The 122,326-nt window shown below is 50.9% G+C and overlaps 3 protein-coding genes and 1 long non-coding RNA gene across 10 annotated transcripts; 2 read left to right on the top strand and 2 right to left on the bottom strand.

Annotated features, from left to right (window-relative positions):
• The first annotated feature begins 11,883 nt into the window (after positions 1 to 11,883).
• DDX17 (DEAD-box helicase 17) lies at positions 11,884 to 36,633 on the top strand. Of its 4 annotated transcripts, none has more exons than XM_035272756.3 (13): positions 11,884 to 11,946; positions 18,777 to 18,927; positions 20,152 to 20,251; positions 21,632 to 21,765; positions 22,065 to 22,130; positions 24,595 to 24,736; positions 25,190 to 25,350; positions 25,434 to 25,606; positions 26,421 to 26,531; positions 26,781 to 26,842; positions 28,537 to 28,596; positions 32,567 to 32,803; positions 33,688 to 36,633. In XM_035272756.3, exons 1-13 carry the CDS (start codon positions 11,921 to 11,923, stop codon positions 34,191 to 34,193), a joined length of 1,929 nt encoding a protein of 642 aa, XP_035128647.1. In that variant the 5' UTR covers positions 11,884 to 11,920; the 3' UTR covers positions 34,194 to 36,633. The 4 variants fall into 4 exon arrangements, with proteins under 4 accessions (XP_035128647.1, XP_035128637.1, XP_008977411.1 ...); XM_035272746.3 differs by having other exon boundaries at positions 32,567 to 32,809; XM_008979163.5 differs by lacking the exon at positions 11,884 to 11,946 and adding an exon at positions 13,177 to 13,553.
• KDELR3 (KDEL endoplasmic reticulum protein retention receptor 3) lies at positions 36,624 to 51,401 on the bottom strand. Its single transcript, XM_002743774.7, has 5 exons — positions 51,119 to 51,401; positions 44,415 to 44,515; positions 40,059 to 40,217; positions 38,522 to 38,774; positions 36,624 to 37,538 (listed from the first exon to the last, which is right to left on the bottom strand). The coding sequence occupies exons 1-5, from the start codon at positions 51,207 to 51,209 to the stop codon at positions 37,498 to 37,500; spliced, it is 645 nt and encodes a 214-aa protein (XP_002743820.1). The 5' UTR covers positions 51,210 to 51,401; the 3' UTR covers positions 36,624 to 37,497.
• A 6,042-nt stretch (positions 51,402 to 57,443) lies between these two features.
• On the bottom strand, positions 57,444 to 61,550 carry LOC118147352 (uncharacterized). The gene is made up of 3 exons (XR_008474934.2): positions 61,423 to 61,550; positions 57,905 to 57,969; positions 57,444 to 57,569 (listed from the first exon to the last, which is right to left on the bottom strand). It is a non-coding gene; the product is annotated as an uncharacterized LOC118147352 (long non-coding RNA).
• Positions 59,850 to 92,583, top strand: KCNJ4 (potassium inwardly rectifying channel subfamily J member 4). Of its 4 annotated transcripts, none has more exons than XM_035272702.3 (2): positions 59,850 to 59,873; positions 90,751 to 92,583. In XM_035272702.3, exon 2 carries the CDS (start codon positions 90,790 to 90,792, stop codon positions 92,122 to 92,124), a length of 1,335 nt encoding a protein of 444 aa, XP_035128593.2. In that variant the 5' UTR covers positions 59,850 to 59,873; positions 90,751 to 90,789; the 3' UTR covers positions 92,125 to 92,583. The 4 variants fall into 4 exon arrangements, with proteins under 4 accessions (XP_035128593.2, XP_035128590.2, XP_035128599.2 ...); XM_035272699.3 differs by lacking the exon at positions 59,850 to 59,873 and adding an exon at positions 64,034 to 64,101; XM_035272708.3 differs by lacking the exon at positions 59,850 to 59,873 and adding an exon at positions 72,339 to 72,444.
• The last annotated feature ends 29,743 nt before the right edge of the window (positions 92,584 to 122,326 follow it).

Genomic DNA, 122,326 nt, shown 5'->3' with positions numbered 1-122,326 from the left:
GTAACAAGAGCGAAACTCCGTCTCAAAAAAAAAAAAAAAAAAAAAATTTAAAATTTGGGGTGATTATTTTTATATTTTAAATTTTGGGTAAAGAATTAAAAATCTTTTTTCAGAGAACTTCAACAAAAAAGAGCACTTTGGGAGGCCAAGGGGGGCAGATCACCTGAGGTCAGGAATTTGAGACCAGACTGGCCCACATGGTGAAACCCCATCTATACTAAAAATATAAAACTCAGCCAGGTGTGGTGGCAGACACTTGTAATCCCAGCTACTCAGGGGACTGAGGCAAGAGAATTGCTTGAACCTGGGAGGCAGAGGCTGCAGTGAGCTGACATTGTGCCACTGCACTCCAGCCTAGGTGACACAGTGAGACTCCAGCTCAAAAAAAAAAAAAAATCTTGTTTAAATGTTCAAATTAATTTAAATGTAAAATTTCTGAATACTAATCTTAGAAATGTATAAAATAGTTTTTTGATTGTTGAACAAAAATAAAATCTTGTTTTAAAAACGTATGTATGATGAAAATATGTAAAAATTAAAATGCTAAGGACAATATACAATGAAAAGCTTTATAGATGTCAATCCTTATAGACTTTAATGTTAAATCAACTTATATGAAAATTCGGCCAGGCATGGTGGCTCACGCCTGTAATCCCAGCACTTTGGGAGGCCAAGGCAGGTGGATCACTTGAGGTCAGGAGTTTGAGACCAGCCTGGGCACCATGGTGAAACCCTGTCTCTACTAAAAAAAATACAAAAATTAGCCAGGTGTGATGGCAGGCACCTGTAATTCCAGCTACTCAGGAGGCTGAGCCAGGAGAATCGCTTGAATCTGGGAGGTGGAGGTTGCAGTGAGCCAAGATCGCACCACTGTACTCCAGCCTGGACGACAAGAGTGAGACTCCATCTCAAAAAAAAGAAAAAGAAAATTCAAGGGCTGGTGTGGTGGCTCACACCTGTAATGCCAGCACTTTGGGAGGCTAAGGCGAGTGAACTGCTTGAACCCAGGAGTTTGTGTCCAGACCAGGCTATGTAGCAAAACCTCTCTACAAAAAATATTAGCCAGGTATGGTGGTATCTGCCTGTGGTCCCAGCTACTCAGGAGGCTGAGGTGGGAGGATTGCTGGAGCCCAGGAGGCGGAGGTTGCATTGAGCCAAGATAGAGCCGCTGCAGTCCAGCCTGGACCACAGAATGAGACCCTGTCTCAAAAAAAAAAAAAGAAGAAGAAAACTTAAGTATTAAAAGTACCAATTGTTACAAAAAGTATTTGATTATCAATGGCATTATTCACTCATTAATTATTACTAAATAAACAAGGAAAATATGATTCCTGCCCATCAAGAATGTGTATACTAGTTAAGAGAAAAGGCTAATATTTAGGAAAATAAGAGAGCAAATTATTATATAATTAATTCATCAGCACTGTGATCTTGGATTGACCCTTAAAGAAAAAGTACCGGGCCAGGCGTGGTGGCTCACGCCTGTAATCCCAGCACTTTGGGAGGCACTTGAGGTCAGGAGTTCGAGATCAGCCTAGCCAACATAGTGAAACCCTGTCTCTATAATAAAAAAAAAGAAAGAAAGAAAAAGTAAAATTCCAGCTGGGCGGAGTGACTCACACCTGTTAATCCCAGCACTTTGTGAGGCCGAGGTGGGCAAATCACCTGAGTTCAGGAATTCAAGACCAGCCTGGCCAACACAGTAAAACCCCATCACTACTAAAACTACAAAATTAGCTGGACATGGTGGTGCACGCCTGTAATTTCAGCTACTTGGGAAGCTGAGGCAGAAGACTCGTTTGAACCCAGCAGGCAGAGGCTGCAGTGAGGTGAGATCGTGTCATTGCACCCCAGCCCGGGCAACAGAGTGAAACTCCATTTCAAACAACAAAAACAAAAAAGAATAAGTAAAATTTCAAAAATGGAGATGAAAGGTTAAGCTGAGAGACTGCATGTGCAAAGGTATAGGAGCTGGGATTTGGAAAGAAAATGGAGACAAACTCAGCAAGCAGGAATTGTTCACAATGTGGGATACTGAGAAATAAGAGCTTTTTTTCTTTTACTTTTTGAAACCACAGAAACTGCTTCCCCCAATAAGCAAAGATAAAGTCATCTAGGAGTAGATTTTCTGCATTCTGCAAAATTACTTAAATGGCATAATTTTTATATGCAAATATAGAGGCATACTTTTGTCCTAGGGAAAGGAAGGCTATGTTACTTGATTCATTGTGTACATTTAAAATTTTCTGTATATTATGCTGTTTTAACAGTTTTTTTTTTTTTTTTTTTGAGGTGGAGTTTCACTCTTCTTGCCCAGGCTGGAGTGCAATGGCACCATCTCAGCTCACTGCAACCTCTGCCTGCTGGGTTCAAGCAATTCTCCTGCCTCAGTCCCCCAAGTAGCTGGGATTACAGGCACCCACCACAATACCCAGCTAATTTTTTGTATTTTTAGTAGAGATGGGGTTTCACCATGTTGACCGGGCTGGTCTCAAACTCCTGACCTCAGGTAATTTACCCGTCTCAGCCTCCCAAAGTGCTAGGATTACAGGCGTGAGCCATTGCACTTAGCCTGTTTTAACATTTTGAAAAATCTTTCTACCTGGGGAGAGACTGCCCCTATCAGGGCTAGCCAATTCTTAGAGATAGCAAAGTGCTCAGACAGGAGTATGTCTCCGTTGCACAAACTAACCAATCTACAGTCATCGAGCTCTATCTGGCCCTTATACTCCAGAAGAAGAGAATATGCCTTTGCCTTAATCATCCCAGGCCCTGCTACCAGGGAACTAGGGACACCCATCTAATTTAGAGCCTATCAAAATTTCAGCTTGGGTAACCTGGTGAAATGTGGTCTCAAAAAACAAACAAACAAATTAGCCAGGCGTGATGGCAGGCACCTGTAATCCCAGCTACTCGGGAGGCTGAAACGGGAGAATCACTTGAGCCCAGGAAGTCAAGGCTGCCATGATGAGTACAGCCGTGATGGCACCACTGTACTCCAACCTGGGCAACAGTGAGACCCTGTCCAAAAAAAAAAAAAAGGAAAAAGAAAAAAATTATTCAACTGGCCACTCCTCAACTGTTTAACCTGCCCCACCTCAGAAACTCCAATAAAGGCCATGGCCCAAGCTCTCCCCAATCTCAGTGTTCTGCCTCCTGACTACCCCCATGTGACCCCGCATGGCATGTGATGACCCCCTCTTTAGGGCCTGTGAGTATAATAAACTTTCTTCTACAAGCCTCTCCTATCTTTCCTCAGGCCACACCTGACTATCCTATAAAGGCACAATTTAAATAGTTTGACAACATCCTTGATAAAAACTGAGCTATCTCCTAGAGATTCCCTGGTATGAGGAGTCCTGGAGAGGGGTGGATCAAGTTGCATAGCAGCCCAGAGCCTTTCGTAGGGACAGAAATAAAGCTCCCAAGACTTGAAATTCAGAGTTTCTGGGTTAAGCAGAGTACCCCTTACAAAGGACAATTTACCAAGAAGTGGGCAGTAGGATTGGAAAACAGGGCCTACCACAAAAGCCTAGAGTTCAGTGGAGGAGCCGGTTTCAATGTGGCCTGTTGCTACAGCCGGAATCCTTTCTGTGTCCAGCCACTCTTTTTTTTTTTTGGGACAGAGTTTCCCTCTTGTTGCTTAGGCTGGAGTGCAATGGCACAATTTTGGTTTACCGAAACCTTTGCTTCAGCCTCTTAAGTAGCCGAGATTCCATGCATAGGCCACCACACCCGGCTGATTTTGTATTTTCAGTAGAGACAGGGTTTCTCCATGTTGGTCAGGCTGGTCTCTAACTCCCAATCTCAGGTGATCCACCTGCCTCAGCCTCCCAAAGTGCTGGTATTAAAAGCATGAACCACCACACTTGGCCAGGGTCCAGTCACTCTTATATGTTCTGGTTTGAAGAACAGTAGCTGAGTCTGAGAATGAACTAAAAAGCTGCAACCTGGGGCCCAACTTTGGGACAGCACTGCAGATTGTGCAGGTATCTGGGCAGCAAGAAAATCACCAGTGTCAGCTGGGCATGGTGGCTTATATCTGTAATCCTAGCACTTTGGGAGGCCAAGGCGGGTGTATCGCCTGAGGTCAGAAGTTCGAGACCAGTCTGGCCAACACAGTGAAACCCCATCTGAACTAAAAATACGAAAACTTAGTTGGGTGTGGTGGTATGTACCTGTAATTCCAGCTACTTGGGAGGCTGGGGCAGGAGAATCACATGAACCCGGGAGGCGGAGGTTGCAGTGAGCCAAGATCAGCCATCGCACTCCAACCTGGGCACAATGCAAGCCTCCTTCTCAGAAAAAAAAAAAAAATCACCAGTTCCCACCGAGCTTTTCTAGGCCAGGGTTCAATGTATCACCCATGACCAAAGGACCATGGCTTTTCAGTCCTCCTTCTCCATCTCAGTGTAGAAATAAATCTGGCCTATTTCTGGCCTCTATAGGGGAGAGAAGCAGTCAAAAGGAGGATTTATTGGTTAGAACTCTTGGCTCCAAGTTACAGAAACTCACACTGTTACTGGAAAAGGGTAATCCAGACTCTGAGAGAGTTCTTGGACCTCACGCAAGAAAGAATATGGGTTAAGTCTATAGACTAAAACAAAAGCAAGTTTGTTTGTTTGTTTGTTTGTTTATTTATTTTTGAGGCAGTCTTACTCTGCCACCCAGGCTGGAGTGCAGTGGCACAATCTCGGCTTACTGCAAACTTCACTCCAAGGTTGAAGCAATTAGCCAAGCTCAGCCTCCCAAGCAGCTGGGCTTACAGGCACCCACCACCATGTCCAGCCAATTTTTGTATTTTTAGTAGAGATAGGGTTTCAGTATGTTGGCCAACCTGGTCTCGAACTCCTGATCTCAGCCTCCCAAAATGCTGGGATTATAGGTGTGTGCCATTGTGCCCAGGCTGAAGGCAAGTTTATTAAAAAGGTAGCTGGGGGCCAATACTGAGGCTCACACTTGTAATCCTAGCACTTTGGGAGGCTGACGCAGGTAGATCATGAGGTCAGGAGTTTGAGACCAGCCTGACCAACATGGTGAAACCCCGCCTCTACTAAAAATACAAAAAACTGGTCGGGTGCAGTGGCTCAAGCCTGTAATCCCAGCACTTTGGGAGGCCGAGGCGGGTGGATGACGAGGTCAAGAGATCGAGACCATCCTGGTCAACATGGTGAAACCCCGTCTCTACTAAAAATACAAAAAAATTAGCTGGGCATGGTGGCGCTTGCCTATAATCCCACCTACTCAGGAGGCTGAGGCAGGAGAATTGCCTGAACCCAGGAGGTGGAGGTTGCATTGAGCCAAGATCGCGCCATTGCACTCCAGCCTGGGTAACAAGAGCGAAACTCCATCTCAAAAAGAATAAATAAATAAAAGTAAAAATACAAATACAAAAAACTTAGCCGGGCGTCCTGGTGCATGCCTGTAATCCCAGCTACTCAGGAGGCTGAGGCATGAAAATCCCTTGAACCCAGGAGGTGGAGGTTGCAGTGAGCTGAGATTGCACCATTGCACTCCAGCTCACACCTGTAATCCTAGCATTTGGGGAGGCCAAAAGGGGCAGATCACCTGAGGTCAGGAGTTAAAGACCAGCCTAGCCCACACAATGAAACCCTGTCTCTACCAAAAATACAAAAATTTGCTGGGCGTGTTGGTGAACACCTGAAGAGTAATTCCAGGTACTCTGAAGGCTGAGACAGGAGAATCACTTGAACCCGGGAGGCGGAGATTGAAGAGAGCCGAGATTGTGCCACTGCACTCCAGCCTGGGTGACAGAGCCAGACTCCATCTCAAAAAAAAAAAAGGCTATGTAAGTCTGAAGGCAGGTAGAGGGAGGGTAGCAACCTGGGCGGGGTAGTTGGGTTTTTCTCAAGAGGCCTCATATGGTGGTGAATGTTGCATGCCTCAGGGTCATGCCTTCTACCTTAGCCTTCAGTATGTTTAGTGCCTCAGTACTGATAAATTTCTGGAGAGATGCCTCAGTCTGACTAAGCTCGAACAAGCTTCTGGGAGACTATCCCAGAAGGCGAGTGATGATGAATAGGATGTAGTATCACGCAGATCAGATGTGAAAATTGACTTGAATAATGTTCTGCAGTGGACAGGTCCATGAAAACCTACCCGCGGAAGTCCGAGGAAGCTAAGAGGCTGAGGAAAGAGACTGACAAATCCAGTCTCTCAGAAAGAAACATTTAACAGGGACTTGCCATGTCTGTGTCTCAAGTGGCAGCAAGACAAGATGGTGGATCCCATGCAATTACTACCCCAGACCCAGGGCTTATATACCATAGGGAAAGGGTATACAGGACTCAGAAGGGATGTGTAGGACCACTAAAGTACAAGCCAGAGTTACGGTAAGTGCCTGCTCTTATACAAAGAACAATAGATAAACTGGAAATCTTAGAGGCCTTCCCAAAACAGAAGTTAATCAGCAGTCAACATGGCTGATTAGCAGCTAAGATGGAGTTGCTTTACCCTCCACAATGAACAACCTATTGTTGCCTCAAGGAGCAGTTCATCTGATGCTAAAGTTGCTTGTGAAGAAAGTTCCTTAACTTTCTTGAACATGGAATCAGAATAAGACTGCTTGGGCCGGGAACAGTGGCTCGTGCCTGTAATCCCAGCACTTTGGGAAGCTGAGGCAGGAGGATCACTTGAGCCCAGGAGGTAGAGAGCAACCTGGGCAACAGAGTGAGATCCCATATCTACAAAAATAAAAAAAGCTTTACTGGAACCAAGTCATTTTGAGTGCTAAAAAAAAAGAAAAGAAAAAGAAAAAAAGTATAGTGGCTGTACTCCAGCCTGGGCAAGAGAATAAGACCCTGTCTCAAAAAAAAAAAAAAAAAAAAAAAAAAGAAGAAGAAGAAGAAGGCTACTTGGCTATAAACCTTGAATTACTAAGGGGCTCTGATGGCCTGCTACACTAATAATCATTCACTCATTCCTATGTATATTTTAAATGTATCAAAAATAATTTAAGATGAAAAGTTTATTTTTTAGAGATGGGGTTTCACCATGGTGGCCAAGATGGTCTCCATCTATTGACCTTGTGATCCGCCCACCTCAGCCTCCCAAAGTGCTAGGATTACAGGCATGAGCCACCACGCCCAGCCTCATGCCCAGCTAATTTTTGTATTTTTAGTAGAGGCGGGGTTTCACCATGTTGGTCAGGCTGGTCTCGAACTCCTGACCTCGTGATCTTCCCACCTTGTCCTCCCAAAGTGCTGAGATTACAGGCGTGGGCCACCGTGCCCAGCCAAAAAGGTATTTTTAAAAAGATGGGACCACAACTCATGCCCATAATACCAACACTTTGGGAGGTCATGGCACTTGAGGCCTGGAGTTCAAGACCAGCCTGGGCAACACAGGGAAATTTTGTCTCTACAAAAAATTTAAAAATTATCCAGGAGTGGTGGTGCATGCCTATAGTCCCAGATGCTCAGGAGGCTGAGGTGGGAGATTTGTTTGAGCCCAGGAGTTAGGACTGCAGTGAGCTGATTGTGCCACTTCACTACAGCCTGGGTGACAGAGCAAGGTCTTGGATCAAACAAACAAACAAACAAAAGACCCTATGAAATAAAACATTATCAATACAACTGAAGACTCCTGAATAGCCCCTAGGAGTGAAGCTCTTTCCTCCCCCACAAAATTATTCATTTTGCTGAATTTGTTGTCAAATGATCCCATGTCTTTCATTCTCCTCACATTACATATATATGTGGCCCTACATAATAAAGCATACTCCCTAACATTCAGCCAAAACTGAGACACCAGTTAGGTGCCAGCTGCAATGGATACAGAAGGAACTAATCAAGACAGTCCCTGGGACACGGAGGTGCAGGAATAATCACCTGAATAACCAAATACGATTGGGGTTAAGTCTACAAAGCAAAAGCATGGCAGTTCCAAGAGCCCCCGCTGAGGGAGCTGCCTAGTCTGAGGTTAGCCTGACCCAGATTTAAGGAAGGTACAAAGGCCCGCCAGGTACAGTGGACACTCATATTGTCTTGACAAGGCACCCTCTACCCTGAGTATCTCAGATGGCTGCATTGGCGACCTCCCCTCCACGGTACAACAACTCCCTTCCTCCAAGTGATTTCACCTCTCTTACAGGCAGAGAGTAAAAAAAGCCTGTCCTGAACACTACAGCCCCAACTCATTTCACAAGGACTGCCAAGGGAGTCAACATCTTAATTTTCCACTCTCAGAAATGGTCTTTGCAGTGATTCCAACAGGTAAAGAAGGCGAAGGCAAAGCCATGTGGATTGGTTCACGCTGAGCTATTGACCCTGAGCAGTAGCCAGTTGGGCAGGGGGTAATGGCCTGCAGAATCCCCATAACTTCTCAAACATACATGTCTGGAATTACATATTCATACAAAAGCAAACGTCCTTCCTTTCGACTCCACCCAGCACCAATGTGAACCACCCCTCAGATCAAGAAGGTGGGTGTGTGTGGGGGTGTGGGGTGTGGGTATAGGCTTGGTGGTGTATTTGGCATAGTCCTTCCTGGAAATGACTCTACTGCTAGTTATTTTGCCTCCAAATATGCACACACTCTATTCTGCTTCTATTATCAACATTATGTAAATGCCAGCACTTTTTCATATCTTAGAGACACCAGTTAGTATTTAACTAACCTATTGCTGTTTTCACTTTGTCCTTATTATGTTCTGATTTTTGATGCCAGCCTGATTTTCTTCACATTATTAAGTCTATGTGCCTATAAGGTACAAGAGACTGTAACACAATTACATACATTGTGGTCAGCTCACCTTACTATTTTCTCAGCAGGATGATGCCAGATTTCCTCTGACTCTCTCTCAGCTTCATGTCTGATCAACATCCCTATATCTGCCTGGGGCACACAAAGGAATCTATTTTTTTGAGATAGTCTTACTCTGTCGCCCAGGCTGGAACACAGTGGCGTGATCTCGGCTCCCTACAACTTCCACCTCCCAGGTTCAAGTGATTCTCCTGCCTCAGCCTCCTGAGTACCTGGGACTAAAGGCGCACACAGCCACGCCCGGCTAATTTTTCTATTTTTAGTAGAGACAGGGTTTCATCGTGTTAGCCAGGATGGTCTCGATCTCCTGATCTCATGATCTGCCCACCTTGGCCTCCTAAAGTGCTGGGATTATAGGAGTGAGCCTGTTTTCTTTTTTTGTTGTTTTTTGTTTTTTTTGTTTTGTTGAGACGGAGTCTTGCTCTGTCACCAAGGTGGAATGCAGTGGCATGATCTCAGCTCACTGCAACCTCTGCTGCCCAGGTTCAAGCGATTCCCCTACCTCAGCCTCCCTAGTAGCTGGGACTACAGGCGTGCACCACCACACCTGGCTAATTTTTTGTATTTTAGTAAAAATGGGGTTTCACCATATTGGCCAGGATGCTCTCGACTTCTTGACCTTGTGATCTGCCTGCCTCAGCCTCCCAAAGTACTGGGATTATAGGCGTGAGCCACCAGGCCCAGCCAAGCCTGTATTTTAAAAAAGATAACCAGGCAGAGTGGCTCATGCCTGTAATCCTAGCACTTTGGGAGACTGAGATGGGAGGATTGCTTGAGGCAAAGAGTTCAAGACCAATCTGGCCAATATAGTGAAACCCCAATATAGTGAAAACCTTGTTTTTAAGAAAAGAAAAAAACAAAGTGGGCCGGACACGGTGGCTCATGTCTGTAATCCCAGCACTTTGGGAGGCTGAGGCGGGTGGATCATCCAGGATCAGGAGCCTGGGCAACACTGTGAAACCCCATCTCTACTAAAAATACAAAAAATTAGGTGGGTGTGGCGGCCTGCACCTGTAGTCTCAGCTATTTGGGAGGCTGAGGCAGGAGAATCGCTTGAACTCAGGAACTGGAGGGTGCAGTGAGCCAAGATCACACCACTGCACTCCAGCCTGGGCGACAGAGCAAGACTCCGTCTCAAAAAAAAGAAAAAGAAAAAAATTTTGGCTGGGCAAGGTGGCTCATGCCTATAATCCCAGCAAGTTGGGAGGCTGAGGCAGGTGGATCACCTGAGGTCAGGAGTTCAAGACCAGCCTGGCCAACATAGTGAAACCCCATCTCTGCTAAAAATACAAAAATTAGCTGGGCGTGGTGGTGCACGTCTGTAGCTACTCAGGAGGCGGAGGCAGGAGAATTGCTTGAATTCGGGAGGCAGAGGTTTCAGTGAGCCAAGATCATGTCATTGCACTCCAGCCTGGGTGACAGAGTGAGACTTTGTCTCCAAAAATAAAAATAAAAGTCCTGTTCAGCTACTATGAAATTTGGTCTGCAGTTTGGCATATACCTACTCCCCTCTTGCCTAGGGAGGGCTGAATTTCCTGTTTGTGTTTGTCAAAAGCCAAAAAAGAATTCCAATCATCTGTTCTGGAAAGATGAAAGAACTGTTTGTGTCCACATCAAAGACAAGGCCCTACAGCAATTCAGGAGACTATGAGGGCCTCCCAAGCACCAGCAGGCACAGCCACACAGTTCTGGCAGGTCTGATCTTTGATGCTTGAGCCCCACCAAGAATGAGCGAGTGCTCAGAGACCGGGCCCTGCAGGTGACAAAGTTGGTGGTCTCTGGACAAAGTGACCCAGTAGTTCTTTTGGGTCAGTTTCATGGCTTCTTCAGAACTGAAAAGCTGCCACTGAAAGGGCCTTGGTCCCTTAGTCTTTGGTCAGTCCAAGCCTATGATACAGTCTTTCATTTAATTTAAATCTAACCAGCTAAAGAGCCTTCACGTACTAGGATCCCCATGAATTAGTGGACGACAGAGTGAGACTCAGTCTCTTAAAAAAAAAAAAAAAAAAAAAAAGGCCAGTGGCTCACGCCTGTAATCCTCACCACTTTGGGAGGCCGAGGTGGATGGATCACCTGAGGTCAGGAGTTCAAGACCAGCCTGGCCATCATGGTGAAACCCCATCTTTATTAAAAAAAAAAAGAAAAAGAAAAGCTACATAGGCCCCTCACAATTTGCCCACAAGGAGATTCCTTACAGGCCCCCAAGATATTTTTCTTTTTTTTTTGGCCCCCAAGATCTTTATGCTAAAACCGTTCTATTGAATTCCACCCTGATAATGGATATCATCACAAGCACAGGACAAGGGACAAAATTAAAAAGTTATTCTTCTGCTCGCCTGAGACAAACACATATCTGACTGCTGCCTCTGCCCTACGATGATTTTATCTAATGTGAAAATTGCAGATTAATTGAGCATGAGAGGAAAGCAACAGTGAAGACTAATCAAAGACTCAGAAGAGACATGGACACATGGAGGGGGAAACAACACTCACTGGGGGCTATCGGGGTGGGGGTAGGGGCAGGGGTAGGGAGAGCATCAGGAAGAACAGCTAATGGATGCTGGGCTTCATGCCTAGGAGAGGGGTTGATCTGTGCAGCAAACCACCAGGCCACACGTTTACTTGTGTAACAAACCTGCACATCCTGCACATGGACCCCAGAACTTAAAAGCTGATGAAAGCGGCCAGGCATGGTGGCTCACGCCTGTAATCCCGGCACTTTGAGAGGCCGAGGTGGGCAGATCACCTGAGGTTGGGAGTTTGAGTCCAGCCTGGCTAACATGCTGAAACTCTGTCTCTACCAAACATATAAAAATTAGCTGGGCGTGATGGCCCAGAGCGCCGGTAATCTCAAGTACTAAGGAAGCTGAGGCAAGAGAATCGCTTCAACCTGGGTGGTGGAGGTTGCAATGAGCCCAGACCATGCCATTACACTCCAGCCTGGGCAACAGAGCGAGACTTTGCCTTAAAACAACAACAACAACAACAACAAACCACTCAGCACCCACATTAGAGGGACCAAATCTCCCTACTTGTACCTATCCGTTGAAAGCAGACGTTAGATGTGCCTGTCTCGAGGGCCCTAACAGCTCAACGGTCGTGGGACGTCATCTGGCCAAGTTTGAGGGGCGTTAAAATGCAGCCTGAGAGGACAGGGAGCAGGTAAGCAGAGGGAAGCCAGTACAGCAGGAACTGAGCGGAGAAGGTGGGCTAGCCCGGTTAAACGCTTGTCCTTATGGCCTCGCCCTTTCTGTCTGACCACCGCTGTTCTCCTGAGTGCTGGGGTCTTCTCGGGGCTTTCTGAAGCGCGCCGTTTAAAGGCAGCCAAGAACCCACGGGGTCCACTGGGGCTCCAAGCATTTTTTTTGAGACGGAGTCTCACTCTGCCGCCCAGGCGGGAGTGCAATGGCGCAATCTTAGCTGATGGCACCCTCCCCTCCCGGGTTCAAAAGATTATACTGCCCCAGCCTCCCGAATAGCTGGGATTACAAGCGCGCACCACCACACCCAGCTAATTTTTGTATTTTTCGTAAAGACGGGGTTTCACCATGTTGGCCGGGCTGGTCTGGAACTCCTGAGTTCAGGTGATCAGGAGACCTCGGCATCGCAAAGTGCTGGGATTACGGGAGTGAGGCACCACGCCCAGCCTCCGAGCACATTAGCAACGGCTGTGCTTGGCCAGGGAGGGTGAAAACATACGGGTCAGAAAATGCACCTCAGTGTGATCCAAGCGTAGCTGGGGGCGCTTTAACCTAATGGGGACGTCGACACCTCACCAACTCCTGAAAGAAAGGGACACGGTGCATCCATCATGGCTGCCGGAGACAGAGCAGCGAGAGGCAACCAAAAGAAAATGGCGCCGGGGCCCGCCGCCATTCTCAGCCAGCCCCGGGCGGCGGGGCGAGAGGGCTGCCAGCACCATATGGGAAGGCCAGTCAGGGAACTTAAGACCCTTCCAGCCTCCGGCACCAGGAGACCCCGAAACTTGATAACAATATAGAGGACTGTTATTGTCTCTGCAAAGGAACTTCCACAAGCCCTCCGCGGTGTCTGACCCGAGATCACAATCCGGCAAAATCCTCTATTCTCTGAACAGAATGCGTTACGCATACTGCGCATCTTCGCAACAGCGGGCCGGCAAACGACGCAAAGAATGTTACGTCGCACTGGAGGCTCTTCCACCCACCTCACCCCACGTTCTAGTTCAGGTGGCGCGAAAACTCTACGCTCACTCCGTACTTTGTTTTTCTTGTACACACCGCAAAATACCCCCATCGTCGCAACTGACGTAAAGTGCTTCCAAGAATACCCGTAGTACCCCGCGGAGCCCTCGGGCTATTCCGAGACGCTGTTTACGTATCCTCTCCGCCGTACGTAGCGTTAAGTTGGAGCAGACTCAGCAGCGGCCGCCATTTTGTGCAGTCGCTGGGAAAGAAGGAGACGCCTAAACCGCGGCACTGCCGGGTTTGAGCGTAGCCAAACCTGCCCACCGGCTATATAGCCCCGATTCTCTGTGTTTTGCTCCCGTCTCCGACGAGAGAGGCGGCGACGGTGGCGTCTGCGACGGGAGACAGCGCGTCGGAGCGAGAGAGCGCTGCGCCTGCCGCCGCCCCAACAGCGGAGGCGCCGCCGCCATCGGTCGTCACCAGACCGGAGCCGCAGGCCCTCCCGAGCCCGGCCATCCGTGCCCCGCTCCCAGATCTCTATCCGTTTGGGACCATGCGCGGAGGCGGCTTTGGGGACCGGGACCGGGACCGTGACCGTGGAGGGTAAGGGTGGGGGAGGAGAGGAGAGGCCTGGCGTGGGGGTGGGGAAGTTGCTTCCTGGATAGGCCCAGCGGACTGAGGGCCTGAGCGCCTTGTTCTCGACCCCGGGAGGCGAGGCGAGACGGCGGTTTCGTTTGCGGGCCTCGGACCGGGGTCACTCCGACCCGGGAAGGGCGGCGGCTTGGCGACGCTGGGCCTCTTCGTGCGGACGGCCGTCGTGGCGCGGTCCGGTCTCGTCGCAGCCGCGGGGGGGATCGGGAGGGCGGCCTGGCCGCAGCAGCCCCGGCCCGGGTTGTCGGGGCCTCGCCTGATTTACCGGCTCTTCCCGTCTGGCCGCTTCGGGCGGGCCGTTTGATGTCTCCAGGCCTCGACCTTCATCTGGAAAACACGGATCTTCCTAAGAGACTTCAGCCCGGCAAAACCTTTCACGAAATGGCAGCCTTGACATTCTGTCCCCAGAGTTCACTTTATGGCACTGGAGACCAAAACACCGACTTTTTATTTTTAAAAATAGGTTTTAAACCTTTAAAGTCATATTTTAAGTGGGAGAAATACATTGGAGTGTAAAGCAATGGAGTTCCCATCTGAATGATCGTGTTTAGGGGAAGGAGAGATTTTTGGGTCGTTTAGTTTTAATTATAATATTTCAGCCTTTTCTCCCCGTAATTGGACAGCAGCAGCAACTGTTCTATCTTTCTAGAAAGTTCTTAGTGTTATGGGCCGGGCGCGGTGCTTCACGCCAGTAATCCAGTACTTTGGGAGGCCGAGGCGGGCGCATCTCCTGAGGTTAGGAGTTCGAGACCAGCCTGACCACCGTGGAGAAACCCGGTCTCTACCAAAAATACAAAATTAGCCGGGCGCGGGGGCACATGGCCTGTAATCCCAGCTACTCGGGAGGCTGATGTAGGAGAATCGCTTGAACCCGGGAGACGGAGGTTGCAGTGAGCAGAGATCGCACCATTGCACTCCAGCCTGGGCGACAGAGGGAAACTCCATCTCAAAAAAAAAAAAAAAAAGTAATTGGTATTATAATGCCAGAATTACTGAGTTGGAAGTTAACTTTTAAGTTTAAACCTAAAGTTCCCAGATTTAAATTTTACTGTTAAAAGAAAATATCGCTTAAGAGATGTTCTTATTTGTGTTACCACTTAGAAAAGCGGTGTCTGTACAGGCCGGGTGCAGTGGCTCACGCCTGTAGTCCCAGCACTTTGGGAGGCTGAGGTAGGCAGATCATGAGGTCAGAAGTTTGAGACCAGCCTGGCCAATATGGTGAAACCCCTGTCTCTACTAAAAATACAAATAACCGATCTTGGTGGCGCACACTTGTAATCCCAGCTACTTGGGAGGCTGAGGCAGGAGAATCGCTTGAACCTGGGAGTTGGAGGTTGCAGTGAGCCGAGATCGTGCCACTGCACTCCGGCCTTCCCCCAACTCCCCCTGCCCCCCAAAAAAGTAAAGTGATGCCACTTTGTGTGTGCGCGGCCTTGGTCAAGATCGGCAGCCGTTGTGAACCTGTTTCCTCTCCGAGCCTTTACTTTGATGATGTCAGGGATTAAAAGATAATGGATGTCATTGTCTGTCTGTAGCGGGGCTCTGTTAATGATATTTTCTCCAAACATTTTTGTCTTTTGTGGTTTAGATACACAACTACCACATTAACTAGTCACAACCACTTCAGTTGCCACTTTTTACAAGATGAAAATGTTGATTTATATCTTATTAGGAAGGAAAATAATTGATCTCATTTTAAGTTGAGAGGTGGAATGTTTGCTCAGTGTTTTACTGTATTGCTAAGTTTAGAAGTGAATTTCGGTACAACCAGTTAGAAAAATAATTGGAGATTATCTAGGAAAGTTGAAAACCCAGAAATTCCTCACTAAGCTTTATACCCTACACTGTAATGCCTAGAACAATCCTTGCACACGTGGCCCAGTATCCTTACCAGAAAAATTTGCATACCAGCATTCATGACAACAGGATATTGGAAACAAATGTCTCAATAAGTTGTGGGTATTTGTGCCATTGAATACAATTGAATCAGTGGGGGGAGGGGCACGGACTTGGATTAATGTGAATAAGTCACAGACTTGTTGAGTTAAAAAGATTGTGGTAGGGTGACACATTAAAGGCTATGTGCAAAAATGGCAGGAAAGGAATGGTTAACGAAATTGAAGGCAGTGGTTATTAGGGTGAAAGTTGTAAATGTGAAACAGGCACATAGAGGGGCTACAAGGTATTAATAATGTTGTATTTCTTTACAATGGGTGTTTGGGTTAATACTTCCTTTCCCCATATATATGCTTTAATAAGTTATTTGAAAGGAGGCAAAAGGTGAATTACTGATCCATACTTGACTATCAGATGGCATTTTTAAAAAATTTCAAATGAACTGGCCTTTCAAGATCTGCCCCAGCTCTCCCTTTCCCAAGACATGTTCTTGATTTGAATTGCTGTTCTACTCTTAACTGAATGTTACACAGTTGAAGTGGTGGTTACTTTGAAAAGGGAATGGGTGAGGTCAGTTCATGTGTTTTACATGTGCGATGCAAAAATGATAGGCACTGTACATTTGAGGTAGTATTTTTAATGTTAACATGAATCTTCAAAGCTGAATTTTTTTGCAAAGTCAAGTTAAGCTGTTAATTGCTGACTGGATAAAAACATTTCAGGAGCATACTATACCAGAGTACGATGTGTATATTTAAAGATATGGATATGCTCAAAAGTAAAAGATTTTCTTCAATTTTGAGGTCATTAATTATGTCAGCATTAATTATAAACATGGAAGACAGCATATTTTCCAAGAACTCCATGTTTCAAATTAGATATATAGTGTAGGGTAGTATATCTTAAATAGCCAGAGAAATATGGAGAGAGGAAAAAATACATAAATGGTAATGAGGTTATGATTAGTTTAAAGCGTTACCAGGAACATCACTTTCAAAAGTTTTATTTTTTCGTAGATTATTGAGGTTTGGGTATTGCAATGCAGCAGTAACAATGGAATATTTTATAATTTGCGAGAGTGGTAATCCAAGGACTTGGTACTTCTTGAAAAGTGCCTTATTTAGCTGCTTCATTTGCAAGTGTAGGGGGTGGCAATTGAGGTGGCCTTTTGGTCTGTTCACTATTGCACTATTGAGCCTTAAGCCGAGGAGTACATTAAAGATGTTGTTGACATGTGTATGCCAATGCTATGTGCTCTTCCTGTTTTGATTCTTAATTTGTCTTACTGCCTCAGCAGTGGTATAAAGAATTAGCCACGTTCTACCTGTTGAATGTAGGTATCCAGTGATCCCAATAAAATTTTCCTGTCATCAATTTTTGTTATATTTGTGTTTAGAGGAATATATAGCTGGTTAAGCCAGAGTTCTAATGCTTTGAATTGCAGGAAATTGAGGCCCTATAGAATAATACACCTGCTGCCTGTCAGTTATAAAGTGAAACTTTATATAAGATGATGTTATGGCCAGGCACGGTGACTCATGCCTGTAATCCCAGCACTTTGGTTTTGGGAGGCCGAGGTGGACAGATCATGATGTCAGGAGTTTTTGAGACCAGCCTGGTGAACATGGTAAAAACCCATCTCTACTAAAAAAAAGAAAACAAACAAAAACTAGCTGGGCGTGGTGGTGCACACCTGTAATCCCAGCTAATCTGGAGGCTGAGGCAGGAGAATTGCTTAAACCCTGGGGGGCGGAGGTTGCAGTGAGCTGAGATTGTGCCACAGCACTCCAGCCTGGGTGACGGAGTGAGCCTCTGTCTTGGGGTGGGGAGATGATGGTACAAGTGGGTTAGAGTGGGAAAAGGAACCTAAATTAAGTACAGTATATTACAATGAGTAAAGAAGTTGTCAGTGAAAAAAATGCTGTACAGTTCGTGTGCCAGACACAGCCCTGCACTTCACAAGATTGAAATAGGGAAGATGAAGGCCATGTTAAGATATTTCTAGGAAAAGTAGCTTCTGATTTGTTAAATTTTAGCTTAGGCTAGTGGTCATATTTGTATTCCCCTTGAGCTTGTTTGTTGTGAAAGGTATGTAAAAAGCAGGAAGTTGATCTCAAGTAATTAGTTGACTTTTAAAACCTTAAATAAGTCTTGTTAGTGGCTTTTCTGTCCATTAATAATACCGTTTGGGAACAAGGAGGAGATACAAGGTAAAAGAGACGAAGAAGGAGAGGTCATAAATGTATGTTCAGCTTTTTTTTTTTTTGGAGATGGAGTCACCCTCTGTCTCCCAGACTGGAGTGCAGTGGTGTGGTCTCAGCTTACTGCAACCTCTGCCACCCTGGTTCCAGCTGTTCTCCGGCCTCAGCCTCCCAAGTAACTGGGATTACAGGCGTGCACCACCACTGTTTAGTAGAGACAGGGTTTCTCCATGTTGGCCAGGCTGATCAGAACTCCTGACCTCAAGTGATCTGTCTGCCTCGGCTTCCCAAAGTGCTGGGATTGTGAGCCACTGAACGTGGCTTGTTCAGCTCTTTTATTAGAATAAGCTAAAAATGAAGACCGGTCTACGAGGAGTGCTCGTCACAGTTTAAAGGGGGAAGGGCCCAAGAAGACTGAGGGACATGCTTGGAGTGTATTTTCTTCCTTGTCCACAATCTTGCCTTTAACTGAAACTGAAACTAATGTCATCCTTTGCCTGCCTCTCTGTTACACAAGAGTAGAGACTTGTTTCTGTTTTATTTACTTTAGTAACTCCAGCACGGCACCACTTCAAATAGTAACTGATACATAGTTGGTACCTAATAACTATTTGTTGACTGGAATGATGCTTGCTTGTACTGAGTGCTTGTTATGCCAGTTACTTTTATAGCACATTACACATTATTAGATCTTTTTCTCAGCAGCCTCTGAAATAGGTGGTATTATTTCTAACTTGCATAGGAAACTGAGGTGTGTAGAAGTTAAATAATTAAATTATACAGTAAGTGGCAGAATCAAAACTCAAACCATGTCTGGTTCCAGAATCTGTGATTGTAATCCTTAGTATGTATACAGGAATTTTTTATTTTTCACCTATTATAGCCATACTCATAAACAGTTACTCTTGTTGGGTAGTAAAGGAAGTTTTACACACTTCTCCATACCTTTAAATAGGAGTGAATAACATGGTCTTTTGGAGGTAGGCTGGTAGTAGTCTATCTTGTTTGAATCTTTTTATGGTGTGTAAGATATATTACTTCAAAAATACTGATGAACTAAAAATTCTGATGTTCCTAGATTTGGAGCAAGAGGTGGTGGTGGCCTCCCCCCGAAGAAATTTGGTAATCCTGGGGAGCGTTTGCGTAAAAAAAAGTGGGATTTGAGCGAGCTCCCCAAGTTTGAGAAAAATTTTTATGTGGAACATCCGGAAGTAGCAAGGCTGACTCCAGTAAGTTTGTGTGTGTGTGTTTTAATGTACAGATTATTGAACCAGTAGACATAGTGGTTAGAGTTTATTCATACACTAATGTTGCTGTTTTACATTTTATTCTAGTGTGGTGATATTTTTAAAAAAATTTTTTTTCTTAATCACCTCCCCTTCCCCTCCCCCCCAGAGACTGGGTTTTGCCACGTTGCCCAGGCTAGTTTCAAACTCCCTAGCTTGAGCAATCTACCCGCTTTGGCTTCCCAGAGTACTGGAATTAGAGGTGTGAGCCACTACACCCAGCTGATATTTTTCTTATATTCTTAACTAAGATCAGTAATCCTCATAAAAGGGGGCCAGTTTAAATATGCATTTAATTTGTTATTTGTTGATAATGCTTCCTAATCTATTTATTATACCTGATTGAAACTATTATATATTAGGTCATGTCTTTTCAACTGTCAGTGAAAAAAATATATTGGTGTTGTCTTTTTTTTTTTTTTTTTTGAAATGAGGTCTTGCTCTGTCCCCCAGGGTAGAGTGTTGTGGCGTGACCTTGGCTCACTGCAACCTCTACGTCCCAAATTTAAGCAATTTTCCCACCTCAGCCTCCTGAGTAGCTGGGATTACAGGCACATGTCACCATGCCCCACTATTTTTTTTTTTTTTTTTTTTTTTTAAGTAGAGCCACTGTGCCCAGCCAAAATTTGTCTGTTGTTGTGCCTCATTATCATTGTTTTGGACTTTACAAATGAAATGGTTACTCTTTCAGAAGGAAGTATAATAGAAAGAGTACTTGGGTCCAGGTTCCACTTTTTCTTCCTCTTCCTAGTTCTGACCTTGGACGAGTTACTTAAATATTTGTTTTCTCCTATAGAAAATAGAACTCTTGGCAGGGCGCAGTGGCTCACGCCTGTAGTCCCAGCACTTTGGGAGGCTGAGGCAGGCAGATCACGAGGTCAGGAGATCAAGTCCATCCTGGCCAACATGGTGAAACCCTGTCTCTACTAAAAATACAAAAAAAAGCCCTTAACAGAAAAAAAAAAAAAGAACTCTTAATCACCTCCATCATTAATTAACTTACAAAGTAAGTAGGAGCCTTGCAAAGTTAAATTGATACATATATGAAAGTACTATGTAAACATTTGCCATTGTAATTGTGGGTTGGATAATTGTTCAACTAGCTTGGAACATAAATTTTGAATGTTTAGAATAACTAGTTTACTAACATTTCATTTTTTCCCATAGTATGAGGTTGATGAACTACGCAGAAAGAAAGAGATTACAGTGAGAGGGGGAGATGTTTGTCCTAAACCTGTGTTTGCCTTCCATCATGCTAACTTCCCACGTAAGTGTTCTTCAGTCTAGAACCTTAATTTGTTAAATTGGGTTGAATAGTAGACACGGGTAGTAGGTTATTTAAACTTGAACCAGGATTGGGATTTTTTTGAAAGGACAAGAGATTGTTTTTATGCTCATCTGTTCTTCTGTTTTTTTTTTTTTTTTTTAATTTAGTTACCATTTTGAGATGGAGTCTTGCTCTGTTACCCAGGCTGGAGTGCAGTGGCGTGATTTTGGCTCACTACAACCTCCACCTCCCGGTTCAAGTGATTCTCCTGTCTCAGCCTCCCAAGTAGCTACACAACACTTTCACTGTGTTGGCCAGGCTGGTCTCGAACTCTTGACCTCGTGATCTGCCCGCTTTGGCCTATCATGAGCCTCCACACCCAGCCTGTTCTTCTGTTCTTGTATTTAGACTGAGAATTTCTTCTTTTCTTTTTTGAAGTTTTTATCTTTATCTAGGGATTTGTTCTCTGCCTTTTTAGAAGACAGCAGGATGAAATTGCCTTCTAGCTGGGCATGATTTATTTGAATTTGGTAAACGATAAGTGACTACCATATTCCCATGTACTGTTAGACGCTTTAGGGTAATGGTTTTCAAATTTTGGGGAGAGGTAGACACCTATTCTAGCAGCTTTTTTCTTCCTCTTTTTTGAGACGGAGTCTCACTGTCACCCATGCTGAAATGCCACGGTGCAATCTCAGCTCACTGCAACTTCTGCCTCCAAGGTTCAAGCAATTCTCCTGCCTTAGCCTTCTGAGTAGCTGGGATTACAAGCGCCACCCACCACTCCCAGCTAATTTTTATATTTTTAGTAGAGACAGGGTTTGACTATGTTGGCCAGGGTAGTCTCGAATTCCTGACCTCCACCCACCTTACCTCCCAAAGTGCTGGGATTATAGGTGTGAGCCACTGCACCTGGCCTGTAGCAGCTTCTTAACAGCTGGTAGAGATTAAATAGAAAAAACACTTGGAGAGATGAAGCTGTGTAAATCTTATCTTCAGTGAGCTTAAAAGTTTATTAAAGCCATTGCTGGGACTCATGCCTGTAATCCTAGCATTTTGGGAGGCTAAGGCCAGTGGATCATGAAGTAAGGAGTTTGAGATCAGCCTGACTAACATGGTGAAACCCTGTCTCCACTAAAAATACAAAAATTAGCCCAGCGTGTTGGTGTGTGCCTGTAATTCCAGTTTGGGAGGCTGAGGCAGGAGAATGGCTTGAACCCAGGAGGTGGAGGTTGCAGTGGGCTGAGAGGGTGCCACTGCACTCCAGCCTGGGTGACAGAGGGAGACTCCGTCTCAAGTAAAAAAAAAAAGTTTTTAAAAAACCCTTTTGGCTTGTGCCGTTAGTTTTAAACACAATAAAATATAAAATTTCTCTTACAGAATATGTAATGGATGTGTTGATGGATCAGCACTTTACAGAACCAACTCCAATTCAGTGCCAGGGATTTCCATTGGCTCTTAGTGGCCGGGATATGGTGGGCATTGCTCAAACTGGCTCTGGGAAGACATTGGCGGTATGTATGAGCAAGACAAGATCCTTAATAATGTAGTAACTTATTTTGCTATTCTAATTGTCAACGTACGTTCTCAGTTATTCATAAAAGTGCAATTCAGATAGTGTTGGTACTATTTTAGTTACTAAATATATGGAAGCATTTTATGTTCAAATTTGCATTGCCTCCTGTATATAGATAGCAATGGTGAGTTCTGTTTTTCACTTTACTATTTATGCATTAATTCAGTAATTACTAAGATAGTATTAAGTATCTTAGATTGTACTTCTAAGTGTAAGGTTGTCATTCTTCCCCCCCAGTATCTCCTGCCTGCAATTGTTCATATTAACCACCAGCCATACTTGGAAAGGGGAGATGGCCCAATCGTAAGTGTGTTTCAGTTTGTTTGTAATTCTAAGAAAAACTACAATCTACTGACTATTGTATTTTAGACATGCTGCACATTATCCATTTGTACTCTTAATCACACCCTCCATATGTGGAAATAGTGTCATTCTCATCTTACGTGGAATTAAATAACTTTCCCAAGGTCATTCAACAGTAAAGCTTACATTTGAACCAAAGTCTAACTCTTAAACTATGCATACTGCCTTGGTATACTCATTTCTTAATTGCTCTATGATGCTGTGAGGAGGGATACAAAAGAGGTATAAGACGAGGTCCGTATCCTGTAGCTTTTTTTTTTCTCATAAGACAGGATTTTGTTCACTGTCACCCAGGCTGGAGTACAGTGGTGCAGTCACCACTCATTGCAGGATCTACCTCCTGGACTCTCCTGCCACAGCCTCCACAGTAGCTGGGACCACACACCCAGCTAATTTTTCAAAACATGTTTTTGGTAAAGTTAAGGTTTTACTATGTTTCCTGGGCTGGTACTGAACTCCTGGGCTCAAGTGATCTTCCCCCCTTGGCCTCCAAAGTGCTGGAATTGCATGTGGATCTGAAATGAGATTATATCTATGTATTATTTGTGATTAAATAATAGTCTTGTAAATGTTTGTAGAGCAGCATAATTTTATGGTTTGATCATTTTCATTTATGCTATCTATAAGTTTTTTTTTTTTTGAAACAGTCTTGCTTTGTCGCCAGGCCTGGAGTACAGTGGCTTGATTTTGGCTCACTGCAACCTCTGCCTCCCCGGTTCAAGTGATTATTCTGCCTCAGCCTTCCAAGTAACTGGTACTACAGGCACATGCCCTGATGTCCAGCTAATTTTTGTTTTTTTCAGTAGAGACAGGGTTTAACCATTTTGGCCAGGACTGTCTTGATCTCCTGACCTTGTGATTAGCCCACCTCGGCCTCCCAAAGTGCTGGGATTACAGGCATTAGTCACTGCGCCCGGCCTACCTATGAGATTTATTTAAAATTTTTTTTTTTTTTCTGAGACAGAGTTTCGCTCTTGTTACCCAGGCTGGAGTGCAATGGCATGATCTCGGCTCACCGCAACCTCCGCCTCCTGGGTTCAAGCAATTCTCCTGCCTCAGCCTCCCGAGTAGCTGGGACTACAGGCACGCGTCACCATGCCCAGCTAATTTTTGCATTTTTTTTAGTAGAGACGGGGTTTCACCATGTTGACCAGGATGGTCTCTATCTCTTGACCTCATGATCCACCCGCCTCGGCCTCCCAAAGTGCTGGGATTACAGGCATGAGCCACCGCGCCTAGCCAATTTTTTTTGTATTTTTAATAGAGTTGGGATTTCTCCATCTTGGCCGGGATGGCCTCGAACTCCTGACCTCAGGTAACCTGCCTGCCTTGGCCTCCCAAAGTGCTGGGGTAACAGGTGTGAGCTACCACACCTGGCCTTAAATGTGTACTTTTTAACTTTCTTTTTCTTTATATTTTTTTCTTTTCTAGACTGCTCAGCAGGACTTTTTAACTTTTTTAAGAATTAAGCTTGCATTTGTCATTTGTATTTATGAACATGCACAGTATGTCTCAAGATATAAAAATATACTACTTTATATACTACATAGTGTGTGTCTGACAGCATTATCATTAATTGATATCTAATGGATCAGTACACAAAGCAAGGTTCATAATTTGAATGGTATACGATATGTTGATTTTTGTATTTTGGCCAGATTGTACACAGTGTTGTCAGATTACATTTTTGTTGATTTTGTTGATTTTGCCTAATCCTCCTGGTGAAGTGCTTAAACTAGAAGTCAGGAATGTGTCAGTCTGCCAGTTTTGTGACTTCTCATTTACGTCAGGTTGACCAATCAAAATTTCAAATTTTAGCCTGGGCACAGTGGCTCACACTTGTACATCCAAGTACTTTGGGTATAGTCCCAGCTACTCAGGAGTCTGAGGCAGGAGAATCATTTGCACCTGGGAGGCAGTCATTACAGTTAGCTGACGTTGCACCACTGCACTCCAGCCCGGGAGACGCAAGACTCCGTCTCAAAAAACAACAACAACCAAAAGAAACAGATTTTTGAGGGCAAATGTGATTCTCAAAGTAAATGCTTGCTAGAGCATTTTGCATTTTCAGATTTAGGATGTTTTAACCTGTAAATGAGAGTTGTATAAGAAAAACCAGGTAATACAATGTGTATCTCCATTTAAATAGTACGTGTAAACTATATTGATTGATAATGTGTCATAGTAAAAGTGATGAGGATACTAGTATCATTCCACATGCTAAATATGAAGTTCTAATAATTTTTCCACACATTCATTGTACTAATATTCCCTCCTTCCAATCTTCACCCCGTCACTTTGAATGTACTAGATTAGACAACAAAGAAATAATTAGATTAGCATTTTGGTTTTGTGTTTTTGTTTTAACTTGGGATGGGGTCTCAAGTGTCTCTGTTGGTTTCAGTGTCTAGTTCTGGCTCCTACCAGAGAGCTTGCCCAGCAAGTACAGCAGGTGGCCGATGACTATGGCAAATGTTCTAGATTGAAGAGTACTTGTATTTATGGAGGTGCTCCTAAAGGTCCCCAGATTCGAGACTTGGAAAGAGGTAATAATATATAGTGTATAAGAATTGTTAGTTTGTCTTACTTTACCAATTCCTGTGGATGAAATTGAAAAAAGGTGGGTTCTTACAGAAAATTTAGGATTTTAGCAGCTTAGAAATTCTCAGATGTGACTAAAATAGCTATTTTTGAGAGAGAAAGTTTGACATGGCTGGAAACTTTGTGATGATTTGGTGATTGTACACAAATCCTGATATATAATGTTTTTACAGGTTCTGTGTTAAAATTTAGCTTCTCTGCAGCATGGAGTACAGCCACCAGGGCTGGTGGTGCTTAGTTTAAGTTTTTGTAGAGTCAGGGTCTTGCTATGTTGACCAGGCCGGTTGTGAACTCCTGCCTCAAGTAATCCTCCCACATTCCCTTCCCAAAGTGCTAGAATTAGAGGGGTCAGCCATTGCATGTAGCCAATTGGCTCGATCTTTGGTTTTGTTTTATAGGTGTTGAGATCTGCATAGCTACTCCTGGACGTCTGATAGATTTCCTGGAGTCAGGAAAGACAAATCTTCGCCGATGTACTTACCTTGTATTGGATGAAGCTGACAGAATGCTTGATATGGGGTTTGAACCCCAGATCCGTAAAATTGTTGACCAAATCAGGGTACGTAAAGCTAGTAATAAGCAGTCTTTATTCCATTTGTCCAAGTTCCTTAGCCTGAAAGAAAGCCTTTCCGTTTTTGACAGCCTGATAGGCAGACATTAATGTGGAGTGCAACCTGGCCAAAAGAAGTAAGACAGCTTGCAGAAGATTTCCTTCGTGATTACACCCAGATCAACGTAGGCAATCTGGAGTTGAGTGCCAACCACAACATCCTCCAGATAGTGGATGTCTGCATGGAAAGTGAAAAAGACCACAAGTATGAAAGAGATTTTATTTTACTCTCTGATAATGCTGATAAACCTTTTCTAATAACCCTCCAAAATTACTATTACAGGACCCAGTAGTATATTTTGAGGCTTGAAAGCATTATAAGCATTGCTAGTTTTCTGATAATCCATCATTTATATTATTTGTTGGAGCATTATGGTTAAATGCAAGCAAGGGTTCTGAATCCTTGGGTTTGAATCTCAGCTCTGCTGTTTACCAGTTGTATAATTTTAGACAATTTTATGTCTTGGTGCCTTAGTTTATTTGTGAAATGGGAATAATACCACTCAACATGAGACTTGCTGTGAGGATGGTATGAGTTAGTATTTCTTGAGCACATAGCAGAACCTCAGTTCTCTTATGTCTATTAAACTTTTTTTTGAGACACAATCTCACTCTGTTGCCAGGCTGGAGTGCAGTGGCGCAATCTTGGCTCACTGCAACCTCTGCCTCCCAGTTTGAAGTGATTCTCCTGCCTCAGACTTGCGAATAGCTGGAATTATAGGCCTCCACCACCAGGCCCAGCTAATTTTTGCATTTTTAGTAGAGGTGGGGTTTCACCATGTTGGCCAAGATGGTCTTGATCTCCTGACCTTGTGATCCGCCCACCTCAGCCTTCCAAAGTGCTGATACTACGGGCGTGAGCCACTGCGCCCAGTCTATTAACTATTAAAAAATTTTAAAAGGTAATGTGTGAAGAAAATACTGTAGCTTTGGGAGTTGGTATTGCAGACATAATCTTCCATATGATACATAGAGAGATACTTTCTGTGTGATGACTGCATTGTTGGTCTTGTTTTCAGACTGATTCAACTGATGGAAGAAATAATGGCTGAAAAGGAAAACAAGACAATAATATTTGTGGAGACAAAGAGACGCTGTGATGATCTGACTCGAAGGATGCGCAGAGATGGGTGAGTATAGCTCGCAAGGCCATTCACCTCTGGTTTTATACTTACTGGAAATTTCTAAATTGGTATTGTAAATGCTGTGTAGTATTTAATAATGCCTATCCATGCCGTTTGCTCTTTTAATGAGTACAGTCATCTATTCTTGAAGCCTAACAAACCTTACCAAAATTGCATGGTAGCGTTTGTCTTTAAAGCTTGATTTGCCTCTTTTAAAAAGATTTTTTTAAATGTTGGTCACTTTTCTTCTGATAGTTGGCCAGCTATGTGTATCCATGGAGACAAGAGTCAACCAGAAAGAGATTGGGTACTTAATGGTGAGTTTAAAACTAAACATTTTCTGTTGATTTTTTTGTTTTTCCCACATAAGTGAATGTCTGTGCTCTATTTCAGGGATAGGCAGACTTTCTGTAAAGGGCCAGATAGATAGTAAGTAGCCTTGGCTTTGGTCTCTGCTATAACCACTTAGCGCTGCTGTTTTAGGACAAAAGTTGTAGGTCATAGAAAGTATGTAAAAAATGGCCTGGACTAGGCACTGTTCGGTGACTTATACCTATAATCCCAACACTTTGGGAGGCTGAGGCAGGTGGATCCCTTGAGTCCAGGAGTTCAAGACCAGCCTGGACAACATAGTGTGAAACCTCGTCTCTAAAATTAAAAAATAAATTTAAAAATTAGCCAAGCTTTGTGGTGCACACCTATAATTCCAGCTACTCTGGAGATTGAGGTGGGGTGATTGCTTAAGTCTAGGAGACAGGTTAGAGTGAGCCAAGAGCGTGCCACTGCACTCCAGCCTGGGTGACAGAGTGGGACCCTGTCTCAAAGAGATAATGTGGCTGTGTTTCGACAAAATTTATTTGGAAAAATAGGCATTGTGCCAGATTTGGCCCACCGGCCAGTTTGTCTTATTCCTGTCGCAGTTAATTGAATTACTGAGGGCACTTTTAGCATGTCCTAATGGTTCTTTAAGGTCCACAATGCTGGTTCTTCAAACTTTTTCACAACTTTCACCATTCGCCTTAATAAAGTCTTCAAATTTTTTTCTCTGATTATAAAAATATAATTACCATTTGGGGAGAATTAAACAGTTACTGAGATATTTAAAGAAAATGTTTTTTTAATTATTGATTCATATTTTAGCCTATTTCCTGCCAGTCCTTTGTGTTTTTTTCAGGACTTTTTTTTTTTTTTTTAGAGATTGGGTTTCACCATGATGGCCAGGCTGGTCTTGAACTCCTGACCTCAGGTGATCCACCCACCTCGGCCCCCCAAAGTGCTAGGATTACAGGCATGAGCCACCGCACTGGGCCCTCGGGACTTCTCTTAAGGGAAGGCCATTGAGTGAAACGGAAGAGACCATATTAAGAAATAATACACAGCTGGACGCAGTGGCTCATGCCTGTAATCCCAGCACTTTGGGAGGCCGAAGTGGGCAGATCACCTGAGGTCAGGAGTTTGAGATAAGCCTAACATGGAGAAACCCCATCTCTACTAAAAATGCAAAATTAGCCGGGCATGGTGGCGCATGCCTGTAATCCCAGCTACTTAGGAGACTGAGGCAGGCGAATCACTTGAAGGCAGAAGGGAGAAGGCAGTTGCAGTGGGCTGAGATCGCGCCATTGCACTCCAGCCTGGGCAACAAAAGCAAAACTCCATCTCAAAAAAAGAAATAATACGCATACCTCTTGGAGGGAAATGTTATTTTCATTTCACATCTTTTAAACTTGCCTTTTCTTGCCCCCCAACTTCTGGTTGTGTCTCATTTGGGAAAAGGGAGAAAAAATTCTGGCATATGTTAATTATATAACAAATTGCCATACTATCTTAACGTAACTTTTTGTTTATTCTGCTGAAGATGAGTGTAATAAAGATTTTCAAAAGAATTATTATCTCATATCTATAAGAGCTTGGGATTTTCTGACACCATTATTTGAAATTTTAACATGGTAATGTAAACAGATCAGATAGCTAGGAATGCTTATTTGATGATGATTATTGTTTGTTTTTACAGAGTTCCGTTCTGGAAAGGCACCCATCCTTATTGCTACAGATGTAGCCTCCCGTGGGCTAGGTTTGTATAGATAGGTGTCTCTGTCAATGGTATATGTATCTTTTGGTTTAAAGATTTGTTATTTCAAAATCAAACTTCAAGTTTAGAAAATTATATATACATGTGGTTAGATAAATATTTGAAAGGAAAAAATACAAAGCTTGATTCTCCCCATTTCCCCTCCCCACAGTTTTTTTTGTTAACTTTGGTTTTCCCCTACCCCCCTTTTATTTTCAAAGTCTCTTCCTGCTCCTAACAAACAGGCTTTGGTCTGCAGCAGGGCCTAGGCATGACTATTCAAACTGTTAGAGGGAGAAGAGACAGTCAGTTGAATGGCTCAACTTCTCTCTGGTGGTGGTTTCTGGCTGGATAGAGTAAGCCTGGCGAAACCTAGCTGTTGTAAACTAGTTTCTTCAGTTAATCTTTTCCCTCCCTGTCTGTTTAAACTAGATGTATACAGAGAGGTCCAGTTTTATGAATGCTTATTAGATGGAATTTAATAAGTCTATAACATAGTATCAGAACAGCAATCAAATTTATATTGCCCAGTTTAATTTATTGAGGTCAAATCATCATGGACATTTGACTGTCCTCTTCTCTTACCCATGTCCTTTTATTCATAGGTGTGTTATCCAACTGAAGAGTTTAATTAAAAGATGGTTTTCTGGAATTTTTGACCCATTACCATTTAAGATATACAGAGAATTTTATGGCAGTTTAGGCCACTATCCTGAGCTAAACAGTTCTAACTCAAAAAACTTCTATATTTTAAAAAAGATTATTTGTATTTCAAGGAAATCCTTAAATTATTGACAGGTATTTAATTTGCCTAGTAAGTAAGAAGTAAGGTGAGAAGTACCATATTAACCCTTATACTATTTAATATAAAGAGAATAGGTATTCAAACTGGAATACGAAAGTAATGAAGCCTTTTATTCCATTGCACTCCTCATTCCCTCCTTCAGAGGTGGTGACCTGCAGCCATGACGGAAAGTTCTCTCTGCCCCTCTGCCCTCTGAGGTCATGTCTGGATCTGTGCCATTAGAACTTGGGCCTGTTGGGAGAGGAGGCGGAGGCCTGAAAGCAGTTTACATAAACGCTTTCAGTAATGGTTGGTTTTTAAACAGGCTTGCTATGTGCTGGTAGCTTCTTTGTGCATCTTGCCTAGACAATTAAAAATATTTGCTCCCCCTTGCATTTCTAAACCAAATTAATTGGCTACCATTAGAATAACTTAGACTCTTCATCCCACCCCCCACTCATCCAAGTGTGAGGGGAGAGGGAAGGTACCCGAGTCTGTTTCTTGTTACTCAACATCAGTGCTTGTTGTGGGCCCCTTTGTTTGCTGCCTTGTAAAAAATCAAAAGAGGGAGAAAACCCACCAAAATGGCAGAATTCTGACCAATGTCCTACAAGATCCTGGAAAGTGAAGGCTTCTACCTCATAGACAGGGGTGCAATTTTCAGCTGAGTCACCAGGCCTTTTTTCACTTCCTGTCAAGCGATGGTCTCTTAAATGTTCCCTTCAGGTAAGTTCTTTGATTCCCGTAATTTTATAATAGTCATCCTTAGGCTACCACTTCCCTTTCCACTGGGATAGTTTTTATTTTTCCTTTTTTTTTTTTTTGTTTAAACTACACACTGTTAAACTAAAAGTATTGAATTTATTTTGTTTTGTTTTTTAACAGAAGCTTTGATATCAGCTGCAGATCACTCAGTACATGGCCGTGGCAAATCTACATTGGCCGGAAGCAGCTCTAGATGAGCCTGTTGGCTAGACTTAGTCCCTCCTAATTAGTGATTGGAGATTCAGGCCATGTCATAGGGCCTTTCAGACAAAAGGTTCTTATCCCAGGCAGCTGGCCAAAACATTAACTTTCCGTTTCCTACCCTGCTACAGCATCTTCTAGAAAGCCAGCAAGATAATATTGTGGCAGTGCACAGATAACATCAGGGTAGACTTGACTGGAGAAAACCAAATTCTGCGCTTGCTCCTATGTGCCCCCAGCCAGCTGTGTGTGTACACACAGGACACCTTTCTAGTATGAAGAACTTGCGTCATGTCTGCCCTCTATTGAACACCCCCAGAAATACTTCCAAGTATTAGTATGTGAACTGTTGACTCCAGCCACTGGTGCTTTCTGCTAGGAAAGCATACTTACTCATCCAGTGTAGTAATTGAACTTGTTCTGCTGTCATGGTCATATGCACTGGAATTGTCTAAGGAGCATTATTGTAGCTCTGAAGATGTCATGGAGTAGAATTCCCCACCCCGTGTCTTACGTCCATCCTGGCCCTGTAAATTCTTTTTTCCTTTGTTGGCGTCAACGACCCTAGCCGGAGACTCAAGCTGCCCCCTGTGATAAGTGCCTTCTCGTCTTTCTGGTGTGATTCAGGACTTTAGGGGTCAGTAAAGACCGAGGAGCCTTTATTGTAATAAGAAACAGACATAAAGCCCCTTCTTCACAAGCCCCATAATAATAGCTGATTTTTTTTTTTAATCATCTCCCCTTTCTCCCTTGAAATTAATCCAGTCTGGGCAATAGATGCAGTCTGACCCTTTGGATGTAACTTATATTTTTTTTATTAATTATTTTTTTCTACAATCACCCCAATTATCCTTGGGGGAGGCGTTGGAGGACCTGAAATTTTTACCCGAACCCAGGTTCTCCGGCGCTTGGCAACCAAATGGGGCTACAGAGAAGCATCTAAGCCAGTTCACAGAGCGAGCGTGTGTGGGGACTTCTCACTGCCACGGACCCTTGATGCATGCTCCCCGCGCTCCAGTGGTCCCGTGTCAGAAGGCGGAGTTTTCGAAAGGAGGCCGCCAAAAATAAAAGGCAAAGAGACGGGATCGGCTGCAGCGGTTTCCCAAAGGAGGAGGGAGTGTGCATCGGTCTGGTAACAAACAGAGAATGTTTTTTAATTATTTATATCACAAAAATCTGTGTTTTATCTAGGATATTTTCTGAATATTCTTTGTAAAATGCAGATTTTTTTCCACAAAACAGTAGGATTCTTTGTTATATTCTTAAAATTGTTTGTTAAGTAGGTAAAAATAGACATTCAGCTGAAAGCATTACACTAACATTTACATTTTAAGCCTTAGGAGGTTATTCAGCCCAATTCCCAGCAGTGGACAGAATACTAAACTTGTCTCAAGGTTTCATGGTTTTTCCCACATTCTTTGGCTGTTAATTTAATTTCCCAGGTCACATAGACAATCATTCATAATTGAAACAAGCTGAGTTGAAATAACCTTGAGTTGAGCAAAAATATCCTCATTTTGGCAGAAGCTGGGCTTGGTAGTACGGTAAAATTTTAGTGTAATGTGCTTTTGTAATTGAAAGGGGAAAGATAATCTGGATGTTTCTGCAAAGGAAAATAGGTGTGTACTTAACAGCTTTGGCTCTACTCAGTTTCTTAAAAATATAAGAGCGAAAAACCTAAATGTTTTGATTAAGTTTCCTTTAAATTGTAGTAATACAATATATGAAGCTCCTTTTTTTACTTTTGCTCTGTGACTGGTTTAAAGGTAAGTTTGTTATGTTGTTGGTAGATTTTGCCAGGCTTCTCCCAACAGAGTAGAAGTGATTTAGCCTTGTAACTTAACAGTGGTTTACCACTTTGTTCTACGTTCTAGTTTTTAAAAGGAAAGTATTGGAATTTGGGTCTGAAGACCAATCTTGGTGTAACTCCTGTCAGTGTATTGGTTAAAATGTAGCAGAGGCAGGAGTTTGGATGGTTGAATGGGATTCCCTTAAGATTCTACAGCCAATAAAGATGCCACTTTCCATGCATGTCCCAGGAATCAGTCCTCTTTTACTCTGTTGGGATGAGTCTCCTTTTGTTTCTGTTCAGAGTGGTTACTAACTTCACCTTCTTTCCTCTTGCTGTCATCTGCATTCGTGCTTCCCACCTGTTGTTGGCATGTCCTTTACCTTCTCTTTCCCTGCCACATCAACCTACACACTGACTCATCGATGTGGAAGATGTGGAAGATGTCAAGTTTGTGATCAACTATGACTATCCAAACAGCTCAGAGGATTATGTGCACCGTATTGGCCGAACAGCCCGTAGCACCAACAAGGGCACCGCCTATACCTTCTTCACCCCAGGGAACCTGAAACAGGCCAGAGAGCTGATTAAAGTGTTGGAAGAGGCTAATCAGGCTATCAATCCAAAACTGATGCAGCTAGTAGACCACAGAGGTGGCGGCGGAGGCGGGGGTAAGGGTAAGTCCTGGAGTTTTCCAGGTACTGCTGAGGTATCTTTTTATGCTTATTATGCCTTGTTTTTAACCATGCGAAGGCTTTAAGTATGTTGCCTAATAACAAAGGACACTGCCTCATGCATTTTGTAACCTTTTTCAAGTAAGAAAACATGAAGTTTGTCGTAATACTCCTACTTCTGCAGCACAGTATTATTAAGTACATGGTGCTTGTGTACAGTTAAGCTAAATTGTGAATTCTTTTTTTCCTTAAAGACTGGTCCAAGTTTTAATGTGGTTGCTTTGTGGAGCAGGGGTGGAGATAAGAGTCTCACTCTGTTGCGCAGGCTGGAGTGCAGTGGCGTGATCTTGGCTCACTTCAACGAACTCTGCCTCCTGGGTTTAAGCGATTCTCCTGCCTCAGCCTCCCAAGTAGCTGGTACTACAGGCATGTGCCACCATGCCCAGCTAATTTTTGTATTTTTTGTAGAGACAAGGTTTCACCCTCTTGGCTGGTCTTAAACTCCTAACCTCAAGTGACCTGCCTGCCTCGGTCTCCTAAAGTCCTGAGATTACAAGTGTGAGCAGTGTGCCCAGTCATGGTTGCCTTTTTAGTACTTTCAAAAATGCTTAGTAGTATATTAGCTTTTCAGTTTTCCATACGGAGAGATCATTTTATGCTGTTGGGTGGTGGGTAGAAACTGAGACATAGGATCTGTGCTTCCTGACTCATAGTTTCATATTCTAGGACCACGTTTCTTGATTATCCTCAAGTTAAGGACCTAAAGGGTGAAAAGGCCTGGTGTCCTTTAATGTTTAATACTTTTTTACCCAGTAGAATTTTGACAGTTATGTTTAGACCATATATATGGCCTTAAAAGTTTCCTCATATCTTCCCGTTAGGTGGTCGTTCTCGATACCGGACCACTTCCTCAGCCAACAATCCCAATCTGATGTATCAGGATGAGTGTGACCGAAGGCTACGAGGAGTCAAGGATGGTGGCCGGAGAGACTCTGCAAGCTATCGGGATCGTAGTGAAACCGATAGAGCCGGTTATGCTAATGGCAGTGGCTATGGAAGTCCAAATTCTGCCTTTGGAGCACAAGCAGGCCAATACACCTATGGTCAAGGCACCTATGGGGCAGCTGCTTATGGCACCAGTAGCTATACAGCTCAAGAATATGGTGCTGGCACTTACGGAGCTAGTAGCACCACCTCAACCGGGAGAAGTTCACAGAGCTCTAGCCAGCAGTTTAGTGGGCTAGGCCGGTCTGGGCAGCAGCCACAGCCACTGATGTCACAACAGTTTGCACAGCCTCCAGGAGCTACCAATATGATAGGTTACATGGGGCAGACTGCCTACCAATACCCTCCTCCTCCCCCCCCTCCTCCTCCTTCACGTAAATGAAACCACTCAAGTGGTAGTGACTCCTGCAGACTTCATTACATTTTAAGGAACACTGTCTTTCCTTTTTTTTTTTTCTCTTCACCTTTTCTTTTTCTTTTTTTTTTTAATTTTTTCTTCCAACCATTGTGATTTGTCTTTCATGCAGATTAGTTAGAATTCACTGCCAGGTTTCTTCTGCCCGCCAAAATGATCCAGTCTAATAACATTTTGTAAAAATATATACATATATAGCCGACTGGAAGAGATTAACTTCTTCCCCCAACTTGCATGTTGAAGATATTTGAGCTATTTTTCATCTTTAAGAGTAAGGTATTAGGCCCTTCTGTGGGAGCCCATCTTTTGTTTTTCTGAGTTGGCGGGGTGGGGGGAGGGGGGAGGAGGAGGGCTGAGTTGTTTTGGAGAGGAAGATGGCATCTGTGCTTTAAATTTCTCATTACTGGGTTAGAAAACCAGGAGGGATTTCCCTGCACATTTTCTATAGTGCTTTTAAATGTTTTTCAAGTTGGAACAGGTTTCTTCAGGCTGCCTGTTTTGACTGGCTACTTGAGTGCATTTAACAGTTAAAAATTACTAATTGGTTTTATCTCCTTTTACATTCTGCCTTCCCACCCCCATTACTGAAAAATAACCATTTTAGTGTCAAGTTAGAAATTCAATTGCTGAGTCTTATGTATCCTTTAAATTAAAAACCAGGAGTGTTTATTGCAGTGGTTAAACTCTAGCATCTTGGCATCTGGGTGGAAACGGCCTGTATTTCTTCCCAATATAACTGGGGACCATCTGTGAAATTCATTTTCCAGCCAGACAGCTGCTGTGAGCAAATCAACGTAAATGCTCACTGGAAGTGTACTAACCAGTAAAAACTGGTGTAAAAAGCACCTTTAATTACAAACAGTATATTCAGGATGGGCAAATGCAGTGTAGAGCTAGAATAAAAACAACTCTTCGCCAGTTACTCTGCCCTTTTGGCAAAGTTGCTTTGAACAAAGAATCTTAAGGGTTTATTAAGAACTCTTATTTTCTTCATATCCTGTTCTCTGCAGTGCTTTCTAACAGCTTCTGGGTGCAGGTTTTCTTCGGCATCCTTTTGCACTCAGCTTATTACAGGTAGGTAGTGCTTGAGAAAAGTTATGGAGGGCTAAAGCCTAAGTCCTTTTCACTTTTCCTCCATCTGAAGGTCGGTGAGTTCATCCTCTTTATAGTAATGTTGTTTTACCAAGAGTTTTTAGAGCAGATGGACTCAGAAAGAATTTTCTGCTGTTGTGTTCACTGCAACAGGATAAAGACAGCAGACAGCCCCAGAAACCCGTTCCAGATCTGATATGGGACTTAATTTTTATGCTGTTAATTGGTATTCATTCACAGTGCTGTTAAAGGTGGAAGGCTCCACTGCATTCTTTGGCTAAGGCTTGCTAATTTGTAAGATCTAAATGCTTGAGGGTTTTGTTACTGTTTTCCTTTTAAAATTCTTTAGGGAGAGAGGGATGGTTTCTGAGGGCTTCTGAAAGTATGATTTAATGTGCAACATACAGGTAGGTTGTCAGCATAAGCTGAAATATGTGCATGTAAAAACTGACATCTTTATTTTAATTTTCCACTTTCTTCTTTCTTAACTACTTCTCTTTTTGCCCGCCCCCCACCCCAGTCTTACAGAAGTTGAGGCCAAGGGAGGATGGTAGGCACAGAAGAAACATGGCAAACTGCTCTGTGCTTTCACACCAAAGTGTTTCACCCCAAATTCAACTAAGCACTGGCCAGTCTTTTATGGGCATTGTTATCTACAACCAAACTGGTTTTTTTTCCCCCCCTCTTTCTTTAAACATAGAGGTTCCACCACAAGGGATGTCCTACTCTCTTGCAGCTCTTGAAAGCATCTGTTTGAGGGAGAGGTCTCTGGGCAAGCAAGTGGGTTATTTGGATCGCTTGCTTCCCTTTTTCCACCTGGGACATGGTGATCATAAAATAACAGTAAATTCCAAACCTCAAAAGCTATTACGGCCTGAGCACAGCTGAAATCTAGCAGAGTTTAACTCTTCTGCCTCCATGTCTGTCACTCATAATTCAGGTTCTGCTATTGGCTTCAGAACATGAGCAGAAGAATCATTGTATGCTAGTTAGTGCATTCATGGTTGAAACTCAACTTAGGGAAAGGGTTTCAATGTATTAAGCAATGGGCTGCTTCTCCCCAATCCTCCCTAACAATTCGTTGTGTGGACTTTCATCTAAAAGGTTAGTGGCTTTTGCTTGGGATCAGTGCTCTGTTCATGTTCCTGCTGATCTCCAAACACATTCCTGTTGCATTAAGACTTGAAAGATTTGTAGATGTGTGTTCAGGCACAGGATGCTGAAAGCTTGTTACTACTCTTAGTTTGTAAATTGTCCTTTTGATACCATCTTGTTTTCTTTTTGTAGGTATAAATAAAAACACTGTTGACAATAAGGTGTGAGCTTTTATTGCTTAAAAACTTTGTGAATAGTGGACATCTTAAAACAGATTTTATTTGTTTCAAGACAAAGGTTGGGGATATTGGTTCATCACCTTAGCACCACCTAAAACTGAAAGGAAGTGGGACTGATGACAAGAATTTGAGTTGACAACTTAGCAGGATACCTTGTAGGTAAGGGCTTGGGTATATCTGCTCATTATTACTAAGACAGTGATTGTGCAAATGGTACTAACCTTTGGTGGTTATTAAGTGCAAGGCTGGTATCAGCCACTGGTTTGAAAAAAAGTAAAAGATGAAGCACAAACTACTCCAGCCAAACCTGGTAAATTTGGTTTGCTTCGGGCCTGAAGGCAGCGTGGAAATGAAGTAAGTTTCCCACTTAAAACTAGCTGTCACTTTTGTATCTTGACCACCTTAAATTGGGTCACCTAGCTGGAAAGTGGACATTCTTAAGAGCCTACTCTATTTGAGCTGCTCTTTAGTTGGGACATTGTCTAACAGGGGAGGGACATGATTGCAGATTGGGGTTGACTTCCTTCTCATGAGTCTTGTCCTTCGGCCTTAGAGAGCAATCATTTATTTGATCCATTTCATTGGTAAGGTACCTTAAGGTTTCTTGTTGCAGTTATTTTGAGGCACCATACTTGTGTAGTTGGCCCAGGTTTTTTATGACCTCATAATAGGTCTTTAAGGGTGATCATCTGGGGTGGGATGATCAGGCTTTGCTGAAATCCACACTAAGCATTTTTCTAGTTTTAACGTTTGATCCAAGTTATGGTAAGTTGCCAAGGAGAATGTTCAAAGTAGTTTCCTTCATGTGCTTGTTAAATTAAGGTGTCGACCATCTCTAAGGGTCCTCAAATTGGCATTGGAAGACTTAACTTCTTTCCCTTAAGGACTGGAAGAAAATGGAGATTAAATTAGAATTTACCATCTGATGAAAGGACTGCTTTATTAATTCTGTGCATAATCTCAGTATCTTAATTGCCAGTTCACGGTTCTATGTGATTGTTAAAGGGGGAATCTTCATCTCTGGTTGACTATGGACTTATGGATCCCCGTTTTGGTTACTGACACCCTTCCCTCAGCTGTAAACTTAGCAGTTGGCCTGTTTGTTGTACCCCTCATGCAGTCTATGAACAGTCCCTCTAAAGTCCCAGCACTTGTGTCCACATCTCTCCACCTAGAGCCTTTTTCCTGAACAGCTTCAACTGCCCCATAGCTAGTCACTACTTTGACTGCTTTTTATCCTACATAGCAGCTCATGGGTTGGGTTTTTAAATGACCTTGGCAATCAGATAATAGTGGAAACCCATTACCCTGACCTGTGAGATGCTGCGTCAAGCTTATCCAACCCATGGCCCAGGATGGCTTTGTGGCCCAATGTAAATTTGTAAACTTTCTTAAAACATTGAGGTTTTTGCAATTTTTTTTTTTTAAAGCTGATAAGCTATCAGTGTATTTTGTGTGGCCCAAGACAATTCTTCCAAATGTGGGCCAGGAAAGCCAAAAGGTTGGACAGCCCTCAGCTATGTGAACTGGTCTTGGTTGACCTGTTATCTCCACGTTTATAGATTTTGACCCCACTAGCCTTTTTTGTCCATCTCACCAAGCTGGTTGTTGCTTTGGGGCTTGTAGTAAGTTCTGGAATGCTAGTAACCAGATACTCTGTCAGATGTCATCTCACAGCTGACTTGCACAGTACACATAACCTATTAGCTTGCAGTTTTTATGGCATTTGTTGGTCTTGGCGTTAGAACACAAGCACCGTAAATGGCAGAGACTCGGCTGTTCACCTCTGTATCTGCCAGAATACTTAGTGAATGGATGAGTAACTCTTTAGGCCAGTGCCAGGATCATTGCTGTCATCCCAGGACCTACCTTTGGTCACATACAAGTAGAAGAAGTCACAGTAGAAGATGGTTTGTACTACTCCAGACACCACTGCGATTTGGTCATAGAAATTCTCAGTCTGGTACCGCCTGATCCAGTTAGCCAGGTAGAGTGCCCGGTACAGACCCAGAAAGAAGAGGTAGTGAGTAGTAATGGTCTCGGCCTCTCCAGTCTTGCTGATCATGAAGAGCTGGGGCAGAATAGCCACTGATTCCAGGTAGATAGAGAAAGTCCAGAGGATCTGAGCCAAAGAGAGCAGCCAGACACTGAACAAAACCTAGAAGGGGCCTATCTAAAATGTAATTTCAAAAACAATAGCTTGCTGGGGAACATACAGTAAGGGGGAAAAAGGTACTCAATGAATATTACATTTTAATCAGTGTAGCCTTCCATCTCTAGGTAAATAGAAGACTTTTCTTTATAATTTTTGAAATTATGCAGTGCACTGCTTTTTTAACAGTGTAGTATGAGCATTTCTTTAGAAAACTTTTTATTTTTTAAAGGCAAGGTCTTGCTCTGTCACCTAGGCTGGAGTGCAGTGGCATGATCACAGCTTGCTGCAGCCTGGACCTCCTGGGCTTAAGCAATCTTTCCATCTCACCTTCCCCAGGAGCTGGGACTACAGGCATGCAAAGCTGGCCAGAAACAATTTTTAAATGATAGTTTTATAGTATAAAATCATAACTGAAGCCACAGTTTCTTAAAATACAGTCATGTTGCCAGGTGTAGTGGCTCACCTGTAATCCCAGCACTTTGAGAGGCCAAGGCAGATGGATCACTTGAGGTCAGGAGTTGGACGCTAGCCTGGCCAACATGGTGAAACTACAAAAATTATCTGGGTGTGGTGGCTCACGCCTGTAGTCCCAGCTACTTGGGAGGTTGAGGCAGAAGAAGAATTGCCTGAACCCTGAAGTTACAGGTTGCAGTGAGCCAAGATCGAGCCACTGTACTCCAGGCTGGGCAACAGAGTGAGACTCCATCTCAGGAAAAAAAAAGCCTGGTGTGGTGGCATGTGTCTGTAGTCCCAACTACTCAGGAAGCCGAGACACAAGAATCACTTGAACCCAAGAGGAGGTTGCAATGAGCCGAGTTCATGCCACTGAACTCCATCCAGCCTAGTCCAGCCTAGGGGACAGAGCAAGACTCTGTATCAAAGAAAAAAAAGTCTTGTCCATAAACACCAGCATCAGAATCTCCCAAGATGCTTGTTGCCTGCAGATTCATGGGCCACAGTCTGGACTTAGTTAAAATTTCTGGGCCTGGACAGTGCTCCAGGTATCTGCTAATCACCTATTGAACAAAGGTCTCAACAGCCAGAAATAGGCTGTGATGCCTGCTTGGTTTATGGACATCATGACTATTTAGATGTGCCCATTTTCAAGTAAAGCGTCGTAAATAGCTTGTCAATTTCTTCTAAACTTAAAACTGCAGAATACAAGAGTCATGGTCACAGTTGTAAGCAGAAGGCAAGCCCAGGGTCTGCGCTTAATTCCCTTTGAGAATTGGTACTCAGTCTCTTCCTTACCTCTAGCGGAGTGAAACTGTAGTTCTCAAGGAAGGAAAGGCCAATGACTGGGACCAGAAGAAACTCCAGGCGGAATGTGTCATTCTCACTGTCAAAAGTTTTACGAAATTTCCCATATATCATGTACACTGTGACATAGGCACAGAGTAGAAAAACTACCTAAAAAGGGAGAGAGACATGGGAATCTATGAAGTCATTTCCCAGCCTATTTAGTAGGCTCCAAGCCTACCAAACCTAAGGACCAGCGTTCTGCCATAACGTAACATGAAGAGGTTAAATGTGTTTGCAATTTCTCTTGGGTCCAATGGCCTAGAATTTGAAGTTAATGACCCTTTCATTAAATAACTCCATGCTTGCTACCATGAAGAGTCAAAGGTACCCTGGTTGTCCCCTCCATTTGTGGAGCATTAGGCAAAACAGGATTGGTCTATATTTCAGGAGATTTACCAGTGGCATTCCAGGACTCTTGAAACAATTTTAAAACAATTCCTGGATATGCATCAGTGACTTCGGAGAATTCTTCCACAAGGACTAGTGTCTTTTTTCCTTTTCTTTTTGAGAAGGAGTTTCACTCTTGTTGCCCAGACTGGAGTGCAATGGCTTGATCTCGGCTCACTGGAACCTCCACCTCCTAGGTTCAAGTGATTCTCCTGTCTCAGCCTCCTGAGTAGCTGGGATTACAGGCATGTGCCACCACACCTGGCTAACTTTTGTATTTTTAGTAGAGACAGGGTTTCGCCATGTTAGCCAGGATGGTCTCAATCTCCTGACCTCATGATCTACCCGCCTCGGCCTCCCAAAGTGCTGGGATTACAGGCGTGAGCATGACCTGAGACTTCATCTTTCTTTCTTTTCTTTTTTGTTTTTTTTGAGAGTTTGTATTTCTAACAAGTTCCCAGGTGACGCTGATGCTGCCTGAACGGGACCACACTGGCCTAGAGCACTCCTATTTGTACTTGAAGACTGGAGCTGTTTCCTCAAGACAGTCTTTTTTCACTAAAATGAGGGGCACACTGTTGCCATAGCTCCGTATGTTCACTTTATCCCGTGATCGCATACTCTATAAATGTCTCTGTACAAGTCCGTCGCCTGCTCTTCAAGAGAGGACTCCATGGCAGGGTCTACCTCTTAATCTCCAGCTCCTAGCTCAGTGCCTGGCACAGAACAAATGAGTAAATGAGATGATCACTTTTTCGTTTGATAAATGTAAAAACTAGCCTCTTTGAGCTTCCCAGACCTCATTCAGCTGTGCCAAGGGCTGAGTCTGCTGTCTGCCAGGGATCCCCAAGGCTGACTTGGGCTGAGAAATGAACTTAAGCAGGTGATGTGTGATACATGTGTGAACTTAAGCAGATGGTGATTTCCAGTGCTCAGATTCAAGTTCACTAAATCTGAATGACTTCAACACCCCACAAGTAACAGCAGCCTCCATTCTACCAATGAGTAACAAGATGCCTGAAATCTCAAAGGGATGTGTCTGATATGGAGGAGAAAGACAACTCACTTGGTTAAATGTTTTCTGGGTGCTGTATGTTATCTCATGTAATTTTCTCAATAGCCCTGCAAGATAGAATTCCCCTCGTGGAACCCTTCTTCATTAGAAATAAGACTCCTAGGCTGGTCACAGTGGCTAACACCAGTAATCCCAGCACTTTGGGAGGCCGAGGTGGGAGGATCTCTTGAAGCCAAGAGTTCGAGACCAGCCTGGCCAACATGGCAGACCACTGGCTCTACTAAAAATACAAAAATTGGCCAGGTGTGGTGGCTCATCTCTGTAATCCCAACGCTTCGGGAGGCTGAAGTGGATAATCACGAGATCAGGAGTTTGAGACTAGCCTGACCAACATGGAGAAACCCCATCTCTACTACAAATACAAAAATCAACCAGGCGTGGTGGTTGTGTGCCTGTAATCCCAGCTACTTAGGAGGCTGAGGCAGGAGAATCGCTTGAAGCTGGGAGTCAGAGGCTGCCGTGAGCCAAGATCGCACCACTGCACTCCAACCTAATGACAGAGAGAGACGCCGTCTAAAAAAAAAAAAAGACTCCCAGCTGGGCATGGTAATTCAAGAACTTTGGGATTGGGAGTCTGACACAGACAGATCGCTTGAGCCCAGGGATTTGAGACCAGCCTGGGCAACATGGCAAAGCCTTGTCTCTATGAAAAATACAAAAAACATAGCCAGGCATGGTGGTGTGTGCCTGTAGTCCCAGCTATTCAGGAGTCTGAGGTGGGAGGATCCCTTGAGTCCAGGAATTTGAGGCTGCAGTGAGCCATGATCGCACCACTGCACAAGAAATAAGATTCCTATTACATAATGTGCCCAACTAAAGTCTGCATTTCAGCTGGGCACAGTGGCTTTACACCTGTAATCCCAGCATTTTGGGAGGCTGAGGCAGGCAGACCACTTGAGGTCAGGAGTGAGGGACCAGCCTGACCAACATGGCAAAACCCCCGTCTCTACTAAAAATACAAAAATTAGCTGGACGTGCTGGCAGGTGCCTGTAGTCCCAGCTACTCAGGAGGCTGAGGCACAAGGCAAGCTCCCAGCTTGAACCCAGGAGGTGGAGATTGCAGTGGGCTAAGACCGCACCACTACACTACAGCCTGGGCAACAGAGTAAGACTCTGTCTTAAAAAAAAAAAAAAAAAGTGTGTCCTCTGATCTTCACATGGCTGGTTCCTTGTCGTCACTCATCTCTCAGCTTACAAGTCATCTCTTTGAAGAAGCCCTGACCACACTCCCTGAAGTAGCTCTCTAGTCCTCTATCACATACAGTTTTTTTTCTTGAGACAGTGCTCTGTTGCCCGGGCTGGAGTACAGTGACATGATCATGGCTCACTGCAGCCTCAATCTACCAGGATTGTCCCACCTCAGCCTCCTGAGTAGCTGGGACCACAGATGAACACCACCCCCAGCTACATTTTTGATAGAGGCAGGATCTCACTACATTGCCCAGGCGAGTCTCAGACTCCTGAACTCAAGTGGTCCTCTTGCCTCAGCCTCCCAAAGTGCTGGAATTACAGGTGTGACCCTTTATTGAATGTTTAATATATGGCAGTTTTTTTCACATTGATATTTTTTAAATTATTTATTTTTTAGACGGAGTTTTGCTCTTGTTGCCCAGGCTGGAGTGCAATGGTGTGATCTTGGCTCACTGCAACCTCTACCTCCCGGGCTCAAGCGATTCTCCTGCCTCAGCCTCTTGAGTAGCTGGGATTACAGGTGCCTGCCAGCATGCCCGGCTAATTTTTTTGTATTTTTAGTAGAGATGGGGTTTCTCCATGTTGATTAGGCTGGTCTCGAACTCCTGACCTCAGGTGATCCACCCTCCACAGCCTCCCAAAGTGCTAGGATTACAGGTGTGAACTACCACACCCAGCCTACATTCACATTTATTTATTTATTTATTTTTTGAGATGGAGTTTCGCTCTTGTTACCCAGACTGGAGTGCAATGGCACAATCTCGGCTCACTGCAACCTCCGCCTCCTGGGTTCAAGCAATTCTCCTGCTTCAGCCTCCCGAGTAGTTGGGACTACAGGCACGCACCACCATGCCCAGTTAATTTTTGTATTTTTAGTAGAGACGGGGTTTCACCTTGTTGACAAGGAGGGTCTCGATCTCTTGACATCGTGATCCACCTGCCTCGGCCTCCCAACGTGCTGGGATTACAGGCGTGATCCACCTGCCTTGGCCTCCCAACGTGCTGGGATTACAGGCGTGATCCACCTGCCTCGGCCTCCCAACGTGCTGGGATTACAGGCGTGAGCCACGTGCCCGGCCTCCCAAAGTGCTGGGATTACAGGCGTGAGCCACGTGCCCGGCCTCCCAAAGTGCTGGGATTACAGGCGTGAGCCACCGCGCCCGGCCTCCCAAAGTGCTGGGATTACAGGCGTGAGCCACGTGCCGGGCCTCCCAAAGTGCTGGGATTACAGGCGTGAGCCACGTGCCCGGCCTCCCAAAGTGCTGGGATTACAGGCGTGAGCCACGTGCCCGGCCTCCCAAAGTGCTGGGATTACAGGCGTGAGCCACGTGCCCGGCCTCCCAAAGTGCTGGGATTACAGGCGTGAGCCACGTGCCCGGACTACATTTACATTTATTATCTCATTTAATGTTCCCAACCAGACGGTCTGAGTGAAGTACTGGTATTGTCCTCATTTTTACATGAGGACATTGACATGCAAACAGACCAGAGGCCTTGCCCAAGACAGGTCTTGCAGCCACTAAGCAGCAAAGTCAGGATTTGAACCCAGGTTGGCCTGGCTCCACAGGCTGAATTTCCAAGCAGGCAACCTCACAGTTTGTGGGGGCTTGGTGACACCCCCCAGCCCCCGCTGACCATCACCCGCTCCTCACCTTCATTACTGTGTTGTAGATAGAGATGAAATTGGTGAACAGGTCCAGGTACCTGGTGGTGAAGACAAGAGCAAACAGGATCTGGCTCTTCCCAGAGATGCCTGTGACCAAGGGGAGACAAGAGACAATGAGGACACAGACCTCCAAGCCTGCCCACCCTCAAGAAAGTGCACAGCCTGCAGCTGGGGAAGCCTCCAGAGTGTCCATTCCCACTCAGCGAAGACCTCCTGTCCCAGGCACGGTCACTCCCTAAGGGCTAGGAAGCTCACCATTCCCATCAGATCACTTGAGTCATTGTTCCTCTCATTAAGCTGTAATCTGGCTCCCAGTCTCCAAATAAAGACACGAACACCAAGTTCCCAGTCCCCCTGCGTGTGCCTGCCTGGGCTCTTGCTCTGGGGAGGATGTCGGGGGTGGTGTGAGTCGGGCTTGGTGGGGGCTGTTGAGGCTCTCTTCACTCCACCCCCAGAGTTCCACTGACAAGGCCCGAAGCTCAGTCTTAGGGAAAACAACTGACTGACTTTACAAGGTGTTGATTCACCCACCAAAGAGACCGGAGCAGGCAGAGGAAGCCTCAGGGCTGGGGAGGGCATCCATTTTATTTTTCAAACTGTAAGATTTAAAAAGCCTTTTTTCTTTTTCTTTTGAGACAGAGTCTTACTCTGTCACCCAGGCTGAACTGCAGTGGCATGATCTCAGCTCACCACAACCTCCGCCTCCCAGGCTCAAGTGATTCTCCTGCCTCAGCCTCCTGAGTAGCTGGGATTATAGGCACCTGCCCCCATGCCCAGCTAATTTTTGAATTTTTAGTAGAGTTGGGGTTTTGCCAGATTGGCCATGGCTGGTCTTGAACTCCTGCCTGCCTTGGCCTCCCAAGACAGGTCTTGCAGCCACTAAGCAGCAAAGTCAGGATTTGAACCCAGGTTGGCCTGGCTCCACAGGCTGAATTTCCAGGTCATCTGCCTGCCTTGGCCTCCCAAAGTGCTGGGATTACAGGCATGACCCTGTAATGCACCCAGCCAAAAAGCCTTTTTTCTAGTTATAAAATTTATGCCTAAATTTACTCTTTGCAATACAAAAATCAGACAATATATAAAGATGCAAAGACAAAAATATCCCCAAAGCTCCAGCGTTCCTCCTTCCAGATCTTCGTGAACATGTACACACATGACATCTATGTGTACACACATGACATCTATGTACACACCTGGCGCACATGGATGCATTGAGGGGACAAAAATAGGTTCAAACTCGCCATGCTGCTTCTTTTTTATTTTTTCTTTTTAGAGAGCCGGTCTTACTCTGTCTCCCAGGCTGGGGTCCAATCATAGCTCACTGCAGCCTCGATCCCCTGGACTCAAACAGTCCTCCTACCTCAGCCTCCCGAGCAGCTGGGAACTACAGACACAAACCATCAACCCGGCTTTTTTTTTTTTGTAGAGACAGAGTCTCACTATGTTGCCCAGCCTGGTCTCAAACTCCTGAGCCCAAGTGATCCTCCTACCTTGTTCTCTCAGAGTTGGGATTATAGGTGTGAGCCACTGCGCCCAGCCTCCATGCTGGTTCTTGACCTGCTTTGGTCTTTCTTTTCTTAACTTTTTATTTTGAAAGAACGTTAGATTTACAGCAGAGTTGTAAAGACAGTATGAAGAGCGCCCATATATCCAGCTTCCTCTAATGTTAACATTGATTTAAGGAGAGTCCTCTATCAAAACAAAGAAACTGACATCAGTGGAGCACTGTTGCCTGAACTCCAGGCTTTATTCTGATTTCACCAGTTTTCCCACAGCTGCCCTTTTTCCATTCCTGAATTCCATCCAGGAATCCGTGGTGCACTTTGTTGTCATGCTCCTTACTGTCCTTTGGCCACTTTTTTTTGAGACAGAATCTCACTCCATCACCCAGGCTGGAGTGCAGTGGCGCAATCTCAGCTCACTTCAACCTCTACCTCCCAGGTTCAAGTGAGTCTCCTGTCTCAGCCTCTGGAGTAGCTGGGACTACAGGCACATGCCACCATGCCCGGCTAATTTTTGCGTTTTTAGTAGAGATGGGTTTTCACCTTGTTGGCCAGGCTGGTCTAGAACTCCTGACCTCAAGTGATCTGCCTGCCTCAGCCTCCCAAAGTGCTGGGATTTCAGGTGTCAGCCACCGTGCCCAGCAAGTAGTCTTGGTTATCAGCTGGAAGAAACAGTATATCTAGGATTTGGTTTAACCTGTGGTTTCAGGCATCCACTGGTGGTCTTGGAACTTACCCTGTATGGATAAGGGGAACTACTGTGCTGTCTGATTCAGGGTCTGTTCCACTGTACCCTCTGAACTGTGTCTTCCCTAACCACTTCCCTGGTTCCAGACATTTGAGGATGGGAGAACTCTTTTTTAAATTTTTTTGTGAGACAGGGTCTCTGTCACCCAGGCTGGAGTGCAGAGACACGATCACAGATCACTGCAGTCTCAACCTCCCCAGGCTCAGGTGATCCTCCAACCTCAGCATCCTGAGTAGCTGGGACTACCGGCACATGCCACCACAATCAGCTCATTCTCATATTTTTTCTGGAGACAAGGTTTCGCTGTGTTGCCCAGGCTGGTCTCAAATTCCTAGGCTCAAGTGATCCTTCTGCCTCGGCCTCCCGAAGTGCTGGGATTACAGGCATGAGCCACTGCACTCATCCTGGGGGAACATTTTTAATGAGCAAGGAGGAACATCCCTGAAGTCCCTACCATTCTGGAGAACGTGCTGGCCTTAGGGTGAGCCTGGGTCTCACAATTCCTCACCTGCCAAATGGCCCTCATGAAGAGTAGCAGGACTGAAGTGAGGAATACATTGGGCTCAGTGAGAACCTGAGTCCCTCCTTGGGGTCTGGCACGAGCGCACTTGCACTTGCTGGGGTGAACGTGAGAGTGGGGCTGGTAATAGGTAATGAACCCCACTGGGGGCGGCCATACTGACCTGAGGCCAGCTCCGGGATGGACTGATGTTCCTCTCACTGAGCCCTCAAACAGACTTTGCCAGAGAAGCCTTCAGCCACACGTAGGATGGTCTGGGAGGTGGCCCTGGTCGGGGATGTCTGGCCACCCACTGGGCTTTCCCCTGTTCCTCTCTTCTCTTCATCCTCAGCCTGCCAGACCCCCAGGTTTCACTCACATTTTCTTTAGCACTTTGGGAACCCTGGTGGTTTTCTTTTTTTTTTTTTTTGAGTCTCGCTCTGTGGCCAGGCTGGAGTGCAGTGGCTCCATCTCAGCCCACTGAGATCTCTGCCTCCCAGGTTCAAGCAATTCTCCTGCCTCAGCCTCCCAAGTAGCTGTGACTCCAGACACTTGTCACCATGCCCAGCTGATTTTTTATTTTTAGTAGAGATGGGGTGTCACCATGTTGGCCAGGATGGTCTTGATCTCTTGACCTTGTAAACTGCCTGCCTCGGTCTCCCAGAGTACTGGGATTACAGGTGTGAGACACTGCACCTGGCTTTTTTTTTTTTTTGAGACAGAGTTTTGCTCTTGTTGCCCAGGCTAGAGTGCAATGGCAAGATCTTGGCTCACTGCAACCTCTGCCTCCCAGGTTTAAGTGATTCTGCTGCCTCAACTCCTCGAATAGCTGGGATTATAGGCACCTGCCGCCACACTCAGCTAATTATTTTTGTATTTTCAATAGAGGCAGTGTTTCACCATGTTGGTCAGGCTAGTCTTGAACTCCTGACTTCAGGTAATCCACCCATCTCAGCCTCCAAAAGTACTGGGATTACAGGCATGAGCCGCCATGCCCAGCCCTCTGCTGATTTTGAGCACAATTGCTTTTATACTTTTGAAAACAATGAATCATTTTCACCAAAGGAAGCTGCACATGGAGACCCAGGACACAGAGGACAATGTGAGCCTGGACTGGTCAGAGTCCCTGCGAGGTTCACTGAGCACAGGGGGGCCCCACTGCCAGGGACAGCCCTCACTCCCACTTGACAAATGGGAAAACAGAGGCCCAGGGTCACACAGAGAGTCAAGGGAGGAGCAAGAGTGAAGCCCAAGTCTCTGGCCTTTGGGGCTGGGTCTGCTGAGGTCACCCCAGGCCCTGCATCCATCCAGGCACCTCACCTGTGACTTCTCTCTGCGCACACACAGGCCCATCCCTGCCACCCAGCTGCCCTTTTCCTGTTCCCATAGTACCCACTATGGCCTCTAACAAACCATGTCATTTGCTCAGTTTCCTGACTATTGTTTATTGGTGATTTCCTACCACTAGAAAGTCAGCTCCACCACTCGGCCGGGTGCAGTGGCTCACACCTGTAACTGGAGCCCAGGAGTTTGAGACCAGCCTGGCTAATATGGAGAAACCCCATCTCTACTAAAAATAGAAAAATTAGCTGAGTGTGGTGGTGGGCGTTTGTAATCCCAGCTACTCGGGAGGCTGAGGCAGGAGAATAGCTTGAACCCAGGATGTGGAGGTTTCAGTGAGTTGAGATTGTGCCACAGCACTCTAGCCTAGGGGATAGAGCAAACCTCTGTTGAAAGAAAGAAAGAGAGAAAGAGAGAAAGGAAGGAAGAAAGGAAGGAAAGGAAGGAAGAAAGAGAAAGAAAGAAAAAAAAGAAAGAAAGAAAGAAAGAAAAGAAAGAAAGAAAGAAAGAAAGAAAGAAAGAAAGAAAGAAAGAAAGAAAGAAAGAAAGAAAGAAAGAAAGAAAGTTGGGCACAGTGGCTCACACCTGTATTTTCAGCACTTTTGGGAGGTCTAGGCAGGCGAATCACTTGAGGCCAGGAGTTTGAGACCAGCCTGGCCAACATAGTGAAACCCTGTATCTACTAAAAATCCAAAAATTAGCTGAGTGTGATGGCACACACCTGTAGTCCCAGCTAGCTGGAGGCTCAGGCAGGAGAATGGCTTGACCCAGGGAGGCGGAGGTTGCAGTGAGCCAAGGTCATGCCACAGCACTTCAGCTTTGAGGACAAAGTGAAACTCTGTCTCAAAAAAAAAAAAAAAGCTCCACCAGGGCTGGGCCTCTGCCGTCCGGCCTGCATTCCAGGTGCCCCGCAGTGTTTGGCAGACAGCAGGCCAGGTAACAGCATCCCTTCTTTTTCTTTTTTTTTTTTAACAGTCTCACTCTGTTGCCCAGGCTGGAGTGCAATGGCGCGATCTCTGCTCACTGCAACCTCTGCCTCCTGGGTTCAAGTGATTCTCCTGCCTCAGCCTCCCAAGTAGCTGGGATTACAGGCACACGACACCACGCCCGGTTAATTTTTGTATTTTTAGTAGAGAGGAGGTATTATCATGTTGGTCAGGCTGGTCTCAAACTCCTGACCTTGTGATCCGCCCGCCTTGGCCTCCCACAGTGGTGGGATTACAGACGTGAGCCACTGCGTCTGGCCCAACAGTGTTCCCTCTTGGTCATGGTTGCTCATTCTGTTCAGGGCCTTCTGCAAAAGTGCAGGGACAGGTTGGAGCCGATTCTCCCCTGATTGGGACCTGCTGCTCCCAATTCCCCCACCCAGCATTCCTGGCCACCTTCCCTGAGGAAGAAACTGAAGAGACACACAACCTATCTCTCCGGAGACCCCAAACCCAAACCGCCTCCAGGCCTAGAACCACTCCCTCCGCTTGACCCCACCCTGCCAAGCCTGCCCCTGCTGGCTTCTCTCCCAAAGCTTCCAAAGCGCCCTGCTTCAGGCCCCTTCCAGTCCCCTCCCCTGCTCCCAAACCGTGATGGGCTCCCGAGTCCCAGCTCCCTGGTCTGACAGAAAAAGCCCCTTCACATCTGGACTACCCTCCCTCCTGAGCTCATCTCCCTCCAGACCACCCCGAATCTGGCTGCCCCCCCTTCCCGGGGCATGCCCCGTGCTTGGTGACCTCTGTGCCTCCGCGTCCCCAGAGCCCCCCCCCACAGCACACGCTTCCTGGGTTGACACCTGCCCATCCTCCAGGACCAGCCCCGACCTGCTCCTTGCAGGGAGCCCACTCTCTGCCTCCTCAGCCCCCCAGGAGCCTGAGCTCATCCCTGCATCCGCACACCCAGTGCCAGGTACAGGGTGGGCACCACCAGGACACCGGTGGACAAAGATGGCTGCGGGAGGTGCTGGCCGCTTTTGGTGGCTCTGGATCTGTTTGGTGATCAGGAGTCCCAGCCTCAAAGCTTCTCCAAACCCCCTGCAGGGCAGCCAGAACCCAAACAGGGCTCCTCCAGCCCTCCCCGGGCTTCCGTTCAGCAGCAGCTCCACGCCCACCTAAGCCCGGTTGGTGCCCTCCTGCCACATCACAGCCACCGGTGCCACACCTGCTGTCCTGCTGGCCGGGGAGGGATGAGGGCTCAGCTTGGGGGGTGGGGTGGGGTCTGGGAAGGGGCAGGGAAGAGAAGACCTTGAGAACCAGGGACGCTTCCTGTGTGCACACCCCTTTCTCCCCGCAAGTGAGAGTGGAGGGAACAATGGGTGTAACTGGGGGGAGGGAGGGGTCTTCACCTCCCTCATGTCCCCCCTCTTCCAGCCAGCAGTGACACTGCCAAAATGAGGGAGCGCCAGTGCAGGCACAAACCCACCCTCCTCCCATCATTCCAAGGGGTCCTCCTTTGATTTTATACAACTTTACATTGTTTCTGGAAGTGGAGCTCTGCAAAGTTTCAAGGACCCCCCACCCTGAGCAGAGCCGGTGGAGCGCCCTGCCTGGCACCCAGGGGCATGAGGCTGGCCGGAGAGGGGGTCCCGCACCTCCCTGCCCGGCGCCCCTCACCCGTGCAGCACTTGGACCTCCAGATCTTCCCCAGCAGCAAGATCATGGCCAGGAGGTGGCTCAGGTCGCCGAGGATTCGGAACACGTTCATGGTCCGGCCCGTCGGTCGTACGCCCGCGCCCAACAAACTTCAAGGAAACTTTCTGGCGGGCAGGGCGGCTGCCACGTCCCTGGCCCCGGTCTCTCGGTGCCCCAGGGCCTGGCCTGCGCCTCCCAGCTCCGCGCTCGCACCCGCCGCGCCGCCGCCCGCGCACTCTTGGCCGGGCGGTGACGTGGCCAGGGCGGCAGCCGGCGCAGGGTGGGGAGCCAGGAAGCTGCGCGGCCTGGAGATCCCGCCTCTCGCCCATCCCAGCGCCAGGCTCCTGGGCGGGGCGGCCAGGCCCGGCGACGTGGGTGGGGGGGCTTCTGGTCTGCGCCGGCTGCCGCTATGCGCCGGGTGCCCGCCACGACCCATGCCGCCCGCCGCGACCCATGCCACCTACGCCCCAAGTGTCCGGGGCCTTCCCTCCGCAGAAACCGGAGGCCTGCCACCGAGCTCCTGCCTCTGCCTCAGTTTCCTCATCTGTACACAGGCCCCATAACACTGGTGCCAGCGCTTGGCAGGAGCCAGCACGTGGAAGCACCTTGTAGGGTGACCCCCTGCTATTGTCCTCATTCTCCCTGAGCTGCAGCTCCCTCCTTGGGAGGGTGGGGTGGGGGGAAGAGCCAGAAGCAGACTCCCCACCTCTGCCTGTTAACTTGGATGTCCACACCGTGGGAACCTGACCTTGCTGCAGGTGGACAATGGTAATGGCACCACTCAGCAGTGGAATCAGACTGACCTGGGCTGCAGCCTGAGTCCCAATTTTCTCACCTGTAAAATGGGGTTGCTGTGAGTGGGGAAAAGGTCAAGTCGGTCAGGGAGATCCAGGGCCCTGGTTCGCGCCTCCCTCTTCTTGGTGTTCTAGGATGTTACACAGGGACACACAGGCCAGCAGAGACCCTGGAGGGCTGAGCAGTAGGAAGCGTGGGGAGTGAAGGGCCCCTGGTGGGAGGGAGAACTTCCAGAGCTGTGTGGCCTGAGCAGGCCTGCCACCCTCTCTGGGCATCAGTCTCTGCATCTGAAAGAGTGGATGAGCTGAGCTGAGAGCCCTTACCCTCTCCTCTTTGACCTGAGTAAGCCCTCCTTCCACTCAGGGCCCTCATCTCTCTCTAAATAACTGACCTACTCCCACTCCCACCACCTGCCACAGATAACCAGAGAGGCTTTTCCATGATACATGTTTTTAAATAGAGATGGCGTCTCACTATGTTGCCCAGGCTAGTCTTGAACTCTTGTACTCAAGCCATCTGCCTGCCAAAGCCTTCTAAAGTGCTGGAATTACAGGCATAAGTCACCATGGCCAGCTCTTTTTCTGTGATAAAAACCCTTCTATGGTCCACTAAGCCCCTTTAACTCCCAGAGAAAGGCAGTCCTTTTTTTTTTTTTTTTGAGACAGAGCCTTGCTCTATTGCCCAGGCTGGAGTGCAGTGGCGCAATCTTGGCTCACTGCAATCCCTGCCTCCTGGGTTCAAGCAATTGTCTGTCCTACTTCAGTCTCCCGAGTGGCTGGGATTACAGGTGCCTGCCACCATGCCAGGCTAAGTTTTGTATTTTTAGTAGAGACAGGGTTTCACCATGTTGGCCAGGCTGTTCTCGAACTCCTGACCTCAGGTGATTCATCCGCCTTGGCCTCCCAACGTGCTGGGATTACAGGCATGAGCTATCACGCCTGGCTGAGGCAGTCCCTTGAGACCCCGAATGCAGTCCAAAGGCCAGAAGCATTGCTACTGCTCGTTGGGAAGGCAGAATTGTAGCCCCTCCACAGGCATTCCCGGGGTGAATCAGACTCTGATGTGCACACGAATCCCCTGGGGATTCCCAAGGCACTAAACAACACTGTGAGGAAGCCCTGGCCTCACTCTCAGGTTACCACAAGGAAATAGAGGCGGGAGGCTCAATACTTTGCGTGAGGTCACACAGACACTAAGTAGACCTGGAGCCCAGATTCCAACACACAGTCTGCCGTGAAATCATCACCTTAAACTGTGGGTTGCCATGGGAAGTGATAAGCTCCCTATTCCGAGAGGTGGGTGAGCAGGGGGTGGGAGCTCATTTGTCAAAGATTCAGCAGCAGGGCCTCCTGCCCTGGCGGGGAGGTGGTGATCACAGTAGCCATCAAGCATTGAGCTTCTGGGTGCCAGCCAGGCATGTTACTCAGGTTCTTTCCATCAACAGCCACGTGGTTCAGAGGCCTTCAGAGTCCCGCTTTGCAGGGGATGGACCTCCAGGTTGGCGGGAGGGGGGGATGCGTGGAGCAGGTCCCTCTGGGAGGAGGAGCCAGGCGCTCATCCCTGGACTGCAGCAGGTTCCAAAGGGCCCTTCGGTTCCCCACTCCCCTCCAACCCTGTCCAGATGCCTCCCCCTCAGCTGGTGCCCAGAGAAGGTGGCAGCTATTTAGATCCCTCAGGTGTGGCTGCGATTCTTGCTATGCAACCAGCTGGCATTTCCTTCCCAGCGCCCACCTCCTCCCCAAGCCAGGGAAAAGCACGTGCATGTGCCATTTGGCAAAAACATCTGTCCTCCTGGATAGCAGCCGCCACTGTGTGTGTTGCAGGGGGTGGGGCTTCAATCCTTCCCTTCCCTTTATTTCCTCAAGACCACAGGAAAACTGGCCAAGGCCAGGGACTATCAGAGGAGGGGGTGTGGTGCTGGAGGGGAAGGAACCCAAACTGGATGGCTCCAGGGCCTGGACCTTGTCCCAGGTCTGCCACTGTGGCTTTGAGCCTGCCACATCCCCTCTCTGGGCCTCAGCTTTCTCATCTGCTAAATGGGAAAAATAAAGATAGAAGTGGGCCAGTCATGGTGGTTCACACCTGTAATCCCAGCACTTTGGGAGGCAGAGGCAGGGGGATCACTTGAGGCCAGGAGTACAAGACCAGTGTAGGCAACACAGCAAGACCCTAGTCTCTACCAAAAAAATTTTTTAAATGGCTGAGCGTGGTGGTTCACGCCTGTAATCCCAGCACTTTGGGAGGCTGAGGCCGGCTGATCATGAGGTCAGGAGTTCAAGACCAGACTGGCCAACATGGTGAAACTCCATCTCTACTTAAAAATACAAAAATTAGCTGGGCATGGTGCCTGTAATCCTAACTACTTGGGAGTCTGAGATAGGAGAATTGCTTGAACCAGGACCCGGGAGGCAGAGGTTGCAGTGAGCTGAGATCGTGCCACTGCACTCCAGCCTGGGATACAGAGCAAGAAGCCATCTCAGACAAAAAAAAAAAAAAAAGTGTATCTAATCTCTCTGCCTAACTCTCTTTTTGCTGATCCTATCCTTTTGTTCCATTTCACCACTGTTTGGAATACCCTGCAAAGTGTCTCCAATTCTGTGTGGAAGGAAATAGGGGTGTAAAGTGAAAATCACTCCACTGAGTGATTAACAAAAATTAGCCGGGTTTAGTGGCAGGTGCCTGCAATCCCAGCTACTCACGAGGCTGAGGCAGAAGAATTGCTTGAACCCAGGAGGCGAGACAGAGGCTGCAATGAGCCGAAATGGTACTACTGCACTCCAACCTGGGTGACAGAGTGAGACTCAGTCAGGGGGGGAAAAAAAAAAAAATATATATATATATATATATATATTTATAAAAATATATAAATTTATAAATATATATATATATATAAAATGGGCCAGGCGTGGTGGCTCAAACCTGTAATCACAGCACTTTGGGAGGCCGAGGTGGGTGGATCACGAGGTCAAGAGATCGAGACCATCCTGGTCAACATGGTGATACCCTGTCTCTACTAAAAATACAAAAAATTAGCAGGGCGTGGTGGCACTCGCCGGTAGTCCCAGTTACTCAGGAGGCTGAGGCAGGACAATCGCTTGAACCCAGGAGGCGGAGGTTGCAGTGAGCCGGAGACTCCAGCTCCAAATAATTATAATAAGAATACATAAATAAATAAATAAATAAATAAAAATAAAGAATGGTACAAGTACAATGCACTGGGGGAGCAGGCCATGTCTTATCTCCAAGACTGTGCAATTAGCACCTTCTCCTGGGAACTCTCCACTCTTCCCCCAGCTTTTGTCTCCGAGGCAAGCTCCTACTCAGCCTCCAAAGCCCCTTTGGGCATCACTCCCCCTAAAGCCTTCCTTAACAGCAGTCCTCCAAGGGATTCCCTCCAGTTGAGGGTGATTGCCGTCTCTGTTTCTCCTCCGTGCGGTCCCGTCCCTGCACAGGCACCCGCCCCCCACAGCACCAGAAAGTTTCCAGGTTCGGGTTGAACGCTGCACCTACGTTCAACCCGCAAGGTACCTGGTGCCAAGCTGGTCTTCAGTAAATGTGCTTGGAACTAAAATGGGAAGACAGGTTTTGAGCCTTGGTGTTTAGAACCTCCGCGTCTCAGTAAAATGCGACCCGAGCTGCCCCTGCCTCCTGTCACTCAAGATATTGAGCTGGGGAAAGAGTTCCCCAAACACCTGGGGGTGGAACTGCAGGGAGAGGAAGGATGGACCCACCCAGCACTCGGTTAGGAAAAAGAGTCGTCGGTGCCTCCCGGCGGGCAAGACCTCAGGGGCTGCCTGGGAAGAGGGCCATTCCTTCCACAGGGGAGCGTCACTCGCCTAGGCCAGAGGAAGACTGACTTGGTGCTCTCGAGGAAGCTCTAGGAAGCCCGGGACAGAGCTTTCTTTCCAGGCCCCTGCCCGGTGACATCGGATTAAGTGGAATGATTTTCTTTCTTTTTTTATTTTGAGACTGAGTTTCCCTCTTATTGCCCAGGCTGCAGTGCAATGGTGCGATCTCTACTCACCACAACCTCCACCTCCTGGGTTCAAGCAATTCTCCTGCCTCAGTCTCCCAAGTAGCTGGGTTACAGGCATGCACCACCATACCCAGTGAATTTTGTATTTTTAGTAGAGACTGGGTTTCTCCATGCTGGTCAGGCTGGTCTCGAACCCGTAACCTCAGGTGATCCACCCGCCTCGGCCTCCCAAAGTGCTGGGATTACAATCGTGAGCCACCACGCCCGGTCTGTGTCATTCTTTCAGAGACCAACGAAGGGAAGAAGGAAAAGATGAGCATCGAGGTTAGACGGTTGAGTTAGACCCTCAAACCCCACCACGTGGTTAATCTCTCCAAGTTATAGTGTCTACATTGTTAACCCGGGTATAAACCAAGTACTGACTTCATGCAATAATTATCTGGGTTAAAGTTAGCTAAGTATCTAAAGCGTTTTTGCAAGATGTAAACCATGCAATGCATGTCACCTCAGCTCCTTGGTTCCCTTCACAGGCAACTGAGGCCCAAAGAGGGTCTGCCAGAGCAGAGAGGGGCAAAAGCACACAACTCCAGGGTTTCGGATGGTGACCTCCCCCTCACTGGTTTATTCCTGGAGATGTGAGACTTCTAGGACCTGGAAGTCTTCATGTCTTGATCACCATAGTGGTAACACGGGTTTTATAAGTAGGTATGAAAAATTGATCAAGCTGTACCTTTTTTTTTTTTTTTTTTTTTTTGGTGAGACAGATTCTTGCTCTGTCACCCAGCCTGGAGTGCAGTGGCATGATCTCAGTTCACTGCAACCTCAACCTCCTGGGTTCAAGTGATTCCCCTGCCTCAGGCTCCCGAGTAGCTGTGATTACAGGTGCACACTACCATGCCCAGCTAATTTTTTTGTATTTTTACTAGAGACAGGGTTTCACCATATTGGCCAGGCTGGTCTAGAACACCTAACTTCGTGATCCATCCGCCTTGGCCTCCCAAAGTGCTGGGATTATAGGCGTGAGTCACTGCGCCTGGTCTTCTTCTTTTTATTTATTTTTATTTTTTCTAGCACTGTGTGTGTGTTTTTTTTTCTTTTAATTTTTTTAAAATGCAGAGTCTTGCTTTGTTGCTCAGCCTGGAGGAGGAGTGCAGTGACAGTAATCACTGCTCCCTGCAGCCTCGAACTCCTGGGCTCAAGCCATCCTCCCGCCTCAGCCTCCCAAGTAGCTGGGGCTACAGGTGCATGCCACTACACTGTTATTTTTTTCTAAGAGACAGGCTGTCGCTACGTGGCCCAGGCTGGTCTCGAACTCTTGGACTCAAGGGAGCCTCCCGCCTTGACCTCCCAAAGTGCCGGATTACAGGCTTGCGCCAACGCGCTCCACAGAGCTGTACTCTTAAGATGTACGTTGTACTGTTTGTAAGTTACACCTCAATTAAAAAGAAAGCATAATAACCCGGGCCGCGACGCCCCCGCCCCTCGCCGCTGGCGACAGGTGTCTTTCGGTGACCAAAACGCGACTCTTCGCGCGTGGAGTCGTGCGCCGCGCGGAGGCCCTGGCGAGGTTCCTACGGCAACCGCAAGCCGCCCGCAGAGTCTCCAGAGTGACGAGGCGCGAACGAAGACCCGGAGCCCGGATTTAGGAGCCACAGAGTGAGGCTGGAGAGAGACAGCGGTTGGCCGCAAAAGATGGGGAGCCGCTGGGCCACCCTTAGTCCTTGCGCTGGCATTCCGAGGACATCTGGCAAACCACTCCCCAGCCCTGACGGTGGCCACAAGCCTACTTGAAAACACCCCTAGGGATTCATTCTCAGCTTTCCAGGTGGGAAGATGGAGGGCCTAGCTGCCCCCGCCAGTAACTCCGGGCTCATCAGGGGCAGAGCTGGGCCCTGCACCCGGTGGCTTCCTTCCAAGTTCATACAGTGGAGTGCAAAGCACTGGGGCTGGGAGCTGGCACCCGTTGGGTTCTGGGTCCAGCTCTACTAGTAACTTACTGTGTGGTCGTGGAGTCTTCTCTCCTCTCTGAGACTCAGACATGGGGACACCTCCATCAGAGTAGCTGTTACCAAGTGTGTGAAATAATGGAGTATAAAAGCGGCTCACCAGCTGGAAAGTGCTTTGCACATGCCACAGACCATCACAATTGCCACCCAATTGCCATCTTGTCCTCTTTATCACCCCAGCCCCTGGGGCTCAGAACTCTCCATGCCCAGAGGTTTCAAGTCTGCAGGTGAGAGTCCACTCCACTTTCCCCTTCAAGAAGTGGGTTCGGGGCAGTTCTCCTGAGCACCGGGCATCATCATCTGGTCCCCAGACTTAAAGGGCTTCGCAGAGACACAGCCCTCCATCCACCTGCCCACCACCTCCTCCTTACCCTCTGCCCTGTGGTTGGATTGTAGTTCTCCATTTAGTGAGGATATCTGGAAACCCTGAGACACAGCACCCCGGACAGAGCATACCGGGTAACATCACTGACTGCCCTTTAGATGCCACATGCTGGGTTTGTGTTGGGACAGTTGTATCTGTGAATATGTGTGTCCATGTGCCAGGAGGGTGTGTGTGTGTGTGTCCGTGTGCCTGGCATGCGTATATTGGTGTACGTGTGTATTTGGGATGGATTGTGACTACATGGATGTAAAAACATGTATTCATGGCTTCATGGCATTTGTTGGCAGGTGGATGTGTACTTGTGACACATGTTTACCCGTGCATCTAATGTCTTTGCTGATGTGTGCATGCCCCTCGGTGGGCATGCGTGGGATTGTACTTGTGGTGTGCACAAGTGGATGTAGAGAACTAGGAGAACCTGTGATCGTGTATGTGTGGGAGTGTGCTGAGGGGTCCTGGGTGTGGGGGCTTTTTCTCCCCCATCTCCTATCACCTGAGTGACCTTCTTCCCCAGCTGAGGACTGTGGCTGAGGTCACAGGCACGCATGGGACAGCTCCTGCCCTTCCATAGACCTGTGTCTTGGGCCAGAGTGGGCACCAGGGGCCAGGGTGGGTGGGTGAACCTGGGGCGAGGACTCATGTGCCACCCCCTCCCTGCCTGGTCTCCTCCCCTCCCCACAGCAGGAGCAGCAGCGGGAAAGGTTGGCGGAGGGGGGCTATTTTGGGAGCGTCTCCTTAGCAACAGCTGCCACGGCCGTCTGTGGCGGTTTTTCTATAGGTGCTAAAATATTCCACCCTGGTGACTACTGAGTGCTGGGGGGTGGGCGAGGGTGGAGGTGGAGGGCAGGAGAGACCCCTACAGTCCTCTGTCCCCAGGGCACAGCCTGCTGGGATGGATTCTGGCCCTCTGCCCTCCCAGTGACCCTTTAATTGCCTCTGGACCTTACCACCTGGGAGCTGCTGGGATTTTAGAGCTCCAAGGGTGTGTCCTGATCTGATTTCTAATCTAAGCAGTTGGACTTCCTCAGTTTGCCTCATCTGCAGAATGGGCTGGCTGGACTTTTTTCTTTTTTTGAGACAGAATCTTGCTCTGTAGCCCAGGCTGGAGCACAGTGGCAAGATCTTGGCACACTGCAACGTCCACCTCCTCCCAGATTCAAGTGATTCTCCTGCCTCAGCCTCTGAGTAGCTGGGATTACAGGTGTGCGCCACAATGTCTGGCTAATTTTTGTATTTTTAGTAGAGACAGGTTTTCACCATGTTAGCCAGGCTGGCCTCAAATTCCTGGCCGCAAGCGATAAGTGATCTGCCCACCTCCGCCTCCCAAAGTGCTGGGATTACAGGCATGAGCCACCACACCCAGCCCTGGCTGGACTTTAAGACACTCTCTAGGCCAAAAACCTCTGGACTCTGTGACTCTAGCATTTTGAAGTGGCCTTTTCCTTTTCCTCCTCAGCTGTCCACCTGCCAGTCCCAAGTCGCCCTCCCTTCCGCTCCTCTCCGCCCTCCACATGGGCTCTCAGGGCTGCTGTCGGACCCAGAAGGCATGAGAAGTCCCCCAGAGTGAGCTGGTTGGTGAGTACTCTGCTAGCCTGGAATGACCTTTCCCCTAGAAAGTGAGAGCTGAGCCTGGTTCAAATCCTGGCCCAGACAGCTGCTTACTGCCTGATTGACCCCAGACAAGCCCTTCCCCTCTCTGAGTGTTAGTTCAGGGTCCTCACCTGTGGGGTAAAGACACGCATAGCCCATACCCCATAGAGCTCTTGTGAGGATCAAGGGAGAGAACAGAGAGGAGATGGGCAGGACACATTGCCAAAGTGTATGGACGGACAGAGGCTTCACCAGCATTCCCCTCTAAACTTCAGAGTGAGCCTCTCTTCTCCAGACCATTGCTTCCAGCCACCCCAATCATGCCACCCATCCCATGACTCCCCATGCCTCAGTTACCCCATTGGTAGTAGGTGCCTGTAGCACAGCATTCTTGCAAGAATGAAAGGAGACAATGCCTGTCAATGTCTGGATAGTGCTGAGCTGGGGGCATGAGAGAGGGAGATTCAGGTTGTCCTCACTCCATGGCGGGGAGACGAATCTGTGCTGGATCTTGACAAGGCCCATTGGGAGACCCAGTCCACACTGTCCCATTACAGATGAGGCCTCTGAGGTCCAGAGAGGACATGAATCTTTCCCAGGGACACACAGGTTCTGACATCCATGCCTTTCCCCAACCCCCTCACATTCCTCCCAGGCCTCTGCATGCCCATTTCCATCTCCACCCCCCACCTCACACAGGGCTAGAAGCTACTCTCACATAAGGTGAACAATGTGGAGTCTTCCTTTAGTCTCTGATTATCCTCAAAACAGCTGCTCCACCAGGTCCAGTGGCTCACACCTGTAATCCTAGCACTTTGGGAGGCCAAAGGCAGGCGGATTGCTTGAGCTCAAGAGTTTGAGACCAGCCTGGACAACATAACAAAACCCCATCTCTACAAAAATTTGCTGGGCATGGTGGCGCACATCTGTGGTCCCAGCTACTCGGGAGGCTGAGGTGGGAGGATGGTTTAAGCCGGGGAGGCGGAGGTTGCAGTGAGCAGAGATGGCAGCACTGCACTCCAACCTGGGTGACAGAGCCAGACCCTATCTAAAAACCAAACTAAAAACAAACACACACAGATATTCAAAATAGGTGTTATGTTTTCCACTTGACATATGAGGAAACAAAGGCCGAGAAAGGAGAGGTGGGCTGCCCAGGGTCACGCAGGGCGGGAGAGGAGAGAAAGGACTCTTTCCTGGGGTCTCTGAACCTCTCCCTGCCTGGAGCTCCTCTGGTTGCCTCTCCCCACCTCCTCCCAATCCAGTCTTCTTGCAGGATGAGCAGCTGCCTCAGGGCACAGCCCAGGCCTGGAAAGGTGACCCTCCTTGCCCCAGAGCCCCCATCCCATCTTCAACTTTGTGCCTAGGGACCTGGCATCAGGGGGCTGATCCTGTGAGAGAAGATGCTTTGGATCTACAGACATCCCTGTATCCATGTTCCCCTCCTTTCTGCTCCTTCCTCCACCCCCTGCACCCCACACTCCCAGGACAGCTACCAGGTCAGGCCTGTGGCCAAGCAGGTCATTTGTCTCACCTTCATCCTCCCACTTTCAATCCATGCAAAAGGGTGAGAAAGACCAGGCACACATCTGTTGCCGACTGGGCACTCAGGCTGCTTGAATCTCTCCTGCATCCACGCACTGAGCGTTCATGTGATGGAACATCAGTCCTAGCTGTCTGCCTGTGAGGACACAGCAGAGTAACCAGGGAGAGGCGTGGAACAGGACGTGCGCTGTGGAGGTCCGCACAGAAAGATCCCTGAGAAAGGACGGTCACATGTATTGAGCGCCTACCATGAACTGCTCATTTTGTGGGCATCCACCTCATTTAATCTGCCTCTGGGGAATGGGGGACGTCAGGGTCCTCAATCTACAGACAGGCTAAATTAAAAACATGTTCAAGGTCAAGTAGCTCTCAGGTGCTTTTGAGCCTAGTTTAGCCTGACTCCTCAGCCCACTAAGCAAGAACCATACTTGTGCCCAGCCCAGGGGCTCGTACGTCGTGGGTGCCTAGCGCTGGCTGAATGAACGAGTGGGTAATGAATGACTTCTGCTGGGGTCATCAAGTGGCTTTCTCAAGGAAGTGGCACTGAGGCCGGGCTTGGGAAACAGCAAGGAGTCTCAGGGCAAAGAAGGTGCTAGGCGCATTTCAGGCAGGGGGGAACAGTGAGTGCAGGCAGAGAGGTGCAGAGGCCTGTGGCGTGTTCTGGAATCTGTGGAATCAGGGTGTACCTGTTGGTTTATGGGATGTCGGATGCCGGCTAAGGTGGGACCTGGCTATACCACACTGAGGAGCTGGGACTGGATCCTTTTGTGTAGGGCGAGCCCACAAGGAAGAGAAACACTTACGGTGGTTTGTGTGTTGCTGTTCTTATGCTGACATCCTTGGGGCTCAGAAGAGTCAGAGGGATTTCAGATTTCATAGGTTCTCCACCTGGCTTTGGGGTGCCTCAGTCTCTTCCTCTCTGCACTGGGTCTAGTCAGTGATAGCCAGACTCCCAGGGAAGTTCTTCTGGCTGTCTAACTGCAGGTGTTCTCTCCTCTCACTACCCTCGAGGCAGGAGCACTTTCCCTCCGGTCTCCTCAGAGGGCTAGAGTGAAGTGGCAGGATGGCCAGGAAGTAGCTGGCTCAACCCGAGCCGTGGGCGCTGGGGGTTCCCTGACAACCCAGAGTGTGGGGCCCAGGCCTGACAGCTCAGGGTTATGGAGAACGACGGAGAACAGGAGACTAGGGTTTGGTCCGGCTCTGTCATCTCTGGGTGACCTTGGCCGAGTTTCTGACCTTCTCTGGTACTGAGTCTTGCCGTCTATAAAATGGGGCAGTGGTGACTGGGTAATCATAAGGCTCCCTCCAGTAGGGCCACCTCGGCCTCCCAGAGTGGGGTGCTTTGGGTCCTTAACTAGCGGTACTTCGGGAGAGTACGAGGACCGCCAAGGGGAGGGGCCTGACTCCGTGGGACCCCAGACTGACCCGCTCTCACCCACCCGCTTCCCGGCTTGGCTCGGAGGAACCCTCTCCACCTGCCCCCTGGGGGGGATAAAACCCGGGAGCGGATCCAGGAACGGGTTCTGGGAGGAGCGCTCCTGGGGCGAGGAGGAAAACCCGGGCAGGATTCAGGGCAGGAGCGGGGCAAGCAGCCCCCCGCCCCAGCCCCTGCTCCGCGCCGCGGGCCCCACGGGAGGGGGCTTGAGGCCGGGTGAAGCCGAGGGACGGGCAGGGCGAGGCCCCGCAGGCCACCGGGGCTCCCGGGCTGGGGGGCGCGCGGCCTCCGCAGTGGGGCGCGGGTCACGTGTGAGGAGGGGCGAAAGTCTCGCAAAGCGGGGCGGCGTGCCGCGAGTTGGGAGTTCTCGGCGCGCCGCGGGCGGCGGGAGCTCGGGCTCCCGGGCGAGCCGGGGACGCGGCCGAGGCGGGGGCCGGGGTCCGAGACAGAGGGGGCCGCACTGAGAGTGGGAGGGGGAGAGACAGAGGAGGACCGAGACCGGGAGGGAGACGGACAGAGACGCGCAGGGAGAGCGGCAGCGCGGGCGGAGGGAGGCGGGAGGAGGCCGGCGGGCGACCGCGACGGAGACCCCCCGGGCAGAGGGCGAGCGGGGCCGCGGGAGGCAGGGAGGCCGGGAGAGGCCCCGGGACCCAAGCGCGGGGGAGATCCCGGCGGCGGGAGAGAGGCGCGGGAGCGGGCGGGGAGGTGGTGGCAGAGCCTGGCCGGCAGGGGCGGGGAGGGCGACCCCGGGCCCGGAGGCCGAGGGGTCGCGGGACCGGGGCTGAGCGCAGCGGGGCCGGGAGCGGAGCGCAGGGCCGGGGGCAGAGCGCACGAGCAGGCGCGGGTGACGGCGGCGAGGAGGGCGCTTGCGGCGGGGGTGGGGGGCGCGGGCGGCAGGGCGCCCCGGGCCCCCGGACCCCCGCGCTCTGAGCCGGGCCGGGCCCGAGGATGCTGACGCCGAGGCGGCGCCGAGGGCGCGGCGCGGGGCAGCGCTGAAAGTTGAGCGGCCCGCGGGGAGCGGCGCGGGACGGCCCGGACGCGGGAAGACCCCGAGACCCAGGCGCAGACGGAGCGGCAGCCGGGGAGGGGGGCGCGGGCCGGCCGGCCGAGTTCGCGGGCAGGGGGCGCCGGGACTCCCCTCTCCGCGCCCGGGACGCTGCCCGCCGGATCGCGCCGTGGGATGTAGCGCCCGCTCGCCGCCTCCCAGACTCTCGTCGGACCCTCCGCCCAGCGGTAAGCCGCACTCGCCCACCGCGAGCGCTTTCCGTCAGTCTGTACCGCCGCGTGCGTGTCTGTATGTCCCGGCCCGACCGCTCCAGCCCCGCCCGCTCCGCACCTGATCCCGAGCCGGGTCCCCGCTACCGGGCGCCGCGCGCGTTTGGCGCGGTCCCGTGACTCCCCGGGAGCGGGTGGGCTCTGTCCGTCTGTCCGTCTCGGAGCGTCGCGGTCTGGGTTTTGTCCTGGAAGGGGAGAGTGGTGGGTGGAAGGGATCTTGACCTCCTGCCCCGGCCGTGATCTTTCCCTGCCTCCACCCACCCCAGTTGTCATGCCGGGGAGCTTCAAGGCAGGTGACTTGTGGCAAGGTGGGGGGGGGGGGGGTGCCGCCTTTCCGCCTCCCCAGCTGCAGCCTCGTTGCAAATGTCCCTGTGATCTGAGGAAGAACAAAATCTCACTTCTCTTGTTTTGAGCACCTACTTTGCTCCACATGACCCCAGGGCAAGGGGGCAGGGATCGGTAGAGGAGTATTTCTGTCACATTCACAGTGATAGAAACTGAGGCTGGGGAGGGAGGCAGAGACTGCTTTTTCCTCCGCGTTCAGGGAGGGAGCACCCCAAGGCAAGAGAGGTCTGAATAAGCCTGGCGCAGGGAGAACTTCCCCTGCAATCTGCCAAATGTCCCCCGACCAGTGTCAGCCTTCCTGCCCCCCACCCACACTTTTGCCCCCAATGTCCCAGCCTCAGGATGGAGAGCATGCCGGGAGGTGGGAGGTGGCAAGCTGGGTGGGGTGGGGGGTGGCTAGAAGCAGGGCAGCCTGCCCAGCTGACAGAGCAGGACTTCAAGAGCAGAGATTGTCCAGCAGCAGATTTGGGGGAAGTGGGGAACTCAGGGAGGGAGGCCCAGAGAAGGGCTGGAGCCTAGTGTGTGTGCGTGCGTGCGTGGTGTGTGTGTAACATCTACACCCCTTCTCCCCTACATCCAGTCCCATTACCTCCATGGTTTCAGGCCTTTAGTAGGACTTCAGGGTCCCAAGACTCTCACTGTTGCCCTGGCTTAGCCTATGATGACAGGAGCCAAAGGTGGACCAGGGCAGCTGGGGTAAGAGATGAGTGCAGCGTGGTGGGAGGGAACAGAGACTGTTCCATATCCCAACTGGAGTTGGAAGGGCTGAGCCTAGAACATTCCACTCTATTCTCAGAGGAAGGACTTTCTGGGGGTTTCCACACTGGGCAGTGGGTGTCATATGCGCTCCATTCAACCCCCCAGAAATTAGCTTAGCTGGCGGGGAGAGCAGACCCCTGGGCTGATCACTCTCCTCCCAACCACCAGCTTCCACGTCTGTGGCATGGGAACGTCACTCTCTGCCCCAGTGACCTCCAAGGAGGACCCTGGGCTCAATGAGCAGAGGGTTATTCACAGGCTGGGGAAAGCGCTGGGCAGATGGGAGTAAGGACTCACTTTACCTTAAGAGAGATGAACAGCTAGTGGGTGGAGGTGGGCGTGGGGCGATGGGAAGATGGTGGAAATAGAGAACTACCAAGGAAGAGTGTCCAGGATTAGAGGGGAGTCTGGGGTACTATTCATGGCCCCTTGGTTACCCTTGAACAGAAAGCTCTTCTCTCAGAAAATCCTCTGGAGTGGCTGTGAGCAGACAGCTGGTTGAGTTTCTGCTGGATGACCTTGGGTGGGTGGCTTGACCTCTCTGACCGTCAGTTTCTTCAACTGGAGAATAGGGATGAAGATACCACCTTCATCAGGTGTCAAGTACTTTGCAGACTGTGTCAGGTCTGAGAAAGCCGTGTGTGCGAGCCTGGAGCATAGTCGGTTCGTAGACATTTGCGAAAGAGAATGAAGTGGCTCTGGGAGCTGCTGTGAGATGTCTTAGCTTAGGATAAGAGGGAAGGGGAGGAGGAACAGTGTAGGCTTACAGGGCGGGCTGCTTCTTAATGTGGATCTGGGGGAGGCGGGGGCGAGTGCTAAGGGGGGTGTGAGGAGGAGGGGGCCCCTCTGCGGGGACCACTGAGTCACGAGGACATGTAAGCGACATGACAACCAGCGACATGGTAACCAGGAAACTAGCGGCGGTGGGAAACAGAGCTGGAGCAGTGTGGGGTGGGGGTGGCGGGCAGGCCTGGCATCGCTGGGCTGCTCAAGGGGTCTGGGAGCAGCCCAGCCAGCCTCTTAGAGTGAGGAGGGGAGGCCCCAGGGCCAGGCAGGCTGGGGAAGAGATGGGGGCCCTGAGGGGAGGGAGGGAAGACACCTCAGGGCTGCAGGGCAGGGGGCTTCTCCTGCACCACCCCAGGCTCCTCTCTGCTCCTCCACGTCTCCACTTTTCATGCCTCTCCCCCTAGGATGCCAAATTTGGCTCACGCAATCTGTCGTCTCTCTTCTGAGATTGGCACCGGGACGAAAGCCGAGTGCATTACATCACCACCGCCGCCGCTCCCCCTGCACGAGGAGAGCCAGAGGGGAGGGCCAGAGGGCCAGGGGCAAGTGGCCAGCCCTCAGCTTTCTTTCCTGTCTCCCTGCTCACTCTTTCCACCTCAGTCCTAGGTTTTGGGGGGCTCCTGGGGCAGCCAAGCAGGGGATAGAGGCTCCAGTCTTGGGGAGATCCCAGGACCAGGGCAGAAAGTCATTCCGTGTTGCCAGCCCCCTGTCTGGGTGCAGCGTGGGTACAGGGAGGCTTGGTTCAGGACCCTGGCTTGTCAGTGCCTTACTGTGGTTGACTTTGGGCAGCCCCCCGCCCCATGCAGAGTCCCTATCTGTATAGAGAACGGCTAGCCACATCTTGGTGATTTTCCTGAAAGAAGTTTCCCTTAAGTTCTGCGGCTCTCCTGGGCTCAGAGGAGGGAGTCCTGGGTTTCTAATCATCCTCTGTGACCTTGAACAAGTGGCTTCACTGCCTCATGCCCCCATCTCCCCACCTGTAAAATGGGGATGACAGAATCCTCAAAGGCAGCAGCTATGAAAGCAGGAGACAGGGGTAGAAATAGGGCCTCTGACCCTGAAACCACACTCAGGGGCCCGTGGCTCCCAGCATGCTGGGCTGGGGGTGGACAACGTGGAGTGGGAGGGTGCCTGGATTCAGACAGAAGGTTTGGTGCTTACATCCCTGCTCTGATGCCTTCGCTTTACAAAAGTGGAAACTGAGGCCTGTGGGGGAAGTGGACCCACCAGTGTCACAGTGATGGTTTGGGGTGGAGGAAGCAGAGCCAGGACCTGAATCCAGGGCTCCTGGGCTCCCAGCCCCACCTGGAAGCAGACAGACGGATGTCCCTGTGGAACTTTGTGGCAAGCCCAGACAAGGACCCAGGAGCTTTGAGAGCCCAACTCTGACTTCAGCTGCCTCCCTTCTCCCTCCCTTCTCTCCAGATTCCCTCACCCCCACTGTCCCTGGGCATGAATCCCCTCCCTCAGTTGGTCTCTTTGAAGAACTCCTTTCAGTCTCATTTTAAAGCCAGTTTCAGGCCGGGCACGGTGGCTCACGCCTATGATCCCAGCACTTTGGGAGGCTGAGGCGGGTGGATCACAAGGTCAAGAGATCGAGACCATCCTGGTCAACATGGTGAAACCCTGTCTCTACTAAAAATACAAAAATTAGCTGGGCATGGTGACGCGCGCCTGTAGTCCCAGCTCCTCGGGAGGCTGAGGCAGGAGAATTGCTTGAACCCAGGAGGCGGAGGTTGCGGTGAGCTGAGATCATGCCATTGCACTCGAGTGAAACTGTCTCAAAAAAAAGCCAGTTTCAGGCAGTCCCAGGCAAGGACAGGGTGGATTTGGGGTTAAGCTGGAAGCTTATGCTCCATTCTAGAAAATTCCCAGAGCTGGAGGTGGAGAAAAATGGGGAGCAGCTGTGGATGTTTTGTGAGATAGTGAGCTCCCCAGTCCCAGAGGTATTCAAGGAGAGCCAGATAAGCATCTGCCAGGTGACTCCTGCTTTACGGGTGAGGCTGAATGTCATCACCACTTTCAAAATCTGAGGAGCCTTTAGTATTTCCCAAAGAGGAGCTTGGAAAGAGTGCTCAGCACTTCCTGGCTTCCCAGCGAGGACACACATTTGCTCACCAGGCACTGGGCTAGGAGCTTTTGCAAATTCCCATTGAATTCTCCACAGCAATGTTGATTTGAGGTCCCCGTGTTACAGAAGGGAGATCCTGGCTCAGAGAATCTAGGTGCTTTGTCCAAGGTTACACAGCAAGGAAGCAGAGGAGCCCGGGTTTGAGTTCAGATTAGTCTGGTTCTCGGGGTTGTCTCTGGGTCTTCCCTGGGGAAAGAGTGGAAAGCTTCCTCCCCTGGGTTGGGTCTTGGCAGGAGATGGTCTAGTCACCCCCACAGTGTGACACCTCCTCAGGGAGTCTGGCTTCTCTTGGGGGCTCTGTTCTGAAGACAGATACTGCCATGTATCTTAGGGGAGAACTCATTTCATAGATGGGAAGACTGAGGCTCAGAGACAAGAAGTGATCTGCCTGTAGGTGCCCAGAGAGTTAGATTAGGGCCACACTGCCTACCTGCTGGCCCAGGGTTCTGTCCCCGGGCTCTGTCCCCTGTACCAGTGAGTGAGGATGGGCCTTTGGGCTGTTGGTGGCAAGAAGTGTGGAGTTGGGGATGTAGGGGACTGAGAGAGGGCTGGCTCCAGGCAAGGGTGCAGGAAAAGGGGAGCAGAAGGGAAATGGCACATGTGTTACAGAGCCTGGTGAGGTCAGTGGGACCAGGCTGGCAGGAGAGGGTCTTGGAGACAGTTGCCGTGGGTGGTTCTCTGTGTGACCTTAGGTCAGTCCCTCACCCTCTCCAAGCAATGTTCACCCATCCATGTGAACCCGAGTTGAACTAATCTATTTCCAGAGTAGCTGCAGTGTGGCTGCCGTCGCAAAGCACTCCTCCCGATGGGAGGACTCTGGGTCCTGAGCAAGGGGCAGGCGGGAATCCTGGGGGTTGGCGTAACCTTTAAGCCTCCTCTGCGGACTCAGCCCTCCTTGGGGTGTGGGGGATCACCAGGCACAGCCCTTCTTCTCCTTTTCATCTTTATTTTTCTCCTGCTCCCTCTTCCCCTCGCTACGTGGGCTGATCACTGCTCAAACTTTTAATTCAGATGGTAATTGAAATAATAATATGGGCTGAGGCCCCTCTGCTTGTGACGCTGCAGCTGGTGGAGCTCGGCTATGAATAGACCTTGAGTCACACACGCGCGCTCCTGCAGGCGCGCACACCGGCGCTCACGGGGTGGTGGGTGGGGTGCAGCGTGGGGAGCAAGGGTGGGCTCACGCTCTGGCTTGCTCCGGGTCCTGGCCCCCTCCTCCCAAAAGTCTTGACCAGTCCTGCCCCTGTGGCCCAATGCAAGGTCCCTGTGGTGAACCTGGAAGACCTGGGACATAGATGGTTCTTGTTTACAGAAGGGGAAACTGAGGCTCAGCAAGGGGAAGTGGCTGGCTGGAAACAGGCTGGATCTGAATGGCTGGATTTTGCCTGATTCTAAGACCATTGTTCTTTGTGGGCACACATAGGTCTGGGGAGCAGGTGGGGAGTAGCTCTGGGGTGTGGCCCCTGCCCCTCCCTCTGCAGCGCTGACCCCCCTGCTTGCAGTCCCCTCTCAGCCTGTGGATGCACGCTTACGCATGCAGGAGGGCTGCTCAGATGGCTGGTGTGAATGCTTGGTGGCTTGGGTGAGAGATGTGCTGCAGGAGGGAGACTCCTCCCTGAGTGCCAGGCCCTGTGCTGGGATTCATAGTCATGATTTCACTCATCCTCCACCACCCTGGGAGAACCATCACCTCCACTTCTCAGGTGAGAATGCTGAGGCTTAGAGAAGCAAGGATTGGTGCAAGGCCCTGGGTAGAAACAGCCACAGATGCTCTATCCTGCTGTGCACCCAGTGCCAGCCCCTCCAGGGCCCTCATTGGCCTCCTGAAGGGAGGCGGGTACATGTCTGCCAGCCTGGGCTTCCCTTTCCCTCCCTTGGACAGCTCACCTACTCCTCCCTGTGCCTACTGGCCAGTCCCTGACCAGCCCTGGTGCCAACAGCTGGAGGGTGAGGTGCCCCAGAGAGACACTGACAGGTCACGAGGTGCTTAGGGGCTACCAGGAAAGGGGGTCCTTGGTGTTCCCGACCCCAGCAGGAGCTGTGGAGGGAGAAGCCGGCATTGTCATGGTGACCTGTCAGCTGGGAGCTTTGCTCTAGGCCTGGGTGGGGCCAGCGGGGGGATCCCAGCAGGGCAGAGGGGAGCTGGGGCATGGGAGGTGCAGTTGTGCAAAGGAGCTCCCTGGGACTGGGATGGAGGAGAAGCCCCCACCACGCTCCACTCAGCAGCTGCTGTCTGCCCTGCATGGGCCTTCTCTCCATTACCTCTCCTGGGAGATGGAGAAACTGAGTCCAGAGACCACTGGGTTGGCCCAGGGTCACACAGCAAAGGTGGCAGAACCTCTCAATACGGGGCTGCTCCTCTCTTCTCTGAGTCCTGATGGCCCCCAGGGTGGCCTGCCCCCTCCTCTCTCCCTGACGCTCTCCAGAGCTGTGGGGTTGGGGGGCAGAGAGGAGGGTTTGGGTCTCTTTAAGCTTCCTCTCCCAAGAAAATCCCCAGATCGAAGTGAGGGGAAGGGCAGCAGCCCCTGGTCACAACAGTAGGAATTGCGGCCTGAATCAGGGGCCTGGGATCGAATCCCGGCTCAGCCCCTCACTGGCTCAGCATGACCTTGACTAGGCCACTGTCCATCAGGGGGCCTCTCTTTGCCCCTCTGTGTATTGGGCCCCCATGGGGATGGTGGGGCATGCTCAGCCTTTTCCGGCTTTGCCTGTCATGGGAGAAGCCCATGCCGCTGGCGACCTGGGCTGCAGGGATAGAGAGTTCTTCAGCTGGGCCAGAGCTGGGGGCACGTGTGCTGTGGAGAGCTGACCCCACTTACTGATGAGGAGATTCAGGTCTAGTGGAGGGGTGTGCCCATCTTGGAGTTGGTGGCAGAGTTGGCCCCTGGGACGCCTCAGTGAAGCCTTCCCCAGCACTCTGTAGCTCCTCTCCTGCCTCCCCCAGACTCCCCCAGGAGCCTCCCTTCTCCACATAGGCCTGAAAGCCCAGGACTCTCTGCCCTGTGAGTGATAAGGTACCACTCAGCCTGGGAGACAGATGGGATGGGGTCCACAATGAGGGGGCTCCTAGGGGCCATACAGGGGAGGTGGTGGGCACAGGCTGGAGGGGCCCTGGCTGGGGGTGACATGGAGCAGGCAGAGGGGCTCTGGGCATCCTTCAAATCTCCTGCCCATGTAAGATGCTCTTCTGTAGTTATCCCTATAAATGGGCCTCGCGTCCCTCCTCACTTCCTCATGGCGAGTTCACCATCTCCTGGGAAGCCCACTGGCCTCTGGAAGGCTCTGCTAGTTGATACCTGCCTCCCTCTCGGTCCTTCGCCCTGCCCTCTGGGGCACAGGGACCCAGCCTGCTCTCAGCAAAACAGGAGGAGTGGCCGGCCTCCCTCTCCCCTGCCCCAAGGCTCCTCCGGCCTCAGTGGTTCCAGGTGAGGCCCATGATTGGGAAACAGAAGATCTGGGTTCACGTCCAGCTCCACCCCTGAGCAGCTGTGGGACCTGGGCAGCTTTCTCACCTCTCTTGAGCCTCCATCCCCTGCCCTGTAAGGGTAGGCTTTTGCCTGCCTTCCCTCCCTCCCTCCCTCCCTCTCTCCTTTTTCTTTTTTTTTTTTTTTTTGAGACAGAGTCTCACTCTGTCAGAATGGAGTGCAGTGGCATGATCTTGGCTCACTGCAACCTCCGCCTCCCTGGTTCAAGTGATTCTTCTGCCTCAGCCTCCCGAGTAGCTGGGACTGCAGGCGAGCGCCACCACACCTGGCTAATTTTTGTATTTTTTGTAGAAATGGGGTTTCACCATATTGGCCATGCTGGTCTCGAACTCCTCACCTCGTGATCCACCCCCCCCTTGGCCTCCCAGAGTGCTGGGATTATAGGCGTGAGCCACTGTGCCTTCCCATCCCGCCACTCTCTCTATCTCTCTCCCTCCCTCCCTCCCTCCTTCCTTCCTTCTTGATGGAGTCTTGCTCTGTTGCTCTGTTGCCCAGGCTGGAGTGTAGTGGCGTGATCTCAGCTCACTGCATCCTCTGCCTCCCGGGTTCAAGCAATTCTCTTGCCTCAGACTCCCAAGTAGCTGGGATTACAGGCGCACACTACCATGACTGGCTAATTTTTGTATTTTTAGTAGAGACAGGGTTTCACCATGTTGGCCAGGCTGGTTTCGAACTCCTAACCCCAGGTGATTCATCCACCTCAGCCTCCCAAAGTGCCGGGATTATAGACGTGAGCCACCGCACCTGGCCTCTTGTGTCTGTTTCTGAGGATGACTGGGAAGATCCCGTGAGCCTGTGAGTGAATGAATATAACATGACTCGTTGATATGAACTACTTTGTGGTTACTCAAGAGCACTGCTGGGCCTGACTTCCAGACCCTCGTCAGCAGCCACTGCCTTGGGGTGCTACTTCTCTGAACAGCTGAGCCTCCCCTGTCCCTCCCTCCCCCAGGCCCCAGATCTGCTTGGGTGGGGCAGGGCTGGCTGAGTGCTAGCCCCACCATGAGGTTGCAGATCCTGAACCCACCTGACCTCGGAAAGGGCCTCTCTCTGGGTGGGTTCCAAGGCTGCCCCCCGGCAGGCACCGGGCAGTGACGAGGCAGCAGAGAGAGAGAACTGGGTGGGGCAGAGAGAGGGCCGAATGCCAGAGTTGTCCCAGGTCCAGGAGACAACAGGCTAGAGGACAGAGGTGAATGGCCACCCGGCCATGGGAGGGGCTCCACTTACAGCTGCATCCGCCGCCCGGCTGAGCTTACTCCTCACAGTCAAGTGCGCTGCCTGAGAGGAGGGTGAGCTCCCTGTCCTGGGAGACATGTAAGCAGCTGCTGAATGGCATCTGTTGGGGGGCAAGAGGGGGCTCTAATACAAGACCAGGGGAAGAAATTGGACCCAGAACCCAAAGAATCCCCATTATGTGGGCTGCAGAGTGGAGGTCCCATGAGTTGGGGGTGTCTAACGGACTTTTCCCAGTAATCCCCCGTAACATCCAACAATTTCCCCCATGGGTGTGCATCAGAAAGCCCGGGGGCAAGCCCTGCCAGGCACAGCTTCAAGAGACACCCTGGATCCCATTTCACAGCCCCTAACTCTCACTCGGGCCAGTGTTTTAAACATTGCACACGGGGACCGGGTGCAGTGGCTCATGCCCATAATCCTAGCACTTTGGGAGGCTAAGGCAACCAGATCACAAGGTCAGGAGTTCAAGACCAACCTGGCAACATAGTGAAACCCGGTCTCTACTAAAAACACAAAAATTAGCCAGGCATGGTGGCACGTGCCCGTAGTCCCAGCTACTCAGGAGGCTGAGGCAGGAGAATTGCTTGAACCCAGGAGGCGGAGGTTGTGGTGAGCCGAGATCACACCACTGTACTCTAGCCTGGGCAACAGAGCGAGACTGCCTAAAAAAAAAAAAAAAAAAAAATTGCATGCCGGTCCAGGCCTGTTAGCAGCTGGGAAATTGATTTACTTCATTGCACTACTTATTTTCCAAAAATGAAATTAAATAGAAAATTTCAAAATACTATGCGTGTAGTGAGGATAAATGTTATTTTGTGACACTCTTACTTCAGCTTTAAATATCTAGTTGGATGCAGTGGCTCACGCCTGTAATCCCAGCACTTTGGGAGGCCGAGGCGGGAGGATGGCAAGAGCCCAGGAGGTTGCACTGAGTTGTGATCGCGTCACTGCACTCCAGCATGGGCATTGGAGCAAGACTCTGTCTCTAAAAGATAAATATAAAATAAGTTGAAATAGCTGGATATGGTGGCTCACGTCTGTAATCCCAGCACTTTGGGAGGCTGAGGCAGGCGGATCACGAGGTCAGGAGTTCAAGACCATCCTGGTCAACATGGTGAAACCCCATCTCTACTAAAAATACAAAAATTAGCTGGACGTGGTGGCGCATGCCTGTAGTCCCAGCTACTCAGGAGGCTGAGGCAGGAGAATTACTTGAACCCAGGAGGCAGAGGTTGCAGTGAGCTGAGATCTTACCATTGCACTCCAGCCTGGGTGACAGAGAGAGACTCCGTCTCAAAAATAAATAAATAGTAAGTTGAAATAACAAACAAGGATGTTTGCTTTTACTACAGATTTTAGTCAAAAGGTTTGAAAGCTACTGTCCTGTATAGAAATCCCGGGGGTGTCCCTGAAAGAGGCTCTGATGTACAGGTTCCTGGATGTTTGGTTCCTAAAGATATAAGTGCCACAACTTCCAGGTTGCTGCTGTCCTGCCCTCAGAAGTAGCCGCCTGTCCCTTGCTCAGAGGACCACCCAGGTCCAGGCTCCCACGCTCTTCCAGAGCCCCTATGTCTCCCCAGGGCCTAAATCCCAGGCTGGGCCAAATTCCCTGCTTTCCGCTCAGCTTAGGCCAGCCCTACTCTGTCCTTGTGCTCTCCTGCTTGCCCCGTCTTCCTGGGGAACTTCTCTCTATGCCCTTATACACACACACACACACACACGTGCACACATACACAGAGCTCAACAAAGCAGGTTTGTGACTTACCTGCTTCCCTTCAGCATACAGTAGGTGCTCAATGAATGATCATTCACTTAATTATTTATAGAGCACCCTCCAACGCAAGGCACTGTGCTGTGTTGAGACACACCTGACGCCCAGCAGGAAGGCAGATCTGGTTCCAGCTCAGGGGACATGTAGAGTGATGAATGAATGGATGGATGGATGGGGGTTGGCTGGAGTTGGAGATTCTCTGGCCTGAGGAGCCAATGGGAGGTGGTGAGAAGGGAAGAAGGGAAGAGGGGCACGCAGCACGTGGCCCCCCCCCATGGCAGCTATTCTGTCAGTGACAGTCCCTTGGGGCTGTGGCCTAGTGTTGGGTCATGGGCAGGAGCTGACTGTTTTTCCTGCTGTCTCTGGCCCTTCTGAGGCCTCTGTCTGCCGTGCCCTCTCACACTAGGTCCTGTACACATGTCCCTGCCACCCATCCTTGGGTGAAGCCAGGACATCCTCCCCCAAGCCCTTGACACCTGGGGGACACCTGGGAAGAAAAGCCTGTGCTCTGTGGAGGGTGGGGCAGAGGCTTGAACCCTCTGACATCCTGTCCTCTCTCTCCTCTGCTCATGGCCACTGTGCTCATGTCCAGTGACACAGAAGGTCTCCCGGTCACTGCTCAGAGGCCACTTCTGCTGGGACGTTCTCCCTGACTACTGTGTCAAAAATAGCTTCACCTTGGTCACAATCTGTCACATGGTTCAGCTAGACCCTTCCTGGGAATCGTGACAGGCTGGGTTATCTTGTTTGTCAGGCATTAGATGTTTAGGAAGCAGCTACTCTGCCAGGCTCTGGGAGTCAGGGTGAAGTAGGGAGGCAAAGTTCCTGCCCTGGGTGCTGTTGCAAATGAGATTGGTTGGACTGCTAGGTGCTGCCAGGAAGATCCCAGAGCTGGATGGGGAGGGAGGGCCGAGGGCCTCTTGGAACGCACAGCCTTTGAATCTAGACCTGAATGGTAGGAAGCCCTGAGCGACGGTGTCTTGGAGAAGAGAATTTCAACCACAAAGAACAGCCAGTGCAAAGGCCCCACGACAGGAGTAAACTTGGTGCGTTAAAGGGACGGGAAGGGGCTGGGTGCGGTGGTTCACGCCTGTAATCCTAGCACTTTGGGAGGCCTAGGCGGGCAGATTGCCCGAGCTCAAGAGTTCAAGAATAGGCTGGGGAACACAGTGAAACCCTGTCTCTACTAAAAATACAAAAAATTAGCCGGGAGTGGCGGCATGCACCTGTAATCCCAGCTACTTGGGAAGCTGAGACAGGAGAATTGCTTAAACTCGGGAGGTGGGGGTTGCAATGAGCCGAGATCGTGCCACTGCATTCCAGCCTGGTGACAGAGCGAGACTCCATCTCAAAAAAAAAAAAAAAAAAAAAAGCGACGGGAAAGAAGGTCTTTTTCCGTGGCTGGGGAGTGGAGGAGGTGAAGTCAAAGAGGGCAGGACCTCCCTGAGGCCAGGCTTTCATCTGGGCAGAGGCTGCGGGCGGCAAGAGTGATATGGCTCTTTTGGATGGATGGCTGGGTGAGGGGACACATCTCGGGCACCGAGATTCACCCGATTTGGGCAGGCTCCGGAGCCTGTCAAGGCACAATGATAACAACACTTGCCTGGGGTTCGGGCCAGTGCCGGGACCTCAGTGAACAATAAGCACGTGTTAGTTGTTATCCCATTATTATTGTGGTTGGGGGTAGGGAGGGCTGGAGGGTGACGCCCAGGTATCAGGCCTGAGTGACCCCCTGGGAGGAGTGACAGATGGAGGTAGGGAAAGCAGGAGAGGGGACTGGGCATCGCTTGGGCTTAGCAGTGCCGGGTTCAAGATGGAGACTCTGGCCTGAGGAGCCAGTGAGGAGTTGGTCAGAAGTGAAGAGGGGCACGTAGCACGTGGTCCCCCTGCTCTGACATGGCAGGCATTCTGTCAGTGACAGTCCCTTGAGGCTGTGGTGCAGCGCTGGGTCATTGGTAGGGGCTGACTGTTCCTGCCGCTGTCTCTGTCTCTTAGCTGACCAACGGCCACAGGGAGCAGGAGCTGAGCGGGCTTGTTGCCGCCTGGGAGGGAGATGCAGGCCCGGTGGTATTTTAAGCCACAGGACTGGATGAGATCACAGGGAGGATGGGGGGGAAGAGAAGGGAGGTGGGGCATGGAGAGGACGGAGGCAGAAGAGTGAGGGGACACCTGGAGAGAGGCCCTCAGGCCTGGAGGACTCAAGGAGGATGAGGGCCAGGCCAGAGCCTCCATCGGAACTGCTGAGAGCTTAGTAATCCCCGCAAGAAGGGCTGCAGGCCAGGTGAGGTGGCTCACACCTGTAATCCCGGCACTGTGGGAGGCCGAGGCAGGAGGATTGCTTGAGCCCAGGAGTTCAAGACCAGCCTCGGTAACCTAGGGAGGCCCTGTCTCTACCAAATATTAAAAAATTAGCCAGGCCCAGCAGCGCACGCCTGAAGTCCCAGCTATTTGGGAGGCTGGGGTGGGAGGATCACTTGAGCCTGGGAAGTCAAGGCTACAGTGAGCCGTGATAGTGCCACTGCACTCCAGCCTGGGTGACAGAGCCAGACCCTGTCTCAAAAAATGAAAGAAAAAGAGAGAAAGGAAGGAAGCAGGCAGGCAGGCAGGCAGGCTTCTGCACTGTACAGTTTACAAACCCCTGCCCGCACGCAGTGTTCTCCTTGGCAGCCTGCCTGTACACGGAGTGTTATTCCTTCCCATTTTATGGATGTGGCTCAGAGAGGTTAAGACATTTTCCCAAAGCTACGCAGCGCATGGGTGAAGTGTTGTCAGCCTTTCAGGGTCACAGTCCTTTTTGACAACCTTGTGAATGCTATGATGCTTCTCTGGAAAATATGCATGTGTGCATTCATTTTTAAACGTTCGTGTGCATTTTCCCACAGGTAATACATTCATATGGTTCTAGAATTTAAAAAGACACAAACGGGAATACAGTGGCGGTTCCTCCTCCCACCCTGTCCCCAGCCACCTGCTTTCCCTCCCCGGAGCAGCCAGTGTCACCAGCTTCCTGGGTCTCCATCCACAGACAAGCAGAGACAAGCAAATATGTGTATCTATAAATTTCTTCTCTCTCCTTTTTTACACAAATGGTAGCTACTCTACTCACCGCTTAAAAATACATCTTGAAGACCTACATTGCTCTTCCCAGAGCTCCCTCCCAGTTTTTTATGTCTGCGTGCTGTGCCGTCCGTGGACGGGCATTTGGGCTGCTTCCAGGCGGCGCCGCTGAAAGCAAGGCTGTGCTTTCCCCACGTATGAGTCTCAGGCTGGAGTCCCAGGAGGGCCCAGGGGGCGTCACAGGTGATACCACCCCGGTGGCCTCTGCCGGTTAAGGAAGGGAATGGGGCTCAAACTCAGCCCTGACTCTGTTCCTCACTCCTCCCTGCTTCCACGACGCTTCTTTTGGGAGGGCACCTGCGGGGACCGGCCAAGCATCCCAGGGAAATCCTGTATGTGTGTGTGTGAGTAGGGGGCATTAGCCCCATCCCCCGAGGTTCTGGGAGACAACCCAGCAGCCGGCAGCACCAACTCTAGAGTCTTGTTTGCCGAGAGCCAAGGATGGGATGGGGGCAGCAAACACCACCTCACCCCCACCCCCGGCCCCACCCAGGCGCAGGGATGAGGGTCAGATGTGCCGAGGTCACTTCTGCTGCAACCTCCCTGACTCCTGTTGAGCACAGCTCCCGGCTTTCCCAGCACACTCCCTTCCATCCTGGCCCATGAGGAGCTTTCCCACTTTCTGGCTGGGGAGGGAGGGAAGCCAAGCAGAGTAGGGACTTGTGGCCACCATGCTTAGTCCTCAGGCAGTCCAGGCTGGGCAGGGCCTACTGAGCAACCCTGCTGAGAATTCCCTCTCCTGGCTGTGAGCTGGCCACCTGCCCCTGCTGCTCCTGCTCTCGGGCCGGTCCTCCTCATCTGCTCTGCAGGTTCTCTCCCATCTGTGGGGCTGCTGGGGCTGAGACCCTCTCTCCATTTTTTTTCTTTTGAGATAGAGTCTCACTCTGTTGCTTAGGCTGGGGTGCAGTGGTGCGATCTCGGCTCACTGCAACCTCCCCGCCTCCTGGTCCAAACAATTCTCCTGCCTCAGCCTCCCAAGTAACTGGGACTACAGGCACCCGCCACCACGCCCAGATAATTTTTGTGTTTTTAGTAGAGACGTGGTTTCACCATGTTAGCCAAGATGGTCTTGATCTCCTGACCTTGTGCTCCGCCCGCCTTGGCCTTGAAGAGTGCTGAGATTACAGGCTGAGCCGCCGTGCCTGGCCCACCCTCTCTCCTTATTGCACACCCTTGGCTCAGGCGGCCTCGCCCACTCTCACGGCTCAGCCTGTCAGCAGCGTTCACATCTCATGCACCGATCTGGAGGCTCGGGATCTGACGTTGGGTGGACATCTGCATTTGGACGTTCAAGGCCACTGCACACTAGAAACTGTTGCTCCCATGCCGGGCACGGTGGCTCACGCCTGTAATCCCAGCACTTTGGGAGGTCGAGGAGGGTGGATCACGAGGTCAAGAGATCGAGACCAACCTGGTCAACATGGTAAAACCCCGTCTCTACTAAAAATACAAAAATTAGCTGTGCATGGTGATGCCCGCCTGTAGTCCCAGCTACTCAGGAGGCTGAGGCAGGAGAATTGCCTGAACCCAGGAGGCGGAGGTTGCAGTGAGCCGAGATCGCGCCATTGCACTCCAGCCTGGGTAACAAGAGCGAAACTCCGTCTCAAAAAAAAAAAATAAAAGAAACCGTTGCTCCCGAAACCTGGCCCTGTTTCAGTCTTCCACCACTACTGGCCATGCTCCACAACCCCCTTCCAGCCCACCCCCAAGCCCTGCGGACTCTTCACCCAGAATGCATGAGTCCCAAATCTGTCTCCCCTTGCGCTCCACGGCCGCCATCCTGGGAGCTCCAAGCTACCGTCATGGTCTTCTCACCAGCCTGCTAGACGTCATCACAGTGACTGGCGCTGCGCTCTGGACAGCGCAGGCTTCAAAGGCTGGCAGAGGTGAGGGCCGGGGTGCCACTGGGATTGTATAGGGAATGTTTATTTTTAATTAATTACTCATTTTTTTAATTAAAAAAATTTTTTTGAGACAGCGGTTGCACCATATTGGCCAGGCTAGTCTTAAACTCCTGACCTCAAGTGATCTGCCTGCCTTCACCTCCCAGTGTTGAAAATACGGGTGTGAGCCACTGCACCTGGCCTAATTTTTGTCTTTTTAGTAGAGACAAGGTTGTTTTTTTTTTTTTTTTTTAATTTTTAACTATACATGAGGCTTAAGAGTTAAGGTTTTACCATGTTGGCCAGGCTCATCTGGAACTCCTGACCTCAAGTGATCCACCCACCTCGGCCTCCCAAAGTGCTGACATCTGCTCCTGACCTCCTGAAATATTCTATACCCCACTTTTACACAGACATACAGTTCTCCTCACCAACTCCCACTGACCACCCAAGTCTTGGCTCTGCCGCTTTCTCACGGAGGCCTTTGGAGATGCCCTTTTCCTTCAAACTGCTTTGCGCCATGCACATCCAGCCACCTGTGATGGCAGATACCCACCACCCAGACCATCTCTTCCAGCTCATCCATAAGCTGGCCGAGTCCGAGGCCTGGGTCTGGCCCAGAGCTAATGTGCGTCCATAGTAACTGAGCTTGTAATAACTGAGCGAGTTAGGAGTGTGCCCCACACTGAGTTCCAAATTAAGAGTCCTTTATTAATTAGCCGGCAATCGAGAGATGGCTAATGCTCAGAGTTCTCTCGGCCCTGAGGAAGGGGCTTGATTTCCCTTTATACCTTGATTTAGGTAGGGGAGGGGGTACCTAGCTGAGTCGGAATTTTACAGAAGCAGGGAGGAGGTTCCCAGGATTGTTGGTTACTAAGGCTATTTCCAAACAATCCCCAAGTGGGGTTTGAAGAGAGTTATACACAATAGCAGGTGTGCCTGCCAAGCAAGATGCAGTTGCATTGGTTATATGGGGGAATAAGCACGGAGTCAGCATGACATAAGCACAGCATCAGTGTGGCCCAGTTATGCACCCACAGGGGCGGCGGTAGAGAGGGGGAAGCAAGGTTGGAGTTTACAGCTAAGATGGAGTCAGTGATGCTAGCCCAGGGTAGGTTATTACAAGCTGAAGCCCCAGCGAGGCAGTGGGGTGTTGAAGCCCCACCCACCATTGAGGGAGCCAAGGGTATTTTGGAAAAGAGAAGCTTTGGGGATCCAGTGGCCTTCACATCCCTGTTGGGAAAATGGTCACAGATATTTGTGGAGGGGGGAAGCTCTCCAGTGAGGGCAGAGTCCTGGCATCAGCATTTCAGCAAAGGGCGTTCCTGTGGGTTGGAACAGGTGGCCTCTGGGTCCTCCAGACCCCAGCGCCTGTGATTTGGCCTGGATCAAAGGCCCCTCTGGACATTCTGGAGAACTTGCTTGTCAGCCTGTTTCCCTACCCTGAATCTGCCGGCCAAGTGGTTGGGAGGGCCTCGTGGGGTGCAGAGTGGGAGGAATGAGCCGGTTCACCCCCAACGCTCACCCGCTGCTCTGAGACCCTGTGGAACCGAAACTTGCTGGGTCTCCAGGCTTTGGCTGGACCTGGTTCCTGGCTCCAACTTGCCCTGTGATCCAGTTTCTTCTTCCCTGTAGGGCTGATTTCACAGAACCTGACACGTAATAAGACTGGATATTTACCAGGTGGACACAAATGTGTGACAGTTTCTTCAAGGCAGGACAGCAGCATGCCTTGTCAGTGCGCTTTGATGTCCATTGTCCAGGTCCACATCATGGCTTTACCACTTACAAGCTGTGTGACCTTGGGCAAGTTGCCAAACCTCTCTGTGCCTTGGTTGTCCTCTAAAACAGGGGTAATAATGATTTCCTCTGAGGTCATTGTGAGGGTGACAGGGATCGATCAGTGTAAGGCACTGGGTAAATGCTTGCTAGATGCTCAGATGCACAGCCTGGATTTTTGCGATGTCAGAGGGTTGCCTGGTGAGGGAGGGGCTAGGAGTGCCATGGGGTTTCAGGGTCCAGAAGAAAGTGGGGAGGGGGACAGCTTTCTTGAGCACCCACTATGTGGCATGAGCTTTTGGGACAATCCACATCTGGCCCTGCGGGCAGGCATCGCAATGTTTCATTCACCGCTGGAGCCACCGAGGCTCAGAGAATCTGGTGACTTGCTAGAGCCGAGCAGGACTGAGCCTGGTTCCAGCCCAGCTCTGTGTGATCCGAGGCTGCTAATCTTGCCCACTTTCTCCTTGGTGCACTGACTGAAGACAAACTGGGCAGGGACCTGTGGCCGGGCCCTGTGGCCGGGGACCAGGTGGGCTCTGGGCTGCTGCATCTGGAATTTGAAATCAAGAGGGAGCCGTGTTCAGCCTTGAGTGAAACGCACCTTATCGATCACTGACTTTGGGCTGGGGACGTGACCTGCATGATCTCGTTTATCCTCATTACTGTCTTAAGAAGTTGCTCTATTATTAGCTTCTCCTAAAGATGGGGCGTGCAGGGACTAGAGAGGTTAAGTGCCTCGCATAAGGTCACACAGGCACAAAATTGTTTAGAGGCTCCAGAGCTGAAGCCGCTGCACCAGGAGGGGGGCTTCTAAGACTCAAGAAGAGGAGGAGTCAGGCCTCCCAAGGACAGGGGACTGCAGGGCTTGTGGAGGGCCGTGGCAGGTGGGGACCCTGCCAGTTTCCCCTGTGGCTCAGTCTGTCTTTGGCTTCCCTTACTTTTTGAGGGGTACAGCTCAAAGAGCTGTGGGTGTGGGGTCATGAGTTCTCTTCCTCCCTGAAAAGGTCCACGTGTTGGTGTGGAAAGCCCCCGTACTCCAATCAAACCAACCTGAGGGCCTCAGCTGGAGTGGGACAGACTCTGTGCTCCACAAGGGCTGGGAAATGGGGCAGTGGTGTTAATTCTATTTCTTTTTGAGACAGAGTCTCAATGTGTTGTCAGGCGGGAGCGCAGTGGCACGATCTCAGCTCACTACAGCCTCCACCTCCAGGGTTCAAGTGATTCTCCTGCCTCAGCCTTCCAGGTGGCTGGGATTACAGGCACCCGCCACCACACCTGGTTAATTTTTGTATTTTTAGTAGAGATGGGGTTTCACCATGTTGGCCAGGCTGGTCTCGAACTCCTAATCTCAGGTGATTTACCTGCCTTGGCCTCCCAAAGTGCTGGGATTACAGGCGTGAGCCACCAAGCCCGGCTAATTCTGTCTGCTTCTTCCAGGGAAATCCTTCACCCTTTAGGACCTGTCCTGTGTGTGCTGAGTTATGTCATGGCCCCATCAGGGCAGCACAGGGCACCCCCACTACCCTGCACTGGCCCCCTCTGGTAGGATGTTTGCTGGAGAGTTGGCCTCCCCCTCCAGCCCCAGGAGGGTTCAGGGATGGCTGGGGGTGAGGAGACTCAGGAGCGTCCCCGTCTCTCACCTGAGTCCGAGCTGTGTCTGGGTGCCTTGTTTTGTTCATCTTCCCAGTTCTCCTGCCGGGGAGCCACCTCATGGGCAGAGGGAAGGAACTTCTGGGCTGAGCATGTGAGCGGTGGAGTCAGGAGCGGAAGGGGTCCTCAGCTCCCGGCCAGCGTTCTCCCGTCATCAGCATTTGCATCTTTGTCACCGCCGTCATCCACATCAGTCTTTTGCATTTTACCTGCCATGCAGTAATTCGTGGTGGTCGCCATGTTCACTCAGCAGTGGCCTGGTGAGGAAGGTACCAGTAACGTCATCTCCATTTTGCAGATGAGAAAACAGGTTCAAAAAGGATATTCTGGGAGGTGACAGAGCTGAGACTGACAGCCGGGCCTTGCCGCCCCAAACATACGGGTTTAACCAGCCCATTTTTCACGGCCTCATGCAGAGGCCAAACGCTGCCGATATAGCCAGTGAGAGCTGAGGGCCCCGAGGAGCAGGGTCAGAGAGCCTCGGGGGCTCAGGGTAAGCCTGGAGGGATGGGAAGAGCCTGGGGTCCCAGGTTGAGCAGGGCGATATGGCAGGAGAAGGAGACCCAAAGCCAGAGGCTGGGGACCAGGGTGAGCCAGGGACCTGGAGCCAGTCAGACTCAAGTTAGATTTCCAGCTTTGTCACTGCTGTTGTGTGACCCCCAAGCTCAGCAGCCTCCCAACCCCCCAGCACCTCTGCAGCCTGCAGTTCTTCAGCTGGGGAGGAGAAATAACAACCCTTCTTGATGCCGTGGTAGGTGCTTAATAAATACTTGTTAAATACACAAAGGATTCAGTGATGTTTCAGTGAGCGAGAGGAGGCAGCGCCTGGCATGGAGTTGGCAGAAATTCTCTGAGAGGAGCTGGAGAGAGAGGATGACCTCTGTGACCTCCAGCAAGTCACATCACCTCCCTGGTTGTCTCACCCAATAACAGTCACCTCGAAGGCTGGTGGTGGGATGACATGAGACACGTGACCACCCAGCAGGCTGGCACTGGCCACTGCTCCCGAGGCTTGAGCTGCCCGCTCCTGTCTAAAAGAGTGGAGTTTCAGGCAGTGCTGGAGCTGCTGCCTGGGTGTGGCAGGGCCTGTCGGAGGTGCCCCTGCAGCGGCCACTGTGTTTCTGGTCAGTGGCACGGGTCTCAGGGTCGGGGGCGGATTTGCCTTGGAAGCCTTCCATGTCGCTGAGACCCGCCGAGGCTGCCGCAAGATGGTCAGCTTTTCGTTTGCAAAGGGGGTTGTGGGCAAGGACGGAGAAGTTAGTGTCCTAAAATTGTCGGGAAAACCTAAAAGTTGACAGGATTGGGGGGTCTTCCTGCCTCCTCTGGACCCCCAGGAGGCAGAATCTCCAGCCCCTTCTCAATTCCTGAGGATGGGGCAGGATGGCCGGTGTCAGGGGTGACAGCCCGCTGGGCACCTGCATGGCTCCCCTGAGGCCTGAGCTTCCTTCCACATCTGTTGACTTACTGCACCACCTCCGACACGGTGCCATGTCCTGTTCTTGGCCTCCATTTCTGCAGAAGGCTGATGAAGTCCGGACTGGAGACTTGCAGATTTTGGATGTGTACAGCACAGTGAAATTGAGAGAAGGCTGGGCACACTGGTGTGTGCCTGTGATCCTGGAATTTTGGGAGGCTGAGGCAGGAGGATAGCTTGAGACCAGGAGTTTGAGACCAGCCTAAGAAACTTAGTGAGACCGTATCTCTACAAAAAATAATAGTAAGTTTTTAAAAATTAAAAGCGTAGTCTGGGCCGGGTGTGGTGGCTCACACCTGTAATCCCAGCACTTTGGGAGGCCGAGGCGGGTGGATCACCTGAGGTCAGGAGTTTGAGACCAGCCTGACCAACATGGTAAAACCCTGTCTCTATTAAATAAATAAATAAACAAATGCATAAATAAAATAGAAGTCTGGTAATTGGTATAGCATTGTCACGTCTTCATTTTGCCAAGAAAATACATAAACATTTAAAAAGCAATCAGTATCTCCCATCCCCATCACTTCCTAAATAAATGTTTGCCACTGAAAGAGTCCCAGGATATAAAGGACGGCGGCACCACTAATCTTTTTTTGAGACAGAGTCTTGCTCTGTTGCCCAGGCTGAAGTGCAGTGATGCACTCCCAGCTCACTGCAACCCCTGCTGGCTGCGTTCAAGCTATTCTCATGCCTTAGCCTCCTGAGAGGCTGGGATTACAGGCGTGTGCCACCATGCCTGGCTAATTTTTTTGTATTTTTTGTAGACTCAGGATTTTGCCATGTTGTCCAAGCTGGTCTTGAACTCCTGGCCTCAAGAAATCTGCCCACCTCAGCCTCCCAAAGTGCTGGCATTACAGGTGTGAGCCACCAGGCTCAGCCCATTGATCCTCCTTTGGCTTATTTTGCCATGGGCTAGTGGCCCGTACTGGGGGTTTGGGAAACCCCAGGCCCTACCTCACCAGTCCCTTTTGTTTTATCATTTATGCCAAGCTCTGTGACTTACCAAAAAGCTGGGCAGGGTGAGTAGTCCCTTAACTATAGGAGGAACGGACCCAGGGAGTGGAAGAACTTGTTCAAGGTCATATGCCAGGGCAGTGACAGAGGACCTCTCCACGTCCCAGTGCCTCCATCATAGGAAACATGCCTGAAACTGCATTCTCCTAGTGCACATTCCATGCGAGCAAATTAGATCAGTTCCCTGCATCCACAAAGGGGTAAAACAGACATATAAACAACCAAGGCTCTCTTTCTTTTCTTTTCTTTTTCCTTCTTTCCCTCCCTCCCTCCCTCCCTCCCTCCCTCCCTCCCTCCCTCCCTCCTTCCTTCCTTCCTTCCTTCTTCCTTCCTTCCAATGGAGTCTAGCTCTGTCACCAGGCTGGAGTGCAATGGTGCAATCTTGGCTCACTGCAACCTCCACCTCCCAGGTTCAAGCGATTCTCCTGCCTCAGCCTCCTGAGGTAGCCGGATTACAGGCACCCGCCGCCATGCCCAGCAATTTTTTTTGTATTTTTAGTAGAGATGGGGTTTCACCTTGTTGGCCAGGATGGTCTTGATCTCCTGACCTTGTGATCCACCCGCCTCAGTCTCCCAAAGTGCTGAGATTACAGGCGTGAGCCACCGCAATGGCAGGGCTCTTTTTTAAAAGGTATCACTAGTCAGACGAGGACAGTGCTGAATTGTCAAGGCCTCTTGGCCCTCTCCTGCCATCATTGGCCTTCCCCAGGAAGCCCATGTGACAAGGAGGAGAAAACCTGACCATCTCCTGGTGGTTGTCACATGAGAACACAGTGCTAAGCTCATATGCTTCACTTTTTTTTTTTTTTTTTTTTTTGAGACAGAGTTTCACTCTTGTCCCCGGGGCTGGAATGCATTGGTGCGATCTCAGCTTACTACAAGCTCTTCCTCCCAGGTTCACGGGATTCTCCTGCCTCAGCCTCCCAAGTAGCTGGGAATACAGGCTCACACCACCATGCTCGGCTACTCTTTTGTATGTTTAGTAGAGACGGTTTAGTAGGGACGCCATGTTGGCCAGGTTGGTGTTGAACTCCTGACCTCAGGTGATCCACCTGCCTTGGCCTCCCAAAGTACTGGGATTACAAGCATGAGCCACCAAGCCCGGCCACTTTTCACTTTTTTGCCAGGCCTTGCATGGGTCAGTCTTGAATAGTAGCTGAACCTCTCACTCCTAAAACCGTCTGTGCTGGTAGCAGCGTGTACGTATTTGAGCAGGTCACTGCAGACCAAGGACCTTCAGGGGGATCGGGTGTCACAGGGGCTGCTCCATGGGGAAGGGTGCCAGGTCTGAGGAGTGCCAGGGAGGCAGCTTTCCTGCTAAGCTCCAGGATGTGCTGGGAGCACTGGGAACCCCAGACAGGGCCCAGCACACAGCAAGGGCTCAGGACACCTGCTGTGGGCTCTGGGGAAGGTGCCAGGGTGAGGGGTAAACTATGTCCCCATCAGGCTGCACTGTGGAGCCCAGTGGGCTGGTGGGGGCCGGGGATTGTGGAAGCTCAGGGTTGACCCTGGGCACTCGCTAATGGGGAGGAGTGGGCCCTGTTGGCGAGGGGACGCCCAATCTCGGTGGCCATCAGGGGATCGGCTCCCTTGCCGGCAACACCAGGTGAACCCACTAGGTCAGGAGCCAATTCCTCCAGGCAGAGAACCAGGGATCCCCTGGAACCCTGGGCTTGTGTTTGGCCTTGGGCAAGGCCCCCTGCCCTCTCTAGAGCTCAGTGATCTCACCCATCAAAGCCCCGGGCTGTCACACCCTGTGCCCTCTGCCTCTCTCTTGCACACCTGTGGATAGTGGTCCAGTTTGGACTGGCTGGTTTCTTCTCTTCTCTTGCCCCAAAACCCACCCCAGACCCCTCCAAGGAGGAAGTGGATGAGGAGCTCTCAGGGTGAAGGGGGTGAGGAGGCCTTGCTCAGGGGCCCATCTGGCCCCGCTCTGGGACTCTTAGCGAGTCCTTCCTATCTCCGGATGTCCTGGGCCTCAGACATAAAATGAGGGTCCTGAACTCGGGGACCTGATGCTCCTGCCCTGACAGTCCTCAAGGCATTTCAAGCAGTGGAACAGAACGGGGGAAGATGTTCAGCCAAGTAAGGCCTCCCTGAAAACTATTTACAGAGCAGAAGGTGCTCATGGCCCCAGACCCCAGGGTTTCCCCCTGGAGCCCTGGCTGCTGGGATGCTGCGGGAGGGGCATGGAGGGTGTGGGCCTCCCAGCTGTGAAGAGCCAGCATCGAGTTAGAGCCCACACTTGTGTGACCCTGCATGTCTCCAGCATATCTCATTGGCCCCATTTTCTTTTCTTTTTTTTTTTTGGAGATGGAGTCTCACTCTGTCACCCAGGCTGGAGTGCAGCTGGCACGATCTTGGCTCACTCCACTTCTACCTCCCAGGTTCAAGCAATCCTCCTGCCTCAGCCTCCCTAGTAACTGGGATTACAGGCGTGTGCCACCATGCCTGGCTAATTTTTGTATTTTTGGTAGAAATGGGGTTTCACCATGTTGGCCAGGCTGGTTTCGAACTCCTGACCTCAGGTGATCCACCTGCCTTGGCCTCCCAAAGTGCTGGGATTACAGGCGTGAGCCACTGTGCCCAGCCAGCCCCATTTTCGAGATGAGGAGACAGGTTCAGAGTAGTCAATAGCTTGCCCAAGTCTCACAGTGAATCTGGGGCTTCAACCCAGGACTGCAGGAGCCGGGGAGCTCTTCGGGAACCAGGGGAGTCAGGGTGGGTGACTGCGGGGGAGGGGGTGGGGGCCGGGAGAGGGAGTTTCTCTGGGAAAGAGGCGGGTTCTGAGGCTGTTGATCTCTAAATTACAGCGTTGGCGCGTACCAGTTGCTGCGGCAACCGAGTTGTCCTGAACCGGGGAAGTGTATAAACATTGCCACAGATGCACAATTAGATCAGGAAGAAGAATAGAACAGAAAATAGAAATTCCAGCCTTATGTAATTCTGGGCCAAAATGTTATTGGGAACCCAGGCCCGGTCCTGGCCCGGCCAGCTGCTGGCACCCGGGGCAGGACTGTGTCTTCCCTGGGGACCCAACGGCTGGGAGGGGCGGAGAGAGGATCTGTCCTCTACGGGTCCTGTGCACATCCCGCCACCCAGTGGAGGGAGAGGCCCCCTCGGCTGCAACAGCTGGGGATGCTTGACAGGCAAGCCCTGTCTGTCACCAGCTCCTGGGGGGTGTGGGAAGGAAAGCAGGAGGGTGGTGGTTAACCCAGAGCCCACTGTCCCCATAGGTCCCATGAGGTAGGGAGTTTTGGTCCCCATGTTAAAGATGAGGGCATTGAGGCTGACCGAGGTGAACAGAGTTTCCTGATGTCTGTCCTCCCCTCCCACTTCCTGTCTCCCCACCATCCACTCATCAATGTTGGTACCACGTGACTTCACATCCACGGTCAGCTTCGTGGCCTTGGGTAGGTCACCTGGGACATGGGAATATTGATGTCTACAGAGGAGTTGAAGATGGGGGCTCCCCCGTCCTCCATCCTGACTGTCACATTGGATTCTTCCCCAACTGCTGCTCCCAACAGGTTGGGGCCCTGGACAGGAATTTGGGCTGAAGGACTCAAAGCAACTCTGGGAGAGAAGAGTCTAAGAAAGGAGTTCATACCCAGGTGGGGCTGCAGGTCCCAGTAGAACTTTCCTTTTTTTTTTTTGAGATGGGGTCTGGCTCTGTGGCCCAGGCTGGAGTGCAGTGGCGCGATCACAGCTCACTGCAGCCTTGACCCCCTGAGCTCAATAGATCCTCCCGCCTCAGTCACCTGACTAGCTGGGAACACAGGCATGCACCTCCACGCCTGGCTAATTTTCTTATTGTTTGTAGAGATGGGGTCTCACTCTGTTGCCCAGGCTGGTCTCAAACTCCTGGGCCCAAAGGATCCTGGCATCTCAGCCTCCCCAAGTGCTGGGATCACACATGTGAAACCCTGTGCACAGCCAGAAATTTCTGAGTGACAGAAATCTCCTGTCTTCTCTGTCCAGTGTGGTGGCCATTGACCACATGTGGCTCCTGATCACTTGAAATGTGGCTCGTGCAAGGAAGGAGCTGCAGTAACATTTTATTTAGGTTTTTTTTTTTTTTTTTTTTTTTTTTTGTGACGGAGTTTCGCTCTTGTTACGCAGGTTGGAGTGCAATGGTGCGATCTCGGCTCACTGCAACCTCCGCCTCCTGGGTTCAGGAAATTCTCCTGCCTCACCCTCCCGAGTAGCTGGGATTACAGGCACGCGCCACCATGCCCAGCTAATTTTTTGTATTTTTAGTAGAGACGGGGTTTCACTATGTTGACCAGGATGGTCTTGATCTCTTAACCTCGTGATCCACCCGCCTCAGCCTCCCAAAGTGCTGGGATTACAGGCTTGAGCCACCACGCCCGGCTTTTTTTTTCTTTAATAGAGTCACACTCTGCCACCCAGGATGGAGTACTGTGGCACGATCTTGGCTCACCACAACCTCTGCCTCCCAGGTTCCCAAGCAACTCTCTGCCTCAGCCTCTTGAGTAGCTGGGATTACAGGCTTGAGCTACCACACCCGGCTAATTTTTGTATTTTTAGTAGAGACGGCATTTTACCATGTTGGTCAGGCTGGTCTTGAACTCCTGACCTCAGGTGATTCACCTGCCTTGGCCTCCCAAAGTGCTGGGATTACGCGTGTGAGCCACCATGCCCTGCCTATTTAGTTTTAATTAAATGTAAAGAGCCACAGGTGGCCAGCAGCTATTGCACAGGAGGAAGTTTAGACCTGGAGAAGTCAAAAAGTGCAGAGATGGAATCTAGGGAGGGGAGCAGGCCCAGAGCCTCTGCAGCTCCCTATGCTCAGGGCAAGCAGGACAGAGGGACAGGGAGAACCAAGATAGGCATCAGGAAGCTTCTAGAACAGTGAGCATAGGAAGGCTGGAGGGACAGTGTTGAGGGGCAGGGATTAGAACCTGGATCCTATGGCTTTAGCTTCCTGGTCTGTGGACCCCAATCTCGAAGCTGGGCCAGGCTCGGGGGCACTGGCTCAGATCCTGTCATCAGAATCACCTCCACTGCCATCCTCCACCTGCGGGGGCAGAGGAAGTCTTCGGTTCTGGTCCAGGCACACCTGCTTCTGAGCATCTTGGAGCTGAGTCTGGGTGGCCCCGTGGGGGCCCCTCGCTCCCCAGTGTCTCACCAGTCCGGCTTCTCCTCCACAGGCCCTGCGTCTTCCCAGGTGACCACGCCGGCTTCAGGACATGCACGGACACAGCCGCAACGGCCAGGCCCACGTGCCCCGGCGGAAACGCCGCAACCGCTTCGTCAAGAAGAACGGCCAATGCAACGTGTACTTTGCCAACTTGAGCAACAAGTCGCAGCGCTACATGGCGGACATCTTCACCACCTGTGTGGACACACGCTGGCGCTACATGCTCATGATCTTCTCCGCGGCCTTCCTCGTCTCCTGGCTCTTTTTTGGTCTCCTCTTCTGGTGCATCGCCTTCTTCCACGGTGACCTAGAGGCCAGTCCAGGGGTGCCCGCGGCGGGGGGCCCGGCGGGTGGCAGCGGGGCGACCCCAGCAGCCCCCAAGCCCTGCATCATGCATGTGAATGGCTTCCTGGGTGCCTTCCTGTTCTCCGTGGAGACACAGACGACCATCGGCTACGGGTTCCGGTGCGTGACGGAGGAGTGTCCGCTGGCGGTTATCGCCGTGGTGGTCCAGTCCATCGTGGGCTGCGTCATCGACTCCTTCATGATTGGCACCATCATGGCCAAGATGGCGCGCCCCAAGAAGCGGGCGCAGACGTTGCTGTTCAGCCACCACGCGGTCATCTCAGTGCGCGACGGCAAGCTCTGCCTCATGTGGCGCGTGGGCAACCTGCGCAAGAGCCACATCGTGGAGGCCCACGTGCGGGCCCAGCTCATCAAGCCCTACATGACCCAGGAGGGCGAGTACCTTCCCCTGGACCAGCGGGACCTCAACGTGGGCTATGACATTGGCCTGGACCGCATCTTCCTGGTGTCACCCATCATCATCGTCCACGAGATCGACGAGGACAGCCCGCTCTACGGCATGGGCAAGGAGGAGCTGGAGTCAGAGGACTTCGAGATTGTGGTCATCCTGGAGGGCATGGTGGAGGCCACGGCCATGACCACCCAGGCCCGCAGCTCCTACCTGGCCAGCGAGATCCTGTGGGGCCACCGCTTTGAGCCCGTGGTCTTCGAGGAGAAGAGCCACTACAAGGTGGACTACTCACGTTTTCACAAGACCTACGAGGTGGCTGGCACGCCCTGCTGCTCTGCCCGGGAGCTGCAGGAGAGTAAGATCACCGTGCTACCCGCCCCACCACCCCCTCCCAGTGCCTTCTGCTACGAGAACGAGCTGGCCCTCATGAGCCAGGAGGAAGAGGAGATGGAGGAGGAGGCGGCCGCAGCGGCTGTGGTGGCCGCGGGCCTGGGCCTGGAGGCGGGCTCCAAGGAGGAGGCGGGCATCATCCGGATGCTGGAGTTGGGCAGCCACCTGGACCTGGAGCGCATGCAGGCCTCCCTCCCACTGGACAACATCTCCTACCGCAGGGAGTCTGCCATCTGACCTCCAGGCCCAGCCACGCCACTGCCCGCAAGAGCCTCTGCCGGGGGTGGGATGCCAGGACACCCCCTCCACACTCAGGACAGAGCTGACCCTGGCTCCCTGGACCTTCTGGAGGAAGATGGGGTTTCAAAGACTGGGGGACCCCTTCCTCCTGACTCTAGCACCCAGGCCTGGGAAGAGCTCGGCCCCGTCAGCCTGAGTTCCCCCAGTGCCTACTCCTGGTGGCTCTGGGTCCCGGATCCACCACTCTTCCCCCACTGACTCTTCACGGACGTGCCCTCTTTGCTCTCAGAACCTTGGGGAAGGTGGCTGGACCGCTGGGTGAGGGACATCTCGGGGTTTCAGGGCGGGCAGGGGGTGAGTTTTGGGAGGGGGGAGGGGGGTGCGTTTCTTTTGCATGACTGTGGCCTGTTGCTCATGACTTTCTTTTGTAAATATCTATAAATGGAGACACCAAAATCATCTTCTGCTGTTTTTACCTGCAGGACAAGGAGATGCAGTCCCTCCCTGAGCACTCCTCCCCACCCCGCCCATCAAGCCTAGCCCTGTCCCCTGCTCAGCTGGCTGGCCCCTAGAGGCCCTCAGAGCCAACCACCTCTGATTTGGATGGTGTTGGGTTTGAGTGCACAGGTGGGACGTCGAGGGGCGGGATGAGGGACCGTCCCTCCCTCTCTCCCTGCAGTCCCTCCGGGCACAGGGGCGCCCAGATTGACAATGGAGTTTGTAACTCTGTGTGTGTGTGTGTGTGTGTGTGTGTGTTGTTGTGAGATGGAGTCTCGCTCTGTCGCCCCAGATGGAGTGCAATGGGGCTATCTCAGCTTACTGCAACCTCTGCCTCCTGGGTTGAAGCGATTCTCCTGCCTCAGCCTCCTGAGTAGCTGGGATTACAGGCATGTGCCACCATACTCAGCTAATTTTGTATTTTCAGTAGAGATGGAGTTTCACCAGGTTGGCCAGGCTAGTCTCAAACTCCTGACCTCAGCTGATCCATGTGCCTCAGATTCCCAAAGTGCTGGGATTACAGGTGTGAGCCACCACGCCTGGCTGTAACTATATATTTTTAATAAATTATATGCTAGTAGGAGTAAACTGGTTGAAGATGGAGGGGTGAGAAGGAGAGAAAGGGCGAGCGAGCACACGTGTAATTGTGCCTGTGTGTGTTGTGTGTCTGCCTGTGTAGTGTGTGTGCCTGTGTATCTGGCCATTTCTGAGAGACTGACCCTTGGAGGGAACTCTATCACCTGCCATTCGCCTTCCCACCCGTCAACAGAAGGATCTGGAGTTGGCATCAAAGAACCAAAAGCTTTGATGTCAGAGCTGTTCTTTAGTAGCTATGTGACTGTCAGCTCTTGGCCTCAGTTTCATCATCTGCAGAATGGGATTAATCACCCCTCCCTCAGCCCTGTGTGGATGTCAGCCAACCCTTGCTAACTCAGGTGGAAGTGGGAAGGGCCCACCCAATGAGCACCTCCCTCAGCAGATGCACACAGCGCTGGTGCGAAGGGCACAGGGGCCGGGAAGCCTGGTCACAGACTTGACCAAGACAGCCTTGGTCCCTGCCGTCTGTGGGACTTTGGGTAAGTCCCTTCCCTTCTCTGGCTTCAGTTAGCCTATTCTATGTAACAAGCCAGTGCAAAACAGAGAGCAATGATTTCTCCTCTCTTAGGGCACTGTGAGTGGGCTGGGGTTCCTGGCTGATCTTTCCTGGGCTCAGCTGGAATGTTGGTGAGCCTGGAGGACCCTCGATGGCCCCATGCGTATGTCAGCGGTTGGCCTGGCTGCTTTCTGGGGGGCTTTGCTTCTCCTCCAATACGCTGTGTCACATCCCTTCATGGCGACTTGGGAGCAACCGAAGAGGGTGAAGGGAGAAGCTGCAAGGTCTCAGGAGGCCCAGCCTTGAACTTGGACATAACGTCACTTCCATGCAGTCTATCGGCCCATCCAGGTCACAAGGGCAGCCCAGATTCTATGGTTGGGAAATTAAACTCCACCTTTGGGAAAAGGCAAAGTCACATTGCCAAGGACCTGTGACCAGCAGGCTGCTGCGGCCACAGTTGGCCATCTATCCCAGAGCCTCGGCGTTCGAGGCCTCCCAGTCCACTGCTATTCTACATGTAAGGAAGCAGAAGGCACCCTCGAGTCCCAGGAATCTTCCACACAAAGGTGCCCCCTGCCTTGGGGGGAAACAGGGAACCAGCAGACAAGCTTAACTGCAGTGACGCACAGCAGGCTGCCTTGTGAATGACCACGTCTCACCAGCCCTGGCAGCATGGCTGCTGTTTGGGTAAATCACTGCGCGCCCCATATGCTGCGATGCTGCGCAGGGAAACTGGCGGCCTCTTTCCCGGAGAAGGAGCCTGGCTCGGGATCCAAGCCTCCCAGTAGATAACTCATAATGTCTCTCATTTGCATAACACCTTTCACGTCCTTGGGTTCATCGAACTCTTAGGAAACTCCACAGGGAAACCAGACAAGAATTATGGCCTCCTTTTACTGATGAGGAAATAAATGGAGGCCTAGAGAACCAAGTTGTGGGGTGGCTGGAAACAAAGTGAGAACGGTCAGAGACCCAGGACCCTGCTTGTCCTTCACCCCATCCTCTCCCAGGTGGAGGTTGATGAGCGGGAGGGGCTGCTTCCTTTCCTCCTCTGCCCAGTCCCAGATTTCACAGAGTGCACCTTTGGTCTTTGGCCCCCAGCCCAAGAGCCTGTGGGGGCCACTCAGCAAGAAAGAAATTCAGTGGTGCATCTGTCCACACTCCAGAAGGACCCCTGGTTCGCTTCCTGGGTGAGAACACCCCAGGGTCTCACCCCCGACCCCGGAGGCTCATGAGACACGTCCCTCTATCCAGCCCTGCAGGTCCTGAGTGGGTCTCGCCGGGTCTCCTCCCTCCTCCCCAGAATGCAACGGTTCCCTGGGCTACAAGCCGTAACTGAAGAGGACTCAGGCTCAGGCGCCCCAGACTCAGAACCTTTCACCTGGAGAACATCTTAGCAGATGTCCGCCCTCCTCTTAAGATGTGCGAGAGGCCAGGACACACAGTAAGGAAGGGGTACCCATGGGATTACCCCCAAGAGGGCCTGCCATCCACCACCCAGAGCAACATGGGGCATTCCAAGGTCCCCCCAGGGACTTCGCCAGTTTTCGGCTTGCTCAGGTACTTGTGGAAGTTGCTCTTTTAGGAGGGGCCTGGTCTCTCTGGTCACATGCAAGGTGACCCCTGCAGGGTCACACAGAAGAGTCAAGTGAAGGCCCAAAGCCAGGACTTCTGGAGTGCCAAAGGACAGTGCCAGTGTGGGGGAGGGGGCCACGGGTGCTGAGAGCCCGCAGCTGCAGGGAGGCTCCTGCTGGCTCAGCTCTGCTCGGGGCTGACTCACCTTCCCTCTCCCACCTGTTCCTCTTTCACAGCCCTCCCACCTGCCTCCCTCCTCGTGCCGCTCCTCTGATCCCTCACTCCACGCTGGCTCCTGTGGTGCTGAAATGGGGGGATTGCTGCGTCTGGGGGTGTAAGAACCTTAGATGTCACAGAGCTTGGAATCGTGCAAAGGGGCGGGCTGAAGGGGCCTTAGAAATGCTGCCAAGCCCTCCTCATCCCCCATCAGAATCCCTGCAGAGCCAGAGCAGGGAGACCCCTCTACCCTGCCCTTCCCGCTCTTCCTCACTTCGGTCACAGCACCTGGGGGAGCAGGAGTGGTGGACGAGATGGAGAGAATGAAGAGCGTATCCTGCATGTGAAGAAAGGGAGGAAGACAGGTGGGGAGGAAGGGCCAGGTGCAGCGGCTCACGCCTATAATCCTAGCGCTTTCGGAGGCCGAGGCGGCTGGATCATGAGGTCAGGAGTTCACGACCAGTCTGGCCAAGATGGTGAAACCCCTCTCTATAAAAACTATGAAAAATTAGCTGGGTGTGGTGGCATGCCTCCCAGGTCCAAGTGATTCTCCTGCCTTAGATTCCTGAGTAGCTGGGATTACAGGCGTACGCCACAACACCCAGCGAACTTTTTTGTATTTTTAGTAGAGATGGGGTTCCACTATGTTGGCCAGGCTGGTCTCGAGCTCCTAACCTCTTAATCCACCCACCTCAGCCTCCCAAAGTGCTGGGATTACAGGCGTGAGCCATGGCAGCCAACCTTCCATTTGTAATGACTACAGAATGTTCATAAAGGTTGGCCAGGCGCAGCACGGCGGCTAGGATTTTGTTCATGTGACCTTCAGATGCTGGCAGGTCTGGAGAAGAGGTGAGGACAGACAGAAGGGGCACTTGGCAAAATTGGCCAAGCCTAGCTTTGCCCCTGCCCCAATCACTGGCCACCCCTCACTCCATGACTTCCTGGAACCTGCAAGGACATTCTTCACACAGCCCTGTGGGAATCCCACAGCCAGAAGCAGGTGCCTGGATCCTGGCCCTCAGCTCACACTCCAGCCCCATCCCCTAGAGATTCTAAAGGTCATCTCAAGGTCACGAAATGAATACCTGTTGAGCATCTTCTGTGAGTAAGGAAGGCCTTGTTTTAGCAGAAAGCATTCAGCACTGAACCAAACCGACAAAGATGTAGCTGGCACCTGGGCCCCCACCCTTCAGCCTTGGGCTGAGTCCTGAAGCTGGCTCCTGACCTGGGCCCTGTCACCGACACCTGGTGGGACCATGGGCAAATCCCTGTCACTCCCTACTCAGGCTTGGGACAGCAGCTGGGGCTCCTTGGCCATGGTCGCTGGAGCTGGCCAGTGTAATTGCAGGGGCTTTGGTCACAGGCCAAGTAAGCCAGAGCCCCTGCTGGGCGGAGGCTGCTGTCAGCTGAGGGAGGCCAAAAAGAGACCCCTGGGTGTCCCCAGCTTAGAGAAAGACAGGGGTAGGGTGGGGGAATTAGAGACATCACACAGAGGAACAGCCACAGAGCCCTATCCAGAGTCAGAGCTCCTGACCCTCTGCCTGTCACCAGGGTCACTTTCTCCCGGATGTGGCCCCTTGGGGATGAGGGTCTGGAGGCCAGCACCTCTGGCCTCCTGGGGCTCCTGCTAAGCAGGACAGAGGCTCAGCTCATCATCCTCCCTTTGCCACCTCTGGAACCTCCCCACCAGGCCTGTCGGAGCCCCTCCTGCCTCACCTTCTTCTGGGCCATCGTCTACACCTGGTGCAGGGCCTAAGGGTGAGTGCACACAGGCTGGAAGGGTTCAGGGAGAGGTGACAGAGCTGTGAGCGTGGAAGGGATATTTCACACTGACGTGGGAGGAAGTGACAGGGACAGGCTGTGACAGAGATGGGGAGGGAGAGGACAAACACAGAAAGAGGCACCGAGAGAGTCAGAGACAGAGAAAGAGTGAGACAAGGGCTGTGAGAGGGAGGCCTACGGAGCACCAGGGGCCAAGAGTGAACCTAAGGGAGGCAGAAGAGAATGAGAAACAGATCAAGCAGAGCTCCAGCCGAGGAGGCACCGGCTTGTTGGGCAGGAGACACCACCCTGAGTCAGAGGTGGACAGGAACAGGTGTGGGGGCACAGATGGAGGGGGAATGATGGTCTCCTACTCCCTGCAAGAACTGGCATGTCTGTGGGAAAGCAGCTGGGTGCTCAGGGACCCCAGGATGGCAAAACCTTAGGCCCACATGCAGCCAATCAGAGAGGAAGGTGGGCATTAAAGAAAAGGAGCGGCTGGAGCTCTAGCCGAGGCCTTGGTCACTGAAGCCCAAATGGATTATAGGTGCCAGCCACCACACCTGGCTAATTTTTGTATTTTTAGTAGAGACGGGCTTTCACCATGTTGGCCAGGCTGGTTTCGAACTCCTGAAAGAAGGAGGAGGCTGAGCGGGATAACTCGTGCCTGTAATCCCAGCACTTTGGGAGGCCAAGGCAGGCGGATTGCCTTAGGTCAGGAGTTCAAGACCATCCTGGCCAAGATGGCGGAACCCTGTCTCTACCGGAAATACAAAAATTAGCTGGGTGTGGTGGTGTGTGCCTGTAATCCCAGCTACTTGGGAGGCTGAGGCAGAAGAATCGATTGAACCCAGGATGTGGAGGTTGCAGTGAACCATCGTGCCACTGCACTCCAGCCTGGGCGACAGAGCGAGACTCCATCTCAAAAAAAAAAAAAAGAGTTGGATGGGCCTTTGGGACTGTGACCCCATCCCCTGGAAGTACAGATGGGGACAGCAGTGAGGCCTTTGGGACTGTGACCCCATCCCCTGGAAGTACAGATGGGACAGCAGTGAGGCCTTTGGGACTGTGACCCCATCCCCTGGAAGTACAGATGGGGACAGCAGTGAGGCCTTTGGGACTGTGACCCCATCCCCTGGAAGTACAGATGGGGACAGCAGTGAGGCCTTTGGGACTGTGACCGCATCCCCTGGAAGTACAGATGGGACAGCAGTGAGGCCTTTGGGACTGTGACCGCATCCCCTGGAAGTACAGATGGGGACAGCAGTGAGGCCTTTGGGACTGTGACCCCATCCCCTGGAAGTACAGATGGGACAGCAGTGAGGCCTTTGGGACTGTGACCCCATCCCCTGGAAGTACAGATGGGACAGCAGTGAGGCCTTTGGGACTGTGACCCCATCCCCTGGAAGTACAGATGGGGACAGCAGTGAGGCCTTTGGGACTGTGACCCCATCCCCTGGAAGTACAGATGGGACAGCAGTGAGGCCTTTGGGACTGTGACCCCATCCCCTGGAAGTACAGATGGGGACAGCAGTGAGGCCTTTGGGACTGTGACCCCATCCCCTGGAAGTACAGATGGGACAGCAGTGAGGCCTTTGGGACTGTGACCCCATCCCCTGGAAGTACAGATGGGGACAGCAGTGAGGCCTTTGGGACTGTGACCCCATCCCCTGGAAGTACAGATGGGGACAGCAGTGAGGCCTTTGGGACTGTGACCGCATCCCCTGGAAGTACAGATGGGGACAGCAGTGAGGCCTTTGGGACTGTGACCGCATCCCCTGGAAGTACAGATGGGGACAGCAGTGAGGCCTTTGGGACTGTGACCGCATCCCCTGGAAGCACAGATGGGGACAACAGTGAGGACCCGAGAGGAAAGGGCTTCCTTGCAGTTGGGCAGTAACTCAGATGCCCACCGGAGGCTGGAGCTTCCCAGGTCTGCCTTCTTGGCTTCTGAGCCGTTGTGTGTGCAGAGGGTCAGGTACCCCGCAGGTGCCCAGGAAATGGCTGCTCCTTCTGTCTGTCAAGGCCCCACCCACCCCTACTGTTAGGGTTAGGGGCACATCTCAGGCATCACCCAGACCCGGACAAATCCTGGCTCTGCCCCTTGCTACTGAATGACTTTGGAGAGGTGACTTGGTCTCTCTGAGCCTCATCTATAAGATGGGGAAGCCCTAGCTCCACTTCACAGGGCTGCCCTGAAGATGGAGGGAGGTGATGTCTGCGTGCCAGGCCCCCAGCCCCTCAGCAGCCGAGGTCCTCTCGCACTCGGTGGCCTGTGTCCTCTGCCTCAGGCCACACCCTCAGGGCCCACACCCTGCCACTGGCACGTACGGGAGGGCCTGGCCTTGTAGAGGCTGAAGCAACATCTCCCTTCTGGCAGGGAAGTGACTCCTGTTCGCCTCAGGCCCCCAAAATAGGGTCGTATTTTAGCTTCTAGCTTCTCCATGGGGAGGCCCGGAGCAGCGGGAGGGTGTTCGCCGCTGAAGCCAGCACCTGACACCATCGCACGCCCTCCCGCACCCTGCCTCCTGGTAATGTCCCTGTCACCCAAAACCCTCCGCCAAACCCTGTGCTGCCTGCTCCTCCTGGCTGGGTTCCAATTCCAATTTCAATCCAGGGTCTTCATTCCCCATGACGCGCATAGGGCCCGAGACCATCATGCGTATCAAAATCTCAGAATTCCCCTTCGCATTGTTCAAATTAGGTCACCTGGGCTCATGCGCCAGCCCATCCTTTCACAGCCCCATTCAGGGAAAGCAGAAGTTCTCCCAGGGGCAGAAGGAGGGAGACAGGACTGCTGAATTAGAACTCGAGGCATAAAATGTTTTCATCCAGCTGGGCGCCGTGGCTCATGCCTGTAATCCCAGCACTGTGGGAGGCTGAGGTGGGCGGATCACCTGAGGTCAGGAATTCGAGACCAGCCTGGCCAACATGGTAGAACCCTGTCTGTACTGAAAATACAAAATTAGCTGGGCGTGGTGGTGCACACCTGTAATCCCAGCTACTCAGGAGGCTGAGGCAGGAGAATCACTTGAACTTGGGAGGTGGAAGTTGCAGTGAGCCGAGATCTCACCATTGCACTCCAGCCTGGGAGACAAGCGCAAAACTCCGTCTCAAAAAAAAAAAAAAAAAAAGAGTGGAGCCAAGCCTTCCTTTCTGCTGGAGGCAAGGGCTTGTGAGGGACCCTTCAGTGATCAGATTCTAGATTTGGTGAGTCAGTGTGGGGAAGGGGTGCAGATGGGTGGGAGTGTGGGAGGCAGGCGGAAGGCTGGAGGTGTGTTGTCTGCATTCTAAGGCACGAGCCAGCTCACAGTCAGCAGCTCCTCTGTAAAGGTGAAGCCGAGTGGGGTGTGGTGGGGCATACCTGTAGTCCCAGCTACTCAGGAGGCTGAGGTGGAAGGATGACTTGAGCCAGGGTTCGAGTCTGATTGCCCTGTGAATAGCCACCACTCGCCAATCTGGGCCACATAGTGAGACCCTGTCTCCCTAGAGAAATACAAAATAGAAGGGGGAGACAAGACTCAAGCAAGCCCCCCCAGGCCTCTGGGCTCCCGGCTCCGGGCTCCCAGCCCCCCAGGCCTCCGGGCAGGTTTCCCAACTGCTTCAGCCAGAGTCCCAGCATCGGCCATGCTGGCCCATGCCTGTCTCGAAACCACCACTGCGGCCAGAGGACCATTCTGGCTGGCCAGGCCTGAGCTGTGGGCATGGAGACCCCTGGCTGTGGGTCCTGGAAGCCTGAGGAAAGGAGGCCAGAGGGGTTGAGAGCCCAGAGTTGAGGGAGGAAAGAAGAGGTGGGGGAGTGTAGGGGGAGATGCAGGAGAAGCTTCATCCAAACCCGTCTAAGCCAAGGTCTCTCTGAGCCTGGAGTCAGGGTCCCGCCCTGCTAGGCCACGTCAGGCCACACCAGACCTTGGAGGCTCAGCCTCCCCATCTGTCAGACGAGGGCAACAGCCGTACCAACCTCACGGGCTGTTAAGAGTGCAAAGAGTAGGCATTCAGCTCAGCACGGCAGCTGTTATTTTTATCCTCGTCCCTCAAAGTTCACCTCTCCATCCCAGGCACGCAGCGACCCTGGCTCGGCACCAGACTGGTGGCATCTGCAGGGAGGCACGGGTGTCCCGTCTACAGGTGGGAGACCAGGCCGAGCAGCCCAAGGTCCCTCAGAGGTCAGAACCAGGACCTCACCCAGAATCCTCCCACTCCAAACCCGGCTCCTCCCATGGCCACAGTGTTGGCTGACTCGGATGGGGGGTTGGGTGGGGGATACACTTCTTCGCCTGTTTTCCCTCCGGTAACAGAGGAACCACGTGACTCCTTTCTCCCCTCCCCCAGGAAGGGGCCCCCAGACAGGCGGCTACTAATTATTCTCGCTTCTCAGCGGGCCCCTGACCCACAGCGCCACCCTGTGGCCGCCTCCAGAGATGCCGGCTGCCCCAGGTGAGCTGTCGTGACCCCCAGCGGAGCCCCCGACACCCGCCCGCAGGCTTCACGCCTTCCTACCGCGAACACTCGGGGGCGCCTGACTCCCCGCACGCGTCGCCCCACGCGCGCCACCGCTGCCACCAGCAGGAGTCACCAGGCCCATTTCTCAGGTGTGCAGTTGGAGGCTCTGGAGGCAAAGGGACTCCCAAGGTCACGTGGCCAGGACGGGGCGGAAGGGCCTTGGGGCAGACAGCGAGGAGTGGGAGGCGGAATTCGAGCCCGGGTATGACTTTGTAACCATATTTTGTTTGGGGCACTGAAGTTTGCAAAGTGAGTTTCACAGACACGATCCAGCCCTGCACGCTCGCTGCGTGGCCCCCCAGGCTACCTGGATCAGCCTCCCCACTTGAAATGTGGCCAGTCCTAATGAGGTGTGCTGTGAGTGCATGACACACACTGGAATTCAAAGACAGTAGAGACAGTAGTAAGATTGCAAACTACCGTGAAATTATGGGTTACTTTTTTTTTTTTTTGAGATGGATTCTCTCTGTCGCCCAGGCTGGAGTGCAGTGGTGCGATCTCCGCCCACTGCAACCTCCGCCTCCTGAGTTCAAGCGATTCTTCTGTCTCAGTCTTCTGTCTCAGCTGGAATTACAGGCGCGCCCCACCACGCCCGACTAATTTTTTTGTATTTTAGCAGAGAGGGGGTTTCACCGTGTAGCCCAGGCTGGTCTCCAACTCCTGGATTCAAGCAATCCGCTTGCCTGGCCTCCCATGGTGTTGGCATTACAGCCTGGCCAACATGGTGAAGCCCGTCTCTTCCAAAAATACAAATTATAATAACAATATGCTAGGAGTGGTGGCAGGTGCCTGTAGTCCCAGCTACTTAGGAGGCTGAGGTGGAAGAATCACTTGAACCCGGGAGGTGGAGGTTGCAGTGAGCCAAGATCGCGCCGCTGCACTCCAGCCAGCCTGGGTGACAGAGCAAGACAGACGCTGTCAAAAAGAAAAATGAAAGAAAGAAAAAAGGAAATGTGGTATATGTACACCACGGAATACTATTCAGCCTAAAAAAAACCATGGAGCTGTCACCGTCAACACCAGGAGTGAACCGGGAGGACTTTATGTTAAGTGCAATAAGCCAGGCACAGAAAGACAAGTATGCGTGATTTCATTTATACTGTGGAATCCAAAAAAGTTGAACTCACAGGCCAGGTGTGGTGGCTCACACCTGTAATCCCAGCACTTTGGGAAGCTGAGGCAGGCAGATATCAAGAGATGGAGATCATCCTGGCTAACACGGTGAACCCCGTCTCTACTAAAAATACAAAAAATTACCCAGCTACTTGGGAGGCTGAGGCAGAAGAATTGCTTGGACCCAGGAGGAAGAGGTTGCAGTGAGCTGAGACTGCGCCACTGCACTCCAGCCTGGCAGCAGAGCAAGACCCAGTCTCAGAAAAAAGTTGAACACAGGAAAGTAAAGAGGAGAATAGTGGTTGGGCGGGGCTGGCAGAGGGAGTCGGGGGTGTTGGGAGATATTGGTCAAAGGATACAAAATTTCAGTTAGATGAGAGGGATAAGTACAAGAGATCTATTGTACATGGTGACCACAGTCAGTAACAATGTATTGTATTGTTAAAAATTGTTACAAATACTTTTTTTTTTTTTTTAAGACAGCCTCACCCTGTCGCCAGGCTCCAGGCTGGAGTGCAGTGGTGCCATCTCAGCTCACTGCAACCTCTGCCTCCTGGGTTCAAGCAATGCTCCTGCCTCAGCCTCCCAAGTAGCTGCGACTACAGGCACACGCCACCGCACCCAGCTAATTTTTGTATTTTTTAGTAGAGATGGGGTTTCACTGTGTTGGCCCGGATGGTCTCAATCTTGACCTCGTGATCCGCCTGCCTTGGCCTCCCAAAGTGCTGGGATTACAGGTACAAGCCACCTCGCCCAGCCTGTACCACCTTTCCTTGATCCATTCACCCACTGACGGACAGCTGAGGTTGTTCCCACAGCTTGGCTATTGTGAATCAAACTGCAATGAACACGGAGTGCAGATGTCTTTTTGACATACTGGTTTCAATTCTTTTGGAAACACACCCAGTAGTGGGATTGCTGGATCATGTGGTGGTTCTATTTTTATTTTGTTTTTTGAGGAAGCTCCATACTGTTTTCCAGAATGGCCATACTAATTTACATTCCCACCAACCATATGCGAGGATTCCCTTTCCTTTGCATCCTCTCCAACACTTGTTATGTCCAAGATATATTTCTAAAGCTCATTATCTATATAATTTCATTAAGCAAAATATTTTTATATAAAGGACAAATGACCTGGTTTCCCCAATTAAAAAACTGCACGGAAAGTAAAAGAGATAGAGTAAGAACCTGTAGATTGAATGAGATTTAAAAGACTTTGAGCAATCACAATCTGTGAACCTTATTTAGATCCTGATTTGAACAAAAAAACCTGTAAAAAAATAACATTTGATGATGTTGGGGAATTATTGTCATAAGATGGTAACGGAATTTTTTTAAGAGTCCTTTCTGGAAAAAGAAAACAAAAATTAAAAACGAGCCCTTTTCTTTTAGAGATATATACTCAAATATCTGGCCTGCCATCATGGCTCATGCCTGTAGTCCCAGAACTTTGGGAAGCCTAGGTGGGTGGATCACCGGCTACTAAAAGTACAAAAACAATTAGCTGGGTGTGGTGGTGGGCGCCTGCGGTCCCAGCTACTCGGGAGGATGAGGCAGGAGAATCACTCAAACCTGGGAGGCAGCAGTTGCAGTGAGCCGAGATCACACACCGCACTCCAGCCTGAGCAACAGAGCAAGACTCCATCTCAAAAAAAAAAAGAGTATAAAATATTATACTCAAATATTTAAGAATTAATTTACATGACATAAGGGATTTGCTTCAAAATAATATGGAAAGAGGATAATTATGTTGATTTGGTGTATGTCTAAGCTGGTTGATGGGCATGTGGAGGGTTTATTTTATACGGTTTTGTACTTTTGTATATGTTTAAAAGTTTCCATAATAAACCTATTTTTAAAAAATAAGAAATTGGGCCAGGCATGGTGGCTCATGTCTGTAACCCCAGCACTTTGGGAGGCCAAGGTGGGCAGATCACCTGAGGTCGGGAGTTCGAAACCAGCTTGACCAACAAGGAGAAACCCTGTCTCTACTAAAAATACAAAAAAAATTAGCTGGGTGTGGTGGCGCATTCCTGTAATCCCAGCTGCTCAGGAGGCTGAGGCAGGAGAATTGCTTGAGCCCGGGAGGCAGAGGTTGCGGTGAGCCAAGGTCATGCCATTGCACTCCAGCTGGGCAACAAGAGTGAAACTCTGTCTCAAAAATAAATAAATAAAAATAAGAAACTGAGTCATTTCTCACTGAGGCCGACTGGAAGTTTGGAAGTTAATTTGATTCAGATAAGAAGAAGGGGAGCTGGGCGCAGTGGCACCTGTAATCCCAGCATTTTGGGAGGATGAGGCAGGTGGATCACTTGAGGTCAGGAGTTTGAGACTGGCCTGGCGAACATGGTGAAACTTCATCTCTATTAAAATACAAAAAAATCAGCTGGGAGTGGTGGCGCGTACCTATAATCCCATCTACTCAGGAAACTGAGGCAGGAGAATCGCTTGAACTCGAGAGGTGGAGGTTGCAGTGAACCAAAGTGGCACCACTGCACTCTGACCTGGCCAACAGAGTGAGACTCCATCTCAAAAAAAAAAAAGAAAGAAAGAAAGAAAAAAGAAAATAAATTGTTTTTCTTTGTCTGGAAAAAAAAATTTTCATTTAATAACAGATAAACTAGGCTTCAAGGCAAAAGTATTATTAGAAACAGAATAAATTTATAACTCCAGGAAGATAAAACAATTCTGAATTCTTTTTTTTTAATTTCAGTATTTTTATGCCAGCAATTCCGAACTCTTATGCACCTGATAACACACCCTCAAACTACAGAAAGCAAATCATGGAGAAACGAACAAATTCATTGTTATAAATACAGTTTTTTCCCTTTCTTTTGATAATGCTGGTACCAATATAATTAGAGATTTTTTGACAAACTGTCAGTGCCTGACACATCAAAAAGATGAAAGAATCACTAAGGACATAGAAGATATAAACAAGACAGATGTTCAGTATCATTAACAATAAGGGAAATGCAAATTAAAGTCACAATGGGTTGGCATTTTACTCTCACTGCTTGGCAGATATTATGAAATTGAACGGTTTCAGATTCGGCAAGGATATGGGTCCGTGAGGACTCTCGTCTACCTTGGGCGGGAGTGTGAATTGGCTCCATCTCCTTCAAAGCCTAATAAAGTTGAACATGTTGCACACACGATAACTGAGCAATTCTCATCTGAAACTTATTTAAGGAACATACATGAGGCCAATAAGTAAGAAAAAAGAGAAATATGGCCGGGCGTGGTGGCTCACACCTATAATCTCAGCACTTTGGGAGACTGAGGTGGGTGGATCACCTGAGGTCAGGAATTGGAGACCAGCCTGGCCAACATGATGAAACCCCATCTCTACTAAAAATACAAAAATTAGCTGGGCAAGGAGGTGCAGCACACCTGTAGTCCCAGCTACTCGGGAGGCTGAGGCAGGAGAATTGCTTGAACCCGGAAGGAAGAGGTTGCAGTGAGCCAAGATGGAGCCACTGCCCTCCAGCCTGGGCAGCAAGGTGAGACTCTGTCTCAAAATAAAAAAAAGAAAGAGAGAGAGAAAGGAGGAGGCGCAGGCATAGAGGCATCCAGGGTGTAATTCTAAGGTGTCAGCAATTTTTGTGGGTGGTGAGTACATGGCTATCTGCACTGGTTTTTTTTTTTAATTGTATCTCTTTTGCATGTATATCTTACAATAAAAATTCTGTCTTTATATTTGCATATATCATGTCTGTACGTAAATGGATAAGAGGTCTGGAAGGAGACCCCGGACTCTTCACAGTGGCTCTTCCTAGAAAGTGTTACTGGGGGCTGGTGCATGCAAGGAGGAGACTCATATTTTATCCAAATATTTCTGGATCATTTGAATGTTTTTACAGTAAGTGTGTATGGCTTGTATAATTTCAAAGACCTAATTACAGCAAATGAAGCAAAAGAAAATCCAAATAACATTAATTGGAGATGAGTGAAAATGCCACAGGGACATTTTAAGAGGCAGGTTGGTGGGATGGAAGGAGTTGCCACTTTCTGGCGAGTGATGGGACCTTCCTGAGGCTCAGTTTCATCTGTAAAATGGGCCCAGTGGGGTCCTGTCTCACAGGGTGCCTCGAGGACTTGGGAGAATGAGATGGGCAAGGGGCCTGGCTTAGTCCTGGGTACTCACTGGATGTTTAGGAGGACACAGAAGCACTGAAAAGAGGGGGACCAGTTTTTTGGGAGTTCAGAGGAGGGGGCTAAAGATTATGGGACTGGGCCGACATGACATCTCACTCCTGTAATTCCAGCACTTTGGGAGGTTGACGTGGGCCGATCGCTTGAGTCCAGGGGTTTGAGACCAGCCTCAGCAACATAGAGAAACTCCACTTCTACAAAAAAAAATTACAAAAATTAGCCAGGCATGGCCAGGCCAGGTGGCTTACACCTGTAATCCCAGCACTTTGGGAGGCCGAGGCGGGCAGATCACAAGGTCAGGAAATTGAGACCATCCTGGCTAACACAGTGAAACCCTATCTCTACTAAAAATACAAAAACATTAGCCGGGTGTGGTGGCTTGTGCCTATAGTCCCAGCTACTCAGGAGGCTGAGGCAGGAGAATCTCTTGAACCCGGGAGGCGGACTCTCTCAATTAAAAAAAAAAACAAGCCAGCCATGGTGGCAAGGACCTGTGGTCCCAGCTACTCGGGAGGCTGAGGTAGGAGGATCACTTGAGCCCTGGAGGCAGAGGTTACCGTGAACTGAGATTGAACCACGATACTCCAGCCTGGGCAACAGAGTGAGACCCTGTGTCAAATACAAAGCAAAACAAATGAAAAAAACAAAAAACAAAAAACGAGTATGGGACTGAGAACAGACTTCCGGCTCTGGGGTGGGGGAGGTGATGTGTGTGGGTGCCAGGTCTTGGTGGACTAAGAGAAGGTGGAGATGACATATTTGACTGGGGCCAGGAGGTGAGGAGGACGGGGTTAGCCCAAGCCAGCCAGGTCTGTGGGGTGGTGGGGGGCAGTGCTAGGGGAGGGCAGGAGGGGAGCTTTGCTCAGCACCCAGCAGAAGTGAGGATAAGGACTAACAGGCTTTATTTGGAACCAGGGAAGTCATGCAAATATATGCAAAAGATCATGCAAATGAGCCTGGCTGGGTGGCCGGTGGGAAGAGGACCCAGCTGGCGATTTTGTTCCTAAGTGTGCTCCAGGGCCACCTGTGACAGAATCGCCCAGGAGCTCATCCTGGCCCCTGCCGCCCACAGCCCCGCTGCTTCCTCCCTTTGGGGCCAGAGCCCAGGGGTTCACATGCTCAGGGAGCTCCCGGGCGATGACTGACTTCCACATTCATTCATGGACCTGCGCATGGCGATGCATTATAATTATACCGCATTATAATATCAAACACAGACATTCACACAGAAAAGCACGTCTCCCTCCCACCCCCTTTCCCAGACGCAACCCTCGGCGCCAATTCCTTGTGTATCCTTTTTTTTCTCTTTTTGAGACAGAGTCTCACTTTGTCACCCAGGCTGGAGTGCAGTGACATGATCTTGGCTCGCTGAAGCCTCTGCCTCTTGGGTTCAAGCAATTCTCCTGCCTCAGCCTCCTGAGTAGCTGGGATTACAGGTGCCCAGTGTGTTGGCCAGGCTGGTCTTGGACTCCTGACCTCAGGTGATCCACTGGCCTCGGCCTCCCAAAGTGCTGGGATTACAGGCGTGAGCCACTGTGTGTGTCCTATCCTCAGGGAATTCAGCAGCCGTTCAGATCTGCTGCATCTTTGCATCTTAGGGCAATGCCTCTGCGCTACACCTGAACTGGGCTGTCATCCATACATGCCTTTATTCACTCACTCAAAACTCCTGAGGAGGCTGCTGAGTGCCTGGCTTTTTTTTTAATTGAACAACTTTATTATTTGAGACTGAGTCTCACTCTGTTGCCCAGGCTGGAGTGCAATGGTGCCATCTCAGCTCACTGCAACCTCTGCTTCCCAGGTTCAAACAATTCTTGTGCCTCAGCCTCCCAAGTAGCTGGAATTACAGGCACGTGCTGCCACGCCTGGCTAATTTTTGTATTTTTAGTAGAGATGGAGTTTCATCATGTTAGCCCAGCTGGTCTTGAACTCCTGACCTAAGGTGATCCGCCTGCCTCCGCCTCCGAAAGCGCTGGGATTACAAGTGTGAGCCACTGCGCCCAGCCCAAATTCTGGCTTTTTAGCCGTATGACTAACTTGCCACAGATGGAAGGTAAAAATGAAAGAAAATACAATGAAGTCAAACAGGGGGTCTCTATTCTAGCCAGGTGATCCTGCTGGTCAGTGCTGGGCCCAAGGCCCTGGACCTGCCTCTCTGTCTTGTGTTTGGTTTGGTTTGGTTTTTTGGGGGACAGGGTTTCACTCTGTTGCCCAGGCTGGAGTTCAGTGGTGTGATCTTGGCTCACTGCAACCTCGAACCCCTGAATTCAAGCGATCCTCACGCTTCAGCCTCCCAAGTAGCTGGAACCACAGGCATGCACCATCACGCCTGGCTAATTCTTGTTATTGTTGTTGTCTTTGGTATTTTTTGTAGAAAGGGTTTCACCATGTTGCCCAGGCTGGTCTGTAATTCCTGGGCTTTAGTGATCTGCCCACCTCAGTCTTCTGAAGTATTGTGATTACAGAACCATACCCTGCCTCTGCCTCTTTGTTGAAGAGGGAGGTAAGAAAGTGCCATGGGCTGGACACCCCTGGTGGCTCACGCCTGTAATCCCAGCACTTTGGGAGGCCAAGGTGGGCAGATCACGAGGTCTGGAGTTGGAGACCAGCCAGCCAACATGGTGAAAACCCTGTCTCTACAGCCGGGCCTGTTACAGGTAGGCACCTGTAATCCCAGCTATTCAGGAGGCTGAGGCAGGAGAATGGCTTGAACCTAGGAGGCACTGGTTGTAGTGAGCCGAGATTGTGCCATTGCACTCCAGCCTGGGCAACAGTACAAGACTCCACCTCAAAAAAAAAAAAAAGAGCTAGCACTCGATGGAGACCTCCGGACCCCATCAAAGGGGTGGGGAGACCCAGTAAGCTCTCCCACTGTGTGGCCAGCCTAGTTCCAGCTCTCTCCGTGGGCGTTAGCAGGCCCTAGAGACTCCTCTGGGAGGTGCAGTTCCAGCCCAAACTCCTGCAAGGGAGGGACAGGAGGCTGAGCACATCCCTTCTGCAACCCAGAGCTGGGCCGGATGCTTTGAATACCATCTTAATTAACCGTCACAACAGGCTGTGAAGGTGCATGCGTGTGTGTGTGTGTGTGTGTGTGTGTATACACACTAATTTCTTGCTGAGAAAAAGGAGGCTCGGAGAGGTTAAGGCACTCTCTGGAGTCCACAGCAACCAAGCCGCTGGAACCCCTCTGCCAGGTTCCAAGGCCCTCGCTGCTCTCAAGCCAGCGCGGCATTCAGCCCTGGGCTGGACTCCTCCAGGTGGGGCGCCCGGAGCACTCCGGACCACCTGTTTCAAGGACACCGCCTCCAGGAAGCCTCCCTGGTTCCCCTTGGGAGGTGAACTCGTCCAGGGCACTTCTCGGGGTCGCAGGCTCAGGAAGCCAAGGCAGGCCGTCTCCCTGCCGATGCTCCCCACGTCCGCCCTGGGCTTGGCAACGGGAAGCAGCCCCGTCCCGCGTGACCGGGACCCGCCTGCAGCTCCCGCGATGGCCACACGGGGGCAGCAGGCGAGCGCCGCCAGTTTCCGGGTCCCTGCCTGGGTTGGACAGGAGGGCGCGGGCGGGTCGCCTCGCCCCAAGAGCCTGTTTCCCCATCTATCTAATGGACTAGGCTGTCTGCCAGGGCCTTTTTGGTCCTAGTAATCTGACCCCGAGGGAGCTTTATTCACAAATAGAAAAAAGACATAAAAACAAACGAACAAATAAAATAATAAATGAAACAAATACAAAGGGGCTTTTGCCGGGTGTCCCTAATCGCAGCGTGGGGTCCCCCCTGGGTCCCACAGAAGCGTCCAGGCCCAGATGGAGACCAAGAGCCGGGAGAGGGCCGTGAGTCCCCTGAGGTCACAACCTGACTCCCAGCCCAGCTCTGGGCCAGTGGAAATCCTCATGTACAGATGGGAAACTGAGGCCCAATCAGTATGGGGACTTGTCTAAGCCCTCACACGGAGGACAGGGCAGAGCCGAGTCTGAGCCTTTGACCCACGCAGTCTCCTTCTAGGTCTAAGGACTCAGCAACCCCTTCACTTACGTTTTTAGGATTTTTTCTTTTCGAGATGGAGTCTCACTCTGTCACCCACGCTGGAGTGCCGTGGCGATCTTGGCTCACTGCAACCTCCCCCTCCCAGGTTCAAGCAATTCTCCTGCCTCAGCCTCCCCAGTAGCTGGGATTACAGATGCCGGCCACCACTGCCGGCTACTTTTTGCATTTTTTAGTAGAGACAGGTTTTCTCCATGTTGGTCAGGCCGGTCTCTAACTCCCAACCTCAGGTGATCCGCCTGCCTTGGCCTCTCAAAGTGTTGGGATTACAGGTGTGAGCCACCACGCCCAGCCTGTTTTTTGGATGTTTAATGGAACCAGAACTGGCGGACCATTCTGTTCATGGACGCGTGCACACAGCAGGAGGGAGAGGCTCCAGAGGCCCTGGACTCTGGGAACACCCCTAGTTCATCACCTCCGGAAGGTCCACCACAGCCCGCCCTGGGCCTTCTGCCCCTTTCACTCTAAGATCTCCTCAGGGCTGACCTTCACCAGCCCCTTCCACCCCCTCAGGAGGCAGGGACCAGGCTGGGGGTGGCCTTTGCAGCCCCTGAGAATGAATACTGTCCTGCATATACAATCCAGTAGCCATGAGAAGCAGAGGAAGATACTGAAGTTCAGAGGGGGCCAGAGGCGGGGCCACCATCGGGCTGCCCTCTTTAGACCTCCAGGCAGGAAAGGAAGACAGAGGGGATATTCGCTGAGCCCCCGCCTCGAGCCTGGGCCCAACCTGGAGTGCCTCACTGGATGCTCTAGCCATTGTGAGAGGCTGCAACCTCATACACCCCACCGACAGATGAGAAAGGCACTGTGGCCGCCAGAGGAGTGAGCAGATTGGATTTGAGCCCAGGTCTCCTCGGCTTCCACACCCGACACGGAGCTTCAGGTCTGACCTGGCTTTTGGGCAGGAGCCCTGCAGGCTGCCTCCCTACATGGCCCCAGAGTCCAGAGAGCTGCAAGGGGAGTGGGTTTCTAGGGTGACCTGGGCAAATGAAGACACTGCCCCATGCCTCAGATTCCCCAGCCCTCCCCACTCACAGCATGGAAAGGAACACTGAAGAGGGCCCTTCAGCCCACCTGGGTCCCCAGTTCCAGTGCTGACGTTGCGGAGCGCCTGGGGCCCAGGCTCAGCCAGCCTGTGTGAACAGCTTCCTCAGCTGGGAGGAGACACCAAGGCAGGGAAGGCCCTCCAGCCGCTGGATCTGGGGCCATGTTGGGGAGCCAGTGATAGGAGCACCCCAGGCTAGTCTGCCAGGGGCTCCCAGGTTGGGAGGACAAGGAAGGACACAGGCAGGGACAACCAGGGCCACAGTCAGGGCCATTGTGAGGAACAGGGATGGGGCTGTTGCCATCATAGTGACAGAGCTGTGGTATGCTCCTGCCTCCCTGCATTCCAACCCAGGCTGGTCCCAGCTTTGGCTGAAGGTGGGAAAAGACGATCCTGGCTTCCAGAGACTGCCCTGGTCAGAGAAAGACATCAGCAGGAGAGCCAGAGATTCCTCCTTCTCTCCATCATCTCCATCACCGTCACCGTCATCATCACACCGTGATCATCATCACCATCATCATCACCATCATCACCATCATCACCATCATGGACTTCAAAGAAGTTCAAGGAATTTCCTCCTCTGGCCAGAGTGAAGCCTGTTCCATGGAAGCAGGAGGCTGGGTGGGAAGTCCTGTTGAAGGCTCTGCCCGTGTTTGGGTTCTGGGCAGGGATCTGGGGATAGGTGAGGTGTAAAGCTTACTGCAGGAATTCTCTGCCTGGGAAGTCAGGACAGCTCCTTGGAGGAGGCAGCTTGTCCTCTGAGCTTTCAGGAAGGACTGGTTGTGTGGTTCCCTGTAAGTTCTGGAGATGGGCGGGCAGTGGGGGGGCGAAGCACAGCAGTGCGATTGTATTAATCCTTAGTGCTGGCCGGGCGCGGGGGCTCACGCCTGTGATCCCAGCACTTTCGGAGGCTGAGGAGGGTGGATCACCTGAAGTCAGGAGTGTGAGACCAGCCTGGCCAACATAGTAAAACTGCTTCTGTACTAAAAATACCAAATTAGCCAGACGTGGTGGCAGGCACCTGTAATCCCAGCTGCTCAGGGGTGGCTTCTTGAACCTGAGACACAGAGGTTGCAGTGAGCTGAGATCACACCCTTGTATTCCAGCCTGAACAACAAGAGAAAAACAGTAGTGCCACAAAACCTACACTTAAAACCATCTAAAATGGTTTTAAAATGACAAATCTTGTATGATAGGTATTTTACCGCAATTCAAAAAATCAATTACTTCCTGGCCAGGCACAGTGGCTCATGTTTATAATCCCAGCACTTCCAGGGCCATGGCGGGAGGATTCCCTGAGGCTAGGAGTTTGAGACCAGCCTGGGGAACATAGTGAGACCTCATCTCAACAAACGTTTTTAAAAATTTGCCAGGCTGGCCAGGTGCGGTGGCTCATGCCTATAATCCCAGCACTTTGGGAGGCCGAGGCAGGCGGAGCACGAGGTCAGGAGATCAAGACCATCCTGACCAACATGGTGAAACCCCATCTCTACTAAAAATACAAAAATTAGCTGGGTGTGGTGGCGCGTGCCTGTAATCCCAGCTACTTGGGAGGCTGAGGCACGAGAATCGCTTGAACCCAGGAGGTGGAGGTTGCAGTGAGCTGAGATCGAGCCACTGCACTTCAGCCTGGCGACACAGCGAGACTCCTAACTAAAAAAAAAAAGAAAAATTAAAAAGAGGTCAGGTGCAGTGGCTCACACTTTTATCTGAGCCCTTTGGGAGACTGAGGTCGGTGAATTGCTTGAGCCCAGGAGTGTGACACCAGCCTGGGCAAGACAGTAAGACCCTGTCTCTGCAGAACATAAAAATATTAGCTGGGTGTGGTGTGTGCACCTGTGGTCCCAGCTACTGGGAGCCTGAGGTCAGAGGATTGCTTGAGCCTGGGAGGATGAGGCCACATGAGCTATGATCGTGCCACTGCACAGGCTGGGTGACAGCGAGACCCTGTCTCAAAAACAACAGAAGAGAGATGAGGTCTTTCTGCCCAGGGGCCCATTGTCCCGCCAGCTCCCAGCCCTCCCCACACAGTCATGGGGGACAAGATGCTGCACGCTCATAAGGCCCCTTGGTCACTGTGACTCAGGGAGCCTTAGAGTCTTACAGTCTCCGTGCCCCTACCGCAGCTGTCATGCATACCCCTGCCATCTGGGAAGGCCCTTAGCTCTGTACTCTGCTAAAAACCTCCTAGGACCCCTGTGGTCTACAAGATACAATCCAGAGGCTTTGATCTGGCACTTAAGGCTCCTGGCACCAGGCCTGCTGACCTCTCCCGTCACTCCTTGCTCAGGCCCTGCACTAGCCCTTTGGCACCTGTGCCCAGCTCAAGGAGCAGGTGCGGAGCAGCCTCGCAGCAGCCTCTGCTTCCATCTAAACCTCCATGCCTTGCCCGTCCCTGCTCCCCTTGGCCTTCACCCTGCCTTCCTCTAGGAATGCTCTTTTCCAGCCTGGCAGGCTGAACCTGCTCCCTCCTCTGTCCCCTGGATGGCTCTCAGGGGGGCATCCTCTGAAGGCCCGGTCTTGACAAAGTCCAGGCCCTTCCTGGTGCCAGCATGGAGTAGGGGTTGAGCTGGAATCGGCCGAGGGGTTGGTTCATTGCAGCTTCCTGTCCAACCTCTGAACCCCATTGAGAAGGTGGGACTGGTAGGGACAATGCAATTGAGTCGGGAGCCCTGGGTTCCCGTCCTGCTCCGGCTTTGCTGTGTGACCTCAGGGAGGTGTCTCCCCTCTGTGGGCTTGGGGTACCCTTCTTGGAAATGTGGCCTCCTGGATAGCCAATCCAACAGGATGTGCTCCATCAGAGTAGCAAAGGTGGGGACAGAGGGAATTACCAAGGTCACGACCCAAGGGTGGGGCACAGTCAGGTGACAGAGTGACAGGTGCATCGTCCCCATAGCAGAGTTACCTGGGTGCTCACACTCACTCACTGCCTCCCGCCCCCTAGAGCTATGCTCAGTGCTTAGCCGAGCCTGGCCTGGCCTGCCTCAATGTCAGGGAGTGGCCACAACTTAGTCACCAGCACCACCCTCTTTGTCATCACCTCCATACTCATCCCCATCCTCCTCATCCCTGCCGTCATCCCCGTGCCATCAGCATCTGAAGGTTCAAAGAATTTCCTTCTCTGGAGGGTGCCTCTGGTCGGTGACAAGCCTGCCGTCTGTATACAAGGTGGCCCTGACCTCCTCAGGCATGTGAAGGACAGGGACCCACTTTCCTGAGCATCTGGGGTACATCAGGTGTTGGGTTTTGTCTCCATAAACTTCAAGGCAGAAATCTTAGCCCCATCTTACAGACTGGAAGACTGAGGCTTGGAGAGGTGGAGTTGTGCCGTTGGGAGCTCACAGGGTGGGGCTTAAGCTGGTCTGCCCACCTCCAGCTTGCTCTTCCTTCTGCTTCTAGGCAAAAAGCCAAAATGAATGAAAATCCTGTTCCCCGAGAGCTGCCCCTTCGCAGCCCCATGGGTTTGCTCTTGCTGTCCCCTGCCTGGGGGTCCTCTGTGCTCTGAGGCAGCTGGGGTCAAGAGCCAGGCCCTGGAGCCCCCCTGCCAGGGTTCAAGGCTAGCCATGTGACCTTGAGCAAGTCACTGACCAAGTCGCCGGGATTATCCAGCCATTATTGAGTGAGGATATTAATGGCACCAGTCTCCTGGGGGCAGAGTGTAAAAATCATTTAGGACAGAGTGGGGCACGGGTTGGCAGGAGAAGGATCATTCCCCACCGGGCAAACGCCACCTCCTCCCACACAGCCTTCCCAGCCATCGTCACAGGCAGAGCTGCCCTCTCCCTCCTCTGTAGCTTTTCTCATCCTGCAAGGCAAGAGTGAGTGGCCTCCCTGCCTCCTCCTCAGCCTTGGCCCCGCGTCTTTTATTTATTTATTTTTTTGAGACGGAGTCTCGCTGTCACCCAACCTGGAGTGCAGTGGCATGATGTCGGCTCACTGCAACCTCCGTCTCCCAGATTCAAGTGATTCTCCTACCTTAGCCTCCCGAGTAGCCGGGACTACAGGCATGCACCACCATGCCTGGCTAATTTTTTGTATTTTTAGTAGAGACAGGGTTTCACTGTGTTAGCCAGGATGGTCTCGAACTCCTGACCTCATGATCTGCCCGACTCGGCCTCCCAAAGTGTTGGGATTACAGGCGTGAGCCACCATGCCCAGCCCTGCTCTGCATCTCTTGAAGGCAGCAGTCTGGGGTGTCTGGCCAGGCCTGCTCATGCCCAGGGAAGGCCCTCAGATCTGCTGACGCTTGAGTGAGCAAGTCCCCATCCATTTCCCCCTCCCACTCCTGTGGGCACCTCTCACCTCCGAGGAGTGCCGGGCATCTTCTCTGACCTTCTGCTGACCCCAGCTCAGCTGAGCCTCGTGCTCAATGAGCTGAGATCTTCCAGCCCTCATCCCTATCTGCTTCAAGCACAGGATGAGATCCCCACTGTGATCTCTGCGCACCTCTGGGCCCAGCCTGAAGTCCTGACATTCCCTGTCCACTGGCCATGTGACTTTAGGCAAGACCCCGCCCCTCTGCTGTAAAAGAGGGAAGAGATGCCCCTCCCCTTGTCCTCATGGGCTGCTCTGAGGATTACAGAGAGAAGGTGGGAGCTCTTTGTAAACTGCAAAGCGTTGTGTGCTTTGGAGATCTGTCCCTGTGGGTGCTCCATGCCGGCCGGAATGGGGTGGAGTGGTGGATGGCTGGAGTCAGCTGGGAAGCATCTCCCTTTTCTGAGAGAAGAACTAAGCTCGATGTCCCCGTGGGGTGGAAGCATGAGTCCCTCAGCCTTGGAATCAGAGGGCCTGGGGTCAGTTCCACTGAATTCATTCCTATTCTGGCCCAGCCCCTGCTCTGAGCTAGGACCTCTGCTGGGCACGCAGGTGAACCCACAGTCCCTGTCCCCAAAGAGCTGAGAACCTGATGGGGAAACAGTCCTAGAAACGCTGCGTAGGCCGGCGCGGTGGCTCACGCCTGTAATCCCAGCACTTTGGGAGGCCGAGGCAGGTGGATCAGGACGTCAGGAGTTCAGAACCAGCCTGGCCAATATGGTGAAACCCTGTCTCTACCAAAAATACAAAAATTAGCCAGGCATGGTGGCACGCACTTGTAGTCCCAGCTACTCGGGAGGCTGAGGCAGAAGAATCACTTGAACCTGGGAGGCGAAGGTTGCAGTGAGCCCAGATCGCACCACTGCACTCCAGCCTGGGCAACAGAGTGAGACTCCGTCTCAAAAAAAAAGAAAAAGAAAAAGAAACACCTTGCTAACACCCAGTGTGGACCAGGAAGAAGGGGCTCCCAGGAGAAGAGAAAAAAGCAGGCTTCTGAATAAGCCGCTGAAGCTGTGGGACTCTATGGCCCCCAGGATTCCCTGGGAAGGTCCACAGCAGCGTCAGGGGAGAGGCGAGGGACTCGATGTCCCCCAGGACTCCCTGGTGAGGTCCACAGCAGCTTCAGGGGAGAGGCAAGGGACTCGATGGCCCCCAGGACTCCCTGGGAAGGTCCACAGCAGCGTCAGGGGAGAGGCGAGGGACTCGATGGCCCCCAGGACTCCCTGGGAAGGTCCACAGCAGCTTCAGGGGAGAGGCAAGGGACTCGATGGCCCCCAGGACTCCCTGGGAAGGTCCACAGCAGCTTCAGGGGAGAGGTGAGTGAAGTGTTGCAAGAGCCTGCCACACCTCAGTCAGAAAAAGAACCCAGTTAATTTAGTCCAAGAACCAGTTAATTGAATTTCTTTCCAAATCCAGGCCTATTCAGAAAGCCAGTGAATTCAATGCTTACTCAATTTAAAGCCAACTCCCCGAGTAATCTACTGAGTGGCGCAGCCAGCTGAGTCAAGCCCCCAGTAGATCTGCCTTGAAATCGTCCAGTCCTGTGACCTCTCATTCCATCGGCTTAGCGCCCCCCCTTTTTTTAAATAAAGTGTAATTTAGGGAAACAATGGTCCACTTTGGTCAAACGACCAGAAAGTTCAGGCTTTGTAAGGCCCGTCACCAGTGAAAGGAGAAATCCGTCACGCCTAGCTGGAGGTGGCATTTCGTGGTGACCGGGCTCAGGGAGGGCGTTGGCTACCCACTGCACCCCAGCCAGTGAGCCTGGGTGTCCTTCTCCCACTGTGTGCCTCAGTTTCCACATCTGCAAACTGAGAGGCTGCTGTGAGGATGAAATCAGGAAACCAAGGGGCCTGCCCTCCTGGGGGATGCCTGGTGGCGGGTCCCCTTTCCTCACCATTCTGCTGTCATCCTGGGCCTTGTGGAAGAGATGCCTGCAGACGCTGTTGACCCCCCATTTCCTTCTCTGTAAAATGGGGAAATCTGTCATTTAATTTAATTCAGTTTATGGAATGGAAAATATTTTCACATAGATCAAAATTCAAAAGTTGGCCAGGTGTGATAGCTCAGGTCTGTAATCCCAGCACTTTGGGAGGCCGAGGCAGGTGGATCTCCTGAGGTCAGGAGTTCAAGACTAGCCTGACCAACATGTATACTAAAACCCCGTGTATACTAAAAATGCAAAAAAATTAACTGGGGGTGGTAGTGTACACCTGTAATCCCAGCTACTTGGGAGGAAGAAGCACAAGAATTGCTTGAACCCAGGAGGCGGAGGTTACAGTGAGCTGAAATTGTACCACTGCACTCCCACCCTGGGCAACAGAGCAAGACTCTGTCTCAAGAAAAGTTACCAAAGAACTAGCCTGGCTAACATGGCAAAACCCTGTCTCTACTAAAAATACAAAATTAACTGGGCGTGGTGGTGAATGCCTGTAATCCCAGCTACTTGGGAGGAAGAAGCACAAGAATTGCTTGAACCCAGGAGGCGGAGGTTACAGTGAGCTGAAATTGTACCACTGCACTCCCACCCTGGGCAACAGAGCAAGACTCTGTCTCAAGAAAAGTTACCAAAGAACTAGCCTGGCTAACATGGCAAAACCCTGTCTCTACTAAAAATACAAAATTAACTGGGCGTGGTGGTGAATGCCTGTAATCCCAGCTACTTGGGAGGCTGAGGCAGAACTGCTTGAACCCAGGAGGCAGAGGTTGCAGTGAGCCAAGATCGCACCACTGCACTCCAGCCTGGGCAACAGAGCAAGACCCTGCCTCAACAAAAAAGTTATCGAAGAGGGTGCAGTACAGCCTCGTTTCCTCTCAGTTTCCCTTCCTCCCTGTCCCCAACCTTTGTATTTTCTTTCCTAGGAGCAGTCTCTTGCTATTCTTATTTTTATATTATGTTGTTGGTATTTTTCTTATTGATTGGTAGCTGTTTTTAATATATGAAAGAAAGCATGACTTGCAAACATTTTTCTTCTGGTCCTATCCAGAGATACTGTAAATACATAGAAGCAAATACACATATATTACAAGGGACATCTTTGAATTCTAGTTTGCTGGGGTTCTTTTCAAGTCAATGGTCCAGGTAACTGAGGTGAATCTCTCTGTTCTGAATCTTGAAGCTGGAGCTAGGACCAGGGCCTGGTGACCTCTCCCCCTTCTGGGCTAGAAATAACTGACCCCCAGTTTGATCTCCATCCATTTATCTTAGGCCTTGGAGGGCAGGGACTGCACCTGAGTACACACCCAGGTTTCTTCCGAAGCCCACGGAAGGTTCATCTTCAGACTCCTAGTCCAGTGCTCTCAGCCTCCTCACTCTGTAGTAAAGTCTGCAGACTCCAAGTATGCAGTGGGCCAAGCCACACCCTCTCCCTCTTCGTCCTGCCAAGGGCAGACATTCAGGGAGGTTGTCTGTGATGAGGAATGGAATCTTTGCCCCGGCCCGAATCACACCTCAGGCCTGACTCGGTGGTGGGCCCTGCCTTGACTGCCATGGCAAACTCCATCACATACTTGCAGGCCCAGCTACAGTGGAACTCCTCTGGGAAGACTTCCGCGACTCCCATCCCTTCTCTCTTATGGCTCTGATCACCTTGACCATGTCTACATTTATCAAAGCAAGAACTGTGTTTTCTGGTTTCTCTGTCCTCCAGGAACTCCTGACATGAATTAGCAAACAAGGCATCAAAGGTGGCACCTCTAGGCTGGGTGCGGCGGCTCACGCCTGTAATCCCAGCACTTTAGGAGGCTGAGTCGGGTGGATCACAAGGTCAGGAATTTGAGACCAGCCTGGCCAACATGGTGAAACCCTGTGTCAATTAAAAATGCAAAAAAATTAGCTGGGCATGGTGGCAGATGCCTGTAATCCCAGCTAGGGACAAGGGCTGGAAGATCTCAGCTCATGGAGCCTGAGGCAGGAGAATGGCCTGAACCCGAGAGGAGGAGTTCCAGTGAGCCGAGATAGTGCCATTGCACTCTAGTCTGGGTGACAGCGTAGAGACCAAGAATCTGTCTCAAAATAAATAAATAAATAAATAAATAACCTTTCATTAATCTGAGTCATGGCACCAAATTAAAAAAAAATTCCTACCCTAGGGCTATGGCAAGGATTACATGAAAGGGGCTTATTCTAGATTATAGTAAATGCTCCACTAATGGGAACTTTTTTTTGAGAGGAGTCTCGAATCTTGCTGCGTCATCCAGGCTGAACTGCAGTGGCGTAATCTCGGCTCACTGCAGCCTCCACCTCCTGGGTTCAAGCCATTCTCCTGCCTCAATTTCCTGAGTATCTGGGATTACAGGCATCCACCCCCATGCCTGGCTAATTTTTATATTTGTATTTTTACTTTATTATTATTATTTTTTTAGATGGAAATTTGCTCTTATCGCCCAGGCTGGAGTGCAATGGCAGAGTGCAATGCATCTCAGCTCACTGCAACCTCTGACTCCCGGCTTCAAGCGAGCCTCTTGCCTCAGCCTCCTGAGTAGGTGGGATTTCAGGCGCATGCCACTGTGCCCAGCTAATTTTTATATTTTTAGTAGAGATGGGGTTTCACCATGTTGGCCAGGATGGTCTCGAAGTCCTGACCTCACGTGATCCACTGCCTTGACCTCCCAAAGTGCGGGGATGACAGGTGTGAGCCACCGTGCACTGCAAATGGGAATTTCTGTTGTTGCTGTTTGCTTATTTGTTTGTTTGTTTGTTTGTTTGTTTTTGAGACGAAACCTAACTCTATCGCCCAGGCTGGAGTGCAGTGGCGCAATCTCGGCTCACTGCAACCTCCGTCTCCCGGATTCAAGCGGTTCTCCTGTCTCAGTCCCCCGCGTAGCTGGGCTTACAGGTGCTCGCCATCATGCCCGGCTAATTTTTGTAGTTTCAGTAGAGATGGGGTTTCATCATGTTGGCCAGGCTGGTCTCAAGATACTCGCCTGCCTTGGCCTCCCAAAGTGCTAGGATTACAGATGTGAGCCACCACGCCCCGTAAATGGGAACTTTTTAAGAAATGAGGAAACTTTATCAAAGTGATATAAGCCCACTAGATGTTAAAAAGCAGGAAAACAGAAGGATAAGAGAGAAGCCTTGGTTGGGCACGGTGGCTCACGCCTGTAAACCCAGCACTTTGGGAGACCGAGGCAGGTGGATCACGAGGTCAGGAGATCATGACCATCCTGGCCAACACAGTGAAAGCCCACCTTATTCACTTAAAAATAAATAAATAAATAAAGCCTCATGGTGCCACCACCCGGAAATAGTCCCAGCGAACATTTTCCTTCCAGACTCTTCCTTGTGCATAAATTGTCTTACTTTTAAGTACAGCTGCGACCCTGCTGTCCCCACACACTGACATCCTGCTTTTATTCTCTTAATATTGTAACATATTTCTCTGTGTTATTGTAAGCTGTTTGTAAACATCACCTAATGCTTGCATAATGTTCCGCTGTGTGTTTGCTCTGTTAATCCACCCCTTGGTCTGGGCACTTAGACTGACCACAGCCCTCCCCATTATAAAGAACTCCACAAGGGGCTGGGCACAGTCCCTCACACCTGTAACCCTAGCACTTTGGGAAGCTGAGTTAGGTGCATCACTTGAGCCCAGGAATTCAAGACCAGCCTGGGAAACATGGTGAGATCCCATCTCTCTCTCTCTCTCTCTTTTTTTTGAGACAGGATCTTACTCTGTTTCCCAGGCAAGAGTGCAGTGGTGAAATCTCTGCTAACCTCTGCCTCCCAGGTTTAAGCTAACCTCCTGCCTCAGCCTCCCGAGTAGCTGGGACTACAGGCATGCGCCACTACGTCCAGCTAATTTTTGTGTTTTTATTATAGACGAGGTTTCACCATGTTGGCCAGGCTGGTCTTGAACTCCTCACCTCAAGTGATCCACC

Source organism: Callithrix jacchus, chromosome 1, assembly GCF_049354715.1.
Source record: "Callithrix jacchus isolate 240 chromosome 1, calJac240_pri, whole genome shotgun sequence".
NCBI lineage: Eukaryota > Metazoa > Chordata > Mammalia > Primates > Cebidae > Callithrix > Callithrix jacchus.
Note: the sequence above shows the minus strand (reverse complement) of the source record. Positions and strands in the feature narration are given on the sequence as shown.

Excerpts from the sequence above, each read along its gene's own strand:
- DDX17 (XM_008979158.5), top strand. The coding sequence starts at position 13,504 with ATGCGCGGAGGCGGCTTTGGGGACCGGGACCGGGACCGTGACCGTGGA. Across the intron at positions 25,607-26,420 it reads GAAAGTGAAAAAGACCACAA|ACTGATTCAACTGATGGAAG; the intron begins GTATGAAAGAGA and ends TCTTGTTTTCAG. Across the intron at positions 26,843-28,536 it reads AAGAGATTGGGTACTTAATG|AGTTCCGTTCTGGAAAGGCA; the intron begins GTGAGTTTAAAA and ends TTGTTTTTACAG.
- KDELR3 (XM_002743774.7), bottom strand. The coding sequence starts at position 51,209 with ATGAACGTGTTCCGAATCCTCGGCGACCTGAGCCACCTCCTGGCCATG. Across the intron at positions 40,218-44,414 it reads TCTACAACACAGTAATGAAG|GTAGTTTTTCTACTCTGTGC; the intron begins GTGAGGAGCGGG and ends CTCCCTTTTTAG. Across the intron at positions 37,539-38,521 it reads CTACTTGTATGTGACCAAAG|TCCTTAAGGGAAAGAAGTTA; the intron begins GTAGGTCCTGGG and ends ATTTTCTTCCAG.
- KCNJ4 (XM_035272702.3), top strand. The coding sequence starts at position 90,790 with ATGCACGGACACAGCCGCAACGGCCAGGCCCACGTGCCCCGGCGGAAA.